Genomic DNA, 107,536 nt, shown 5'->3' on the forward strand with positions numbered 1-107,536 from the left:
GAGTATAATTGCACTAGACTTATTGTAAATCTTGATTGCCATCAATAATAAAATAAAATAAATAAATTAGTTCTTTGTATTAAATTCAACTTTCCGCTACAGCTTCAAGTCATATATCATTGAATAGCTTTTATCGAGAACGAGATATTGCACCATACGATTTGCTGGTATTAGCTAATGAGCTTTAATTAGGTGATTTCATTACCAATTGAACTTTAGGCTACAACATCGTCATATATCGTTTAAAAGGTCTTTACGAGAAGAATTTAAAATTGAATAGTAAACTACACAAAACGATGTAAAACCGAACAAACGCGGGTCTCACTCGGTTGAAATAAACACGTGGTAGAAGCGAAACTGTCTCAATGTTTACAGATTCACAGCACGTAAGGAGTGCTAAGGACTCCCGGTATTTTTTTTTGACCGCTTAAAAGAAACCAACATCTGGTGTTGGGTGCGTCCCCTCGGTTAGCTATTTGCAGAAACATCTGAAAGAAGACACAATCATTCGTTTCTTTCCTGCACTTCATAATTTCTGTAGCATCAATAACACTTTTGCAGCTTGAAACATTTTTATTAAAAGGCTGACATTTTTTCTCACAGTGCTACCAATAGAGTTTGAAAGATGTCGCACTAGTTCTAGAAGAAGTTGCAGTGTTAATATAGTTTTCGAATGCTATTAATATCATTAAAGTAACAGACTTAGTTGATTTAGCGTTGGTAATGCCGGCAACGAATGCCGCTCATTTGGACAAACTTTTCATACTGTCAGTGAAGCATACATGCCGCAATGAAGATTTAAGGGCATATTCTCATCCCGAAACAGTGTTCAACTGTGTGCTCTAATTTTGAAGCTCAGTTTATGGATGTGCTATGTACGCCGCAGCGCAAGAATGTTTTTTGGTCCAAGAAGCAGTGAGAAAATCTAGAGAACATTATAATAGCTCGGCCCCGATTACATCCACTCTTATAACAATGTAAGGCGTATGAAACAAGAAATTGGCAGCCTAAACAATGAATTTTGACAAGATGATTTCATTAAGAGTTTCTTAAATTCATATGCGCATCGCGAAACGCGCGCGATGCGCTTGCGCTGGACGGCGTCGCGTGCTTTTGGCCCCTTGCAACATGGCCACCGCTGTCTCGGCCCGCTTCACCCGCTCGCATTGGCGTCCATGGGGGACCGCCACTCCAGAAGTTCTATATAACCTCTTTGGTACTGTGCTTGCGTGGGTTTTTGCACCACTTCCCTTCCACACCATCACACCAGGTTTCCAAGTAATCGCGCATTGGCACACTTGGGTGCACTACACCAAGCAAGCACTGCTTCCAGCACACCCGCCAAAACAAATATGCCATGCCGTTGCTTGCGCTCGTAAATTTGGCGCGCGTCACCAAGGTACCATATTTACTCGCGTAATGGACCCACCCCTCACTTTTGCCACTGAGAATTTAAAAAAAAAATGTTCATTCGCGCATCCCTCCGCTTTCACCGTCGCAGCACAGCGCATTTCTTGGCTTGGCAGCGCGCCAAGGTGCTTCTTGGCTATAACATCATTTTGAGGTTAGCTCGGGAGGGGGGGGGGGGGGGGGGATCGCAAAAATAAATAAAATGCCGATTCTTGACATGCCATAGCACCCCAAGACTGGAACTCCCAGAAATAAATTACCGTCGCTCCCGTAATCGACAGTAGATGTAGACGCAGACCTGACAAAAATGTAGAAGAAACAATGCTTTCGAGTGCGCCAAAGGGGGAAATGCCATGAGCTGGTGCCACAGCTTAATGACCGAGTGTGTTGAACCGTGGCACTATTTTTGGCTTCAACGCCTCTCACTCTGGAGCACCGGAGAACTCGTCTCGTCTTATTCGCTGCTCGGATGATCCCGTTTCAGTACCCGGATGACGGGAAATCGGTGCCGGATGTTGGCATTCGCGATTTATACTCGACGTCACGACAGCACTTTCTTAGAAATTGCAGGAAGGTTTGCGGACGCCGAAGTGCGCCTACAGAGAAGGCGTGCTTCACTGCGATGCATGCTCTCGGCGTTCCGTCAAGGGCTATGTCACGCCACAGCCAGACTGGAAGCAGGGTATAACGCAGGCACTGGCCAGCGCTTCACTGACATCGAAGCCGCTCTCTGCCATAGCAACAGCAATGCATATGTCCCTCGACGGGACCATTTTTGTTCCTTGGACCGTGCCTGCGACAGGTTGGCTGAGACGGTGTACGGCTGCCGGCGCATCTCGATTATTTCAAATACTGTCGCGTAAATTCGACCCTCCAGAAAAACGATCATCAGAATTTCGCCGTTCTATCTGCAGCGTGTAAGGTAGCGTTAGACGAGCGGCGGGTAGTACGCGGTTCGTCACGGTGCCAGATCCCGGGGACTCATAGGGCTCCATGCATAGTTAAGAATAAATTTGTATGGACAGGAAAGGCAAAATGCAGATAGATGTCCCGTGCTGGGTGGCTATCAGTCCACGGCTGACAGTGACCTCAGTAGCTCATTCAATGACTCAGGTTTGGACTCTCGTCTGAGCTGGCCAACACGGATTCCCATTTCTCGAGAGTATAAGAACTTATACGAGATTCCGGAGGCGGCTCCTCTTTACAATTTCACAATATGTGATCACAAGTGGCTATTTTACCACATAGTGTACATTCCGGGTCTTTGTCACCGGAATAGAGAATTTGACAAATTGGAATTCCGCTAAAGGAAATTTGCATTGCACGCAATTTGGCCTGCTCGTTTGCGCCGGCAGTCGCTCCCTTGGACGAGCGATAGGTATCGCGAGAGAAGTTTCCGATAATTACCCGGGAGTGAGGGCATGCCATCGAATTTGAAACTAAGGAGGCGTGCATATTTGCCGCCAGCCATTCGGACCGCACTCTATTGTGGAAGGCAAGAGGAGCACCGTTTCGCTTTTGGTCTCTGCTGTCATCTAACGGTGTTTATAATTTAAATGCGACAGTGGAACGAAGCGGGGTCATGGGCAGCTCGTCAAAGCAAAAATTGTCGGCCAAATTTTACTGTTTTCGGTTCATTCGAAAGCCCGGTTAATTAGAGCATCTTTCGGTGTTCCATGCCACCTGACTTCAAATTATTGCGATTTTACTATGAATAAGTCACTTCATCACGATAATAACAAGTTTCCAGTGATGAAGTTAATACGACGAGCCCCGCCACTCGACCGCTTATCGGTGGAGGTGAAAAGCAATGTGCTCGTGCGGCACTGAGCGATATCTGTCAGTGCACGTCGTAAACCCCAGGTGGTCGAAATTTCTGGAGCCCGCCACTATGGCGTCGCTCATTGCCTGCGTCGCTTTGGAACAAAAAACCCTATAAATCAAAACTAGTCTGTGCTATTTAGGACAGCCAAAAGCATCGTGAGCAACTTGCTCCACTGGTGGATCGGTCTCCTTTCCCGCTCTCGGTTTCGGAAGCACGGGTGATGTGTATCACGTGCACTGTTTGTCAAAAGTTTGGAGCCCAGAGGATATTGCTCTGAGCCACTCCGCGAGACTCGTAATTCATGCCCAGTATTGTAAACCTCCTGAAGGCAAGATTTTTTTTCCTGCCACCTCCAACAGGCTGGGTTTTCACGAAGTCTGCAGGTGAAGTACGCGGATAAGAAGCACACCTTCTAGACTCTAAACTTTTGACGAAGGATAAACGCTCGCGGCCTTCTGTTGTAAATACAAGCGGCTCACGCGAACGCTGTGCCTGAAGTGCTATATTTGCATCTTGATGAAAAAGCTGGACACAACGGGATTTCCGCGGGCTTCCGCTCGCTTCGTCTGCAGCGCTTATATCAGTCGGGCCCATCTTCACAGCCGGTCTCCCGTGGTTTGTTCGTCTCCGGGCATAGGCCCGGAGTGTTCCTTTTGCGCATGTTCGGCCTTATCGGTCTTGTCCTGCGGTGGCACTGAAGCGTTGTTTGTCGGATCCTTGGGCGACGGTGGGACGTCCTTCTCCGTGTCATCGCCTCCGTTCCAAAGCATGATCTGGCTCCTCTCCTCTGCGTTCGTAGGCGGCGTAGCGGAGGTCATGTCTTCAGGTGCGACACTCTGCGAGGTTGCCAGAGCCCCTTCCTCGAGCTCGAGACGAAGGTTTTCGGTCATCGGCCTAGGCTCGTCAAACGCATGGCGCTCGGGGCTGTACTCGGCTGGGCTACGTGCGTTCAGGCGCCGACGCACGTTCAGGAAAGTGCTCTCGCGCACCGGGTCCACGTGGCGAGCGTTGCGCTGCGGCACCGTGTTGCGAGTGGTGGGTCGCGTCGTGGGGTACACGTCCACCTCTTCCATGTCGCGGTCCGCTTGCGCGCCCAGCAGCTTGGGCGGCAGCCGCGACTGGCGCTCTACCGATGAGTTGCCCTTGGCCTGGCGCCGGTTCTTGGTCACCAGCATGTTCTTGTCGGTACCTTTAGTCAGGGGTGAGCTTTGGGTCATCGTCGTATCGGTGACGCCCGTCGGCGGTCTCGGTAGCGAGTACTGCGAGTCGTAGGGCGCGTTGTCCAGGCTCGCGCTCTTCCAGGTCCCGCCCGAGTCGGGGCCGGCCGGGTCAGAGCCGTTCGGGTTGTTTGGCGCAGGGCCCGTCCAATGGGCCGGCAATGACGACACTGTTCGAAGTTCGCGGGCGATCATGGCGACCTCGTTGCTCCAGCTGTTTATGTCTTCCATCAGCAGGCGCAAGCTGGCCCGGAGCTTCTCTTCTATTTGGTTGACGTCGGTGCTGTACGACGCCAGGAAGTCTGTGGCCCTGTCATGGCAGTTGAGCACGCTCTTAGTCATTGCCGCCTTGTCCTGCGTGGTGCGTGGAGGTTGCTTATTATAAGCAATTCTGTAAAACGCACAGGTAACTGCGTCACATGGTTCGATCGTTTGGCGTGACAGTTGACGCAGGACACTTTATCGCTCTCTCTCTCTCGGGGCAGCCGTCGCATTGAACGGAAATTGCACCGGTTGTAGATTTCGATGAATTTCGATTAGTCGAATTATTACAGATTGTGCGTGCGAAATACCTTGGTGCTGGCATTTCAAACAATGGCGCAATTAGCGATTAAAACCGCGCCGGCTATCAGGCTTCTCCACTTCGCACAGCGACGCGAGGGGGACGCGTGATGACGTAATTGACGATACCGGTGTTTCCCGCATAGAACTGCTTGGTTTGAAGATGTAAAAACAAGGCTACCGAAATAAAAGTCCTAGAAACATTGTTTGGCGGCACCAGAAAAGGCACCGCAGGATATGGGCGAAGGCAACGAAAACAAGAAATATTACCGTCCGTGACGTCATTACCGAGCTTCTCCGCAGTCCTTCAGTGGTGTGAGGAGAAGCTCAAATTTTAATCGTCAATTGCGTCATCAGTTTTATATGGCAAAAGAAGTTTGCAAGCATTACCTACAGCCTATAGAGATTTGAATCCTTGAATATCGCAGAATTCTCGAAAAGTGATACAGCTGTCCGCTAAGCTATTTGCAGCACAGCCTCGCGCCTATTGTTGCATTTAGGGTACTACGTAGAAGCTTACCTGGAGAAGTATAGGCCAACTATTAAGCTTTGTGTGGCCTTTTTAAAGGGTACACAGAAACTGATTAAGTAATAATGCGATAACGACAACGGCCCCGTTCTCAGAAAATCCAGTGTTAGCGTTGGCTTTGAGAGCGGATGTCTCTGGAAGGTAGGAGCTGGCTGACATGGCAAGACACTGGCTGGTAGGTGAATTATGTTATACGTCACGGGACCACATGACGTGGCCGAATTGGCAGGATCTGTCAACTCCGGCTTCTTTGCGATGGGCGGGTGAGACGGGAATCGAATCCTGGGGAACCCTTAAAGGGCCCCTAAAATCGATAACATTCTAATGCAAGAAGTTCATAGAGGTGGCCCTTGTAACTATTCGAGTGAAATTTGGAAGCTTTGCGTGGGGCCGGCCTTTCATTTACAAGTAATTTTTAAAAAGTGCTCCTGGTGGCCGCTCGCAACCGATTTGAGTGACACACCCCCCGTGCACCGTGCGCAAACCTCCCCTATGACGTCTTTGGAACTTGCTGGGCGTGCCTGCAATAATATTGGAGGTTCCGAAGTTACGCGGGCGGAACGGAGCGTGGGTGGCGCGCTGTCGACTAACTTTTTTTCTTGCGCGCCCGCGTAGGCTGAATTGAGAGTCGGAAGGAGGGGTATCATTTTCGACCGCCCACATGTTAGGGGCTTATGACGTATACCTTAAAAATGTTTGCGTTGTGGAGACAATTGAGTTACCTATTGTTCGTGCTTTTAACGGGCCCACGCAGGAACGATGCCGTTTATCACTGTGTGCTAAGTATACCTAAGCGAAATAATAGAGGTCCGAATTTTAAGCGAGGATAGAAATGCATGTATGCGAACGTAGATATGCGAGGGGAGCTGCATGCAAAAGCCAATGACGCTGTCGCTAAGTGTGTTTATATGGTTGTTTCCTCTAGATGACGCGTCTATTATACTCGTTTGTCGCAGTTACTTGGCAGCAATGTCACTGACATACACCAATCGAGGTTACATATGCTGCGCTGCGCTGCGTTTTTTTTTTTTTTTTTTTTTTTTTTTGCATTGCCACCCGTCGCGACGCTTAGCGATCTCTAAAAAAAATTGTTCTCTTTCGCATGCAAAGTTATTTCTTATCATTTTAAGTGTTGTTTAACCCCGTCCGTGGCAGCAACATTTAGCTGGAGGAGAAACACAAAAGGTGCCCGTGTGCCGCGTGACGTCAGTGGACGTTTAATTGTTAATTATTAATTTAACTACGGAAGCGGAATATGGGCTGTGAGGGGCGACGTTGTAGAGGGCTCCTCATTATTTTAGTCCACCGGAGGTTCTTTAACGTGCGCTAACATCGCACAGTACACGGGCGCCTTTCGCTTTTCGCCTTCATCGAAACGCGGCCGTACCACATGAACCTGGGTCCTCCGGCGCAGTTCAAGTGCAGCTTAGTACCAGTCGCCCTCGGCGACAGCCGAATGGTCTAAGACAGTGGGTTAAATCATCCCGGGTGCTTTAAATTAATCAAGAGCCGTCCTGACTGACCAAGCCAGTCTGACTGTGTCAATCAGTAAGACTGGGTCAGCCATATTTTGTTTCGGGACATCAGGTCTAACGAACCAAATCTTCAACTTGAATGTCACGTTTACAAATGTCTACGTATCTTCGTACGTCCAAATGGACAGAAAAGGACATGCAAGCAATTTTCCACTTTTTTCTATTGTATATAACGATCAAGCAAGGTTGCTGAAGGTTGCATATATTGCATCATATGGAGGGCAGGAGCACTTTGACACTAATGTAAGGTATGTCGTGGAAAGAACAGGGGTTAACATCTTAGCGCAATCCTGTCAAAATGCAGCATGGTAAACAGACAAAGCATGCATATATTTGCCGATGCAAGGACTGTACTCTGCAACGAGAGGTCTAAATTGATTTGGTTTAGTTTATGGGATTTAAGGCCCCAAAACTAATCAGGCTGTGAAAGACGCCATAGTGTAGGGCTCTAGAAAATTTGACTGCCTGGAGTTCTTTACGTGCACTACCATTGCACAATATACGGTCGCCTTGCTTTTCGCCTTCATTGAAATGCAGCCGGAATTCAATCCCACATCCTTGGGTTCAGCAGTCTAAAGCCTTAACCACCGCGCCACAACGGCAGGGCAACGAGAAGTCTGTCTTAGATGCTAGGACTCGTGACAGCTACAAACTAACGATCCGTATACCGTTGAGCAGTTACGGGACACGGCGCGTTTTCTGATCACACGACTGAGTAAAACAACTCCGGATGTTACCTGGGCGTAGTTCCCACGGAGGAAAAAAAAAGGTGTTTCGGCTGTTGACCCTTGCGAATGTGCTGAATCATCATTACTAGAGCCAAAAGCTGGTACCAGTAACGTTTTACTGAATGGCCCTGAGAAAAAGGTCAGCCGCTATGACCACGACACAAAATGCAATCCATACCCGACGAGCTATGCTGACATAATCGAAAAATCGATAGAGGTGGTAATAAACGCAAGTGCAGCCATATAAAAACTTAAGAACGTATGAAACGCCGCAATGGCGTTTAGACATACCCCTCTAAAGAATCTCGTGCCGGCGTCCTCGACGTTGTACGGGTTGAGGCCCGTGCGGCCTGCGGCCAGGGCGTCGGCCATCTCGTCCATGTAGAGGCGCAACTGGCGGTACCCTACCCACATGACGGCTGCGCAGAACAGCGTGATGGTGACATTGCGCCAGCTCAGCAGGATGTGGTGGTCGTGTGCACTGGCACCGCTGCGCTTCAAGCCAGCGCGGGCCTCCTGCGTCTCGGGGGCAACGAAGAGCACTACCACGGTCCACAGGGCCAGCGACGAGTAGAACACGGTCGTCTGCCACGACGACAACATGGTGGAGCGGCAGACATCATTCCGTGCCCCGCAGCGCTCCGATGTTCACCATGGCGCTCAGCCGGCGGCCGCCGCCATTTCTCTTGGCCCCGGTTTCTCTGGTCGCTGGGGGCTGCGCGCCACCAACACGAGCTGTCGTGCTTCTGTGATTATGATGATGATTATCGCGGAAGCAGTTGTTGTTGTTCTCTAAACTTATGGTACATACCCACACGGTGGGATCGGCCAAGAATTCTGGATCACTGATGGGTATGGATACAGTATGCAGAGCAGTGGTCCGTCTCCGATCATAACACCGTGTGTCATGTTTCATGTCCTTATAATGATTTAATTACGCTTCCACCTTTCCTCCCATTAAAATTTGCTTTCACTGTTGGCGGATTGTCGTGGATGAAGACGAAGGTAAGAAAAGCAATTCGTTCAATTTCAGTCTGCTGGCGATTTCGAGGCTTCAGCGGTTACAGCACACGTATTAATTATGTAGCCAGGCTACATGATTTGTTATGTACCGTATATCACCGACTATCATCACTTAGCGTATAATTGGAAAGTCCGTTCATGTAAAACCAGGCTCTGTGAAGTATCAGTGACGCTGTCGCGGTGCGGGCGATTCCCAGCTTGAATTCCTAGATGTAGGCGGGCACCGGCGAACCTGTGGCTCAAGCTTCGAGGGGGCTGAATCTAAACCCTAGTGAAAAAACCCTATGAGTCACAATAACCTCATACAGATTTCTCATACTAAACTCATACTAATCTCATATAATCTCATTCTAAACTTATTCATCATATGAGGAACATATGAGAATTAATTAGATTTGTATGAGTTTAGTATGAGAAATCTGTATGAGGTTATTGTGACTCATACGGTATTTTTCACTAGGGATATGCAGAGAACTTTCTCCTTTCCTGTCCGAAGTTCGCACTTCAGAAGTCCTTTGTTTTTTTTTTGTTTTTGTTTTTTTTTTTTGTTTTTTTTTTTTGTTTTTTTTTTTGACCTCATAGAAAGGGCGCATACTCACTAGAGGCTGTAACCACCGCAATGACGAGGAGGTCCACCAGTGTTACTATCGTTCGATGCGAGCGCCAAAGGATTTGAATTGGGTTCAAATTGTGAGATTCTTTACGATTACATAATTGCAACTGGTAGGTTGAATTGCTAACTATTTTAAAATTCTTCGAGATCTTTTTTTTTTTTTTTTCGCCAAGAGTGTTACGTTTGTCATTTTACTTCAAATATTCTTCTGTGTCATTTTTAATCGCTACATTTTTGTTTTTATTCTTGCTTGGCGCCTATATTTTGTCATAATCGCCTGTGGAAATTTCCTTGTATACGCCTCCACACCTTGGCCAATGCCTCCGTGTGGGTATATGCCATGTTTCAAGAGGCCACGCAGAAGGACGTGCTGAAGGGGAGCTTGACTATAAGTGAAGACATTGCTCCTTAATCGCCGAAGTACAGGGCACCGTGATGTTCTGTGTTTAAACATAGCATTTTTATACGGAGACGTCACAAGGCAACAAGACTACAAAATGATCAGCGAGTGTCCTCTGTTCCGATCTTTGATATGCGTGACTTTTTTTTATGCGCAGCAAAAACTACCAGGCACTGTTATTAGCGGTATCAGTGGTAGCGGATGCTCCTTCCGCAAATCAACCTTGGTGATATTCTGCCTTATAAGTTGCATTGATCGCCTGTGCGTTATTTTCCGCTCGTGCTGGTCCACCTTAAACTTTCCTTTTAGAGGTATATGTCCTTAGGTCGCACCGAAATATCGCGATGTTCGTCCTTGTGTCTTTTACCGCTCAGAAATATAAACCTCCTGGTAAACAAGAGTTTACGAGGGGCCATATGTGGATGCCGACTTCAAAGGGAGACGGCTTTGCGGGCTTTTCACACTATATTCGTGCATACACGTATCTCTTGCTATAAGGTCATTTGTTATCTGTCTCGTATTCTCATCGGGCCCATGAGGTGTAAATAAAGCGCAGACTCTACTCACCCGAAGGTATATAGCACCTAACATCAGCCAGATAACACCGCGAAACGCAAAAAAAAAAAAAAAAAAAAAAAGAAATCAGTTTTGAATCCTCTCTGTCCAACATTTGCTGATGGCGCGATTATCATAAATGACAGTACCCGCAAAGACTAGTTGTTTTTAAGATTACTTGCGACTGTTGTATTTACGACTATTCTCTTTCGTACAGCAGATCTGACATGTATCTCGTGTCTTACCGGCTAGAAAGACTAAGTGTGAAATGTGTTTAAAACTTACAGCAAGGATCAACATTCATCCTTACAGAAGCCAAGCCATTTGTGCTGGTCTCCAACTTGACCTCAAGAAATATCGCTTTGGTGCCCGCAAGCTAACGATATTGGGCATGTCGTGTCCAAAGACGGCGTACTGCGATCAAAGCGGACAAGATACGTTCGGTAACTGACTTTCCCAAAGCGTTTTCTATAAAACAGCTACGCAGTTTCGTCGACCTATGCTCATATTTTCGCCGGTTATTTTGCAATTTCGCCACAATTTCGCTTACGAAAAAATTGCCGAATTGTCCCGCCGACTTGTCTGACTGGACCCCAACATGTTTTCACTACGCTCCGTCGTCTGCTCAGTTGGCCAATTCTCCGCTATTACGACCCCTCCGGGCCTACTCAGGTGCACACTGACGCCAGCGGCATCGGCCTCGGTGCTGTCCTTGCTCAACGCAAGCCCGGTTTTTTCCGAAATATGTAGTTGCTTACGCAGTCGGGCGCTAACCAAAGCTGAATGTAATTACACCGTGACGGAAAAGGAGTGTCTTGCAAGCGTCATCACTGACCACAATGCCCTCAGCTGGTTGGCACATCTCAAGAAATCCGTCTGGACGCCTCGGCCGTTGGGCCCCTCGACTTTGACGTCATTTACAGGTCGGGATCACTCTTCGAAGCTGACGCCTTGTCGCGCTCGCCGCTGCCCTCTCCTGCACCTTTGGTGCCGATATCCGAACTCACAGTTGCATGCCTATGTGCCATTCGAATAACTCCGGGATCCCTGGATCTTTTCGCCCCTCGACATCCTCAACGCGTCCTCTGCGTCTTCAATCCCGCGAGTCCTTCATCGTCAAGCTTCCCATTTTACGATCTGGGACAGTCTTCTGTACCGAATAACTGCTATCGCCAGAATGACCGCAAACAGCTCTTGGTAATTTCTCGCCATCTTCGTTCAGATATTTGTGTCCATCACCATGCCGACCCACAAAGCCAAATGGTGGTGGTGGTGAACTCTTCTATTGCGCCCAAAAACAGGGGACCAGTCAAAGGACCGATTGCGCTGGCTTAGAGGAGGTCGGCGGGGATCCCTTGGGATGTCGCGGCCTCCACCGCGCGCTGGATAAGCCAGCGTTGGTCTGCTGGCTCAGAAGTACGCTTGCTGAAGACATACGAGAGACTCCGCCAACTGTGGGGGACGTAGAAATTTGTACATCGCTATATTCGCTCCTACACTGCTTGCCAACAACGGAAGTCGTCTCCGCGCCCCTCTTCCGACCCGTTACAGCCATTGTCTTGCCCAGCCCGCCTCTTCGATCCTGTGGGAATCGACCTGTATGGACCCCTTCCAGCATCGAACGCAGGCAATCACTGGATAACCGTCGTCGCGGACCATCTGACTGTATATGTGGAAACTGCAGCCCTGCTGGCGGCTAATGCTCGCGACGTTGCCTCTTTGATCCTACATCACCTCGTCCTGCCTCACGGCCGGCTCGTTGCTTGCGAACTTCTCAGCGACCGTGGCCACGTTCTAATGTCAAGTGATCCACGAGCTGTTAGATGCATGCTTATCGCGCAATACATCGAACGGCCACTGCTTACCACCTCCAAACCAACGGCCTCACCGAAAGGTTTAACCGGACTCTTGGCGACATGCTCGCCGTGTACGTTCATTACGACGCCTCTAATTGGGATCAGGTACTTCCTTACATCACCTATGCCTGCAGCACTGTCTCTCAGAGCATGACTAGATTTTCGCATTCATTTTTTTATACGATCGCGAATCTGCCTGTCTGCTATAGACATCATTTCCTGTCATCCAGACAGTTCAGAGCACACGTCCCTTTCTGCTGTTGTCCGTAATGCTGAGCAGTGTCGCCAGCTGGCCCACTGATTCACGTCCGACATTCAAGATCTTCGCCGACGTGATACGATCACGGTAAGCCGGCTTCTGACTTTTCTATCAACACAAGCTTCGTTTGGCTGTCTGTTCCGGGTGATCGGATTCTTCGGCAAGGTATACAATGACTCTTACCCTGTCTTGGAACGTACATCCCCAGCCAACTACATTGTGGAGTCGACAACACCTTCGGACCACCGTCCCCGCGGGCGAGCGAAGTCGTTCACGTCAGCCGCTTAAAACCATACATCCACTTGCCACTCGCCTTGAGTAGCCAGAATAGCTCCCTCTTTCTGTCGGAGCAATTGTTGTTTACAGAATAACATGTGTCACATACCCACACAAGGGAATCGGCCAAGAATTGGACAGCAGAGATTTTTAGATGTATACTTACATGTCTAAAAAGAAAATGATTGGAGGAGTAAAGAAGAACAAGGCACTGCCACCCACTAGTAGTCAGAATAGCTCCCTCTTTCTGTCAGGGCAATTATTTACAGAATAACATATGGCACATACCCACACAAGGGAATTGGCCAAGAATTGGACAGCAGAGAGAGTTTTAGACGTATATATACATGTCTGAGAAGAAAATAATTGGAGGAGTAAAGAAGAATCAGGCACTGCGCCGACAAAAACGACGAGAAAGGTTTTTTGGGTTCTTCAGCGATCAACTGGCACGCGCACTTGAAGCTCGAGCTGCCTTTGTCGGACTCGGTCTTGTGCTTCGCAACTCGATCGACTTGCGCCACTGGTCGCCGTCTGCAGTCCTGCAGACATCCCAATAAACCCCTCTTCAGTATTCTGAAAATGACGTCTTGGTTGACTTTTACGTATTTTACTGTTTGAATTTACTGCTTATATTATCTCTATTGTTACTTTCCAAGTCTATCAGGCGAGTAATGAAATTTTCACTGTGCGGCCCACATAGGCAATGTGCGTTTCAGACCCCCGCTATAAGACACTGCGGCAGCAGACAACCACAGCCAGACGGAAACACATTTACGTCAACCTTTTCCTAAACTCGCAGTAATTTTGCTCTGTTGAAAATAAATAAAGATTGTGTTTTGTGCTTGGTATCTGTGCTTTTGATTTTAAGGGAGTCCATTGATGAAGAATATTCACGACTTAATTGACACTAAACATCGCTTCATGCAGGGTCAAGGAACTATTGCCGTCAGTAACGATCGACGCTCACACGCGTAAAGAACGTGCGTGGACTGAAGTATATGCTTGTTCAGTGTGCATTCGTAATGAGAACATGCTTAGTCAAACTAGTGAATAAGTGTCAAGGCTGCATGCATTTGCGGCGATGAGCAGAACATGCACTTCCTGCTGCACTGTTCTTTGGCCATGGTTGAAAATATATTTTAGAACGCAGCCCTTTGGCGCCCGTTCCTGCGCTTCGCGTCGTTGTCGGCGCCGTCCCTCGTTGTTGTTGTTGTTGTTCTCCTCTAATTTGATGGCACGTACCCGTCCCTCGTAACCAGCTCCGCAGCCGGGGCACCGCGCGCTCCTGTCGCCACCGTTATGGTGGCTAGAAGCATACCACCGTCCGTCTTCCTCCGTGGCGGCGATCGCGCGTGTTCTCCGATTGCTGTTCGCGCCCCTGGCGCCACTGTTCGCCGCTGCGTGTCACGATATGTGCACCACCCGAGCCGAAACGCATGGAGGGTGACTGACCCTGGTCCTGATGGGGCTGGGACAGGTAGGGCACTGCCGCTTGCGGCGGGGGCTAGCCTGCTACCCAATTTGTATCTGTTGTAGGCCGTACGACGGCTGTTGCGGAGCACGTCTTTCTCTCCTTCTTATTTTTCTTCTCTAATTTCTCTTCTGTCCGCACGAGGCAGCGGAGGTGGCTCAGAGACAGAGCCGTAGCAGGCCCGTGCATTTTTTCTTCCTTCTTCCTACAGCCACAACAACAACAGCAACGCATAGCCGCCACCGTTCGCCACTGCGAACCGCCTGCGTAAAAGTTGAACATACATGTCTTGCTCGAATCCCTGACCTCAGTCTATCGAAAAGCTGAAACAGCTGATGAGCTGTTGGCCCGCCAGTATGGTGCAGTGGTTAGACGCCCGACTGCTGTGCCGGAGTACCAGGGTTCGATCCCGACATCGGCGGATGCGTCGTCCGTGTGCTGTGCGATGTCAGCGCACGTTAAAAATTTCCGTAGCCCTCCACTACGGCTCTTCTTTCTCTCTACTTTTACTCCCACCTTCCTCCCTTCTCTTAAGGCGCGGTTCAGGTGCCCACAGAAACAAGTGTGACAGATACTGCGCCTTTCCCTTCCTGTGAACCAATTATTACTGATGAGCTGCGCTCAAATTTCGCATTGGGAAGTAAATTAATCGTCGGCATTTTTTCATTTGTTTAGAAGCCTTTTTACAACGATTACATGCACATTTCACAGCATCAGACACTACTTTTTAAAGCAGTGGGTAGTACTGAGGTACTCGTGAGTCGTGCTGTGCAAGCATGCAGTAATCGGCACGCGCACAAGCAGTATAACAAATAAATACAGGTTGTTAACTGACACTGTATCACGGCCCGATCTCAATTCGCTACGTGCTATATTTCGCTCAAGTGTCTCGTCAAGAGGAATTCTGACCCATAGCGACGTTCTCGATTAAAAAGGAAAAAAGAAACAAAACAAAAAAACAAGTATAGATATATTTCTTCCATTCGCACACAAGAGTTTTGGGCCGACAAAAGAAAGCAACGTTCGAAGTAACTCCACTTCCTCTTCGACACGCTTGTATGACTCCGTTCAGAACATTCCACAGCAGTCGTCTTCCTCATTGGCCTGCTTCTCAAAGAACATGAAGTCCTGTAACGAAGTGAAGCCGAATGTCATCATGCACTCCCATTCAATATGACTTGGCAACGAATAAGACATATATAGCACGAGAGATCTTTCTGGGGTGTAATTTCATGCATACTATGTGAACAGTGTTAAAACCTTAACTTGAGCACTCGGCAGCTAATGATATTAAAGTATTATCGACACCAGTCGAAATGCCGGCCATACATAAAAGATTGTTTCGTAGTTTTCTCTTATAACTTAGTATATGATATGCGTGGTTTTCTTTTGAACACAGTGTTTTAAATATCTGTTCAGACAGTATATGCTGTCCACTCCTACTAGTTCAGAGCACTGCAATCGATCGAAGCAACAAGGTGGAAATCAACGGAATGGCTAAATTTGCATAGAGTCAGCGCCCGAATTAAAGAATGAGCAGGAAAGGGCCAAGGTCTGAAAATAACGTAACACAATCTGTATTCCATTCTGCTTTGTGCAAATTACGAAGTGTGTGGGCGTTTAACGTTGAGGCGAAAGCCTTGTTTGCCTCGTGAGTGACCTTAGCAGGAAGTGTGAAGTCTGAGCGGGAAGTAATACCAAGGATATCTCGATTTCGCGTTAAAATTGTGACGTCATCATTCTTTGTGCAGCGTTTGGGGTGGTGTCATATCATTTCGCTTCCCATTTACCGTCCATTTCCTACGTAAGTATAGTGGCAGCTTGTCATATGGATTCGAACCGATGACATATGTGCACCTCCAATAGTATGTCGTTTATTGCAAGTGTCGGCGTCCACCGAGCAGGAGACGATACTGCGTCTTTCCTTTTCTCCCAAAACCAACCACCTAAAGAGGTTTAACGCTTAGCCAAACTCTATGCCAATCTATATCAACGATAAACCGCCAAAAAGCATGCCAAAACTGTGTATGTCATAATCGGTTTAAGCGAAGTTAATCTCCGGCTTTTTTTTTTTTTTGCTCATTATGTGCACTAACTTTAAGCGCTTCCGTCACTGGAACAGCCAGGCTTTGTACCCGTTCGAGTTATATAATTGACAACGCAGCTGCTTTAGCCCATCATCTTCTCGTTTTTGTTTGGGATCGCAAACCATGGATTACAATGCAAACTCATTAATTCGATCTCACTAAATTCGACGTTCCCGTTTATTCCAACTGGCGACTCTTCCCGGTCAAAATCACGTATCACTTGGATTACAGCTCGCCTGTCACCCCATGTGGTGGTTCTGTGGTTAGGGCGCTAGACAGCTGCGCGGGTTCGTTTTCGACGGAGCAGCCGCTTTTTAATGAGGAAGAAACTAAGACACGTGTATATACTGTGTGATATGAGTGCACGTTAACGAACCCGAAGTTGTTGAAATTATCCGGAGCCCTCCACCACGGTATCCTTCCTAGCTTGAGAAGTTTAGAACGTTAAACCCTATACTCAGACCAAAAGCAGCACACACCTCTCAGCTGAAGAGCATCATCATATACGGTCGTTATTTCGAACAGGCCATATAAGCACGTATAGGTGACATATGCCGGCCGCCCAAGCACGACAGCGCAGCTCTTTGCCTCCTTCTCAGCGGAGAGCTACCGTGTACCATCGGTCGTGACCATGGCAACTGGTCACGTGTCTGCCTTGACTGCACAGTTATCGGGACGTGTGCACGTACGGCTAGCTATCATCGCCAGTGAACAATTCCGACGGTGAATGCTGGCTATTGCTAGCACTGTTCTGGCCGAACAGCATGCCCTACGCATATTGCCTTGTCAGCATAATATCAAAGTGCAAAGGAAGAAGAAAGGCGGGAGCACGTACGATGAGAAAGGCTGCCCCGATGAGCACCCCCTTGATGCTCGTATCCATGTCCATGGGGAATGAGATGCCGAAATTCTCGGCGTCCGTGAAAGCCTCCTTCAGGAGACCCGACCACTGTTTGGAAATACGGCCAACCTGCGTCCGACCGTCTCTTGAAAGCACCTGCAAATCAGAGCACATTTTTCGCACATTAAAGAGCGTTGGAGCGCCAGGTATCCCGCCGCTGATGATGACGATGATAACTTGCGACATAAACCACTGTCTATTAGCGCATGCCAGCAAGCAGGTTATTGCACGTAAAAAGACAGGCTTCAGACGTACACGGATCCCGCTTATCGCATATATCAGACGCGACCGGATACATGCGTTGGGACCATCGACGTTTTGACGTGCTGTGTAGGATACCACATCGTGTCTACTATTAAATTCCTGTTAGCGGCATTTTCAATTCCAGCACTGCGCAAATTGTGCCTTCCACACATTTATATTGCCTTCGTGTGTTGTGATTTGCTACTGCAACAAAGGTCAGAGTTCGGAACTTTACACATCACTGCAGCTAGCATCCACAACAACCGAGTTCGTCGTTGCAGATTCGACAGCCACTCCCCGTTGTGGAACGATCTGTCAGAGGTGCTTTCATACATGGCCTCCGAGATCACCCTTGCGCGCGTGTTTGCGGAAGTGATCTCGGAGGCCATGTTTCATATTAACCAGTCTGCACGGCACACACACGGCGGTCGCTTCATTGCGCCGACAACGACGACCCGCAGTTGGCGACTGTCACAAAGCCGACGCACGTAAAAGACCTATATGACGGCACGCCGGGACGGTCGAGAATGCAGTGCTAGCAGCGAGCGTTTGCGTGAGCCAGTGCTAACTCCTTTTGTTTCTGAAGATAGAGCGCAGCCGTAGCCTTCTGCGCACAGCGGTGGTATGCCTTCCCCATATCATGAGGTAGGAGTGGCGTCCCACACACCAATTATTACTTCGTCCCAGAGTAGAACAAATATTTCTACAGCGAAGTTTCTGTAAAATCGATGTAGATTTCCATGGTATGCTTGAGAGCGCTTATAGGTGCCTACGGAAGGGGTGAAGTGGCTGAGGTGGTGATGAGGTCGAGCCTATACTTATAACGAACCTGACGGCCACGCGGGTTGCGTTTGTTCTATCCGAAGCTCGTAGTGTTCGGGCTTACACTATAACAGCCAGAAATACAAAAGCAGGCAAGAATGATGTTTACATATTATAAAATCCGTTCTGGACGTCTGTTTATGTGACGCAGAAACCGCATACTAAACTCTCCAGAGCGGTCATGTGCTCATGACCGAGACACTTGCTGTGGACGAATTACAATTCAAGGAGCTATACCAAGACATGTCGCTTTCATGCCAACTAGAGTCTTCAATCCCCGACGAGTGTGAAGCGGGGAAGCTACCTCATCAATTGTGCAGAACCTGCAGCGTGCATCACCCTTGTGTAAACCACTCGAGTAGCGCATTGGGCTGCTAATAAAGCATCGCCTCGCCGGAGCTGCTAGTCTCTTGAAGCAACCTTCGCGCGGGCACAGCCGCATAGATATCTACAAATCAGGTAGGAAACAGCAGTTTACCTGAAAACCATTGGCTATCCGATTTTTTAATTTAAGGGTGCGCACTGCTCTATCACATTGCCCGGAGATGACCCCGAATGGCTGCAAGCTTTACGCGGCTGAATGCCGTGATTGAACTCAGTGCTTCCGCCACTACAAATTTGTGCACGCGCTGGTGTGTGTTGACAGGGGAGGTTCATGCGCGTTGGGAAATTTAGCCGTATCACAAACCAGTCTGCTGATACAGTTAGCCCTCCCCCTGCGAGAAGAATCGACAGTCGTCGGAAAAGGGTACCGTAAATGCCAGCCGTCGCTGCATTACCTAGCCATTTCATGATTGCTGCTATACATACGGTAAAAGAATATAGATTTAACATTTCGCTATCGCATCTATACAAGAGCGGAACTTACTAAAACGATTGCCTTCTGATTTGTGAGAAAGCGGAAGCGTGTCATGCATCAGGCTGCCGTAATTAGTGAGTGAGTGAATGAGTGAGAGATAGAGAGAGAGAGAGAGACTACTCACTTGGAAGACGACGTCGTTGCAGCAGCAGTTCCACCGGCAGGCTGGCCCTTCGATGCGCAGCACCGTTTCGTGCATGGCGTTCTCGATGCGGAACTTGGGGTAGATGATGCTCCACTCCTGGACCACATAGCCAATGGGCGTGCCTGGAGGCGCCATCACCTCCAGGGTCTGTACTTAAAGGATAGAGAGAAAAAAGAAAACAACGTCGTAAGTTAGTGGCGAGTGGACGAACACAACAGAAAAGCACTGGCGAATCCTCTGCACGCGGCCATATACGAACGCAAATATCAACTGGACCTGTATTCGACACCTTACTCAAAAATACAGACTCTTAACGTAGCGTACGCTATTCGCTTTCGAGGGGATACCAGTGCGCCTCCGAAGTGGCAAGTGTGCGCCCGGCCTCTCGTGGCTATGTGCGCATGCTCAGGAGGCTCCCCGCGAAAAGCATTTGCTTTAGGGGCACCTCGTGAAACTGGATATCGCGGGTCGGGCTGTAATAAAATTCCATAATAGCACACGAACTACACTGGCAACGGGCGAAAATACTGGTCATCGCTATATACACGTGGTGATCCAGAAGTCATAATTTGATCTTGCTATTATTCGAAAGTTATTACGGTTTATCGGAAACTCATTTCTGACGCCTCTATTTCAGTCAGAGCATAAGTTTGAGGCTGCACGTGGAATCGGTATATCATATACATGCATAGCGAACGCATATGATATAGACACTTTCTGAAGCGCGATCAATCTACACTTGTTTGTAAGACGCACACAGTACACTATATATGCGCTTAATTCACACTGACGTGGGGGGTCACGTAGCCCTCAATGCATCGTAGGCGAAACGGGTGGAGCAAAAGACAATGAGCACTACTGACCTGTAAGCAGCAGGGGAACCAGCAGGTGCTGCACCTTAGGGGCCGGTCGATGTACATGACCTCGCGCTTGAAGTTGTCCAGCACTTTAATGCCGAAGGGTCGGATGGGACCGCAGCAGTTCCGCGTACAGCAGTCAGTGTCTGCGAGATATACCACAGCGTGAATTAAATGGGAATGCGCGCGTAGTTTCGGGCCCTTGTTTAAAAAAAAAAAAAAAAAAAAAAACGCTTTCTCGCCGTGAGCCGAAATTTGATCTTTTGCGCAGCTGCTTTCTGGATGGAGCCTTTCTACGAATAAACAGCACATCAGTTCATAAACAGCACAGACAGCAGTTCATTTGCAGCTGTCTCCCATCTCCTGGGCTGAGGTGCAATAGCTCTAGTAAATTCTCCTTCATCTTATAGTAAGGTAACTTTTTTGCTGTACAGTTCGGCGGTTATCAAGTTCCTATACTGAAGTTGGAGATGTTGGCCACATTTAATGCTTTCGACGGTGGGCTCGCTCACTTGTCAGCGCGAGCAGCGTAGTATACCAGTATCGCAGGATGATAGCCGCTGCGCAGCACTTTAGTGGATACTACAGTTTTGCTTTTTAAAACAACTAGAGCTTCAAGTACGAAACTTACAGGTCCGTATCCGCTGCTGCGCCGCTGGCATTGCAAGCTTAAAGGAAGCCACAAATGTTCCAGCACACAGACAACAACTAGCCCCATTGATTGGTCACCTTGGCAAAGTCGGCACATCTACACGTGTCGCATATCGCTCACGTGTGTCGCGGTATATACGGCAGTCGACGGCACTTACCTTCGACGGCGTAGAACACGTCCTGGCCCATGCTATTTTTAATGGCATACTTGTTTGCTGTTTCAAAGCCGGTGAACACTGTAAAAAATGTACAAAAGCGACAGCTATAACGCCGCCCTTGATATAATATACTTGTACATTACATGCTTCAGAGAACACTTTCAAAAGTTCCTCAAAATCATGAGTTCAAAGTAGAAAAGAAGTATTTGCAGCAACAAACTCTCGCCGAGGCGGAAAGGAGGGAGACTTGGAGTGAGAAGCCGAAACTACACCATTCCACCTTACGGAGACACTTAAAGCAGGAGGCTGCCTTGTTCTTTTCTTGCTATAGCATCCCCTCTGTACTACCCCTCGCTATCCTCTCCCTATCCCATTTTCTTTCCCACCGGGCGCAGCTCGAGTGCTTCCGATTTTAGATGGCAGTTGCCGTGGCCGGCAACACTATTTTCCTTCCTTTTTTCATTATTCAATAACCACTATCACCACCTAAAAGGGCGATGGAGAGCTAGTCCATGGCACGCAGTGAGAGCACGTGCTCTGGACAAAGAGGAGGAATCGAGTGCTCAGAAAAAAAGCAGTCAGGCTACGAGTGAGAGGCATGTTCCACCTCAGCGCCACTTGGGCCCGCCTGACGTGAAATGCTGACCCAGTTTCACCACGGACCTTGTCTGAACCCCGCCCCAAAGGAAACGGATCCGCTTCAAGCAGAGCTTCGTCCATGCCAGCAAAGGTATTACGCCGGCGACATAGGTCAGCGCAGAGTACAGAAGAGAGCCGTCGGCGGGTACAGCAGCTTCTCGCATAATCTCGCGCCCTGAATTCGTTCTTCCTTTGAACCATAGAGCAATTTGTACCTGACAGACCTCCCGGACTTAAGGTGACTGCCATCAGTCTTCACGGGGAGACCGTGAGCAGGCTGCGAGCTGGATGGTGCACAGCCAAAATAGAGGATGACACTCTTTGACTCGTTAACCTTAGCCCCACTCGCCCTGCAGTACAATTCTATGACGTCCAGAACGGCGGACAGGTGTCTCATCCGGAATGACAATGGTCAGGTCGTCTGGAACTCAGGCTATGAGAGACGCCGTAGTGGAGGACTCCGGAAATTTCGACCACCTGGAGTTCTTTCACGTGCACTGACATCGCACAGCACACGGGCACCTTGCTTTTCGCCTCCATAGAAAAGCTGCCGCCGAGGCCGGGATTCGATCCCGCGTCCTTGGGAACAGCAGTCCAGCGCCATAACCACTGCGCCACCCCGGTGGGGTGGTTAGGTCGTCTGCTTAAGCAAAAATGGGAGCTGGTGGAAAACATGGTGGCGAGGAAAGTCGAGCGATCCTGCTATCCCGAGAGAGCCGCTGTAGAAGAGGTTTAAATGAGAGCCCGTATAGACAGCAGGAGACAGAGGCATCTCTGCCGGACCCCGCGGCCCACCTCGAAAGCATCTGATGTACGACCTAACACAGTAAGAGTAACAAAGTAACTGCGGAAACCGACCTGGAATATAGAGCTCTGCCCATGCGCTAGCAATCAGCATATAACAGCTTTCTCGGCTTGGAATAGGTAAGGATGGCTAACGAAATCGAACGTATTTTCCTAATCAAAAGATCAATGGCCCATCCGAGGTTCTTCAACGTGTACTTACACCGCACAACACCCGGGCGTCGTTTCATCAAAATAAAACCTAGCCACCAAAGCCTGCGGGGAAGTATGGCCTATTTCTCTGTTCTGTCTACTGTTAGGTTACTGTAGCTATTCTAACTTTAAAAAGAAAGAACCGTCGAAATGCAATTGCGAATCAATCAAGAAGTCGAGAAATTTAGTATGCTGCTGCTGCTTTGGCTGTCAACAAGACCAGCTAGGCCATGCAGCAAGACCAATTGCTTCCATGAATTAAAAAAGAAAACGAAAGAAAGAAACGCAAAGTAAGAAGCGCGCGAGAGAGCGACCGTGGGTCCTAATGACGCGGAGTGAGTTCTGGGCCTGTAGAAAGAACATGATGTAAATAAGAAAATCAAGGAAGGCGTTCTATAATGTAATATAGCGATTTCACGGGATCCGCTCGTAAAACGTCATAACCGCGCCTCCGTGGCCTTCCGGTCTGTCGACTCTCGAGCCTGAGGGTGTGCCTGTGAGAAAGGCGCGAGATAGAGCAGGGTGTTCCCGCCACAGGCTTTAGCAACGGAAATAGCGTTTCGCTCACGATTTCCGCCTCACGGGCCTGCGCTTCCCTCTATTCTTGTAGTTCCGTTCACTGACGAATAGATTTCGCAGTTTGCGCTGTTCAGATACCCTGCAGACAGGCATGCGCAAAACATCAGCTCTCCTCAACTTTTGCTTGTGACACTGGCTAATATGCTGGCGTTATTTTGTTTTTCAATTATTCTTGCACTGTACTTTCAGCGCCTGAAACAATAAGGCCGATTGCAGTGGCGTGCAGATGTATATCTTGTCTAAAATAGTGGCTTTTTCTTTAGTTATTCGAGCAGTGTTTTCAACGCCTGAAACAATAATGCCGGTTGCAATTACGTGCATCTGTATCGCCTTCACCGTTGAAACTTACTTAATTCCAGAAGTATCGCGGTAGCCGCTCGGGCACATTATTTTATATTGGTGTCAAGACCGCTTCACTTAGTAATGTAGAGGGTCCTGTTCCGGCTTGCGGAAGCCGTGTTAGGCTGCCATTCTCAGCGCAGTTTCATTTTTTGTGTTTATTTTAAAAAGGGAGGTCTAATGGCGCTCATGACGGGGATTGTCGTGTGAAGGTTAGATGTGAAGCGCAATAAAGTCAGAATATAGAGTTGCCTTTCCTCTTTATCGTTGGATCAAGTACTCTAATTTTTATATGTGCCTGTGAAAATGAACTCGTCTCTAAGCACGCGAAAACATGTAGAAAAAGCAGAATATCACTCAGTATTTAGACTACTTTCTGCACTGAAATTAGAAATAGAAACCTAGATCCTGAGACCTAACAAAATCCTTCATTGTATATATTTCTTTTTCTCAAAGTTAAAAAAATTGCGAGCGGAATTTAGGCTTCAATCAAAGTTAGGCTTTTGTTAGTCAGTCGATCAATCTCCTTCTCAAAAATAGAGAGTGAATGAGCTCTTTGCTAAGCAGCAACACCAGATGAAGACGTTCGCACTTCTTCGTTTGGCATATTTTTCTTGTTTTGTGTATATAAAAGGCTAATAAGTGCTCAAGCGCTAAAAATACTTTCGATCTCGGGCGGTATACACACCACACGCGGCTTCTGGGCGTTTCGGCTCAAGAATGCACAGAGCCTCGAACTCTCCCTCCTCTCTGTTTTGATTCGCATTGCTCGGGCGCGGTTGCATGTTCGCAGGGTAAAACAGACGCTTGGGCAAGTTGGTAATCCACTGAGGGTAGACAGCGCTAAAAAGACGAGGTCATAAGAAGTACACAAACAAGCGCTGAGGCATAAGAAGTACACAACGATACACATCATCATCATCATCATCATCATCATCATCCTCAGCCTGACAATACCCACTGCATGGTGAAGGCCTTTCCCATATTTCTCCACTTAACCCGGTTGAACGAGACATAAGTACATAACTCCGCAGTGACACCACGAGCTCCTTCGTCTCCTCCCAGCCTTACCTTCGAGTAGTTGCACTTTCTGCTTGATGATGATCTGGTCGACCATGCCCAGGTACTCAAGACCAGGCGGTATATGCGCCGGGTTCATCATGGTGGCGGCGGCGGTCGTCAGGCAGTGTCTTCGAAAGAACCGTCCGGGTTAATGCTCTGGAGGCGCGCGCCGAAAAGAGAGAGAGGAAAAAAATAACAAAGAAAACGTGAGAACTTTAATCGTATCAATTGCGCATGCTTGAAGTTCGCAATTAATGGTAGAAGTGATGACAAATACGAGCTTTTTAAGACTGGTCCCCTGCGGCTTCCGGTCGCCAGGCTTTCCTATATCTGCGCCACCATTAAAAGCTTGGTTACGCCCACTATCTTCAGTATGGCCTGCCCTGCGCCAATTGCGGCCACTGTGTACCCGTGCAGTTCTGAATCGCCCTTCCTCTCCAGCCTCGACGTTTGTCGCCCCCTGTTGTTAAATTTTTTTTAACCTATTAATCCGATACAGGGGCTTTAGTTAATCCGCCTGCTTACAGCAGCACATCTGTTGTCCGTTATCTCCTCCCTGCTTCACATGTTCCGCTTTCCAAAATTCGTTTGCCCCTCTCGATTCCAGCTATAATATGATTATTCGATTTTGTTCTGTAAAATACTCTGCACAGTCTCTGTCTCTGTTCGTTACCCGACCCTAGCAGTGATGGTATACACGACTGCGAACCTAGCGCCGTAAAGGTAGCGGTTCGTTTCGGTTGATTATGTTTACATGCGATGAAGTAGTCTTTAAAAGGAGCACGTGGTGAACGAATTTGTTGTATGCGAATCGCGAAACGGTTGCTCGTTTGGCTTGCGAACGCATACGTGCTTGCTCGACGACTTTAGCAGCACTCTGTCCCGTGTACACGCGACGATAAAGGAGACAATGTGATCGGCCGCCTCATATCTCCGTGCGATGTGGCAGCTGTAAAAACCCGCAAGCATTGTATTGCGCTCCTCGGTGCAAACTTCTTCGAAGCAAGGCAACTCAGTGACCGTGAATCACTTCCGTTTTGTTTGTTGCTTTTTCGGGCCACATTGAAAGGTTAGGTCAAACTGGAATTTATGAAGAATAAGGCCGTTAAAAATGGCCACCATTATTTGCACGAAGCTGCAACTGCATCATTGGCAACACACACTGTTATAAGAGAGCACAACTGCTACTCTTCAGGACGCTTACCCTCTCATATGTGTCTATGTTTGAAAGTGTCTGACGGTCACCTGCTTACACCTCTCAAGCGTCAGGTGCATTTCACTACAGCATGGATAACCTTTGTCCTTTGGTGACCGTTGTGATTTTTACAGTGCACCTAGGGTAAGCGAGTGCACTCCTGAGCGCTAGTAATTCGAACGTATGTCAGTAATGCCGAACGATGGTACATATATCACGCCTATGTAGATCACCTTGGCCGCCTACAGAGAAGAACAGGCTAATTGTATTGGCGATGTATGACAGCGCTTACACAACGAAGACCTACCCATGCATTGGCGTACGTGAAACATGATCATATTTGTAAACTGTCATCGCATCTAGTCATATGCAGGGTCGGCGTCAAGTAAAACATGGACAGAACACAAAACCACAAAAAGTGCCAGTTGTTTGAGAGAAAATACAGGCCACGAGTTGAACTGACGCGTAATTCCAAAGACCAGTCTTAACGACATCAAAGACAAAGCTCATAGTGGAGTTCGCTTCTTTGTACGTGCACGCGTATACAAACGTGTCTGGTGCTCGTCTCCTCGTTGTATGTTGGGCTTTGTATTCTTCGCTTTTCGCTTGAATCTGATAGTACACCTGTCTATGCTAGTTCGTCATAATTTAACAACCGTGTTTGTTTTTTCTGGAAGACATGCGAGAAATAAAAAAGGAGAAGGAGGCAGAGAGGGAGGGGGGCTAATGGGACATCTCAAAATCGAAACGGACAGTTAATCCACAGGCTCTACATTCACAGAACGGTGATGTTAAGACGCGCCTTACTACCTTCTCCATGCATCCCGTCGAAGGTTAACGTTCTCAGATCACATACACGGAACACATTTTCGGTATCGTCGCAGCTATGCCTGGAACTAAGGCGAACCTTTCGATCGCTACAATGCGAAGAAAATCGAAAGGCGACACGCAAAGCGCGGACTCCTTTGTCGTCTTTGATTTGGTCTCGTCACTGTCCCATGACATTTTCGGCATGCCAAAACTCCAAACCAGATGACCAACAAACGTCAACGGTTCAGCGATGTCCGTCTAAATGCTCCAAAGGTTCCTCACCTTTTCAACTCTCACCCTGCTGTCACGCGTGCGAAAGATCCGACGAGGGCCAGTCACTGAGGCAGTGCAACAAGTCGGTGCGCGAACGCGTGACGACCGCTTGAATGGTTGAATGCTCACAGCCACGCGGCGTGTACCGCACACCGTCGTGGGCCGCTATCTAGCTCGGATGTCAGCGCCGCTATGCCAAGCGTAGAGCCTGTTTTCCCGAGCATCTCTGCTTGCGCAGAGCAGTGTATCAAGTTGCGCATTTGTCCCCATGCGTAGGCCTTCGGGTCAGTTAACCAAACTTCTTGCTCGACTTACTATCAGTTCAGTTCAGTTCAGTCGTTCAGTCGTGTCCGACTCTTCGTGACCCTATGGACCATATCACGCCACGCTTTCCGGTCTCTCACTATCTTCCTAGCATCACATAACTTCATCTGCAGCGCCTCAAGGATGGCATCTAACCATCGCGTTTGCTGCCTACCCCTTCTCCGGTGACCCTCAACCTTTCCCAACATCAAATCTTTCTCCAATGACTCCTTTCTTCTCATCAGATGACCAAAGTAGCTGAGCTTTAACTTTAGAATTTGACCCACCAATGAGCAGTCAGGGTTTATGGTCGACAATATCGACTGATTTGATCTTCTGGCAGCCCAAGGAACTCTCAGGAGTCTCCGCCAGCACCACAATTCAAACGCGTCAATTCTTCGGCGGTCAGCCTTCTTCACAGTCCAACTCTCGCATCCATACAACACAACTGGAAAGACCATAGCACGAGTTACAGGGATCTTGGTTGGCAGACTAATGTCTCTGCTCTTTACTAGGCGGTCAAGGCTAACCATTGCTCTCTTTCCCAGAAGCAGGCGTCTCCTAATTTCATGGCTGCAGTCTCCTTCCGAGGTAATATTGGAGCCCAAGAAGAGAAAATCTGTCACAGCTTCCACTTCTTGTTATTGATACCGACTTACTATATGTCGTTTGAAAAGAGTGTACTCGCATAGATAGAAAAACATTGTCGAGATATGACTAATAAGCGATTTACTAACAGCATATTCATACTTTGCGGGGACGACAATCCAGCAAAGCAGTTCCCACGGGTTACAATATATCCCCAATGGGGAAAAAAAAAAAAAGGCGCTGTGCAACTGAAGTCGTGGAAAACATTATTGTGCGGTTGAATATAATCTGAACTGTAAATGTTCTGTAGAACAGCGTGGATTTCCGAAAAAAAAAAAAAGGAAAGACGTTTTAGCGGAGCTTATTAACATCGACATGAGAAATAATTCTTAGCTTAACGTTTTTTCTTAAACCAACCAGATGCAGTCATGTGCCTGCCTGCGGACATCGTTATAAACATCTTATGTTGTGTTTCTCGTTCGTTATTTATAAATGGGAAAGCGTTATTAGGCTACGGTGACGAGGCCAAACCATGGACGCAATATGTGGACGCAAAAAGTGAAGACACGACTGTCTATGCGAACCTTAGTGCGGTATAGTAGAGGTGTCCGCAAAGAAAGTCTGAAAGACACTGCGCAGTTCCTTCACTGTAAATCAATTAGTCGAAAGCATTATCAGGATATGTAAAAATAAATAATTATTATTGATGCTGATATTATTATTATTATTATTATTATTATTATTATTATTATTATTATTATTATTATTATTATTATTATTATTATTATTATTATTATTATTATTATTATTATTATTATTATTATTATTATTATTATTATTATTATTATTATTATTATTTATAATATATAATGACAGCGCTAAATGAAATAATAAAAATTATAAATAAGCAAAAAATCCAAAAATATAGATAAACACATTGAAAAGTAAAAACTACAAAAATGCCGCGGCAGCGCTAATTGGCTTTCGCATCCTGCCAATGCAGTTTAAACAATGTCCTCTAATTTTTTGCTCCACAATTGAGAAGAGGAAGTGCGTTCGTTTCAACGTAACAACTTTTTCCCTTTATAAATAGCTACTTGGAAACGACCTGATATATGGTTGCACGTCGGCGGAACCATCGCATGCTTACGCTCACCAAGCGAGCACATTCAGAAGAAACCGCACGTCCGAAATTACTCAAGTGATCGATGCCGTTTCTAAGAGAGAGAGAGAGAGATCCTTCTAAGATCCTTCAAATTAACTACTTCGGAAAGCGGCTGGAGTCGAGTATTCATTTGTTAAATTTCGTTCGGCAAAGAGACTTCATTGCGGTGTCGCATACTAACACCTGGACAAGTTATGGTTGCTCTTTATCTGCTGAGACAGTTTGCCAGAACACATGAAGGAAGAACTCTCGAAACATCCGGGCAGATGTTGCTTATAAACCGAAAGGAAACAAAAATCAGCGACGCCTATTCTGGGAAAGAAATTTAATCCCCTGGGACCCTTCTTGCCAAGGCAAACATTTCGTTGCTACTTTTCATACGCGCTATCGGTGCCGGTGGCTGCGAGGGCCGCAATTTTATTGTAGCAACATAGCATAGTGGACAAGTTGGTATTGGATTTATAGATTACGTAACAGTACAGCTTCCCTGGACCTTCGTTTAAGTTGGCTGTTACGTCCTTCCAAACATGATTTCATTTTGAGCACTTTTGCGCTTCGCAAATATGATGCCGCGCGGTACTTCATTGATGCATGCCACGACACCATGTAATAATAAACGACTGTATCAGATTAAGTGATTGAGAAATGCCTCCCTCGATTTAGCGAAGTTCCCCATTTAACGAAATATTTCGCGGCTCCCCTCAACTTCGTTAAATCGAGTTTTAACTGTATATTAATTGTCAATTGCTCAACTTGCAAGCTCTCGTAGAGCTGATTGATATAAGGTACAGGCTGAAACGTTGACTAGTTTTCTGCCTCAGGATACTCGATGTTAGCACTCACCCCTGAAGAACGGATCCACGTCAAGTGACGCTTGGAATGCGGAGATTTGACCCCCACGTGCGTGAGTGAGGGGGGTATACCCATTCACTTTTCAGCTTGGTTACGAGTCGACTGCGACGTCATTGGCCATGATCACGCGTGACGAAACCTCTTGGCTACTCCATCAGCATGCACACACATTTTTTTATACCGTTTTCACAGCGGCACACTAGCTGTGAGACAGCCTCACATTCTAAACGCACACACTATAAGCTGTCTTTGCCAGGAATGGACGCGTCACGTGTAGCGGAAACTCGCCGATTGCATATACGTTCTCAGTCTTCGTTATATTTTTCTATATCCATTCCGTCTCCGCCAACATGAAGCAACTTTCCTGTGTCATCTGTGGCGCGTAATGTTCATTGCTTCTGCGTCGCAATAGCTGATAGTGTTGGTCGCAACGTCAGTGGCATTGAAGGAACTTCTTTTTATGTCAAAGCAGCGGGGAGATCCTGTCGCTTTCCGGCGCACTGAGACGCGTCACTGATATAAGAGCACCGACTTGTTTGCTCGTCGTTTCATAAGACACTGCAGGCGCAAATGTGCTTCCTGCACTGGCTTTCCTGTCTCCATGTCGCGTCTTTTACGCAGAGTTGTCTTGCCCTTAACTTGTTCTGCCCTTATTTTCTCCAATATCTTCGATTCACTGTGTAACCTTCACCAGAGTAGCGTACATTCGGTGCAGCGCAATGCGATAGAGAACGGTGCGGAATTTCGGTGAAAAGACGATTTTGTTTCTCGCCAGTTTTGATGCATGATTCGTGAAAACTGCCAGGCATCTGTATTTTGTTCTTGAAGCTTTGGCAATTTGCCTTACTGGGGACGTCACTATATTTTAAATACTGAAAGCTACTTTCGTCACTTGTATGATGTTATCTGTATGCGCTGGTTCGAACCAAGAGAGTAAAATGCACAACAATGAGGAGTGCGCTTGGCAGGAACCCCCCCCTCTCCCCGGTCATGAATAGCAGACTACCAGTATTCCCGAGGAGGAAAGTATGTAATAATTGCACCTTGACAGTACTTACTAATGTAGCGGAAACATGGAAACTACAAAAAAAAAAAGTGCTTTAAGCTAAACTTTGGATAACGCGTTGGGCTGTTGAAAGAAAAAATATTATTAACTTATGGGACAGGATCGAGCAGTGTGGGTTAAACGGGAAACAAACACGAGTGGGGATATCCCGGCTTAAATCATGAGAAGTCGCCAATGCATTCAGTCCTATGAAAAGGTAACCGGTGTCCTTAGGCTAACGTATACCGGATTCCTTGACAGGATACTCATATCAGGACATGGCAGGTGAGCGAATGAAATTAATATCGGCTTTAGAATAGGGGGACCTATCGGTTGGGGGAATAGGGTAATAGCAGGGTGCGAGTGCGCATGCTCAAAGTGATTACCACACCCCCCGCCCATTCATCGCAGCATACCGCGGGGGCGCATTGTCGCCCCACAATTACCCTATCCCCCAACGACGTGCATGGACGCAACTGGTTTTATTTTTAAGAGTATCGGAAATGCATTTGTGCTGCAGTAGACGTAACTAGGTTGACGATGATGGTGATCTGTGTGCTCATACATTGGGCCCACTGAACAATATCTGAAGCGAATAACGTCGCATTGGACCTTCCAATCTCAGCCGTCAGGCAATCGACCGACCCTCTATCCCTGGGCCTTTGGGCTTCTAGGTTGTAAGTTTTGTACATGAACGTACGTGCTCGGTGCACCAAGCCAACAAACAGCGGCTTCAGGGTCGAAGTGAAGAAAGCGTGTTTTGCGAGTGTCTACTTAAAACAGCCCCAGCTCAACATATATGTATTCAACCCGAGGGTGTACAGCTACCTGTCCTGGCAGCGGGTGAAGTCAGATACTATCTAGGTTCAAGCATTGGGCCGAACGTTGTAGTTTGCTATTACTACGCGTGTATGCTGTCACTCTGAGATGATAAAGGCCTGCTTCAACGGTGCACGCATTTATTGCGCAGGCAGCTGTCATATAAAATACCGCAGTGTACTGCACAGCTCCCACTGCTAGTGCACATGCAGTTGTCCACTGTATCCCGGGAGCGGGTCGCAGCAGAGCCGATGCGCGGTGGGCAAGGATTGGAGCGCACAGGCCGTTAACGCGAGAAAAAACTGGTGCGAACAATCATGCGCTGACGCTGGGTTGGGGCGGCTGATATTCGGCGGGTGTCGCCGGACTTCGCAAACGCGGGCAGCAGGGCTCTCGGCACGTTGTAGAGCAAGTTAGGCAAGGCACGCGAATGTCCTTCGGCAAAGCCCTTGAGCACAGCGAAAAATCTTCGCTCACATACCTTGCCAAGTTGTCGCTGGCGTCAAGCTCCGAGCCCCGCGTCGCTGCTGGCATCCCCCTGGTTCTCACACTCGCTCGCGACCAGACCCCGAGAAAGGGCAACTTTTGCGGTTGCGTCACTGCCCGCGACCCAATGAGAGGAGTGCTTAGCATGATTCCTCGGAACGAGGTCGCGACTGTCGAATAGTCCAGCCGGATGCAAACGGTGGCTGAGAAGGACGTCTGCTCTACACGAGGGCACACATGCCTCGTTTAGTTGTGGAAGAGTATACGTCGAAGTTTAAAGGAACAGCAAGAGCTGCAGACGCCCCAAGTGTTGCCACACTCTTCCGCTGCATGCAGGCTTAAACCATTCTGCCCCCTCCCCCTTACTTCCTCTCCCGACCTTCTACAAGCAATAAAAAAACACACATATCTCTCCTCACCCTTTTCTCGCAGTGTGAAGGTCCGGCACCGCCTCTGCATAGTCTTGGCACCGTAGCCAAAATTCTGGTTTTCACGCGGTGACAGCAAAGCCGCTCCTCCGAGACAAATCGGCCGCTCCCTAACCACTGAGCACTACTGTCTCATTAGCTAAGGAATTAAGATACAACTATAATTGCTCGTGGTAGTGGTGGTGCGAAACTTTTATTGGTAAGAAAGCAGAAAGTAAAGAAAGTTACATAGAACTTTGCGGGCGGCCTTCGATCGAGCTGCCGTACGACATCCATGCCGTGCATAGTCGCTACTTCATCTGCCCAGGTCACCAGCTGAAGAGATCCGGCTCGGTGTGGGACAAAGCAGCATCCCTCTGATGCGGACTGGTAAGGTGCCGAGAGGCAGGGGGCAAGTGTACCGGGCAGGAGTACAGGATATGAGCGTAGTCGGGTACATTTCACACGCTGGTGAAGATATAACTTTAACTCCTCGATGTATGTACCGATAGTTTTTCGACAATAAATGATATTATGGGTTCAGATTAACCATGCATAAATTGGAAATTAAAAACTGCGCGAAAAAGACAGGGTGATAGAGAGACACGAACACGCACACACAGGCGCAGTGTGCATGTTCGTGTGTGCACGGTCGTATCTCTTTACTGGTCCCGTCTTCGCACAGTTTTGATTTTTATAAAGCTATACGAATCGAATAAGTCCAATTCTATGTCTTACATGCATAGAAAAGCCCATGAACCAAATTGCACTGCTGCGAATATTGTGCTCACCGAGACGCTCAGGCAACCGCGGGCGCACCATCGTTAACCTCTGTGCCTTGCATAATGCTGCTGACTTCTCAAAGGTCACTTTTTCTTGGGATAATCAAGTTATCTTTTTTTTTTTTTTAAGCGACAGCGTTAAATGCTTCATTCTTTAAAAAATCCGACGTAGTGAGCGAAAAATCACGGCAGGTGCTAGTTGGCAGGTGACACGGCCGGACAATGATTGGTCGGCGGGTTGTGTGACGTCACAAGACCATGTGACATATGGCCGAGTTTGCATGAGCCGCTAATCCGGTACTCTTTTATCCTGGGTGAGATACGCCACTGTGCCAGACAGGTCAGTTCATAGGGCTTGGTTGAAGCGGGGGCTTATATCTATGTCGGGTGGTCTTACATATGTTAGGATAGCTTAAAGAGTGCGTGCTATGAGTATGTGTGAAATAACAGGCGCACGAATTAAGGGATTCGTAGATAAGGGTGTAGCAAAGTGCACGTACGTACGCGAACAAGGATCAGTCTGCAAGGTGAACCGCAGACTTTGGCGCACCATAGCCAGAGTTGCGTATGCGCCATAACACCCCTTATAACTAACGGTAACGCTGTCGCGTCATGCCTTAAAGGCGGTGCTTAAGGGTCCTCCCAACTTTCTCAATATTTTCCATGTGGAAGAAATTACGTTACGAGCACAAAATTCCTTGTCCCGACTGCAAAGCCTACGATACTGGAATAACCGAGAATTTCAAATAATTAAAAGTCACCATAATAACGACGTCTTTAACTTTGCAAGAGAACCTGCTGCGGCTGTTGAAGAGACTCCCAACCATAAATTCAACTAGAGCTAACATTCTGGAAATCGGAGGCAGCGACCGCAGAGGTTTTCTCAATCCTTGGCGTGTTCAGCACTCGCTAAACAATGTAAATCGCCCGCGAGGTAACCTCCCCATGTACAGGTGCGGACGTAAGTAAACGGAACACGCTTTTCCGTTCAAATTAAGATCACGTCCTCTTCCCTGGAGATAAAAAAAAAGAAAAAACAATATTTGTCCGGGTGAAACGGCACTGGCGTCTACTACCAGTTCGCACATATCACGACTGCCAATTTCAATTATGCAATGCGTGAAAAATGGCAGAAGGAAAGATCGTGCTCCGTTTACTTTTGTCCGCACCGGTACGCTCGTGAATGTCGTCCTCCAAAAAGAAGCAATGCAAAAGAAGCCATAACAAAAGCAATCAGCGAGCCAGTTCTTCCTAGCCCTATAGCAAGCCCCGACGCCAGCGGGTCGAGTCGGGACGAGCCGGTTGTCGGGTTGAGTCAGCCCGATCCGTACGTGTTTACATGGACCCGCTTCTGTCGACCCTAAAGCGGGGCTTTAGAAGATTCAGGCACCCTAATTCTTTGAGCCTCGCCCCTACACCTTGCGTCGAGCAAGCGAACCAGGAGAAGGCGGGAGAGGAGGAACCGCACACGATCCCGTCTCCTGCTGCCGCCTGGCCAGCGAGCAGACAAGAGAGAGGCGCTGGCCTGACGTGTCAGCCCAGTTGGTCTGGTCGAGCCAACCCTGCAGCAGAGGTGGGCAACCTTATGAGGTTTCGACCTCATGAGGTCGACCTCAACCTCACGAAGTGAGGTGAGGTTGAGGTGAGGTCGGCGACAGCTCGAAATGTTATGAGTGAGGTCACGAAATTGGACCTCAACCTCACTCCTGAGTTTGAGGTTTAGTGAGGTCGTCATTGTGTGAGGTTGAAATTGGGAGGTCCAGGCTTTTTGCTGTTGCCGCGGCTTACTTCGAAGAGCGCCCCTTTTGAAGCGGAGTTGCTGCGATGTGCCCGCCGACTCGTGGTGTTCGGTTACCCCCCGTTCGGACGACCGGATGCCGCAGCCCCTGCTCAGCTTTCGGTATTCCACCGTTATGTCTGCAGCCCGAGGACGCTTCCCTCCGGTCTTCTTGGAAGGATATATTTTATTTTTTTTTTTACTTCACGAACTCCTCCCCGCCCGCCACCCCCGTTTCCTCTGACTTGTTTGTGCTGATGCTTGCCGCCGGCTCAAACACCCAGGAGCGCGCAAAGCACATAACACACGGTGACCCGCGGTGCTTCTGTCGGAAGCCGCAAACAAACAAGCAAAATAAAAAGCGAAGCAAATTGTCTTTGCGCAGACGGCGCGGAGCAGAACTGTTTGTCGTGTGCATGCCCGTTTCCACGTCACGGCTGTTGCCTTACATTCGATAAAGAACCCTGCTGTACATTACACGGAAACTTAACAGAAAATAATGCAGCGAAATTTTTAGAGAACGTGATACTGACAGATAAAAAAAAAAAAGGAAAACGTGAACAAACAGGGAAAACCGCCACAATACTATCTGAGCATTTTATCGAGCTCCTCGCTTTCGAATTGTACGCCATCGTTTTATATTCCGGTCCTGTAAATTTATATTCTTATATTCTCCTGACCTCTCTTTGGTCTTGTGCTGCTTGTTCCTTCTAACAGATTCAACGGGGGCCCGAACTGCAATGGGATGAAGGTGCTAGCATTCCTTATATTAACCAATATAACGGTAACACATGCAAGAGGATGAAACGGACGGCACAGCTGCCTGCGCATGTTAACCATTTGCCTAGCTAGAAGAGACAAAAAAATTATATGGGGCTTGTATACAGTGAATCCCATTGAAACAACAAAAAAAAAACGAGTTTTGCACCGCTAAGGCCCTTTGTTTCGTTCTCAAATTCTAGTGAAATCAAACAATGCAGGAGGAAGGAAGAGAGTTACGGATTCTCAACTTCATAATATCCAGTCTCTCTTGAAATCTCTTATTTAGGCGCAGAAAAAGAAAAGAGAAAAGCGTTCTCCTAGGTGTTTTTATGAGCTAGAAAGTACTGAGATGGTTTCCGGCTCGACATTTTGGTGTCTAGACGGACGAATAAGTGTGGCGAACTGAGCGTGTCTCTTTTGTGCTGCCGTCTGCTCGAGACGGAAAAATCAATCGGATGAAAATTTTTGTGGTCAGATGTCGGAATAACATTTTCAGACATTCATTTTTTTCTTTAAAAGTCAGTTTCGATATACGTGAATGAAACCAATTACTTGCTAGCACTGAGGAATGCAGTACTATGTCGATGTCTCAAACCTTATATACGCTCTGGGAAGCGCGGTTCTCTTCTGTTTTTAGTGTGCGACATTTATGTATTCGGTCGCAAAACAATGTACAGTGTATTAAAAAAAATGCTTGGCAATCTTTTTTTTTTTTTTTTTCAGAATTAAGAAAAAGAGCATATCGTCATTGTTGTCATCGTCACTAGGGTCAACAGCATTTTTCTTTTCAGTATGTAGTAAGATTTGGCTTGTTTTATTTCTAATACTAATCTTATTCGCGTGGGTCAGATGGGATAAACTCTTTGTATTGCAATATGGGCCTATGCGTAGTAACGTGGTACCCATGTAGACCTTAGAATGAAACCGACCACAAAAGGGTAGGCGAGGAGGGGTAGATGATTGCCACTTTAGTGCAGAGTTGGACATGTAGTCTCCGGAGTTTTTCTGCTTTTATCCGAGATATTAATCGTTGTATAAAATTAAAAGTAAAAAACAGCCTTCATACGACAAAATTCTTGCTTGCCTATATATCCCAAGATTACCAACAAATGTATATTTGCTTTAGGTTACAGTTTAATTTAATGATTCTTTTTTTTTTTTTTTTACATTTTGAGTTTGAGTTGAGGTTGAGTGAGGTCGCCAATGGTCACCTGAAAAGTGAGGTGAGGTCGCCTGGTGGTCCTCGACCTCAATTTATGAGGTTGAGATTGAGTGAGGTCGCCAAATATTTTTTGAGTTTGAGGTGAGGTCGGGGTTTTTGAGGTCAAATGCCCATCTCTGCCCTGCAGTCGGACTGACTTATCTAGACTTGACGATCGCTGAGCTCAACAGTCGGTTTCCAGCCCGATAGGCCAACTCGACCCTACTTTGTCGGGCTCGTGTAAAACCCCTGCGTGAAAATTCGCCGCAGATTCATGTCCAATTCCACCGTCCTTCACCTTTTGTTCCCTTCCTTTTACTGCAAATTATTCCCCAACATCACTGTCAGTCCTGTAAAAAAGTTTATTTTTCAGTTTTCGAAGACTATAGTGCATACGACACATGAATTAAATAGGTTTGCCTCTAAATTGATTTCAAACTCAGGGGACAGCATTTCGGTTGTGGGGTTTAACGTCCCAAAGCGACTCAGGCTATGAGAGACGCCGTAGTGGAGGGCTCCGGAAATTCGACCTCCTGGGGTTCTTTAACGTGCACTGGCATCGCACAGGACACGGGCGCCTTGCTTTTCGCCCCCATCGAAAAGCTGCCGCCGAGGCCGGGATTCGATCCCGCGTCCATGGGCACAGTAGTCGAGCGCCGTAACCACTGCGCCACCCCGGCGGGGTCACGGGACAGCATTTCAGATGGATGCTTTTTAGCTGGAATAAATGTTTAAAACTATAATGGGGTCAGTTGACTTTTTAGGCGCGTTTTGTTCGATCGATGCACGATCGGTACACAGCTTTTGTTCGAGCGACATATGAAAGCATTTCTTATTAAAATGTTGCTTAAAGTATTGGCTTCGTTGTAGGAGTCACCTATATACGCCTCTTGTAATGTAAAAAAAAAAAAATGAAAACCGAATACAGGCAAAAGGAAACGTTATCTCAACCGCTCTCGTTTATCTTCACTGCAAAGGGGGGGGGGGGATAATTATATGGCATAATTATTAGCATTATAGGGCAAACAATTTTAAAGAACCTCCACTTTAACGGCTTCTTCACCTGGTACCTGCTCCACACTTATTGCCGAGTCACCTGTCTCATATGTGAATTCACGCCTAGACACGGCGTATAAAAGGCAGATACTTGTACAGAAAAGACTGCAAGCAAATTCAAGATATAAAAAAAAAAAGATATTCCTCTCCGGATTGCTAATAAAGGCTACTGATGACGCATTGCCTAGGGACACAAAGTATCGAAACACAACATGTGGGGTACATTTGCAGGTGCTGTGACGTGGAGCGGCGCTATATGCGGGGCGTTGTCTCGCGCATGCGTGTTAGATGCCTGAAGCCAACGTGTGCAACACATTTATCGACGTTATCTTAAGTGGGGCAGTACGCTGGGCGTCATCTAGCTTACGCATATATATAATCAATTTATCCCCGAGCAATCGTTTCATATCGGTCGACGGGCGGAAACACGTTATCTCGCGCCTTGGGCGTGCGGCCAAAGGGCGCTTTGGCGGCTTCCTTTTATAGCGAAATGTAAGGAGGGAGGATGGTTTTGCAGGTACATTTTGGCACAGCTCACTATATAAAAGGGAGAAACTGGCTGGACGCGTTGCAGTATCTGGCATGACGTCAATCGCGGCTCCACAGATCTAAGCATGACACTGTAGACCTGTACCCTGGATGTGACATTAAAGCGGTCATTTCAAAACGATAGACACGAGGGCGAGGTGAACGCGGAGCGAAGCTTTTGTAAAGTTAGTTTCTCTCTGATTTTTGAACGCGAACTGCTTTTCTTGTATCAGCTTTGATTCGTTTTTCCGTAGTTGTGCTTTCTTATATATCAGTCAAAATTCCAATGAACACCCCGTTTTTGTATCACGAATGTTCAGCCTGCCGAAATGTCGGCCGGAAATATTCAGTGATTTTTCACATACCTGAAAAAAGAATTACACGACAGTTATGGCGGATTACGCGGTGTCTACGCATTGTCGTGTTCTAAACTCCTCAATGCTACGCGACCTCTTCCTCCCCTCTCAGCTTCATAGTGTTTTCTCTCATCCGCTCCAACATTATTACTACTACTACTACTACTACTACTACTACTACGAATACTACTACTACACTACTACTATAGTACTATACTACTACTACTGCTACTACTACTGCTACTACTACTACTACTATGCTGCCTTGTGAATGTGTTGGGCGGTTTAGATTCCAATCCTGCAGCACTCTTTGGCGCCACTGCTACGACAGTCGAGCGCACCGACACTCCAAGCTCACTATGTTCCATCTTGACCCGCTTTCCCTCACCCGAGCACGACCGATGTGTGTACACGGAGGGACGTCGCATGTACAGCAAAACTGCGTTAATCCGAAAACTGGATATCTCACGCGCTTCTGGCCCCGTCAAACACACGCATTACTCCATGGCGCGAAAATTTCGTTCATTCGGATGTATTCGGACGCGTTTCGGTAAGTATACAGACAGGCGGTGGGGCTCGCATGTTCAAACGACGGCGCTGAAGATGGAGACATGATTTTGAAGGCCATTATAATGGTACGAGCATTGGTGGCGTCCAACCGATATTTAAAGGTGCAGTGCTCCTCACCATGATCATCCGTCCATAAGGTACGACAGGCTGCGCTTTTATTCTGTGCTGCGCTTCCCCCTATTATTACGATAAAATTAGAGCCCACATTTCGAGAAATATCCGTTATCATAATTTCACGGAATTTCCTGTTATGTTGAGAGAGGTCCCAGTGGTGTCATGACGTCACCTACGCCGCCGACCAATCCGCGCTCGTCAGCTCACGTAACACTGCGACGACATCAACTCTCGACCTATAAGGGAGCTATATATAACAACCGAGTTGACAGGTGATTTACAGAGTTACAGAGATGGCATTCACAGGGTCTCAACCTTAGCAAACCAACAATACGAAGTGCCTCTAAAGAATGGAACTACTGATTCTCAAATAGTTCAGACCATTACGTATAGGTACAATGCATACTGCCCATTCATTAAGCATCCACGAGTTTGTATTTTTCTTCTTTCCGTTTCTTGCGTGTTGCGCGGACTTTGATCTCAAACTTATTCGTGGCATCACGGTGCCTGCAATCGTTTCGCGTTACGTCATATGCGCGCGTGTGCGCATCAGCTGTGCACTTTTTCCTTTGCGCGAGTTCTGTGTATGGAGATTAGCAGGCTGTTAATGTCGTTTACCCCTCATTCATGTAACAGCGTGCTTTCATTGCACCACCTGGCAGAACTGCAAGAGAAAAATAACGAATTCCTATTAAGAAATGGTGTACGTCATGGCTTATAATGAAGCTTAACGTCCCAAAAGGACAATGTTATGATGGACGCCGTATTGGATGGCTCCGGAGATCTCGACCACATCGGTCCTTTGCACTGACATCGCACAGTACACACATGTGCTTCGCTTTTCACCTCCATCGAAAAGCGTCCGCCTCGATTGGGATTGAATCCGTGCCTTTGACATCAGCAGTCGAGCAACTGAAATAGCACGGCGGAGCGCTTTTTTGAAGGATTAAAGCTAAGGATAGGTTAATGTCGGACCATGAGATAATCCCCCCGCCCACCCATAATTTGACGCTCAGTGAACGTGTTAAGAGGTGATAGGGACTTTACTGTACACATCTTGCTGTATAAAAAAGTAAGCCGTGAAAGAGAGGAAAGGTGGCATTTGAGGAATACAATCATAAGTTCGAGAGCGTGAAGGAGTAACAAAAAAAATGTCGCCAGCGAATCGAGTGCCTTATCGTATACGCATGTTTTCGCGTGGTTCAGAATCAACCATACATTTTGTTTCACTATAATTTCTGTGCTATATGCAGCCGGCAAATTTTCATACTCTTGGCAGCGCGCGAGTAGCAGTAATCTTTTTCGGGCCCATATATCTTACTCTATATGTGCCCCGCGGTTAGTAGTGGAGAACGAAAAAGTCATTCAACGAGGAAATTCTGTAAACTCTGCAGCTATAGAGCTTGGTGTGGTGCCACTGCTATTATCAGCATAGCCCAGAAATGCACAGCAATTGCTACTTGCCCAGCTCTGTGACTTAAAACACGAATTCGTCTCACTATATCTGAAGCATGAAGCTCGTCCTGTTGCTCTATGAAAAGCCGGGCTGTGAGCTACGTAGCACCCACAGACCGCCCTGCAGTTCAGGCAAAGTCATATACTGGCAGAGAGGAGACGATGGCGCATACATAAAGACGTCACTAGCACTATCAGTTACTAATATAAAGTAGGTCTATCAATAATGTCCTTATAATATGTGCGCAGAAGTAGGCTGATTATGTAGTCAGTCTTGTTCTATAGCTTGGTACGACTATAGACATCGTCGTAGGAACAGCTTGCAAAGTCCTATAGTAAACATTCGTAGGAATTGTTTTGTGCTTTCCTTACATGAACAAGCAAAGCAGATCTATACTACTCCGGGCACATCTATACTGTAGATGAACTTCTCTATAATTCTCAAAACCCACGCCCTTCAAGCAGACGCACCAAAAAAAGGAATTAAAAATAAGAAACAAAGATTAGCGCAGAGTATATTGTAAAGAAATATGCATACGTGTACAGCAGATGACAGCGCTCCCCGCCGACTAGCTTGACTCAAGCGCATACACATGCAGATATATTGTGTTCGATTCGGGCTATTGTATATTCGCATGTCTCAATCTATTGCTGTCATTCGGAGATCGAAATGTCAAAGTCCACGCGCTTTGGTGCGCGCAGTTTCTTCCCGAGAAGTAAATAAAATTTCTAGTCGAGAACCTCACTGGTGAGCTATAACGTCGCATAAAAGTTGTAAAAAAAAAAAAAAGAGAAAAAATGGCGTCCTCTTCCATTTTGTTATTCAGCGCGCCGACCTAGTCGTCTAAAACAAGATCGCTCTAATTTCTGGCCTATTGCCAAGGCACATGCGGGTCGATGAGCCCTACATTGCAAAGGGTATTTCGTTTCTCATAAGCGCTTATTCGTTATCGGAATTTAGGGAACCGATGACAGTAATTTGTACAACAACTATTATTAACTTTGGGTTATATACTTGCAGTTTTCGTGTATATATGCTTGCCGACTGCTAAGACAGCAAAGGTTCCGGACAGAAACAGAGCTTTTGGTCCGTACTCACCACTGGTTTCTCCGTCTTTTGCGTCGGGTAAAAAGGCACACACGGCCGAAGATAACGGCTCCGGTTTGAGTGCGCGGCGTATGGCTACTGATAAGCACCGTCACGTTCAGAGGGGGCGGTCGCTGTTCCAGATACATATATCGACTGATGAGATATGGGTGATGCTATGCACGCTAGCATACATTTGCGTTTTAGTTACGATGCTATGTATGCACCCTAATCCCCACTTAAAGCGACTCGATCCAAGCAGCTCACCAAAACTTCGACGTTCTGTTTCTCCTTTGTTTCTTTATGAACGGAAAAACAAGCGTGATTAATAGTGGTGTTTTCGCTAATAGTCAATATGCTTTTCTTTCTAAAATCAGACTTGTTAAAGTAAAACTGGCGTTACACAGTAGCGCTTGAATTGGCGTGGTATAGTTTCAGAATCAGAAACTCAATACTAGCTCCGGATGTTTTTTCATTTGCTCATTTCCAGGCGGAAACCCATTTTTCTTCTTATAGCTAAAGTCCACTTGCTTTTCCCATAAACTATAGCAGTAACATTACTTTTTATTTTTTACTATTAGAGGCGTTATTTACATGATTCAAATTTTGCGGACTTCCTAATCGAAACCGAAACTTGCAGCTTGGTTTATTTGGTTACTTTGTAGCCATCGAGCCTAATCGGCAGAAATACGTCAGGCCAGAAACGTGAGTTTAACGCAAACGTCGTGCATTACAAGCGGAGTATGACCGTTGCGTCCTGCTGTGTGTGGTGTTCATTTGTTGATTGCTCTTCAAAACCCGTGCCGACTGCAAGCTCGCTGGGCTGCTGTTTTTCGCTTGGCACCATCGCCACCTCTCGCCACCTCGCTCGCTGCGTTCGCTCGTGTGCTCCGTCCGTGTGTCGCGCGACATATGTGTGTGTCTGGGTTGGCTTGTTTACAGCGCGAGACCGGTCTCTAGTGGGCGTCTCACGGTTCTAGAGTTACATCAACGTGGAGCAAGTCGTCAGTGTAAGTCATTTTAATGCTTTTATAGCTTGCTATGGCGGGGTTTATGCATTAACAACCAAGTTTGGTAGTCTGGATGTTTTGTTTTCCTTCACGGCTCCTTCCTCCGTCTCGTTTATTGTTTTTCTGCTTTCCTTGGCCGGGGCACCTAAAGACATTAACATTACCGAGCGCGTTTCCAGTTTACTGAAACTCTTGGGAAAACGTCTTCATATCTTGCTCTCGCAAGCGGATAGGATTTGGCATTTTTAACTTGTCGTCCTCGTCCGTAGGTTAGCGTACAAGGAAGGTCAATGCGGCCGAGAGCACGTAGACACTGCCGCGAAATTGGGTGACGACATTTGTGTTAAGCGCGCACAGCGATCATAATTCAACGCCTTCGGCTCTGTTTCGTTGGTACATATTGCCAGCCAAGCTGCAGCAAAAATTGCTGACGGGTGAACTGTCAAGCTTGTGTCACGCCTCAAATTTTTCGTCTGTCGAAATGTCATGTGTAGCTACAGGTGTTCTTTTGTCAGGTGAGCGCTACTAGCGTGTAACTGCAGCAGATTTATGGGTTGCCTTTGTAACGTTTTACGAGGGATCTTGTTGAACGTACAGTGAATGCTTGGGCTTAATCAAAGCTTATCATAAACACTTTCTACGATGGACTCCAGCTGGCTGAATACATAAATTTGATTACTGTGACGAAGGCTGCGGCATTGCATATTTATTGTTTACGACATGTATAATCATCTGCCGTAGATGCTTTTCGAATAGAATTACTGCTGAATTCACTCTCATGTGCCACACTTTATAGGTTCTTCGGCGTGGCACCTGTGCAAGCATAAACCGCTGAACGCACCAATCCCTTGCTGTAGTACCTGCCATGAGCTACTCACCATACCCTCCTGCCGATGGTGGAGGCTATCCTCCAGCTCAGGGCTATGCACCACCGGGTGTAGGTTTTGCACCATCTGGACCAGTATATGGAGCCCCGCCACCACAAGGGTATCCATCTGAGCAGGGTTACCCTCCAGCTGCCCAAGGGTACCCACCACCCGCCCAGGGGTACCCTCCCCCTATGCAGGGGGGTTACCCACCAGCGATGGGTTATCCAAATCCACAGGGAGACATGCAGTATATTCCAGCGTCTCCAGGAGCCCCAATCACACAGGCTCCGGGTATGGGAGCTGGAGGCTATCCCCCACCTGGTGGAGATATTGGTAAGGGGACTTTATTAAGTACCATAATGCTTTTTTCTTTTTTTATCACAAAGAAATGTCTTGAAATTATACATTTGGCATACTTTTAAGAGTGAACACTGCCAAGCCTTTCTCATAGTTTTTGATTCTCATAAAGATAATTATCCCTTGAAAAAAAAAAAAAAAAAAAAAAAAAACAAAGTGGTTAAATGTCAAACACAGATGTCAGTAAAGTTACTGAAGTATAGTTTAATTGCATGGTTGTGCTGTCTTGAAGTTGTGTGCTTAGAATTGGAGAGAGAGCAAGACGTTATGGAGCACTCCTTGCTTGAAAAGAGAAGCAATATTTAAATATTGTACAAGCAAATAGGTCTCTGAATACAGCTAGTTTATGGCTCACAAAAACATGTTGCTAAAATGTAATGCTTTAGAGTTTGCGTTATATGGGCTTGTGTTCTATATTTAGTTTGAGTAAACATTGCATTTAGATGTGACTTACAAACTGCACAATCTGCAGCAGTTCAAAAGCTGTGCAGGATGAAGGTCTCAGGGCTTATATCAGCTTGCTGGGCTTACTGTAGTGCCCTATCATGCAAAATTAAAAAAAAAAAAAAAAAGGAAAGACTACTGCTCTTTGTTACTTAGATGGTACTGATATATGACATGAAAATATGTTGGGGCAAGGGCTTCTAGTAAAGCTAGTCTGATCACAGGTTTCTGGCACAGAATGGCAAAACTTAGCATGAGGCTTATTATTGTCACGATTTCTGTATATGTAAAGAAATAAAAGGCCGTGTGACAATCTGTATTAATTATTTTTAAATTTGAAACAGCGCAAGTGCAGCAACAGATAGGAAAGCACTTTAAGCAGACACGGTATTTAAATCTCACCTAAGTGCAACAAATGGGTACGGAAGACACACACACACACATATATAACACAAGCACACATGTTGGAAACTGCAGCATTTCAAGCAGTGCTAGTGTCTTTCTGTCCACTGTTGCCTCATGCTGGTTCAAAAGTAGGTATACACCAAGTGCCCCAACCTAACAACCATTTTTGTCTTGCATAATGGTTGATGTGTGCTTATTCGCGCGTTGTCTAATCAGTGGACATAAACGGTGTGTTTAGATGAAGCTCTCAGCACGCGGCAAATGACACTCCGCTTTTTTGAAGAGAAAGTTGTCCGCTTCGGATGTAGAGCTGTTTGTTCTTTTGTCGTCGTCACTCAAGCACTGACTTGCCATCAGGGCAGCCTCATGTGGCGACATAGTGTAGAAATGGGTAGCAGTATATACATGTACACAGAACCCACAATGGTTCATCCATCATCTGCTGGTTTGCTCGTTCAAGCAAGCTGTATTGCCATCTACTCATTTTATTTTAGTCTGTTGTAGAAAAGCTAATGAAGATAAGGCGCATGTTTCAGATCACAGCTAGCATAGACTATGCTGCTTTGACTGTCCATGGCCGTTAGTGGTTTCAATTTGTTCTTTGCTCTTTGCAGTCGGTAATTTTAGCTGGTTGCATGTCAGGACTCAAAGAATAGGGATTTTGGTATGCTCACTGTAACTAGGTGATGGATATCCTATTGTGTGTCTGCACAGATGCTCATTTCATTGCTGAGCTTGCAGGATAGTTTGGTGAGCATTGGATGCTATACTAAAACAGAGGAGAGCTCTACACTTTTCAGGTATACCTTCGCCAGGTTTGCGCTCATTCTCTTATTATCTTGGGCCTCAAAGTGTGAGAAGCACTGTCTACTTATGTTTTATCTTTTACTGCTATCCTGCTGACATGTACAAATTTTCCTGCTTGAGCTTTCTTTGCCCAATTATCGTGATGGCTGAGGGACTAGGATGTTAGGCTGCTAAATCAAGGCTGTGGGGTCTGATCATAGCTATTGTAGCCATATATTGGTGGAGGTGAAATGTGAAAATTCCTGTTTGTTGTGGGGTGTCAATGCACAATAAAGAGACTCAGCTGATGGAATTGATCCAGATCTTTCCACTGTAACATCCTTCATAGCCATATACATGACATGTAGGGTAGATTTACTTAGGATTACAGCCATCTAATTCATTCCCTAAAATAACAGCTGTCAGTCCCCTTTCTACTAGCATTTCATTAACCACTGCCTTTTGCAACTGGCTGATATATTGCTGCAATGTGGTCTTTAAATAGCTGGTATATTTCAAATGAAGTTGGGAGGAATTTTTTTTTGTCTGCTTATTAATCAATCTACCATATATATTGACCAGTGTGTCTCTATGATGTAGATCTGCTTACTAATTACATCTAGCACATATGTTGACCAATGTGTCTCTATGGTGGAATTACTGATGTGTCAGTGGGGAAAAACTGATCATAACTGGAATGCATGTATGAAATATGTGATTTTGGCAGCTGTTTAATGTGACATCAAGTCACTTACTAATTAAACGAGGTGAAAAAATTACAAAACTATTGCAATAGTTTATTCATGTCCATGAAATTTTATGCCTTGAGGATTCATTTCTGAGGAGCAGGGAAGCATTGCCGTAAAGTTATGTGGCTGTACAGTGTGTCGGTCTGTCGGTCTGTCGGTCATGGAGTCTCATTGCTATGGTGGGACAGGAGAGGTCCAAAAGTTCGTTAGCATAACCGCAGGTGTTTGCCAATAAGCAGTGTAAGGTATGCATTGATTTTGGGCCAGCTTCTGTTAAGATGATTGTGACCAATCACTAATTTTTCCCTTGTTCTGCAATTTCCTCTTTACATTACACATGTGACAGGACTCTCATTTCGCATATTTTGCAGCACCAATGCCAGTGTCACCAGGTATTCCAAGCTGCCCGCCCGGTTTAGAATACCTGACAGCAATCGACCAACTGTTGGTACACCAGAAGGTGGAGATGCTCGAAGGTGGGAGGAGGTCTTTTCTAAATCTTTTTATATTAATCATGCATGAGCTTAGCAAATGATTTTACAGGTTGTTTGTGTGATGAAGCAAAGCATCATGCATGGGAAAAATATTTGTGTGTGTGATTCATCTGCACCTTGCTGAAGCGGAGTGGTGCAGCTCAATTTAGGTATGCGAAGTAGCTGGCTGCACATAGGCTTTTATAGTTTTCTTCCACAGTGCACATGACCAGCACAAATAGAATGGGATTCAACTTAGTGCATCTGTCTGTTCACAAGAAGATGGTTGGGAAAGAGTAAGAACACTGTTGTAAGTGAAGGATAGGTACCCATTTGCCACAAACACCTACATTTTGCCCAGGATTTGCGTTTTTAGCTTTTAGGCTTCGTGCAAGCTCCCTTGTGCAGTATGGGTTGGGCATGTAGTTCTCTGAAAACTATGTTTATAATAATGACAGCACTGGGTTGAGAAATAAATGCCCAACCCAGTGCTGTCATTATTATAAACAGTTTTCAGAATGATAGTGTGCAAGAGAAAAATGTTTCCATGGGTTTCTTTTTGTGCTCAGTGAAATATTGTTGGTGTGTTCATTTTAATTTTGGCATCCACATGCCTCAATTTGTCTTTTTTGGCACCTTTAATGTTTCTAAATGTCTTTTCCCTCAGCATTTCTTGGTTTCGAGACTCAGAACAAGTACACCATTAAGAACTCAATGGGCCAAAAAGTCTACAAGGCGGTTGAAGGTATGTTGCTTGGTGTCCTTTGCTGAGCATCTTTTATTCCGCTACCGGGAGTGCAGCTTTGCATCTGTGTGTGCGGCTTTGTTTACAGGTATGCAGTGTATTCATTTTTATTGGAATTGATTTGTACCATATGGCTAAGAGCTTACATATTGCAACTGATAATGGCTTCCAAGTTAGCATAGTGGTCGCTTATTGTCTTCTCTCTAGAATGCATATTGTATCTATACATTATCCCATCTATTAGTTGGCCTCTCTGCTGACCAGTGGCTGACCAGTGTCATTGCATTTGCTTTTTCCAAGGTCTGTGTGGGTCCTTAAAGGGACACTAAAGAGAGGAAGGAAGTGGGTTTGCATTGATAGAATGCCAGTTCCTGATTACAAAAAGACCACTCTTACTGAAAACAGAGCTGTTATAAGGTAGTAAAGAAGAATAACAGAAATACAGGTATCGCCACCACAGCCAAACGGCCGAGGCTCGCAACTACAAATCGCGTGACGCGCTAGGGATCCCGGAGGCTGACAAATGCGAATTACGTTGAATGTTTGAATGCGGTAGTACGTTTTTTCTCAAACATGATAAGACGCTTTAATCATACGTAAACGACGGCGAAAAGACAACGTAAACGTTGCAAGGCAAATACAAAAATATACTTGGAGGCGCCACAGGCGCCCACTTCAGTTTTGGTTATGTTTCGGCTCAGGCATTTCGTGCGCACTCGGATAGTTTGTTTGAACCTGCAGCGCCTGAATTACGAGCTTGGAGCAGCAGATGCGCCTTGCTGGTTCCCATTTGAACATTCGGAGGCACGAGCGAGCGAAATCCGCTACCGCCGACACACTCCTTCGTTCACACTTCTGCGCCAACATATCACCGCCGTTGCCGCTTCAACTGCGACCGGACCGCTTGACTGCAGCTACGTATGCCACGAAAAGCATACATATGCTAAGTACCGAAGGAAAAACGCAGTATCATTCAATTGTTCACTAAATCATGGCACATCTGACCAACATATACTGCGTCAACAAGACCTTCAACGTGCTATTTGCAGGCGTCGTAAACAAAAGGGGCATACTTGCCGCTCATACCAAGGAGAGCGTCGATATATTGCGCTCGTCGCCCGGCGAAAAAAAGGGCCTCGGGTAAAAAGTAAAAACTAAAAATAACGAAGCACCAGAAATACATTACAAAAGGTCAAAAAAAAAAAAAAAAACGCCAGAAACAGTGAGACTCGAACTCGCTACTGCTTGCTCCGTAACGTTCGGCGCTAACCGCTCGGCTACGCCGCGCCACAAGAGCCTTGGATATATGTCTAGTTTTTATGTCATGGCCCCATTTACAATAAAGTTTTCTGCTGCCGGTCTAAAAATTACAACTTCTTGATCATCGGCGCATGCTGCCTGCTCTCACGTCTTGCAACTAATGTTCTGGATGCCTATGCGCACTATATTGTGCACTGGATCCATTTTAACATGTGGAATTTCACAGCGCTGGCAAATGTAGTAGCGCCGGCACTTCGGTCATGTTCTGCTACCGTGGACGTAATTTTCGCTGAACACGGAGCTGTAGCACAAACCTTGAAGGAAAAAAGTGCGACGAAGCTTCAAAACTGACAAGCGCAGCAGCGAGGACACTATTTTGCTGGTAACTAAATCTTATTTGTATGTAAACATGTCAGGAAGTGTTGCGATGACCGAGGGCTCGGTTTGTTTATACACAGTGCAAGAAGGAGCGCAAAAGCTTGAGAAACATGTAAAGTATTGTGCATTACAAGCCCTCTGTTTTTTTTCTTCCTTTATGTGCCCATCGCTCGGTAAATTACTCTCTTCATCGTTTTATTTATTTCGGCTGAGGCCGTCATTGCGAGTACGTTGTTACCAAGTTGGCCCTTGAGGGATGCGACGCCGCGAACCGCGCCGGCTCGCTAGCTATCACGGAGTCTCCGCTTACGTCATAGTGTGCGTCACTCAACTCCAACTACGTAGTTGGAGGCCACAGTTTGAATTCGACCGGCGGGAACAAGAAAAAACCTCAACTTCTTATCCCAATATCTCAGCAATTATTCGATTTTTTGCTGCCGGATATGCGGCGACAGTGTCACCAAATGTAGTTTATTAGATTTTCATACCATCTTTGGCTGTCTTAGTGTCCCTTTAAGAGCCTTGAAAACCTTTTGACTCTAGAAATGATGTTTTCAAGAGCTTTGAGTGTTCCAGAATTTCTGTGGATCCTTGATAAAGCAGGCTGCTAAGAAAAAAAAAAAAAAGATTAACCTACTGAATTCTTTTTTTTGGTAGAGAAAATTTGTAGTGGTTCGACGCTGCCGGACCTGAATATTGAGGATTAGAGACTGCTACGAAAAAAAAATTATTACATCAACTAAGTTCCTTTTTTTATAGAGAAAATCTGTAGTGGTTCGATGCTGTCGGACCTGAATATTGAGAATTAGCTCCGAGTTACTCGGCATTGTGGGAAGACGATTGGGTTGCATGGTTGCATAAATTGTTTATTAGTCACGATTTTTACACACAATGTACGATTTTAATTCATATTGGCTGAGGCCAAATTTTAGACTGGCCCAGGCCAAATCTGGATGTCACAGTCATGTTTATCATAGTTGATTTAGGCTGGACATAGATTTTGGTCCAAAGCAGCTGAGGTAAAATTTTGGGTGTGGCCCAGGTCAAATTTGGAGGTCATCATTATATTCGTCACAATTGAATTAAGCTGAACATTGATTGGTTCAAATTGATCGAGGTCAAATTTTGGGGGTGGCCCAGGCCAAATTTGGAGGTTACTATTGCATTCGCCATGGTGAAATTAGTCTGGACATCGATTTTGGTCCAAATCGGCCGAGGTCAAATTTTGGGTGTCAGCCGTTCCAAATTTGGGGATGGACCAGGCAAAATTTGGAGGTTACTATTGTGTTTGCTATAGTTGAATTAGGCTGGATATCGGGTTTGGTCCAAATTGGTCGAGGTCAAATTTTGGGCGTGATCCGGGTCATATTTAGGGGTGGCCCAGGCCAAATTTGGAGTTTACCATGTGTTAACCATCGTCGATTTAGGCAGGACATCGATTTTGGTTGAAATTGGCCAAGGTTTAAGTTTTGGGGTGGCCCGGGCCATGTTTAGGGGCGGCCCAGGCCAAATTTGGAAGTCACTATCGTGTTGCCATAGCCGAATCAGGCTGGACATCAATATTTTGTATGTCTCTTGATGAGCCCGGGGAGGCACCCCTTTCATGGCGATGGCGTACATGGCTAGCGACTGCATCCCTTTATTAGAGATCAAATCCCAGTGTCATTTGACCCTCATGAATAGTAGCAGTAGAGCTAATGCTTTAGAATGCTGCAACAGAATAAACACTGTAGTCTTCATGAATAAACATAAGTGTTGAAGCGAAAACAAAAGTTTAATCCAGCTGTTGCCAAGTGGCATCATGTTTTAAGAATTCAGAGGCTACTAATAACCTGACAGTAGCACAACTAGTAAAGCCATAATGTCGATCGGCTGGAAGGCTGACCTTCCTGAAAAATTTGTCTGAAAAGGGTTATTGGCAAAGGTTTCTTGTGCAGTGTAATTTACGTTTGTGATGAATTAAGAAATGCTTCTTTGGTAAGCCGCCGTGTTTGTTAGCCCTCGTAAAAAACATTGCTTTGGACTTAGACATCCTCGTATACCATTGGATGTTGGGTCCCAGATCCTGCGGTGGGCCTTGTTTTTCAAATGCTTTGCACACGTGCTACTCTTATTTTCTTGGTAGGTCTACATGCTTTTTCTTTACTGTTTACACCGGTTACTCTGTGTTCACGATGCTCAATCTTATGGCACTATGGTTGCTGATGGTGCCTGGACATTGAGACACATGCTTTTGATGGGCCAGTTTAATTTGGAAGAGTGTTTTGAAGTGGATGGTACTATACATGCTTTTATTGATAATTGATGGACAAATGGATGAATGGATGGATGGACAAATAGACGTTTGGGCGGGCTGGTGGGAAGGCGACCATACAATATGAAATGTGTACTACTCGCGAAAAAAACGCCGTTGAAAGGTGTGTTCGCTGAGTAGTTTGATATGGGATTTTGAGGTGAATCTTGCTCTCATTTCACAACTAGCAGCATTTGCACACAGAAAAAAAGTGATTTTGTTGCACAAGGCTTTCACACATCAGAGTTGTTTGATGAGGAGTTTCATTTCATGTGTTCAGACACCGACTGCTGCTCCCGGAACTGCTGTGGGCCCAACCGCCCCTTTGACATTAAACTGACTGACAACGCTGGGAACGAAGTCATTCACCTGCAACGAGATCTGCGCTGCAGCTCCTGCTGCTTCCCATGCTGCCTTCAGGTGAGAAGATGGTCCCTCTTGAAAACGTTTTGTCGCACCATGCACGCTTTAAAGCAGCAGCATGAGGCTGCAAAATATTGTTAACATTTAATCTGTGGGTGAGGACCTCGTTCTATAGCCGAAACACAAAACAAACGTGCTTACAAAGGTCTTTTTTACCGGTCAGCAATTGTTTTTTGTTTTTGTGTTTTTTCAAATCTGGAGCATTTGAAGGACTAAAGAAATTTCGAACCCTCATTCATTTGTGTAATAGCCTGAGCAGCCTAAACACGACAAAATTCAACAACGAAAAAAAAAAAAGAACTTGTTTTTTGCATTATGAACTGCAGATATGAAGCGTAAAAAAATGATTCCACAGGGCGACATTTGCAGCCTTTGCAGAGTGAGCACCGTTCAGCAGAATGCTTCATCATGATGGGCTGCTGCTCATGCTGGCAATTTGCTGATAACACTATTTGTGGCAACATAAAGTGCTTTTGCTATTGCTACTATTGATTGCTAACCAGTGGGGGTCTTAAATTCTACATGCTTTGGGGCATATTAAGAGGTTAATCATTTGAGATCGGGCAAATTGGTTCAGTACAGCTTGGTTAGTTAATTCAGATACCTGACACTAACTGGCCAGCTTGCTGGATTGGTCATAGGAATAAATTGTGCTGGAGGTAACTTGATGTTTTCGAAGACATTTCAACCTGAATGTCGTCATATGACTTGAAAGAGGGTAACCTCTAGTCAGAGGTGGAGGCGAAAAGCAAAGCGTCCGAGTGATTCGAGATCTTTGTGCATGTTAATGAACCGCAGGTGGTCAAACTTTCCAGAGCCCTCCACTACAGCATCTCATAGCCTGAGTCACTTTAGGACGTTGAACCCCACAAACCAAACCAAATCTCTAGTCTGAGCTTAAAGCATATCATGTCTGATATCAGTTTAATATGAAAAGGGATGTTTATATTATTTTTATTTTTTTATTTAAACATACTGCTAGCCTCGTATTTGAGGTCGTTGCAGGAAAGGGGCACAATATACATTGAAACAAACAAAGTTCAAATAGGCACAGACATAGGTACACAAAATCAATCAAAGCGATACATATGCACTATGTTACTATAATTCAAGCGCTAAACAAGGAGGAATGGGTGGTATGGTTGAACATGTAGCAAAAAGAAAAAAGAAAAGATATACAGTGACTGCAACCACTGGTAACTATCAAGAGTAATAAACAATCGAGGGGACAAAAATAAAAAAAGAATAAAAAAATAGCAAGAGACAGATAAGTGAATCTGATATGGATAGGATATCGTTGCAACAAAATGATACAGAACACTACATGGCTTTGTTTGACAAAGTGGCGATGAAACTTTCGAGCGATGTACAGTTGACAGTGTCACCAGGCAAACTGTTCCAGTCACGAATTGCTTGTGGGAAAAACGAGTACCTGAATATGTCGTTGTGAAATCTGTATTCAGTTAAGTGTTTACTTTGTTTTGTTCTTGTACTGTGTGTAACTGATGGTACTAAGTACTTACTGGTGTCAATTTTCATGCTGCCATTAAGCAGAAGAAACAGAAACTTAAGACGGAGTAGTCTGGTGCGAGTTTGAATAGCCGGGAGATCAGCTTGTTTTAATAATACTGTAGGGGAGTCATGACGGCGGTACTTGTTAAAAATAAATTAGCTGCTTTTCTTTGTACGCTTTCTAATTTTTCTATGTGCTGTTTACGGAAGGGGAACCAACATACTATTCCATATTCGAGTATAGTTCGAACATGTGACGTGTATGCTAGACGTTTGGTGTGAGCTGATGCAGATCTAAGCGAGTGCTTGAGTGAGTACAGAGCTGCCAAAGCTTTATTAGTAATATATGTTACCTGTTTGTTCCATTTTAGATCTGATGTAATTACTATGCCTAAATATTTATACTCTTCCACCTTTTTCAACATTTGTCAATCTAAAAAATATGGGAAGTTCATTGGGGTTTTTTTATTCGTTACAGTCGTACTAACCGTTTTTTCTGTGTTAATCGCCATCTGCCATGTTTGACACCACTTTGCTATATTTTCAAGCGCGTTGTTTAAGGTTGTCTGGTCTTCACGGCAGGTTATATCCTTGTATATAATGCAGTCATCTGCAAACATTCTTATTGTCATGTCAGGATTATTAGGCAAATCGTTAATAAAAGGAAGACATAGTACAGGAGCCAAAACTGCGCCTTGTGGGACTCCAGACAAGACATTGCCGTATTCAGAAAAGTGATCTTCGTAATGTACATATTGATGTCGACCTACTAGATAGCTTTTCAACCAGTTGGTAATGTTATTTTCACCGAGATAATGGATAAGTTTTTGAAGGACCTTAGGATGGAAAACCCGATCAAACGCTTTGGACAAGTCTAGGAATATCATATTGGTTTGACCACGTTTATCTATTGTATGTGCTAAGTCGTGAATTGTTTCAATCAGCTGAGTAGTCTTAGACAATCTTTTCTAAATCCATGCTGATTGGCAACAATTAAGTTATATTTTTCTAAAAATAATATAATGTGTTTGAGAATTATATGTTCAAGGATTTTGCAGGCTGTACAGGTAAGCCAGATTGGTCGATAATTTGTGTTGGTAGGGTCACCCGATTTATGTATAGGAATAACCTTAGCAATTTTCCATTTCTCGGCAATTTCGCCTGTTTGGAGCGATTTTTCAAACAGTGTGCATGCAGGAGTAACTTGGATGTTAATGTTTAAGCTTTGTTTAGGTTCGCCTTTAATATTTCTTTTGTCTATCATGTTTTTGCTTTTAATGTAGTAAATGGCTTCAAATTTTGATCAATGGTACTATAAGCTCTTCAGAAAAGAAAACATAGTGCCACCTTTCGTGATCTTGCATGAGTGGCTAAAATTGTGACTTACATAAAATTATGCCTTCCTTTGCGAAGAATTCCGCGGAATGGTCTCAGTTGTATGGTGCATAAGGTATGTTACTAAGATGTTCGAGCATTGTGAAGAGGCTTTTATAGTGTATTGACAATTTTCATGAAATTGAAGGCACGAACTAGTCTAAGAACAGTAGGCGTGCACAGAGCTATATGTGTGCTTTGTTACGATGGTTTCATCGGTGCATTTTGACATTCTTGTCAGAGTTTTCTTATCAAAGCGTACTTATGAGCCTCGTTGCATGATAAAAAATATATATAGAATGCCTGCTAAGTGCCATTTTTTTTTAGTTTTCTGGTGCCTACATGCTTTAAGCTCAGACTAGAGATTTGGTTTGGTTTGTGGGGTTCAATGCCCTAAAGTGACTCAGGCTATGAGATGCTGTAGTGGAGGGCTCTGGAAAGTTTGACCACCTGCGGTTCATTAACATGCACAAAGATCTCGAATCACTCGGACGCTTTGCTTTTTGCCTCCACCTCTGACTAGAGGTTACCCTCTTTCAAGTCATATGACGACATTCAGGTTGAAATGTCTTCGAAAACATCAAGTTACCTCCAGCACAATTTATTCCTATGACCAATCCAGCAAGCTGGCCAGTTAGTGTCAGGTATCTGAATTAACTAACCAAGCTGTACTGAACCAATTTGCCCGATCTCAAATGATTAACCTCTTAATATGCCCCAAAGCATGTAGAATTTAAGACCCCCACTGGTTAGCAATCAATAGTAGCAATAGCAAAAGCACTTTATGTTGCCACAAATAGTGTTATCAGCAAATTGCCAGCATGAGCAGCAGCCCATCATGATGAAGCATTCTGCTGAATTCAGCACTGAACAGGAGGCTTTCCCACTGCAGTGAGATGCTTGCGATGCCATTACAGTACGGTTGTTGTCAGGCAGCGAGTCTAAATTTCTAAAAAAAAGAAACTTGATTTGCTTTCAACAGAATGGCCCGTGAAAATAACAGGCATCATTTGTTAACAAAGGTTGCTGAATACACATCAACAAGTCTGTTGCAAGAGCGAAGTATTTTAAGGTGAAAGCCCTACTTGCCTCATGGTCATCATCGGCAGGCAGGAAGTGGCAACAGATATATGAGGTGATTCAGATATATAAGGTGATTCTGTCTCAGAGTTGCGGTCCCACCATTCTTTGTGCAGTGTTCAGGATGGTGTCATACCATTTCGCTTCCCCTTTAGCATCTATCTGCTGGACAAGTTGGAGGCTAGTTCACAACATGTGTTCGAACTGACGACATATTACTTCCAGTTGTATGCTAATTGTAAGTGCAGGTGTTCACCGAGAAGTGAGACAAATACCACACCTTTCCTTTCTCCAAAAACCAAACCAACTAGGGCAGCTTTAGTGGAACAAATAAATGTCCGCTGTGCCGTCTGGCCATTTCAAATTACCCATACTGGAATAGGATGAGTAGTGGTTTGTATACACGGCAAGCAGTGCTACGCTCAGATACGCGTCAACAACGCAGCTGCAAATTCCCCTTGAAGGAGGCTCTGCAGCCGATGGAACCAACCGGATCCCATGACAGTGCCGATGTTATCCTTTGTGCCTCGCGGACAACGTTTTGTGGCTGAAAAGCGAAAGCCAAGCAGGACAGGGAAGGTGGTGTTGGGAGTGGCGGTGAAAACATTTATGATATTACATAGAGGTATATACACTGGGTGGGATGCTTAGACAGGCACTCCATTGGCGTTTGCCGCAGTTGAACCCCGCAATAACGAAAACCGCAACGAATTTCTCGATGGAACGAAATAGTTTAGTGGCCCCGGCCAACGTTCATAAGATTCAATTTCATCTCTCTCAACAACGAAATGCTTTCAGACTTCAATCCCGCAACAACGAAGGTTTCTCAAGTAGCAGTCCATACATGTTTTTCGTGCGTAAGCCATTGCAGGAAATTAAATCACTGGAATGCGTTTTAGTACACCAGTTTTAACATTTTTGGCGCTTCCACGCTACTAACAAGCACATTTACGCACGTGGCCATGTTTGTTTACAAGTTGCTGATGACGACGACTGCGCGCTTGTCGTTTGAAAAAAAAATAAAACTAATTTGGCGGGCTATGATTTGTTGGCAACCGGTTCAAATGGGCATGTCCGTGATGAGTTATATTTTTTGTTGCCAAAATTTTTCTGTACAGTGTGATGACGGGCAATGGTTTTTGTTTCTTTAAATTTTTTATTCTCTTATGTTTAACTTGTGGCTTTGCCGCGCCAGAGGGCAGCGCCACCATCACCATCATCGTATCGCCATCACGGATGTTTGTTTTCTCCATGCCAGCAGTATAGTGCTCTAGAATATTCTAGAGCACTTCTAGAGCACTATACCAGCAGCCGACGTTGCCGTACCGAAGTGCTGACAAGATGCCTCCTCCGACCAAAAAGCGGAAATTCTTGACGCTTCAGGAGAAGGCTGAACTCATCGCACAAGCTGCCAAAGGAAGGAAGAAGATGGATATTGCGGAAGATTTTGGAATTCCGTGCAGTTCGCTGTCGACAATACTGAAGTGCAAAGACAGCATCTTGGCTGCCCTGAAGAATGGAGCACGTGCGCAGCACAAAACGGTGACAACAGCGACTTTTGAAGATGTAGACTAGGCTGTGTATGCCTGGTTTTTAGAACAGAGAGCCAACAAGGTGCCGCTGTCCGGGGCCTTAGTGCAGCAAAAAGCCCTCGGCTTCGCTTGCCTATTAGGGCACGACAATTTCAAGGCGAGTGTCGGTTGGCTGAGTCGTTTTAAGGCGAGGCATAATATTGTTGCCAAAGTACTTTCGGGTGAATCTGCAAGCGTCGATGCGGAATCGGCATCAACTTGGATGCGAAAGACGTACGAAGACATCGAAGCCGAATACAAGCCCTGCGACATTTACAACGCCAATGTTCTATGAAATGCTGCCGTCAAAAACACTGGAACTAAAAGGGCAGCGATGCCATGGTGGAAAGCAGAGCAAGAAACGCATCACAATTTTGTTGTGTTCCAACATGGACGGCTTCGATAAGCGTCCGCTCCTCGTCATCGGCCGCAGTAAAAAGCCACGTTGCTTTAAGGGGGGTCGCAGGCTGCCCGTGCAATACACAGCCAATCATAAATCCTGGATGACCCGCGCCATCTTTGGGAGTTGGCTGGCCGCCTTCGATGGAGATATGCGAAAGGCAGGAAGGTTTGTGTGCCTGTTCATGGATAATTGCAGTGCACATCACGTTGATGACACAGCTTTGACCAACATCTGATATTTTTTCCCCCGAACTGTACCTCCGTGATTCAGCCCTTGGACCAAGGTGTGATACGAAGTGTTAAGTGCGCGTACCGAGGGAGGATTCTTCAATGGCTGCTCTTGAACATTGAGATGAAGCGCCCGTTGGAAGTTGATTTGTTCATGGCCCTGGAAATGGTGGCCGCGGCGTGGACGGCAACAAGAGCAACTATTGTTTAAAACTCGTTCCAGCACGCGGGGTTCACTACTGAGCAGCTCGCACCCGCCGCATCGCCAGGGTCGCAGCTGCCAGAAGAAAGGGCCGCACTGGTTAGCGCATGGCAGGAGCTGCGCGATGTCGACGAGACTGTGCCGGAGGCGTTGGACGACTTCTTTGTGGATGAAGATGTAATTGTCCATGAGGAATTGACAGATGACACCATCATCAAGAATGTGTGCAGCATAACCGAGGAGAGTGACGACGAAGGCGACGACGATCAGCTCGAGAAAAAGGAGGCAAGTCCCCGGGATGTGCTCGATGCTCTCGACACCTTACATTCGTTCATCGGTGCTCACGATGACGATATTGCAATGGAAAGCCTGCTCAGTTGCGAGAGCAGAGTTTTGACGCTGCTGCAAAGCAAGAAGAGGCAAACGTCGATTACAGACCTTTTTTAAATAAAGTTGCGCTTCCGCAGGTTCAGGTTCGTACTTGTTCATCTGTACAGTCCCGTTTTCGCGATAACGAAATTCTCGCGAGAACGAAAAATTTTCTCGCCCCTGGTAATTTCGTTATTGCGGGGTTCAACTTAGCGCTTTGCCAAACTCTGTGCCAGCCTCTTAGTGCTAAACGGCCGAACAAGACCAATGCCAAACAGTGCTTTCGCACGTCTTGGTCTGTTTAATCGAAGTATTAAGCCCCGGGTAATACTTGTGTTTTCCACTCTTTGTTATTCTTTGTTACCCACTCAAGGCGAGGGTTGGTAGGGGGACGTCATTTGAATATAGTTTCGTTTATACTTCTTGCACTTTGTTATTTCCTATGCCATCATTTTGATAATCAGCTGTTCACTTGGGCAGACGTAAGAACTGAATTGAAAAGGGTTGCACTATAGTGGCCTTGCATTTGTTAGTTTTCATTCCACAGCTTACAATTCTGAGAGTAGTCTGTATAAATACTTCTGCATGTCAGGTGTTCATTTGTCATTTCTGAATACACTGGAGTTCACTTCCGTAGCATTGATGTTTTTCTGTACGAGCCTATCAAGCATTGCCTCTCGTCTGTTCTTGCACATAGAAATGGTGTGTTATCATGCTTGTCTTTAGGGATAAACCTTTCTGTGTCTTTCTGAAAGCATGTATAGAATAGTATCTTGTCTTGGCCTGGATTTACTAGTGTTAGTGGCTTCAAGCAGTGCTGTGGGGCTTTCTCACCGCCCTCCTGTTGTCTCCATTGCAGAGGCTCGAAGTATCGTCGCCTCCATATACGCCCATTGGCTACGTGGTGCAGGAGTGGAGCATCCTCACTCCTAAGTTCAGAGTGGAAAACTCAGACGGCGAGTGCGTGCTCAAGATTGAGGGTCCCATTTGCACTTGGAGCATTTGTGGAGACGTCGAGTTTAAGGTGGGTGGCATTGTTTGCTGTTCTGCTTGTGCCGAGGCTGCTGTTTTTTTGTTTTTTTTCATGCTACTACATTCAATTTCGACACTGCAGCTTCGCATACACTTGACGGCATGGAAGTTCTTGTGACGTTTAAAACTTGCGTTACTCAGTAGTCACATGCAGTGGCTGGATTGTTGGAAAAGCATGAACAATGACAATTATGGTCAAATGTTTAGAGACATCTTCCGCGTTAGCGTAGATTTGTAATAAGCAAATAATAAGCGAGGTCTGTTTGGATGATCGCTGACTTTGTGGGTTGCACCTCGTTGTGACTGGTCCAAGCGTACCCATTGTTCAAGTTAATAGCGTCCGACGTCATAGACTTGCATATGCTTTGGTTGGGACTAGACTTCTGGTTTGAATTAGCTTAATCTTTGAATTAATGGGATTTGAATTAAGATTTTACTGTAATTAAAGAAATAAACTAAGAACTATGTTGCACAATGAACCTTATTGAAGTTGTACTGCTTGCCTGTACGATCTGCATAAAGACTACAGATTAATGATTTCTTGCATGCTATGGAAAAAAGAACCATTTGTTCTAAGCATGAGAAAATCCATGTGCTTGGTATTGATGGGTGATCTACGCAACACGTGACAACAGTTACAGGCAATGTTTGTGCATGGTTCTTTTTTGTTTTCCTGAAACCACCTTGAAGGTGCTCTCGAAAGATGGAGCTGTGGAAGTGGGCCGGATCAGCAAGCAGTGGTCGGGCTTGCTCAAGGAATCGTTCACCGATACGGACAACTTTGGTATCAGCTTCCCTATGGACCTGGATGTCAAGATAAAGGCTGTCTTGCTGGGAGCCCTGTTCCTTATTGTAAGCAGAGTTGTCATTATTGGATCCTTGTAGTTCCCATCGCACTTTTTTTAATGGCTATTGACATGAAACTGCTTCTGCCTAGAAGCACATTAAGCTGGTAACTGCATATTTAAAGTTGAAGGGTTGTTACTGTAATATACTGATAAGTTTTCCTTTCTTAATTTGGTTATCTTGTGGGCTTGCACTTTCAGCTCAGTTTAGACACCTGCAATGGAAAGGAGAAGGGCATGTCACTTTTTATCTCTTCATTTTTGATTCACACTCTCACTCAGTTTCACCAGCCAGCTTAATGAGTTAGCATGCTTGATGGACATGGCTTCTTGTGATGTTCCAGTTAATGTTATAGAAAATTATGCCATTCATTACTGCTGTGCCTGTTAAAAATAACCATGCTTTCTTTTAACCAGTTTGGCCAACTACAAGGGATTAATTGCCTTGGACTTCTGCGAAATGTGATTTGAGCACTTTTTTGTGGAATTATGCTTCTTTCAGAAGTAAAATAGTAACAAAAGGCTCTTTATTTTGGTATACCGCATCACATCTATTTAGTGGGCTTCCTCTTATTCTGCTATTGGCCCTCTACAAATGAAAGTGAGTGGCAGGCTGGTTAAAGGTTTTGTAATCCAACACAACCTTTCTTGTGGCTACAAGCACACTTGTGGCCATGTCATCACAGCAAGTGTGGAGATTACTAGGGCATCATCAGTATGGTCATGCAGTTGCTGTGGAGGCATAATGTCAAACAAGTGCCATTCTTCATCACCAAGCACTTTCTGATGCTTGCTTGCAACATACATATTCAGTTCTAATGAAGCATGTGGGGCTTGTTTTAGAAATATGCATATGTTTATTTTATATGTGTTAAGCTTCGTGTAGATTATGGTGAATTTTTTCTTCACGATCGCAGATGTGTTGATAGGTTGTTGTGTAGTTGACCTAGCTGTATGACTAAAAATTTATTCCTGGTGAGCTCTTCCTAGGGGTTCACGACGAAGATTAGCTCATAAGAGGTGTGCGGTTTTGTAAATTAGCTGAATAGCCAGATCTAAGCATGGATGGTGTACCTTCAGAAATGCTGAGCTAGCTGGTGTGCATGTATGTTACGATTTTCACCACTTGGATACCAAGTCCTGTACTCATACACAGTATGCATGTGCCTTAATCCAACCATGCTGTGTATTCAGCCATATATGTGAGGGCTGTTGGTGTCATCCCTAAACTGCTAATGTAGTTCATACATATTTTTATTATCAGGCTCTGCCCTGGTATATAAATGTCACTTGCCTGCCTTTGCATACAGGTCTGAATGTGACAGTGCTAATGAAGGCAGCTGTGATTGCTTTCTCTATCTGAACTGATGGCTTGCTAACTCTGAATTTGGTGTGGGTAGTGGCACTTGATTGCAAGTTTTGTATAATATGTACCATGCGTACTGATGGATCTTACCTGCTTTATAAAAATTAAACTAAACACAGTCAGTCGATCCCGCACATGTTGAACCTGGGTGCATCGAATGATTGCTTATATTGAACAGTGAGAGACTCCCCTCGAATATCCCGGGCAAAATTGCAGATCGGGTTTATCGACCTCTTGTCAATGAAACATTTTGATGTATTGAACGGCACACATTGCCCCTGGAAGTTGTTTCCTAGTGCTGCTCCCGTGGCCATTTTTTCTCCGTGGAGCAGTGTCACGTATGGCCTTGGGCAGCTACAAAACAGTATGCCGAGAAAAGTGTGCAAGTGATTGGCGGTAGCCTTCGCTCTGGCTGCACCATTTTTTATGTTCAAGTAATACTATTGTTTGGGTGAGTTGGTTCATCTTTGAAAGGTTATGTATACTTGCGCAAAGAAGACGGGACACAAAAAAGGCACATATACGACATGTACGGAGCGCAGTGTCGTATACGCTCCGTACATGTCGTATATGTGCCTTTTTTGTGTCCAGTCTTCTTTGCGCAAGTATACGTAACCATTTTTTATGTGACACTGCTGCCATGCGGTAATGTTGGCACTGTTTACAACACTGATCAAGTGGTGAAGGTTGTAGGCTACCAACAGCTGTCGGGAAGCTTGCTCCTCTTGCCCTGTTGTCGAAGGCATTGAGAAAGCCGATTTTACCTTAATCGTTTAGCAAGATTACTGTTCTTAAAGTGCGGCACGTTGCTGAAGAATGCACATGCGTAGTGCTGGTGCATCAGACTTTTACTTCTAAGTCGCAGGTAGCCTTATTCATTGCTATGTTTTGTGTATCGAATTATTGATAAATGTCTATTTCACGATCCCTTTCAATTGAAAGTTTGGCATATCCAGAGTTGGCAGTACACCACTTTTCATGGTGAAGGCTGACAATGAAATGGTAGATATGTCACACCATTGAAAGATGCTTTACCTGCCTGAAGAAAAGTGCAGTACCAACCACCTTTTCAGGTTTCTATGCTGTATTTTGCGCCAAACTTTTTTCTGTGAAGAATGCTGTGATGTCTATATACAGTATTTACTGCAAATTGCTAACTTCTTTTGAACTCTGGAAACAAATGACTAGGTGGTTTGGGCGAGAGATGTCCTTTAACCTCCTCTATTAGCAGCTATCTCAGCCTCGTGCATATTCAAGGCGTTAACCTTCATGCTCCGTGCTGTATCATACTTTTCTTCCACTGCTTCTGTGTTCTAGGATTACATGTTCTTTGAGAAGAGCGGGAACAAGGAACGTGACGGCCCCGGCATGCTGTAGTTACATCTCGAGATGAAGGGAAGATGACCGCACATCTCATGCCCCTCTGCTACGCATCAAGCACGGTTTTGTTCCAGTGTTTTGGTCATGTGCTGCAGTTGTTCCTGTTTTTTCATGTATACTATGTTTTTCCTATTTCCATTCTCTACTTCAGATGTTTCCTTCCTGTTGTATATCTATGGTTGTCTAGTCTAAACACTACCCGAGCCTCGCATTTCTCACTTTTTTCCTGGGTTTTGGGCTCTCTTCGCAGAATCTCCAGCATGAAATATACACAAGATGCTGAAGTTATGTTGTTTTTGACCTTCCTGTAGTGAGTGCATCTTTAAAGATGCAAATCCTCTAGTTTTTTTGTTAATACCAAATGTTATGTTCACAGTCACGCTGCGGTGTGCTTGTGGTACAAGCGTGTTTTCAGGTGCACAAACTAGTCTGATTGCTGCAGCTAGTGGTTTTGCTCGGTAATTGCACGTGTTTTGAGCCAGCACAAGATGTCTACCGCCTGTTGCTCACCTCTGTGTGTTGAAGCTGAGCTGCTCATATTCTCTGCCTTATCCTCATATTAGCAGGGCTCGCATTGTTGCCTAGATATTAGGTCTGTGTTGTAATGCTTTGTGGGCTTGCAGAGTTTGATGATAGATGGGGAGCTGGCCTGCTTGGCGCAAGTTCGATTTCTGGACTCTGTACTGTGCTTGAAACTTGACAGGCAGAAATGGTCATGATGTAATCCTGCTTTTTGTCCCCTGTCTCGGTGCTTCTCCCAGAATGATGCAGAATTCGCACCTTATTGCTAAAATGGCTCCGCAACAATTCTCCCATATAAAACCAAACATAAGGCTGGACTGTCAATGCACTTATCCCGCCATTAATGTAAGAAAAAAAGGGAAGTGTTGGAAGCTGATCTCGAACTAGCAATAAAGCTCCAAACATCAACTCTAATTTGCTTAGAATTCAATCTATGTAACCGAATGTAGCAAATTCGACAACTTTTGATTGGGGGAATGTGTGAGTAGCAAGGCAACAACTTGTTGAATATTGAAGTCATCTTACGGCTGTGCTTTGCTTGAACCCGCAATGCTTGCTAAAGAGTATTTCTTTTCCCTGTTAGATGTGCTGATGGGCCTTAACCGGGATATGCTGGTTTAGCTCGTAAAGCTTTACAAGCAAACTAAGTGCTGTCATTGAAATGTATACTACCAATGCAGCTGCTTGGAATGAAAGTGGAGGTTGTTCTAGCTTGATATTAAGCTGTCAGTGAAATATACACCACCAAGCTGCAACTGCTTGGAGTGAAAGTGGAGGTTGTTCTAGCTTGATGTTAAGCTTGATATCTATTATCTGAAGTGACGTGGACAATTGTGTAGAGCAAACCTGCTCCCATGCCAATCTTTTAAGCCATATTTTAGTGATGGGAGAAACTTTACAGCTGCAGTTGTGATCACCAAGGTGCAATGAAATCAACCTACAGCTTTAGAGTAGTGTTTTGAAGTTAGTGTTTTGCACAACCATGCTTTGGTGTGTTTTGTAAAATGCTGTCAGCAGTTCTGTACAGCATCATTTGTGTAATGGCTGTGGTAATAACCTGTGCAACTCTGCAGCCCTGCATGCTGTAATGGGAATCTTGCCCTGAAGGAGAGTTTTGCAGCTCAAATGGCATAAAATCATTTTCAGGCAGAGAACAAACAGATGTAGAGGAGGAAATAGGGGCATGTTTTCTGCACACTGCTGACAGAGCCCAGTTTGTGGTGAATTTTTGAGCTGTTGAATCTCGGTGCAGCACGAAGTGCTTACAAAATGCACAAATAAAAATGCAAAAATTTGTGTTCATTTTAAGTTGTCTGACTTGAAGATACCTTTGCAGGAATATTTAATATTTTTGCCTCAGTTGTGATGGCTTTGTTATGCCTGGAGGATATAGATAAGCTTTTATGATGCATACTGACGATGTGAGAAACCTGAAGCATACACCTTCCTAAAGAGACAAAACATTTTAGCTTGTTTTCCTGTGCTTAGGACCTGTACTATTGGCCCAGAGATTTCTGACAGAGCTAGTATTTTTTTCCTTGCATCTCTGGAGCTCTTGTTTTTTTGTGAGTCTCTTCTATTGTATTTTGAATGCGTTTCTTTGTTTTCCACCTTCTTTCTCTCACTATGATTCTGATGCTTTTTTTATGCACTTCGTTTACATCTTTATTAGTTTATTACAGCACTTGAGGCATGTCAGCCTACTTAATGTCCTTTACTTTCAGCAAAAAGGTGTTGTCTCATGAATATTGCTAGAACATTGCAGTTTTGATTAACAAGCTGCTTTCAGATTTTAATTTCACAAGCATGGTATCTTAGAACTGAGAATTTGTTTCCGGGTATTTTTGCCTAGTAATTTCAATTAAGCTGCATATGCATGACATTTGAGCTTTTGTTCAGACACTTTTCTCTGGCTTGACCCATGCATACATTTCCCAGCTTTAGTGGCCAAATTTTGGTGTTGGTGAAATACAAAAACGTACAGTTCTGTGCGATATCAGTGTAGATTAAAAACCCGGGTAGTCTAAATAAGAACAGAGCCTTTTTCTCTAGGGCACGTCTTAAAGGGTCCATAAGAAAATATTTGCTAATGCTAAGAAACACACACAACAAATCTGTATTCCATTGCTCATATCTGCGATGCAAAAATTAAGCTTGCTTTACTAACATCGACGATATTGGTGATAAAAAATTATATTTCTGCTTTGCTCCCTCAGCTCAACAGACACTAAAAGGCAACAAAAAAAATAAAAAGAGAACAGGCCGTGGCTGCACCTCATTGTGCTTCATCCTGGCCATGTCACTTGGCTTTCCCAATAAGAGGGCGCATACAGAGAGTCATCTGTACATCAATGGGGCAAGAGTGGCTAAGAATGTGTTGAGATATTGCCCTAATTGGTTGTAAATGGTTGCGAGGAGCAATTTTGAAATTTTTTTTTTTGTAAGTTCTAGGGTCCATGCAGAACTTTTATATTTGACTAAAATACTCGTAAAGGCCATCTTTACAGATTTGTTGCATCAGAATGTGAGCATAGATATCCTGTTAGTGTCCCTTTAAGCCCCAGAGTGTTTGTATGGGTATATTTGTGAACAACCAAATACTCTGAGGTAAATGTGAAATGCTTGAACTGTTCTGGGAATGTGTTCCTTTTTTTGTGCCTGCCACGAAAAACTCAGTTGCAGTAATGCTGTACCGAGCTCTATATTCCTTCAGAGGGCTATATATATTTAAACCCGAGAAATGAAGCTACTGCAACTTTTGGAGGCTGCCATATTTGTACTTCAAAATTTGTCCGATGCTTGTTGTCTCATAGACAACAGATATGCAATCAAGTTCTGACTCATACTTATGTATCTTTTGTGAACAGGCACCACTATCCTAACACGTCTTTGATGTAAGGGTGTGCAAGCATTGAAATTTTTAATACAAATTGGATATGAATATGGGAAAATATCTGACCCGTGAAAAAAAGAAAAAGTTAACGATAAACACTGTTAGTCTTGTTCATTTCAGAATTCATGTGGCGTTTGCAAACAAAGTTAAACTAGAATGGCATAGAAGTAAAATTCAAAAATTCAGTATAGCTTCTGTAGAGGATTCCGTGTACCAGAGTTTTGTACAGGAGGAACTGCATGGAACTGTCGTATTGCCGCTGAAGCAAACTCTCATTAATTCGGCCTTCAAGTAACCAGAACAAAAATGTCCGAATGATCTGAATGTTTGGAAGTATCGAACGTGCCCCCTCCTCCCTAAAAAAACAAACAGCGGAACACCACAACACAATAATTTTAACACCTGTATGATGCATGTGTGCATTTGAGATGAAACTGAAGAACAATGTTTTTACCGGGTCTAGACAAGTGCCTCGCTTTGTGCTCACTGTTGGGAAGTCACTCTTCGCGAAAGAACATCCCTTCTCAAAAAACGGCCCCGTCGCATTTTGAGGATACTTCGCTGCACAGCCCACGCGCTCAAGCATTGCGGTGAAGCGCGCAGTGCGCGGTAACTGCGGTGAATCGGAAAACCTTCGAATATTTTGGAAATTTCGAATATCAGTTCTTCAAATGAGAATCGAATAACAAACATATTTGATTTGTATTCTAAATTTTGAATATTCGTACTCCCCTGCTTTGATATGGACCGAAAATGGAAACTAGAGAGCTGTTGCTTCTTCCTGCTTTGCCAGTTGACCTGAGATATAGAATTCTTGGCTAATGAAATATCGTGAAAATAAAATACTGTAAAATGTGCGACCCCTGCATTATAGTTCTAGCTTGACAACCTCATTCCTGCTGTTTCTTTCGCTTGTTTTCTTTCTGCCATAATCAGTCATTTTGCCTAGAGCCTTATATCTGTGTAGATTTTGATGGGGTTTGGTTTATCAGATTATTTAAAGAAGCAGCAAACACACACAGAGTAAGTAATGCAATGAAAATTCTTTGTATGACTGCGTTTAAAGCGTTTTCTCTTCTTTTTTTTTGCTTTTTTCACATTGTGATTTAGGTTCAGTTGCTCATTTTTTAGAGCTTTTCACATTGGTAACATTAGTATAAATTAAGTATAAGTGTGTATTTATGAGAAGCCACAGTTTGATGCATAATAATAATGAAATGTTTGAAACCATCTGCTTTTGAAGAATCCTTGACAAAACAGTACGCAGGGTAACAGGACACAGACAAAAAGGCATAGACACAGTGCTGACTAACAATTTGCTGGTTGTATCGGGTTGTACAACTAGTTCTGTGTCAAGGCAGGCTATAAACCTTTGCTGCAAGGGCTCCCTGGGTGTCACCATATTGCTTGATGGGTTGTTGCGTGCTCATGATGTGAGCACGGTGGATGTGGCATCAGAACCAATGAACAACAGCCCAGAGAGGAAGGGTTTTGACATCCTCCTCACACTATTCAAGGTCTTAGCAAGAATCTGTAAGATCCAGGTCTGCAAATGTCGCACAAAAGAGTAGTTGCATATACTTTTCTTAATTTATTGGCAATTGTAATGGGCGATAAGATGTATGTGATAACTGAATGGGAAGGGTTATTCTGGTCAGATTGTGCTGCCGAAACTTTACTCTGGAAGAACTTGCACTCAGGGCATCATTTTTGCAATTTGCTTTGCACAAAGCCATCCATTCCCATAAGAGGAGAGTAACACCATCATAAGATGTGCTCATTCCCAGCGGTTGTGGGATTACTTCATCATAAGGTGCACATTAATGTAAAGCCAAAACCTTGTGCTAGGTAGAGACTTTAGTTTAGCTGTTAGGGACGTGAATAGGTTTCGGGCCAGAGTTAAAGTGCTGTCAGGTTATTCATACTGAAGTAAAAAAAAAAACTGTAGAGTCTCATGGTTTGCAAGGAACTGTTTTTTTTCCTGGTGCCTTTGTCATTATCATATGGGAGATGCATGGCTACCTGTTAAATTCTCTGCAGAACTCTTCAGCCGCTCATTGTAATCCATATTGCCCAGCTGTACCAGCGTGATACCATACGTGATGCATGAACAAAGTGTCCCATCTTGTGACGCCCTCATTCTTTATTTGTACTTGATAGAGTGCAGTCAGGCCAGTGGACATTTCTGAATCTTGGCTTGAGAAGCTCTTGCCACTGTGTAAACTCTTCATGCTGACTCACAAGTGGCTAAGCTTTGCATTGCTGTTTTTTGAACCTCGTGACCAGCACATTGTAACGTGTACTCTGGGCAGGCTACAGTGTGCGTTAATTTGCGAAGAGTGATGTTGTTGTAGCTAGCACCTTTCCAGGTGTATCTATTTCTAGTATTTTTGCAGTGCTGGTGTGCAGCAGTTACTCTATACAGCATCTCATGCGATGTTTCACTAATGCAGGAGCTTAACTGTGTCTGCCGTCTCTTTCTCAAGACTTTGCATCTGTAATCTCAGTGCCCTTGTAACCGTATTGGCATGTTTTGAAATAAAGCAAAGCTACTGTCTCGTGGAAAAGACCTTGTGTCCCATATCTTCATGCACACAACTTGGTAAGACAAGTATGTGAGCCTTTGGCAGCCTTATAGTGTTTGCAATTTTTCTGAGGGCCTATTAAAGTGAAGCAGCACTTCAGATGTCGGCTAAAAATGTATTAATACCCATGTAAATAACTTGTTTTCATCAATTTCACTACACCAGCAGTGCTGCAGAGAATAGTGGTTAAGTAAACTCGTTAATTTGGCCTTCGAGGGACCAGAAAGAATGTTCGAAATAACCGGAAGTTCGAATTATTGAATAGGCCCAAGTCTCGCACTTTTTATCAGCAAGTGTGCTTGACGGTAAACCATTGCTCCTGTCGTGTGGCGTTCCTTGGCGTGCGTTCAAATGTGGGATTGCAGATGGCAAGAAAACTAGACACGCATCTTGCAGAATCTCTGAGAATATGACGGATCTCTCGCAAGGGATTTCGTTTCATGAGCCTAGAAAGGCTTTCGACCTAAAATGTTCGAAATAACCGAAAGTTCCAATTATTGAATGGGCCCAAACAAGAACTACCGAAAACTAATTGCATCACAGTAATATAATGTGTGGATGTCTGCATTTGAGATGAAACCCAAGTGAGAACCACAGTTTTGTCTGCTTTGCTTTGCCGGAAATGTTCAAGAAGTGCTCCAGCAAATCGTAAGGGCCTCCGCTTCCCTTTTCGCAGTGCAAAGCAGTAGTTTGTGTTTCACAAAACAGTTGTGCCGCATTTTGATTATGACTCACCGCACAGTGTGTGTGGTGAACTACGCAGTGCGGCGGAACTACGTGTCCAGCCCATGGTTTCAGCGTGCTGGAAGCAGCACGTTATTGCACACGACAGATATCCCGGTCAAAAAAGACTACTGGAACCAATTGTGTTTTCGGACACTTAACCCATTGCAGCCAATGGGTGAGACCAACTGCACACAATTGGATCCAATAGGTCACACCAACTGTGTGCAATGGGTCCAACAGGATATACCAATAGGATCCATGGGCCACACCCATTGCCTACAATAGATCCAATTGGGACAAAAGGAAGACTGACAGTTTGCATGTTTAGTAAGCATGTGGAAACTGATAAATACATGATTGATGGAAATGAAGGAGTACAGGTAAACACACATCTCGCAAAAGAACAATATCAGTTGCACAGTAACATATATACCACAAGATCACTACATACACCCAGTGCAATGACGGCCTTTCTGTTGTAGGCAGTCATTGGACTCGCCACTGCTTCGGTGGTGGACGAGGGCTGTTGTTGCGGCATGCGTCTTTCTCTCCCTCTTCTTTTTCCTTTCTTCTCTATTTTCTCTTCTGTCCACATAAGGCAGCGGATGTGGCTCAGCTACAGAGCCAGTAGCAGGCCCATGCATTTTCTTTACCTTCTTCCTACAGCCACAACAACAACAAGTATCCTGTCGATATACACTACATTGAATATGTGTTCCATATGTGTGATGTATGCTTGTCTCTCATGATTTCTGTAAAAACTTGTAATTTCATTCCATTTGTTAAAAGTAGGCTCCCCTGTAACTTCTCGACAGAAAACATTGAAATTGCATCTTCATTCTTTTTTTTTTTTTCAGCTATATGAGCTCAAAACCATTTGGGCTCGATAGGTATGCCATTTGAGTTCAATTGGTGAGCCATTTGGTCTTCACGGGTGACCAATTATTTCCAAATGGAAGCACCAATTCATATCAAATGGTCAGGCCCAATGTATGGCGAAACACAATTGGTTTTTGATCAATTCATTTCAGTTGAACAATTTCGAATTGGACCCTTTTTTTTTGACTGGGTTTCGCTCGGGACGCTCTGAATTTTAACCGGCTTCACGTTGTCGCACTTTACCCGCACATCTGTCTCATTGCACAGTGCTTCGGTAGCATCTCCTAGCTCCATCCGGAGGGCGTGAGTGCCGATGAGCTTTCTCCGGCACCGCTGCCGTCAGTTTCTGCTCAACTCGCGCTTTCTGAAAGTACTCCTGCATCTATCTGCCGCAGCTCCTCCTCTGCTAGGGCCAACTGGCGCTCTAGTGATTCCAAACTCTCGCCGATTCCTCTTTCATGAGGATGCGAGCAACAATGTTCCTGCTCCGGCGCTATTGCTGTCACCTTTTGTGAACTGCTGTCCCCACTAAACGACGGCTGTCAGAAGCAGTAGTAGGAGCCTGAACGCCTTCGATGTGGTGGCGGAGGAGCGTCGTTGTTCGCGTGGCAGCTTCCTCGAACTCAAACGTACGTCGACTTTAAAAACCTGCATTTTCTCATTTAGCACGCGTACACCTTCATTGCATGTTTCCAGTCTTGCGCGAATAAGCTTTAGCGCAAGAATATCTCCTGCGTTCGAATTCAAAAGTTCGCTTGCCTCATATGGAACAGCTGGGTCTGAAACGCGCGCTGGATGACGCGCTTCCTTTTGATGCATCTGAAGCCCTCTTCGTCATCTCTCCGGTGAAGTTCGCTGGTGGAGCTCTTGGTATCTTCCTGGAGGGCCGTTGGCGTTCTCCTTGTAACCTCCATGCAGGATCGATGGAGCAACTCACGCGGTACCTTTCCAGAATTCGGCACCAAAAATATAGGCTCTGGCAGTCTTTAATTTCCCCCTGGCTATCGATATGGCAACATTGTTGTTGTGCCTTTAGATAATGGCACTTAATTACCCACGAGGACGGTTAGCCAGAGGTGAATTCAGTAGAAATGGGTAATATGCTGTTTAATATGAGATTAAAAATATACACTAATGCATATAAATATTGTATTAGTGCATAATGTATTAGTGTATGCAATATGATAAAAAAAAGCCCTTATATAGAAAAAGAAATAATTTTTTGATTCGAAAATAAACTTTCAACTTCAACTTCTACTTCAAGTCAATAACCATCTAAAGGGGAGAAACAGCGGAATCGGAACACCTAGCCCCAATACCCAATACCCCCTCGTAGGCACAATACCCCCTCGTAGACGTTAATAAATTTAAAAAAGACGTTAAAAAGAGGCGTTAATAAATTTGTGTACCGCGAAGCGAACTGTCCGCTGCTGAAGCCCAGCTGAGTAGCTTCAAACGAAAGTAAATTTGGAATAGTCAAGGATATATATATATATATATATATATATATATATATATATATATATATATATATATATATATATATATATATATATATATATAATTTTTTACAAGGCATTTCAAAGAAGATTTTTTTGTAGGGAGGCGAAACGGCGACAGGACGAAAAAAATGATCCAGCGTTGAAGTATGAACACATGGCTGAAGAACAGCCAGATCTATGAAGGTAAAAGTTAAGGGGAGGAATTCCACACCTGAAGTTTGTCAAACACACCTCGCACTGACCAAGATTTCATTTATACTTAAAACTCTGGAAGTCGTCAAAAGATAGAAAGGTCGAATTTAAGGACTTCATCCAAAGAAATTGTTTGAATCCCACCGCCACCCATAAAGAGAAGTAAGGAAGTAATGAAAGCTAGGGTAGGGCCATTCAAGGATGCTGACTCAAGAAAGCCCGCGGATTCGCTCAATTAAATTCCAGAATGGCCAGGAACCCACACAAGTCTGATTTCACTGATATGAGACGGTGCGAGGTCATAAAACTGCCGACGGAAAGAAGATGCAGTCGAAAAAGTCAAGGCAGTACAAACTGGAAGAGCGTCCGTCACCACAATGCGTTGAAATGATGTAACACTCTCCGGATGGATAAAACAATAGCTAAAAATTCTGCAATAAATATGTGGGTATAATCAGGTAAGCGGAGTGAAAAAGCCCAATCATGTTGCAAAGAAAAAATCCCAACCCCTCACGCTGTGCAGCATCAGTGGCAATTACGACATATGATTGAAAATGGTGCAAGTGGTCATCCAAAATGGAAACCAATGTAGACACTGGCAAAGAATTGGAATGCTTAAATCGAATTAAAATGAGAGACGCGCGAACTGGCTTGTGCAAGAAATTGTCAACGGAGATAAAAGCGACTGTACATATAAGACGTGCAGCCTTTGATAGTGAGGCCAATGAGTATGAAAAAATGAATTAGGTGAAGTAAAAAAAATTGTTTGTGAACACGATAGGAATGAATCGTATAATTTTAGAATGGACTGCACCATAAATTGCTGGACACGAGAATCTAAAGAAAGTACCCGAGCCTAAGAGTACAAGACATTTATTGCCACAAAACTAGGTAACTATGAAGCCGCAATGCTTGCCATTTAATCAAGAGAAGTGGTCGAAGATTACAAGCAGCGCATCCTGTCAAAATAAGACGCAGCCGAATTCCAGAGTAGGGCGCACATGAAGTTTATCGATCCGGATCTTCTTATTGCATATTCTGCTGTGGCTTATATGCGACGGAGTAGACCCGATGTGCGCTCCCCTTTACGCTTAATATGTTCAATATGAGTTAAACTCATTGAAGAATCATAGAAAACGCCCAAATACTTAAAGGTGGTAACCTAAAGGCTTTTGATGAGTATGAGAGAGAAATAGAAACAGATTGATTGACCGGAAAGACTAGAAAGAGACATTTATTGACATTTAGAGTACGTTAAACGAAAGAGTATCTATAGTCAGGATTCAAGATCGATTAGGTAATTCTGTAAGGTTATTCTGAAGAGAAGAAGGCAGCATCGTCTGCGTAGACGTACAGGTGAACATCATCTCGCATAGGTATTGAAGAGAAGAAAAATATTGAATAAAAGAGGGGGTAAGATTGAACATTGAGGAACGCCTTTAGATTGAGAGTATCTGCGAGATGAAAGGTCACCCTGCATGATTGATAACAATTAAAAAATATTCATGATAAATATTCTTGAATACAGGCAAGTTTAGAGTTTGGTATCTGACAATTTATTAAATGAGAAATTAGTAGTTTCTGATCAACACGGTCGCAAACATTTAAAATGTCCAAAGTAACTAAAGCGGAAATTTCCAAAGACCAACTAGCCAAACGAATTCTGCTCTGCAGGCCAATGTGCGCAGACCATATTGAACATTCTGGACGGAAGCCAATTTGTCTGGGAGATAGAATTTTGTTTTCTAAGATAAACTGAGATAAGCGCGCATGAATTATGCACTCTATTGTTTTAACCAGAATAGAAGTTAAAGAGATTGGTCTGATATTGTCAATGTCATAGCCAGGGCTTTGATTCTTGAGTAGTAGGACAACTATGGCAAGATTGCAGGAACTGGGTATTCAGGAGTGTTTTAGTGAGCAGTTAATAATATTTAATAATTTAGTGAAGAAATCTGGAAGAGGATATTTACCATGACAGATATGTAATACCATCAGGGCCTGGAGCTAATAGGTTTATTTTTGAAATTACAGTTGCCAACTCTGACATGGACACTTCGGAAAAATCTGCGCAGGGACCGCGAATACTAGCGGCCTTGGACACTGTGACGAAAAGCGAATCCCTAGACCATGACCAACAGCACCCAATAAATCAGCCGCCTCACTATGGCTCAGAATGCACTACAGATACCAGGCTATACCTGCTGAGGAGATTTAGCGTGGCGCAGGAAACGAAAGAGAGCACTCCGGTGCTAGTATAGTGAACTAGGTGCTAGCATAGAGTTCCTTACACTAACTAGAGGGAAAGCTGAGGGCGCTGCACTTAAGCCACCATGGGCGCGCTAAGAATCATAGGCCGGTGTGCTACCTGTTGCGGGATAGTCGGTTTTTCTCGGGTACGTGGAGTGGCATTACTGCGATGTTTCTTTTTTCGTCGTCATCATCATCTGAAGGTGCGTACATAGACCGCGAAAGCTATAGTAGCGAAGGCGCAGAAGCAGACGTCGCCAATAAATGGTTTTTGTTTCCCGAAATGCCACTAAAAACTTCCTTAAGTGATTGCACAACCATAAATGTTTTCATAACGTTTTTCTGTTTCAAATTTTGCGAAATATAAGTGCGAAATATTGGTATTTGTGCTGCTCAAAACTAAGCCAATAGGAGAAAGAGCCATCGCTTATATTGGATAAATCTCACACTTACATGCTGTTTCTCTCTCTTTTTGCAATTTGTAGTCGCAATATTCAATCTTAGGACGTTATTTACTGTAGAACAATGTTTATCGTTGCATTAGTTTTGGCCAAAAGTTGTAGTTTTGCACTCGGTAGCTCTCCGGCCCATGATGCTTTGTGCGCCCATGGTGGCTGAACTGGCCGTCTGGAAACTCCATGTAAACTCCCATAGACGGCAGCACAGCTTTCCCTATAGGTAAGGTAAGAAACTCTATGGGTGCTAGTATCGGATAGAAAGGAATGTAATTCAGCCTAGTGCTTTTGCTTGGCTGATGATACAGCACGTCTAAAAAGGGCAACATGAAACTTGAATTGTAACCAATTAGAGGGGGACTGCCCTACTGAAAAACCAAAAGTTCTACGTTGCAATAACCTCATAAAATCTCATCTAATCGCATAGACTTATATGGTTCACATCATTATCATAAAATATCGTACATAATTTATGATAATGTACAAGAAGCTATGAGACCTTATGACTTGTATCTGATCTCTTATGTGAATTGAGTGAGATTGTGTGAGAAAATGTGAGGTTATTGCCTCATACAATTTTTGGCCCGGGTGATTATGACGCAGACTCTTCCATGCAGCTTTTCGGCACCGATAAGCACGAGAGCATTCAGGATTCGACCAAGAGTAATTGGAGGGTGCACTGCATGATGCAGCAGAAAATTTAGCAGGTTCAATCGCATCGTGCAACGATGACACCATAGACGCCGCCCGTGACTGAGCGTCAGAAGGGGAAATACACGAAAGGAAAGTCCGAAGAGCGATTTCGTATTTTACCATTGATTTACAAAGCGCCTCCGGGAGCCCTGTGGTCAGATTTCGAAAGAAGTAATCCATAGGTAATAGGATTATGATCACTGCTGGTTCCACTATCTACGGTATGTCCATGATGATATAAGAACACCAGCAATTGAAAAAGTAAAATCCATAGTTGAGGAGCACTGTCCCCACAAGAAGGTGATATCTCCAGAATTGTGGCAATGGAGGTTATAGTCATGAATCTTGCCCCACAACTTACGCCCACAAGAATCAGTTTTTAGATCCCAAGGAATATGGGGATAATTGAAATCACCCGCTAATAGAAGTTTTTGAGAACAACGAGCTAAAAGAGAATCCAGCTGCCAAGTACAACGAAGGCCATTTGGGAAGTACATGGCGCTCAGTCTCCTTCGTATGCCCCATTCCCCAAACCTCGTACTTCTCTTCCTCGTTCCCCTTGCAGATGCCTGCGCGAATCTGCAACACATACTGTATTTGGCATACAGCTGAAAGCTGTCGCATTATGCTACAGGCCATCCGACATAGATAAAAAGCAATACTTTCACTAAGCCTTATCTATGAACGTATCTGAGTGGCTTAGAGAAGCGTGCCTGATTAGGAATGCAGCGGTATCGGAAGGTTCACATTTCATCTCAAAGGGACACCCGAGCTGACAGCTCCTGTAAATTCGGCAATCTCATGTGGCCTCGTGACGTACGTCACACAACCAATTGACCAATCAATGTCTGCCACCTGCCAACCACCACCTGTCAGTGCAATGTTCGTTATTCTCCTCTCAGAACGCCGACGACACTGACGTCGGTTTTTGAGGACAACGGGAAGCGGCACGGATCTTTCACTCGCACCACCGACATCGCACACAACGCGAGAATATGCGCAGAATGCCGCACATTCTCGCGATTCTTCACAACTAATATATTACTTGCAGCCCTCAGGCTGCTGCTTTTTATTTTGTCTAATCATCCCTGAAGTCAAGGGTAGTCGCAGGAGTACAGTATTCATGAAAAGTGCTAATTTCAGCCTCCGTGACCATGCATGATCGAAGCTGTAGGGCAAATGCGAGAAAAATTCACAATCCTTACTCCCGGTGGGAGGTGGTAACAGTTAGCGTGCCACCGTTTCTTGCGGGGAAATGTTAGAAATGCGATAACGAGCAAATTGCAGGGTGTTTATAGAGGTAACATGCAGTTAAGAGTGAGGTTTCTTAAGTTGTTTTCACAGCATTAACTGTACTGCGAGATTAGGCCTGGCCAGAACATGTTTCTCGTCATCGTCGCTACGAAAAAAAAAAAAAAGGGCATCTATGAAAGGCAAAAGCATATAAGTCCCTCCGCCTCCACAACGACAGTCACATTAAGTACTTTCGTTGTACCCGAGTCTATCGTTATATCTCTTAGCTTTGTTATAGCCGTGTAGTTTGTTATATTTGCGTTTATCGCTCTGAATCTCGTCTTTCCCACGTCTCCCTTGGGGGAAGGTGCGTTTCCAGCTGTCTTCATTTTACCACCAGTCCACCACGGCAGGTGGCAGTTGGCTAGATTGCTCCTTGCATAGAATTGCTGTCTGGCGCACTGTATTCAAGTCCTCAGTATAGTGCCAAGCAGGTTACTCTAGAGGCATTCGAAGTCAAGGCAGGTTACTCTGCAGATTACAGTCCACGATCAAAACACAGCAAAGCTGCGGCGTGGTAGCTGTTTATGAGGTTAATGTCTCTCGACGGCAATTAGTGTGCACATGTGGGCAATGCCATATTGAGATTGCGGGCGCTGCGTGGATTAACAAATGTACGCCATATGACATTAATAAAGATTTCTTTTACAACTCTTCTTACAGTAAGTATGCAGATGTATATATGTAGAAGTTGATTACACATTTACTTTTATGCCCTAACAAAAATATTTGACTAACAAAAAAACAAAAAAGCTCATAGCTGTGTAACACAATACGCAGCGGTTTTCGTTAAAGTATTTTTGTTTTATGAACAATTGAGATACTAAATTTAACGGCAGCATGCCTATGTGCGAAGTTAATTATTAAGCATTATTATTATGTATACTTCTACTAGTACTGCTACTGCCCCTACGGCTGCTACTACTATAGTACCGCAACGTCATCATCATCATCAGCCTGACTATACCCACTGCAGGGCGAAGGCCTATATCATATTTCTCCAATTAACCCGGTCCTCTGCTAGCTGCATCCACTTGACCCCTGCAAATTTCTTAACCTCATCCTTCCACCTGACATACTGCCGCCCCCTGCTACGCTTTCCTTCCTTTGGAATCCAGTTTGTTACCCTAAGCGACCATCAGTTATCCTCTCTCTTCGCACTGCATGTCGTGCCCATGCCCATTTTTTCTTCTCAATTTCCACTGAATGTCAGCAACTTGAATTATTTCTCTGACCACTCTGCACGTTTCCTATCTCTTAAAATTATCTCTACTATTTTTCTTTGCACAGCCCTCTGGGTTGTCCTGAACTTAAGTAAAACCCTCTTCGTTAGCCTCCACGTTTCAGCCCCATAGGTGAGTACAGGTAAGATGGAACTGTTGTGACTTGTATACTTTCCTCTTGAGCGATACTGGTAAGCTGCTAGTCATAATCTGTGAGTGCTTTCCAAATGCGCTCCATCCCAGTTTTATTCTCCTTGTTATTTCCCTTTCATGATACGGATCTGCGGTTACTACCTGTCCTAAGTAGACATATTCGCCTACTACTTCCAGTGCTTCGCTACCTAACGTAAACCGCTGTTCCTTCCTTAGGATATTGAATATTACCTTAGTTTTCTGCATATTGATTTTCAAGCCTGCCTTTCTACTTTTCCTTTCTAGGTCATCAATCATTCTTTGCCATTCATCCCCTGAGTTACTTAGCAAGGCAACGTCATCAGCAAATCGCCGATTACTGAGGTACTCTCCATCTACTCTTATCCCTAACTGCTCCCATTCCAAGTAGCAATCTGGCGTAAAATAAAAATACCAAAACTTTTCCGTCATCGTCCCAAACTTCGCCTTGACAGAGATATAGTAGCGCCTTTAATACTGAATTTTCATTCCGCAAAATTTCGGCACCGAGAAACTGGCAAAGTTAGGTCAAGCTTTAAACACTTTAGATGTAAATTTAAACGGCTAATAGGAAAGGAAAGACACAGTATCTTTCATGCTTCTCGCTGTTCACCTGGACCGTACTGTAGAAAAGGGAGGAATGCAGAGCTGGTTGGTTTAGTTGTGGGGTTTAACGTGCCAAAGCGACTCGAGCTATAAGAGACGCCATAGTGGAGGACTCCGGAAATTTCGATCACCCGGGCTTCTGTAATGTGTGCTTACATGCACAGCGGCCGCCGCGGCCGCGATTAGACCCCGCATCTTTGGGCACAGAAGTCAAGCGCCCTAACCACTGCACCATCAAGGCGGGGAGAAGAGAAAAAAAGGGTTTGGTTTGGTTTGATTTGTGGGGTTTAACGTCCCAAAGCGACTCAGGCTATGAGAGACGCCGTAGTGGAGGACTGCGGAAATTTCGACCACTTGGGGTTCTTTAACGTGCACTGACATCGCACAGCACACGGGCGCCTTGCTTTTCGCTTCCATTGAAAAGCGGCCGCCGAGGCCGGGATTCAATCACGAGTCCTTGGGAACAGTAGTCGAGCGCCGTAACCACAGCGCCACCCCGGCGGGGCGTCATAGTGGATAGCTAATTGGTTAGAATTAGACAGAATAATTGGTTTATAATTTTGGGGAAAGATGGCGCAGTGTCTGTCTCACTTCTCGGTGGAAGACTACACTTAAAATTCGCGGAGGAGTCGGCGGCGGCTCCTACGCGGCTCTCAAGCTGTGCTCCGTGTGGCTCCTCGCGCACATCGGGGGCTCCGCGGCTTGGCTCAGCGACTATAGCGTAGTGTTGCTTCCGCAACAAAGATGCTTATTAATGCATTATGTCACTTCCTTTAGAATTCCAATACGACCACCGCCAGGAACCTCCTGCGACTTGGAAGGTTCTCGTTCGCGAGACGCCACAGGCTATTGCGCGCCGCAGGAGGTTCGCAGCCAGCAGTCTAGCCTTTGATGCAAGGGCTTCTTCTCGTCGCGAAAAACGGTCAGCCCTGGTGGTTTCATTGACCAGCACAGCTAGCTGTGCCAGTGACGTTGAGAATTGAAGTGCATGATCTTCACGGGGCTTTATGAGAATCATACCACGATTGCTAAAACTTCACATCAACGCATTGCAACACATTTACTTTTATGTCCATGTGCTTCAAAAGCGCATCAGCCAATCACTGCGTGCCAAAACTGCGTCCGAGCCAACAATGCGCTCCTTTGTTCAGTCCTATATACTGGCACGTGGGAATTATTGAAGCTAGCACTTCAATACGCGCAGTCAAGCCAAAGTCACCGTGCGCTTCCGAACGCTTGCAAACAGGTTCGAGTTGAAGCTGGAATTTCAGCCGCAACCACTCTGGGTAGCTATTATTTCCAACAAAGGACAATGTCAAACGCCAAGATTAATTGACGTGAGAAGTAGCTTAATCCGTGAGCAGCTGCGTGGCGAGACACATGATCGCTTAAGTCAAACTCGAAGCGCGCGGCGCACCTCGACGGGAACTGTCGCTTTACAAGATATATATATATATATATATAGGTTTAATAGAAGCTAAACCACAGCTATTTTTGATTGTTTCTTCGATGCTATAGAATAAGAAAAACGAAGAAAAATTGGGAGAGGGGGTAAGCATGCTTGAACATAGTTATAAGAGCGAAAGCTTGTTAAACATGGTTTTGCATTGCATGGTTTAGCATTGTTGTACACGACACGATAGCGCCTTTAATCCTGCCTTTCATTCCTAGATTTATTTTACAGTTTTTCTTATAATTTGTAAATTGGTTTATAGGGAAGCAATGGCGTTATATCTGCCACACTTTCTTCATGTACACCTGAACTGCGCTGTAAGGGATGGCAGGAACTAAAAGTAGAAAGAGAAAAAAGTTGGTGACGATTACGGTACTTTCTAATGTGATATTTGAGCGCAGCTCATCAGCTGTTCCAGCTTTTCGATAAACTGAGGCAAAGAATTCGAGCAAGACATGTATATATAATTACAGACAACTGGTTACGGGGGACAACAGCGACGCGAAACCCAGAAACGGGCGCCCAAGAGCTTAATACTTAAACGATGGCATTCGAGACATTTTTTGAAAAGCGAAGGTTTTTTTTTCTTTTTTTTTACCGTGGTGAACTAGCTGTTAATACGCAAACTATATCAAAATATGCTCTTCTCTGTGAGGGTGTGAATTCTCGGTTATTGCACATGTTACCCTGCAGTTCGGTGTGGGCGCTCGCATTATTTAATAATTAATATCTTTGCAATGTGTATCATGCATGTGTGGTCGTGTCTTCCACTTGAGCTCTGAAGCGTGCCTTTTATAATTGGTTCACAGAAATGGAAAGGCGTAGTATCTGTCGCATTTGTTTCTGTGGGCACCTAAACCGCGCCATAAGGGAAGGGAAGAAGGTGGGAGTGAAAGTGGAAAGAGAAAAAGAGGAGCCGTAATGGAGGGCTACGGAGTAATTTCGACCACCTGGGGATCTTTAACGTGCGCTGACATCCCACAGCACACGGACGCCCCTTCGTTTCGCCTCCATCGAAACGCAGCCGCCGCGGTCGGGATCGAACGGTGTTGGATCGAACCCGGGCGTCTTATCACTGCACCACCCCGCGGGCGCGTACCATTTTAAGCGGTTGCGCGGGAACGTTCGGAGAGAAGGTATCTTGGTAACGTTTGAGAGGTCACAAGAGTAGGATAAACGTTTATTTTCCGAAACGCAGCCGCCGCGGTCAGGATCGAACGGTGTTGGATCGAACCCGGGCGTCTTACCACTGCACCACCCAGCGGGCGCGCGTACCATTTTAAGCGTTTGCGCAGGAACGTTCGAAGAGAAGGTATCTTGGTAACGTTTGAGAGGTCACAAGAGTAGGATAAACGTTTATTTTCCGAAACGCAGCCGCCGCGGTCAGGATCGAACGGTGTTGGATCGAACCCGGGCGTCTTACCACTGCACCACCCAGCGGGCGCGTACCATTTTAAGCGGTTGCGCAGGAACGTTCGAAGAGAAGGTATCTTGGTAACGTTTGAGAGGTCACAAGAGTAGGATAAACGTTTATTTTCCGAAACGCAGCCGCCGCGGTCAGGATCGAACGGTGTTGGATCGAACCCGGGCGTCTTACCACTGCACCACCCAGCGGGCACGTACCATTTTAAGCGGTTGCGCAGGAACGTTCGAAGAGACGGTATCTTGGTAACGTTTGAGAGGTTACAAGAGTAGGATAAACATTTATTTTCCGAAACGCAGCCGCCGCGGTCAGGATCGAACGGTGTTGGATCGAACCCGGGCGTCTTACCACTGCACCACCCAGCGGGCGCATACCATTTTAAGCGGTTGCGCAGGAACGTTCGAAGAGAAGGTATCTTGGTAACGTTTGAGAGGTCACAAGAGTAGGATAAACGTTTATTTTCCGAAACGCAGCCGCCGCGGTCAGGATCGAACGGTGTTGGATCGAACCCGGGCGTCTTACCACTGCACCACCCAGCGGGCGCGTACCATTTTAAGCGGTTGCGCAGAAACGTTCGAAGAGAAGGTATCTTGGTAACGTTTGAGAGGTCACAAGAGTAGGATAAACGTTTATTTTCCGAAACGCAGCCGCCGCGGTCAGGATCAAACGGTGTTGGATCGAACCCGGGCGTCTTACCACTGCACCACCCAGCGGGCGCGTATACATTTTAAGCGATTGCGCAGGAACGTTCGAAGAGACGGTATCTTGGTAACGTTTGAGAGGTCACAAGAGTAGGATAAGCGTTTATTTTCCGAAACGCAGCCGCCGCGGTCAGGATCGAACGGTGTTGGATCGAACCCGGGCGTCTTACCACTGCACCACCCAGCGGGCGCGCGTACCATTTTAAGCGGTTGCGCAGGAACGTTCGAAGAGAAGGTATCTTGGTAACGTTTGAGAGGTCACAAGAGTAGGATAAACGTTTATTTTCCGAAACGCAGCCGCCGCGGTCAGGATCGAACGGTGTTGGATCGAACCCGGGCGTCTTACCACTGCACCACCCAGCGGGCACGTACCATTTTAAGCGGTTGCGCAGGAACGTTCGAAGAGACGGTATCTTGGTAACGTTTGAGAGGTTACAAGAGTAGGATAAACATTTATTTTCCGAAACGCAGCCGCCGCGGTCAGGATCGAACGGTGTTGGATCGAACCCGGGCGTCTTACCACTGCACCACCCAGCGGGCGCATACCATTTTAAGCGGTTGCGCAGGAACGTTCGAAGAGAAGGTATCTTGGTAACGTTTGAGAGGTCACAAGAGTAGGATAAACGTTTATTTTCCGAAACGCAGCCGCCGCGGTCAGGATCGAACGGTGTTGAATCGAACCCGGGCGTCTTACCACTGCACCACCCAGCGGGCGCGTACCATTTTAAGCGGTTGCGCAGAAACGTTCGAAGAGAAGGTATCTTGGTAACGTTTGAGAGGTCACAAGAGTAGGATAAACGTTTATTTTCCGAAACGCAGCCGCCGCGGTCAGGATCAGACGGTGTTGGATCGAACCCGGGCGTCTTACCACTGCACCACCCAGCGGGCGCGTATACATTTTAAGCGATTGCGCAGGAACGTTCGAAGAGACGGTATCTTGGTAACGTTTGAGAGGTCACAAGAGTAGGATAAACGTTTATTTTCCGAAACGCAGCCGCCGCGGTCAGGATCGAACGGTGTTGGATCGAACCCGGGCGTCTTACCACTGCACCACCCAGCGGGCGCGCGTACCATTTTAAGCGGTTGCGCAGGAACGTTCGAAGAGAAGGTATCTTGGTAACGTTTGAGAGGTCACAAGAGTAGGATAAATGTTTATTTTCTGAAACGCAGCCGCCGCGGTCAGGATCGAACGGTGTTGGATCGAACCCGGGCGTCTACCACTGCACCACCCAGCGGGCGCGTACCATTTTAAGCGGTTGCGCAGGAACGTTCGAAGAGAAGGTATCTTGGTAACGTTTGAGAGGTCACAAGAGTAGGACAAGTAGTAGACTACTGTGGGGTATTGCCCCATCAAGTGGCCATGAGCTGGAGGAGCTCGGCGACTCACAAAACCACTGTTCCTTTGAATGACCACTACGGCTCCTCTTTCTCTCTTTCCACTTTAACTCCCACCTTCCTCCTTTCCCTTACGGCGCGGTTCAGGTGTCCACAGACACAAGTGTGACAGATACTGCGCCTTTTCCTTCCTATGAACCAATTATTATTATTATTATTATTATTATTATTTGAAGGACGAGCTGTAATGTTTCGTCGCTAGATCAATATGACGATTTGCGTTATTCCACACCGGTTCCGGTGGCATAAAAATATTCCGGTGAGGTGCGTCGAAGGTGAAGAAGACGAGACAACCCCAAGCTCGAGGCGTAATCATGATACTGGACTGGCCGCTGAAGCTGAGCTGGCTAAGGGGCTACCAAACCACGCCAGGTGACGCGGGCCTGGCCCGTCCACGTTAACAGGCTTGTCGCCGGCATGTCGGTGGTGATCAGTGAGTATGGAAATCGCTATCGATTGTCTTTCTCCTTAGCGAGGGCTCGCAAAATATTTAGAACACGTTCGCGTATCTTTTTTCGAAATATACATACGTTGCCCCTTCGCGTTCTCCGTTTATTTGCAGCCGAACAACCGCTGACCCCATCGGCTCCTTCAATATGTCCACCTGGCCTCGAATACCTAACGACCGTTGACCAGCTGGTAGTTGAGCAGCAAAGCGACGAATTTCAGAGTAGGTGATCCGCATTGCTGTTCGCTTTCGTTGTCACTTCTTTCTGCTTATAAAAAGAAGGCGCCTATAGTCTAAAATAACTGTGATGGCATCTTTCCAGGCTTCGTCGGCTACGAAAAATGCAACAAGTACGTGGCCAAGAACGTACTAGGACAATTCGTGTACTTGTTCGCCGAAGGTGAGACAGCAGGCTAGAGCTCTTCAATACTACCAGTTGCGAAACTTCCTATACTGCCCGTGTATCAAAAAATGGCAGTTTTGATTGGTCAAAATTTGGGTGTTTAAGATTGAGGGCGTCACCCGCGGCCATTAAAAGAAACTGCGTCTAAATTCCAAACATTCTGATTGTTGATAAATGCCCTACCCTCATGGAAAGTAAAATTAGTTGAAGACTTGCAGCGGCAAAAATTATACGGGTAACAGTCATATAGATGACTAAGATGGAAAAGAGGAGACACAAATTTGATTCCCAAAAGACAATGATGGCATTAGCAAAAACCTTGTATTCGGTACTACCAGGTGGCGCGACAAGTCGGGCACTTTTTGAAGCGGAGTTTCGCAACTGGTATGATCCAAAAGCTCTGCAGCAGACAGTATGATTGGAAGTATTGATGCATTTTCGCTAGTTTAACAAGTGGGCTAGTAATGCGAAAGCCGACGCCATTTTTGTTCACATTGAAGCGCAACTATTTTAACTATGATAGCAAAGTTTATGAAATGAGATACCGTATGATGCGGTGATTTCTCGCGGTTTAATCAAGCCAAGCGAGCAAAGTTTCTTTTTTTTTTTATTCTGCTCATGGATTTCATTTGATTTTCACTGCTAGTCTGGCGGCCGAAGACAGGGGAAATAAACGGGAGTTAAATGCAGGAAGTTTGTTCACGCCAAACAAAAAAAGCTAGCAATGTTCATTTGCATCTGCTTTTAGAGTGGGAATTGCCTTGGAACAGTATTCAGTGGAACAGGGAGGAGATAAAATCTAAAAATACTTGTAATACAGTTGAAGGCTTCCCTGCTGGATGAGATTTGTAGCAGGTAAGCCTTTATTGTAGAAGTACGGCGTTAATTGCACACTGTGCAGTTGACAAAAAGTTGTGATGTCGTCAGCTTCTGACGTCAATCGTTCCCTAAGGTTGACGCCTTGCTCCTTTATTAAATGACGCATACTGAATACTGATGCGAAATTGCCGGTCTAAATCCGTGCAGTTGCAAATAATTTGATTCAAATTCGGTTTGACGGAAACGTTTGCCAGCAGAAAATGGTCGACAATGCTAGCATACGCTCAATAATAATCCAAATTAAAGTACCGTTTTTTACCCGGAGAACATGAGTGCTCAAAATAGCCATGCGCTCACTCTTAAGAGCCACTTGTAGTGCACCTATGTGGTATGGTGCACCTTTGTTAGAAAAGGAAGTGTAAGTGAATCGAAATAAGAGCGAGGAAGGCAGTGAAAAAAAAAAAAGGGATAGAGGTCTAGGCGTGTAACCCAGTAATATGCAAAAAAAAATGCACAAACGGCGAGGGTAAGCGTTATTGTCCTCCAGCCTCAGCGAAAGTGGAGCACAGCACAGTTTGACGGAGGAGGAAAACATTTATTTAAACCATATAATTTGGCGCTGATGAGTAGGTCGTCGAGTCCTCTGCAGGCGGCGTCCTCAGTCCAGGATGCCGGCAGCCGCTGCAATCCCGCGTGCCCGCTTGATCAGCCGTCGGTGATCTTGCATGTGTGAGCTAGACAGAGCAGCTTCCCAAAAGAACACAATGGGGTGCGGAATGATGGGAAGCCTTGAAGCTTTGGACACGCCCATAAGGAATAGTATAGGGTTGGTTGGGAGCTGCCGCATGATTGGCAGTTCGAGGTGTACTGTGAGGGAAAGGTGTTTGGGGTAGAGTTTCGGGAACGTGTGCGTTTGGAGTTGTCGCCAGGCAGTGGAGTTTGCTTTGGAGGGGGATTTGTGCGGTGCAGGAAGTATTCTTCGTTGTGTGTAGTATTCGAGGGTAAGTGTGTACGTGAGTGGTTCTGTGGTGGTTGATAGCTGAGAACTTGGTTTCCATATTAACTGGTAATCGGCCGTCTTCCGTCTCCCATCCTAGTACCCGGAAAGTTAATTCGCGGGCGAGCGCATGGGCGCGCTCGTTGCCAGAAAGACATGCGTGCCCTGGTGCCCGCAATATTTGAATAGGTGGCGTGTGCGTCTTGTCCTCGCACTGACGTAGGATTTTGTGGGCCCTGGGAGACAGCAGGCCGGTTGAGAAGGCTCGGAATGCTGTCTGTGAGTCTGTGACAATAGTGCAAGTTTTCAATTAGTTGTTTTGGGGGTTTGGATGAGATGTATCGGATGCCGAGGGCTATGGCTGTCTCTACCGCTGTTCTGATCTAGGTCGTAAGGATGGAGCCTGTTACTTGTACCTGACCGTCACCGTTCGTGACGGCCTGGCTCACGGCAGGTTTGCCGGGGTAACTTGTTGCCTCGGTGCACAATACGAATTCATTATTTCTTAATACACGTTGAAGTGCCTGCCCTCGGGCCTGCCATCGGTCCGCATTAAGGTCTGAGTGCATTCTTTTCGGAATTGGGGCCACTTCGATCTTTGCTCCCATTAAGGGGTCCATGGACTCCGAATCTGGTGGTAAGGAGGTAGTGGTGCCAATTTGACGGAGAACGCGGGTTCGTAACTCTAAAGTTGAAGGGTATGCGCACAGTGGATATTGCACATTAATTTCCGAGGCCTAGTGCTGTACAGTGGGTGCACCGGTCCATTGTAGATAGAGATGTTAGCTAGCCATTGTTGGGAGCTGCCGGGTAGAGAGCCATTCAGGCCCTGAACCGTTAAAAGAGACCTAGGTGTCTCCAAGACATTTTGTGCTTTTAAGACATTTGACATTCAGGGGCACTGTTAAAGTTCCGCTATAAATCTGCCCGCTATGACTTTTCACAAAGGTTGTAGCATTACCGGGGAGCTGCGGCTGCCTTCGACGGACGTAAACACCACCCTACTAAAAAAACTGTAAGGGGCAATAACCTCACATTTTCTCACACAATCTCACTCAATTCACATAAGAAATCACGTAGAAGTCGCACATAATTGCACAAGTTCTCATAGTTTCTTGTACATTATCATAAATTATGTACGGTATTTTATGATAATGATGTGCACCGTATGAGACTCTATGCGATTAAATGAGGTTTATGAGGTTATTGCCCTGTAGAACTTTTGGTTTTTCAGTAGGGCATTCCATGTCCTGAGCGCGCGTGCTGGGAACAATATGGACAACAAAATTTCACGGAGAAAATGCTTTATAAAGATATTATTCATGGAGCCATTAAGCTCGGGCATGCCGAAAAAATAAACAAGAAAAAAAAAACATCGCAGGCTGCCAAATTGACAGCGTTCGCAAAATGGAACATGCAGGATCAAATTACGAGTCTGTTCTGCACATGCGGAAGGAAACACAATGCAATGCAATGGGATGAAAAGGCACGAATAGCACTGGGCAGTCTAGCGCATCCTTTTTGCGCGTTTTATGATTGTGATTTAGAGCGAAAGGACTCATACGCTCACCATCGCGGGCCGGACCCATGGCCAGAGAAAGTTTGCACAGAAGCATCGTGTAAAAAACGGCAATTACACCGAGTCACAACAAGACGAAAAAAAAAAAAAAAGCCTCGTGCTTTCGCACTATAATCGGCTTCCGAGAGAGAGTGAAAGAAACCTTTATTTAGCCGGATAGTTATATAGGGCCGAGTTATATTGCCGTACTAGATGGCCAGCAGGTCAAGCCTGTTAGCGACCTCGTAGGCGCGCTTGAGGATCCGGTCTTGTATGCACGGGTCCGAGCTGTGCAGCAGGGTCTCCCAGTTATCTGGATGCAGGATTTCTCCTAATTCTGGAGGTGGGGGGTCCTCCTTGCATCCCCAGAGTATATGGTTGAGGGTAGCTTAACTCTTCCCAATTTTCCTCTCGCGAGTACCATCAAGTCGACGTCTTGATTGTATTTCACACCGCTTTTGCCAATAATGAGGAGATTGGAATCGCAGCGATGGCGTAGTTGTTTGAGCGTCCGCGTCCGGTGCGGGAGGTGCTAACAATTTTTCGCTGGCCTGGTCATCGGTTCTTTGCAGGGAAATGCCTGAAACTACTACCCCACCTTGTGTGGACTAAAAATCCTTCTGTCACGACGCTCGAAGTGCTTGCGCCAATAAAAAATCATGAAAAACGAAAATCAGCCCTGGATAGCCAGAAAGCATCTTGAATCTAGATATTTTCACTACAGATAACTGTTTTTCACATTTGGGAATAAATGTATGATACTAATATTGAACGTATGTTTGCGCCTCAAATGCCACGTCATTGGGCCCAGGTGGTGGAAAATTCCGGAGCCTTCCACTACAGCATCTATATAGCCTGAGTCGCTTTAGGCCGTTAAACGGTCTAAATGAGACCCAAATCAAACTTCATGGGGAATTATATTCGCCCGACATTTCTACGTTCTGCTACGTTTATTTCCCGTTTTCGCACAGAGAAGACCACAGAGTAGCCGCCCTGATTTTTTTTTTCCAGATAGCGGGTGCTGCAAGCGATGGCTGTGCTGCACGCGACGCTGCTTCGAAATGAAAGTGATGGACTATCGCAACGTTGAAGTGATGCGTTTCGTTCGGCCGCTAAGGAGCGACTTTTGTTGTTGCTTCTGCTGTCTACAGGTGAGTAATGTGTGCAAGATGCCAAGCAGGAGATGTTGAACTCTGGCCAGAAAATCACCGCACGGTGGTGCAGTGTTAAGACGCCGTATCGATGGAGGCGAAACGAAGAGGCGTCCATGTTCTGTGCGATGTTGTTGTTGTGGCTGTAGGATGAAAGAAAAGAAAATGCACGGGCCTGCTACTGGCTCTGTAGCTGAGCCACCTGATTAAAAAAAACTGATTTATTTATAGGAAAGGAAAGGCGCGGTAACTGTCTCACTTGTTTTCTGTGGACACCGCAACCGAGCCGTAAGGGAAGGGAAGGAAGGTGGGAGTGAAAGTGGAAAGAGAGAAAGAGGAGCCGTGGTGGAGGGCTACCGAGTAATTTCGACCACCTGGGGATCTTTAACGTGCGCTGACATCGCACAGCACACGGATGCCTCTTCGTTTCGCTTCCATCGAAACGCAGCCGCCGAGGCCGGGTTCGAACCAGCGTACTCCGGCACTAGTCGCACCACCCCGGCGGATCCCTCCGCTACCTCGTGTGGACAGAAAAGAGAAAGTAGAAAAGAAAGCAAAAGAAGAGGGAGAGAAAGACGCGGGCCGCAACAGCCGTCGTCCACCACCTAAGCGGTGGCGGGTGCAATGACGGCCTACAACAGATAAAAATTCGGTGGCAGGCTAGTCCTCGCCGCAAGCGGTGGCTAGCCTCATCAGGGGAGTCAATCTATGTGCGATGTCAGTGCACGTGCACGTTAGATCGTAAGGTGGTCAAAATCACTCCGCAGCCCTCCACTACGGCTCTTCTTCCTCTCTTTCCACTTTCAATCCCATTTTTCTCCCTTCTCTGACGGCACGGTTCAGGATGGTGTTGGTTCAGGGGCCCCCAGAAACAAGTGGGACATATACTGCGCCTTTCCCTTTCTGTGAACCAATTTATTAATAGCTAGAAGACATTGCATCATTACTAAGGATAAATACATTTAAGATTCCTGTTTTTCAAATTGCGCCATGCGACTCGAAATAAGAACGCGTAAATGGTTTAAAGAAAATGAAATGCGCAGTAACTTGTCGGTGGACACCAGAAACGAAAAGTGAGGGCTATAAGAAGAAAGCTGCGGCGTTGGAGGGCTCTTAAATAATTTTGACCATCTGGGACCTTTAGTGCACCGTTGTTGTTGCTGTTGTGGCTGTAGGAGGAAGGAAATGAAAATGCACGGGCCTGCTACTACTGGCTCTGTAGCTGAGCCACCTCCGCTGCCTCGTGCAGACAGAAGAAAAAATAGACAAGAAAGAAAACAGGAGAGAGAAAGACGCGCGCCGCCACAACGGCCGTCGTCCACCACCGCAGAAGCGGTGGCGGGTGCAATGACGGCCTGAAACAGATGAAAATTCAGTGACCGGTCAGCCCACGCCGCAAGTGGCGGTGACCTACCTGTCCCAGCCCTATCAGGGGAAGTGTTAGTGCACCGACATCGCACAGCACACGTGCGCCTTTTGTGTTACGCCCCCAGCGAAACGTTTGAAATTCCAAAGAAATTCCGACCACAGCAGTCAGAATTTATTCTGATGCTCTGGCTCAGTAGCCTATATCGCCGTAACCATGCCGCAACGGGTCTCGATTGAGCGTTGTAGTGGTTAGAGTGCTCGGCTACTGAACCTAAGGACCGCAGTTCAATCCTACCCATGGGCCTGGCTGCTTTTAGTTAAGGCGCTCGTGTAATGTGCGATGGTAGTGCACGTAAAGAACGTGTAATCGAAATTATCGGATACCTTCGTTATACGTAATTTCTCGTAGCTTCAGTTGCATTGGGACATTACATTTTGTGGAACAAAGCAAAACAAAGTAAAGCAAAGCAACGCAAAGTACTGAGGAGCTCAGCAAAACAAAGGAAAAGACGCCCTTAAAAATGTTTAATATAAGTTATTCCTGGTTTATATGGGCACTAGGTCATCGACCAGATTTGTACACAAAGAGAATCATTCGTAACAATAAATCGCGAAAAACCTGTTCAGAAAAAATATCAAAAATTGATTAGGATATGCTTTGGAGCATAGTCAAGGTCAATGAAGTTGAAATTAGACAAAACTTTGGCATCTCCAAGTTCATAATCGTAGCTCCCGTTAGGCTTGAAATTAGATATGGTGCAGCTTCATGCATCTACCTATCTGTGATAGGCTTGATGATGTCTCATGGTGAGATCTACTTCTTACTTGTAATACTACGGCTATTTCACGTGCCATGACCCCACGAAACAGTCGACTGACAGCTGCTGAATTAGGCTTTATATGAATGACACATTGAAGACGCAAGTTTCATCAGAGAAAATTGATGCAACACTGCAAGTTGTAAGGAGCTTCGACTTTGCAACTTTGCATTGTAAAAATAAATTAAATTGGTTCACAGGAAGGGAAAGGCGCAGTAACTGTCACACTTGCTCTGTGGACACCCGAACCGCGCCGTAAGGGGAGGGAGGAAGGTGGGAATGAAAGTGGAAAGAGAGAAAGAGGAGCCGTAGTGGAGGGCTACGGAGTAATTTCGACCACCTGGGGATCTTTAACGTGCGCTGACATCGCACAGCACACGACGCCTCTTCGTTTCGCCTCCATCGAAACGCAGCCGCCGAGGTCGGGTTCGAACCCGGGAACTCCGGCACAGTAGTCGGGCGTCTTACCACTGGACCACCCCGGCGGGGCTGCATTGTAAAACAATGAACCACCAAAAGGAAGGGTCGTCATGCACATTTGCGCTACATACATAGAGCTGCGGCGTTGGAGGGCTCCTAAATAATTTTGACCATCTGGGATCTTTAGCGCACCGTTGTTGCTGCTGTTGTGGCTGTAGGAAGAAGGAAATGAAAATGCACGGGCCTGCTACTACTGGCTCTGTAGATGAGCCACCGCCGCTGCCTCGTGCAGACAGAAGAAAAAATAGACAAGAAAGAAAACAAGAGAGAGAGAAAGACGCGCGCCGCAACGGCCGTCGTTATACGTAATTTCTACGTAATTGCGAACTCGATCATCACTATCCATATAGCACGACGAAAATGTACAAACGCCTGAATGTGTTCTCTGCGTTTTCACATTGTACACTATCTGGACAGGCAGCTTCGATGTTAGCGAGGCGTAATATATAGCAAGCTAATGATTGGTGCCTAAAAGAATTGTTCATAAATTAAGTCGTCTGTATTATCAGGAGCCATATTACTAATTCGAGGCAATACTTCTAAGAGCACAAACCAACTATAGCTCCGTACAGATCTGACTAGGTTCAAAGAACTACACATTGATTGGACGCTCGGACACTGCTCGTGAGGTAAGCAGATGCTGTGGAGTTCATGTAGACACATGAAGTAGTTGTCTTCCGTTTTGGTGATGCAGAGCTTAGTTATACTGCATCACGTGCGCATGCTGGAATAAAAATTATCGCGGCTAGTCATATGAGATGGTGCTTCATACGTATCTTGCTGATTCGCAGTACATCGAGGTGCAAGCGCCACCCTCGGTGACCATAGCTTACCTCTACCAGGACTGGTCACCCTTTTTTCCTTCGTACACGGTCTATGATCGCCAGTGTAATCCCATGATCTCTGTCTCCGGGCCATTCTGCACGCAGACTTTCTTCTACTGCCTGGAGACCAAATTCGAAGCAAGTATTTATTTCTTGTATTATAGTATTATTGTAGCGTCTGGATGCATGGGCGCCGTCATCCGGCCGCAGCGGTATAGTGACCGCATGGTTGGGGCTGAGCAGCAGTTCTAACATAGCGCGATCAAGTCGCATTATGTGTTCCTCTCGTTTGTGTTTTGTACTTAATATACAATTGCGAACATGTTCTATTATAGTTTATTGCAAAGATAAGCGCGGCAATGCTAAAGTTTTGTTGTCACTGGCGCAACGTATCGGCGGAAGATGAAGAGCGGTTATAAAGAACACGAGAAGAGGCCAAGGTAAGATGCCCGACTACTGTGCCGGAGTTCCCGGGTTCGAACCCGACCGCGGCGGCTGCGTTTCGATGGAGGCGAAACGAAGAGGCGTCGTGTGCTGTGCGATGTCAGCGCACGTTAAAGATCCCCAGGTGGTCGAAATTACTCCGTAGCCCTCCACTACGGCTCCTCTTTCTCTCTTTCCACTTTCATTCCCACCTTCCTCCCTTCCCTTACGGCGCGGTTCGGGTGTCCACAGAGCAAGTGTGACAGTTACTGCGCCTTTCCCTTCCTGTGAACCAATTTATTTATTATTACAACCGTTCAGGGTCCCCTGATAGACCTCATCACACAACCAAAGTGCCTTTTTGACGTTGATATTGCATAAACTTAAAAAAGATCACTTGGTCCACCAAAGCTTTCAAATCCTTCCTCACTATAGATTATTTCCAATTATCCAGGTGCGGACGTTGGGAGGCATCCTGATCGGCATGATCACGAGACAGGTGTCCAGGAATGGTCGGAACCTGTACTTGGACGCCGACTGCTTTAACCTCACCTTTCCTCTCGACTTGGATGTGCACGTGAAGGCAGCGCTACTCGCATGCACCATGCTCATAGTGCGTATGCGCAGTTTCCTCGTGACGTGCGCGTCGCTGACACACTGTGCACCGCACTGCCACATGACCTGACGTCCTGTACACTGCAATCACAGCCTGACTCTGGGAGATTGCAGTTAGCAGGGGATATGGCCGGGCCCTGATTAGACGGCGGGTTGTGTGACGTCACACGGCCACATTACATGGCCGAGTTCGCAGGGGCGGCATATTGAGTTGCAGTAGCTGTCAATTTTTAAAGGAAAGGGTGCGGCGAGAATCGAATCTAGGAATCTGGTTTGTGAATCAGGCATGCTATCCCTTGGACATGCAGGCATTTTCGTACAGCTTAATTACAGCGGGAATTATATTAATGTCAACGGATCGCTCGCATAATGTGGTAGCTTATAGTATGCTAATAAGTGTATTTGAAATAACCGAGGCATAGCCATACAAAAAAGTCCTGTGATGTAATAACTTCATATAGTTTCGTCATACAGACGAGACTTGATACTTCTTTTATCTTCGAAAACATATGAAAGGTATACCATTGTAGGATATTTCTATGATATGTGTATGATATTCGTATGACAACAGCGTTTTTCAGTAGGGAAGGTAAGGTACGAGTGATTAAGCGAGTAACAAAGTGTATGCGCGCGAACCTAATGAACAATAGGAAGGGCAAACGACAACCGATAACACTGTCGCGTCATAATGTTATTGGCAGTGTTTAATTGAGGGCCCCAATTTTTTCTGAGCCGCACGCTGGATTCATCTATGCTGATTTCCTTACAGTGTGAATAGTGAGCGCGCTGTAGCTACGTGAGAACGAGAACTGTGTTTGGAATATACACTTGGTATGCTGGAAGTGATACTGAACATTGACTCAGTCATTACTGTACCTGTTAGCAACAGTCAACAAAGTCAATCCCATGTGCACGGGGACATTTCGTCAGTGTTGTCGCAATGAATTATTCTATCCAGACTCGTCATTACCACTGTTGCACGTACGCATAGAGTTTTATCTTGCAGTGTACCTCAATACCGAAGAAATGGTTTTGCATGATCTTTCTAACCTGCAAAAAACATTCAATACACGAAAAAGTTCCAACATTAGTATGCGGCTTGTTGGAATAAAAATGCTTTGCCTGGCTAGGTGCTGCTTTGTAACCAGAACCCGTACCGACGAAAGCGCGTTAATATACTCACCGATTTTACAACTTTCGGTAACGGCTCACTTTAGCACTGATATCACTGGTGGCTAAAACAGGACTCAGTGAAATACGCGACCTTAACATATATATATATATATATATATTTGTTAAAGCTTTCTCGGAAGAATTCAGCCCAGGTCAGTGCAAGTGCTATAGATGTGATTCCGACGTTTTCAATCGAGTGGACTGTGTTATTATTTGAAGACCCGATTGGGGCACCTAGTGTGACGATATTACGGTATTAATTTAATTATCAGCGGAATAGATTCTTAGGCTTGGTTCCGCATTCTCCTTTTCTCTGCGAATAACATTTCGGTTTTGCTTGATCAGGTATAACCAAATGAACCGGAATTTTGCTTTCTGTGGACTCAGCGCCTGGATTTTTTGATCAGTTATTAACGAACGCTTGCGTCAGCACGCAATAAAAATATTCCCGTAGTTTTTTCAATGAAAAACCTACGCGCAAAAGCTTTAGTATTTGATCGAATTAGAGCTGCCAGCTAATGCGCGTATCCCCAACGCTAGTGGTTTACGTGGCTTTGTGCTTCACAATAATTTCACAGATTTTCCTTTGCATCCTTCTCCTCAGCATATTTTGCTCGTCAGAACAAATTAGCTTCATAAAATAAAATAAAAAAGTGATTCTGCTAAACGGTATAAAAGAGAGGGACAATGATTAGAAACATTCATTTTGAAGAGTTAGACTTACATTTGCTTTTCTCATCTGTTTCAGGACTTCATGTTCTTCGAGACAACGTGTTAGAGGGAAAGGCGAGGCTTTAGATTTGGAGCAGTTGTTCTTCCAACAGGATGTGCGTTCAGTACGGAGCTTACTGTTATTTCAGTTGATAACGTTTTAAGAGAGTAGAAACATTTAATGTAACAGCTACTTGCTGGCTCTGTCTGTTTATTCATCTTAATGTATCCCCTGCAGACGGGTGTATGTGTCTCGAAAGTGCATATACTATGCACTTTCTGCTGATCAGTTCCCGAGACGAGTTGCGAACGACGGCTGTCACGCGTTGAAATCATCACGTCGCCTACGATTTCTGTGCGGCGCCGTGAAATTTACGTGTGTCGTGAAAATTCTCATTTGTGCATTGCATCCACTCGTATATAGAGTCACAAAGACAGGGGCAGTGTGCCTACCATACACGATTTTGCTAATGTTAGAATGTTATTGTGCTCAGGTTTGAAGACATTGGCGCCAAGGTCGATAAAAACGAAACAAAGTGTTGAACAGTACGAAATAAATTGGTTTTCACAAGTTACAGCCTACTGGTGAGACCTTTAATTAATGTTTCTGTCGAGGGAACAGAAATTATTGACTTCATTTATTTTTGTTTCCTCTATACTTTTGTTCAGTTAGCGCATTGGTGTTAGTTATCGCCTGCACTAACCTGAAATATAACGACGCCACATTGGAATGTTGCGTCATTTTACGCTGAAGCTGTAGGACGATTCTGCGGTAAATTCATTGTACGTGTAATGAGATTTTTTTTTAGAGCTATCGTAAATATGGCAACGACCATATGTATGATAATTACGATGCACCTTTGTGGTCCCTTCTTTTCGGGCGTCTCCGCTACGCAGTTAAAAATTTAGCCGCTTGGTAATATACCCAGCTAGATGGGCAAAAAGTCTCGCGAAGAAACTCGAGCGAAACGGAATGTTTTCAGGAGGTCTACCTATTTAGCCACGAACGCTCGTTTTAACTGTGCATCTTTGGTGAACGTAAATCCCCTTGATAATTTGAAAATGGTGGTATTCTCCTCCGCCCGGCGCTTACCTCTTCGATTCACCCCGCGAGCCTCCTGCATGCGCTGCGCACGGCACGCTTCCTCTTTCATGCAGCTGTCAACAGGCCGAAGAAATACACGAGGAGGAGGAGAAAATATTTATTTATAATGAAATAATTTGGAAAGGGAGGTGCGTATGGTTGTGGAGCTAAGTGGCAGTCCCTATTCCGGGACGCCATTGGCCGCCGACGCTGCCCGAGCTCTCTGGACCAGGGCATGCTGGGCCTCCAGGTCCGAGCTGGACAGGGCCGTCTCCCAGCCCTACAGGGCTGGGACTGGTAAGTCAACGCCACTTGCGGCGGCGGCTAGCCTGCCACCGAATGTTTATCTGTTCTAGGCCGTTATTGCACCCGCCACCGCTTAAGTGGTGGACGACGGCTGTTGCAGCGCGCGTCTTTCTCTCCCTCTTCTTTTTCTTCTCTACTTTCTCTCTTCTGTCCGCACGAGGCAGCGGAGGTGGCACAGCCGGAGTACCCGGGTTCGAACCCGACCTCGGCGGCTGCGTTTCGATGGAGGCGAAACGAAGAGGCGTCGTGTGCTGTGCGATGTCAGCGCACGTTAATCCCCAGGTGGTCGAAATTATCCGTAGCCCTCCACTATGGCACCTCTTTCTCTCTTTCCACTTTCACTCCCATCTTCCTTCCCTTACGGCGCGGTTGCGGTGTCCACAGAAATCAAGTGAGACAGTTACAGGGTCTTTCCCTTCCTATAAATAAATCAGTTTAAATCAGGTGGCACAGCTACAGAGCCAGTAGCAGGCCCGTGCATTTTAACGCGGTAGCGTTAAGGAGCTCGTGTCGCGGAAAAGCCGGTGTCGTCGGCGGCGTTGGCCGTGAGCGATAAATCCCGGCATGCACTTTTCTCGCTTTCTCCCCTTCCAACGTCCAGCGTGCGTCACTCGAACAGTGGTGTTTAGGCGACGCGGCTCCTCTTTCCGCTCACAGCGCGATTGCTAGGTGCAGCGTCTGATGCCGGACGCCTCTGACGTGATCGCTGCGCCGTAGCGCTTCTGCTGGAAAAGCGTCCCCTGCGATGTGTGCCGAGCTGCTTCAAGAGCATAACGAGCGAATGAGTGGGCGTTGCGAACAAGGTGCAATAACGTTATCGCGTTCCACTCTTGAAGGCGAAGCTTAAGTGTCCTCCAAATGTTTCTTTTCCTCCTTCGTACAGCCACGACAGCCCAGCCCAGAGTTTCGCGTATGCCGTGTGTCGTGACATACAGCAAAGGCCAAATCCGCAGCCCCCTCATCAAGCTCTGCCGGCATTGCCTAGCAACGCTTAAGCGGTGTGCGACTCCTCCAATTTTAAAAATAGTATCTATCCGGAAATCAAACCTTGGAACTCCAGCCGACCGCTGTGCCACGCCGCGGGTCGTTGTTGTTGTTGTTGTTGGAAGATGGAAAAGAAAATGCACGGGCCTGCTACTGGCTCTGTAGCTGAGCCACATTTTTTTTTTATTATAGGAAGGGAAAGGCGCGGTAACTGTTTCACTTGTCTTCTGTGGACACTTCAACCGCGCCGTAAGGGAAGGGAGGAAGGTGGGATGAAGTGGAAAGAGAGAAAGAGGAGCCGTAGTGGAGGGCTACGGAGGAATTTCGACCACCTGGGGATCTTTAACGTGCGCTGACATCGCACAGCACACGGACGCCTCTTCGTTTCGCCTCCACCGAAACGCAGCCGCCGAGGTCGGGTTCGAACCCGGGTACTCAGCTGAGCCACCTCCGCTGCCTCTTCCGCTGCCTCATCTTTTTCTTTCTTCTCTACTTTCTCTCTTCTGTCAGCTGAGCCACCTCCGCTGCCTCGTGCGGACAGAAGAGAGAAAGTAGAGAAGAAAGAAAAAGATGAGGGAGAGAAAGACGCGCGCCGCAACGTGCGGACAGAAGAGAAAATAGAGAAGAAATGAAATAGAAGGGGAAGAGAAAGACGCGCGCCGTTACAACAGTCGTCGTCCACCACCGAAGCAGTGGCGGGCGCTATAACGACCTACAACAGAAAATTCTGTGGCTGGCTAGCCCCCGCCGCGGCGTATTGCCAATCCCTGAAAACTGCAGCAACGGCAGTGCCAGGTGACGTCACCAAAAAGTAAAACACAACAAAAAGTAAATCAATAAAGCTATATGTTTTCTATGTATACATTGAAGCGCATAAACTAAAATGCATGCGCAATAAAATAGTTTGCTGGAATACAATTGCTTCAAGAAATCCTTTGATTATGCTAGTTGCGTCCAATGGATACGCACCACGTACCTGATTGAAAGACGTGTTCGATTCCTGTAGGTAATTTTTTTTATTTCACAACATTCAAATAAATAACGACCATATTTCCTGGGTAATGTTCCCCTTTAGGTTTCATATTATCATGTTTTTGGTTCTTAACAGCAGAAAAACCAGCCGCGAACGCAGCCAGGACATAACGGTATGACAACGGTTACACTATAAAATTACCTTCGCTGTAATCGACTCCTGTCTTCAGTGAGTGAATGTTACCTTTAGGTTGCGTTCAGACAGCTCTCAGCAACAATCTCCTTTTAACATGCTTTAAACTATTTTTAGCGGATTTACGCTAAAAATACGCCACCGACGTATTACGCTCTTTACAGTAATTTTAAGCCATAAAACTATTTAATTATTTCAATAATATTTCATTTCAGTTTCCATACTGCGCTACAGTGGCTAGCCACTGTAACTGCGCTTCATGCTCAAACAAAACGTAAGATTGTGTTGCATTTTTCAGTAACACACCTGGCACTTTCGTTGCTGCAGTTTTCGGGGAACGGCAATACGCCCCGCCGCAAGCGGCCTTGATCTACCGTTCCAGCTTCATAGCGCTGCTCATGATTCCGCTTGTGTACCGTGAGGATGATAGAGGGATTCCGCGCGTGACAGATACTGCGATTGGCGCGCAATTTGAAAGTACCAGACTAAAATAGTTGTCACTCAATTAGGGTGAAGTCACCCATCTGCCGTCAACTATGAGGACCAAGCGGAAACGAGTGCGCTCCAACGTCGCCGGGCGGCGCTTATTGCCTTGCCTAGAATGATGGTATAGTTAACCAAAACAATAATTAAGATATAGGGAAAAAAATGAGCATGATAGCTACTGCTACCACCCCGTTCCAAAGGGGACGCTCGTATATTACATCCATCCATCCGAGTGACAGATGCTGTGCCTTTCGTTTTCTGTAAACGAATTATAGAACACCAGTGAACTTAGACGCGCTCGATATGGAAGCCAAGGATAGTTTAGCTGCTGACGAACGGCGTAGAAGACTAGAGAAATTAACTTTTGATCCCGAGGTAGTGACTGCTTTTCGCTACGTATACCCAGGCATAGCAGAGCTAAGCCACGTTTAATTTTTTTTTTTTTTTTTGTCTCCGGCTTCCCCGTTCGGAACGCAGCGTTGCACCACCTTGTGCTTCTCCTTGGAATCATTGAGAAGCGTCCGCTTGCTTTTCGATTCAATTATTTTCCTGAGCGTTTTCCAGCACCTGGGGTGCTGTCATAGTCTTCTGGATCGAGGATGGTACCTTCGACGGTTACGTGCATCGTCATTTCGGGTCCACAAACGCGGCGGTAGACCGGCGGTGAAGGGGCCTCCGGGCCGATCTCCTAGGCCGAAGCCGCGCTAGGCCTAACGGCCGGGCGCTAGCGTTTCGAAGGTGGTCCGCACAAGACCGATAATAAAAACTAAACTGTTGCACTCAGTCACAAATTCGGTATCCACAATATCACGACGTGTTCCGACGCACATTGGTACCAGTGAAACCAAATTCAGATGAAAATTTCCAACAGAACGAGATAAAATGTGCGAAGCCGACGAGAAACACGTCCGCACTCCTCAGCCCCAGGTTGCCAACCGGCCGGTTCTGAACCGCACTAAAGCTTTTTTTTCGGTTTCAGGCCTCCGTGGAGAACGTTCGACAGATACTGCGCTTTTCCATTAACACTTAGGTCATGGTTACTTGAAGGTCAAATTTAGTGCCACGCGACGACCGGCTGCACCTAATGTAGGGAAGCTTTCGCTTCAAAAGAAAGCAGCAAAGATCACATTCTCTTTTTTCGAGTGCGGATTCTGCACTGCTTTCAGTTTTCCTGTTCTCTTTTTGTCAAAACGTGATCAAAACTCTCTTACATTTGACATGTGCCAATTGTGTGGCCACATTTTCTCATGCAGTGCAGCTAGTGCTCTCCTGCCTTTGCAAAAAAAAATAAAAAAAGCAAAAGAAGGGCTGAGGTTTTTGTCAAGCTGTGTGTGAGCAGCTCTTTTCACGCCACCCTCAATGTAGACATGCATGGCGGTAAGTAAATCTTTATGATTAAATTTACTTAAAAAATCCCGTTTTTCATTTTAAGAGAAAGAATACAACCATGTGCTCTTAATGGATGCAGATACTTCTCAGTCTAATTTCAGTAAAGCATCGCAGTAGATGGTAATTGACAGGATCGAATGCATCTGAAATTACTTTCATGCTAAATAAATAACTCGCTAATGCAAACGAATGCTTTCCGCCGGTGATTTTGCCTGGCTACATATGGTAAAGCTTCATTCTCTGGTTCAAAAGAAAAGTGACTGAACAAACACGCGCCATGTTCTCAGTAACTAGTACGCCATGTACGCCATGTAACCAGTACAACTAATTATCCCCGGATAAGCTACGCTAAGCAGTTAAATATTGTGAAAAAGAGTTGGTACCATTATGACAAGATAGAAAAAGTCGTCAGATAGCGTCTTATGCAAGGCGATTGCCCGTTTAATTGCTCAAGGTGTTTAAAAAGTAGTGTTTAATTACTCTCTATACCATTATATCAATTCATGAGGTTGTGCAAAGTGTATCGCTCATGACAGGTTCACTTTAGTACGCGGTTAAATATTAGTTCCTTGGAGAAAAAGAGGATGAATTTTCGTGAAAAGTGAATGTGAACCGTAGAAAATAGGATTACTGTCCAAATCTTAAGGCACTTTGCTTTGTTAATTTCATCGCAGGGAAACACGCAATACATAAAAGAGGAGGCACGAAGATGAGCACGTGCTCAGTGTTGACTCCCAAGTGTCTTACTTTGTTCCTCGAACTGCACCATAAGCTGCACGATTGTTTTGGTTGGTTCAGGGTGGCCTCTAGCGACATAGAGGTCGATCCATAGAAAAGAGATTTGACACAAGCACATGCCAATCTGTATGTCTCCAAATCAATACACAACGTTAGCAATGTCAGCTCATCCGACCATTCCTGGTGCTCTGTCGTCCTTTCGCTTGTACGCTTCTTCAAAAAACATGTAGTCCTGCAAAACAGCGAAATGGCAATGAAATCAAGCGCATTCATTAATTATCATTTACCACCAAAGAACAAGATCACGCCAACTATAAATCACTTCCAATGACAATTTTCTCCCCAGACCATTCCAAGAAAGCTTGACTGATTGGCGGTACAAGGCTTAGTTTGACCTAGAGCTCTATCTAGCACAAGCTCAAAATCGAATAACTTTACGTTAAAAGTATACAGCAGGGAGAGAAGGCTGGTCAATAAAGACGGCTTTCTTTATGGAGGAACGGATCGGCATGCCTTGTCTGTATCATTTGTAGTCTTGCAGCGAACATTTACTCAGCGAATTAAAATTTTCACCGGATATGAACCAAATACAGCTGCACTAGAGATGACTAAGTGTCGAAAAAAAAAAGAAGAAGTCCGATTTCGTTGTGTGCAATAAATCTGTTTCAGACGCTGCCGGTGTTGACGAAGGAATTTATATCGACCACAAAGAGGGCGGAAGATGCTAATATTGGACACATTCAAAAGTGAGAAGAGTCACGCTGTTACTGTCAAGCCTAAACTTTCAGGAAATAAAGGCCGTTAATGAACATTGTGAGTTTGTCACGGCACGAAATATCAATACAAATTTATTATGTAGACATCTTATTGCTTGCACATACTTATTCCTATTAGCCAGGTTTTAAACGACAAATGTTTCCGCTGCAGTGTCATGAAACATAAAGACCATAGCATCGGACCTTAGCTTGAACATTAGTCAATATGAACTATCTGTACCCGTATGCTGACGTTGATAGTTGTCGTGTGTACTTCTCAATTGAATGTAGATCTGGTTATAAGATGTGCTCTGTTGATTATTTTGGCGACATTCAAGAATAGGGATTGCGATTTTTTAAATGTCTGGTCGAACGTAAAATACAAAAACAGCCTTGAACAAGCCATTCTCGTGCATCCGAGGAGGGCCAGACAGCCGAACTTTGTCCTTTTGCATTAATATGCGTTCTTGAAAGTTGGCATTAAAAGGGACCTCTCTTGTTCTTGTCTCGTCCCCGCGGAATTTTGATGCGCCAAATTAGGAAAGGTTTGTCATTCATGCCGCGTAGAATTATGTCCGAGAGTATCGTAAGCGTAGAAAAGAGTGGACGAAATAGCTTACAATGAGCATGGCAGAGGCGAGGAGGGCAGCCTTCATGCGGACATCCAGGTCCAGTGGAAAGTATACATTGAAGGTGTCGGCATCCGTGAAGTACTCCTTGACCAGCCCGCCCCACTCCTTTGTGATTCCGCCTATGGTGACACCGTTCATTGTGATCACCTTGAGAATGGAAGAACAGACGTGAGGAAAAAATATCTGTGGGTTCGAGTCACTTTGGTGCGCCGTATTTTCTCACCTGCGAAGCAGATGAGGATGTGCAGAACGCATGTTAACAACGATATTTTATCATTTTTGCAGTGTGCTAACTGACACATGCTGTCAAGTCAGGCGAGGTTATATTCAGTTCAAGAAATGTAATTTTCAATCGGGAAGTCACTAAGCATAGCACAAGATGAATTGTTCAAATGCGGGGCAAATGCAAGAGCGCCGCGCAGCAATAAAGTTTAAGCACTCGGAATGAAACAGCTGAATAATCGACTCAATGGATAGTATACATTTACGTAGTGTTACATTGCGCCGCGTTATTTAGAATGCGTATATACTCAGCAAAAACTTAACTCACCTCAAATTTAACATCGCATTTACACGGACAACTCTCGGTGCAGATAGGTCCCACTATATTCAAAGCCGGCTCGTCCTCGGGCGTGTAAATTGTGAAGTACGGATGGCATATGGACCAACGCTGGCGGATGAAGGCGATGGTAGTGCCGGGTGGAGCTTGAACTTCCATTGTCTACCAGGAAGAGAAAAAAAATGCTACATAACAAGACTGAGATTAATATTGCGGAAAAGTGCGTCACACGCAGTTAATTAACAAACCGAACGGGCGTTAAGTTTCTGATTGTTTTTATCCAAGCCTCTTTGTATTTTCCGCAGAGTTTGCGTATTCAAGATGCTGAATTAACAAGCTCATTAAGGTATTCATATGAAGAAACCCACTTTTTTTCTGCGATTTTATTGCCTTCACTGAAAACTATAGGAGTTTAGACATTAGAAATGCACACCCTTTTCTGCCTTCGAGATCTCCTGAGGCTTAACGTATATAGTGAGTTTGGTTGCAGAAGAACGTTTGCTGAAAGAAATATAAGGAAAAAGCTCCCTCCGATGATCTACCGATTGAAAATTTCCTGCCAGATTTTATGATTAGCCAGCGTCCATGCGTTAGCCATTCCAAGGTCGCTATCTCTGTAAGGAAAATTCTGCAGAGCGCTGCTGGGCGCTTGGCAGGGCAAGGGGAAAGGTGTCCAGGCAGAGCGTGCTCTTTGCCGTTTTGTGCGCCAGCGGACTTGATTCGCGCTTGTAAAGTAAGCAACTGTGCCTCTATATGTATTTCATATGCATTCTCCCACATCGTCACCCATCATGATCTTATTTCTTTTTCTCTCCTTCCCCTTCCCTAGTGCAGAGTAGCAGGCCAGATTTGAATTATCCGGCCAACCTTTCTGCCTTTTCCTTTCAATCTATCAGCAGAGCAAATTCTGGAGAGCACGTCTCCATGTTCAGAAACGGTTCTTTACATGGCTCCAACAAAGGAACAGTGATATCGGATTTTCCAGCCTCGACGTTATGCAAACTTCGGTGAAAAATCGCAGTGGAGTCGCTGCATCTGCAAGGGGTAGATGATCGAGGCCAGATCGCGCTTTGCTATTACGGAAATTCATGAAAACGCGAAAGAGTGTCAAAGTAAAGGGAATGGAGTTCTTGGGCTAGCGAGGGTCAATTGTTCCTAATTGTCCATACGATTGTTAATTGTCAATAAACGTTTTCTTCTTCTCTTTAGAGGAGTACGATATGTCTAGTAGCAAAGAGAAGAGTTAAGGATGTGGGCGGCGTTTTTGTGCAGTTCGAAATGCAGTTGAATTAAGCTGCTGCCCCGTTAATAATAACAATTGGTTCACAGGAAAGGTATAAGTCAATATCTGTCACACTTGTTCTGTGGACACCTGAACCGCACCGTAATGGAAGGAAGGAAGGTGTGAGTGAAAGTAGAAAGAGATAGGAGTGCCGCATATGGGGGCTCCGGAGTAATTTCGACCACCTGGGGATCTTAAACGTGCGCTGACATCGCACAGCACAGTGTTAAAGCTCCCCAAGTGGTCGAAATTATTCTGGAGCCCTCCACTACGACACCCTTTTTTTCTCTTTCCACTTTCACTCCCACCTTCTTCCTTTCCCTTACGACGCGGTTCAGGTTAAAAGCGGTTCGAACCAGACTTCGGCGGCTGCGTTTCGATGGAGGCGAAACGAAGAGGCGTCCGTGTGCTGTGCGATGTCAGCGCACGTTAAAGATCCCCAGGTGGTCGAAATTACTCCGTAGCTCTCCACTACGGCTCCTCTTTCTCTCTTTCCACTTTCACTCCCACCTTCCTCCCTTCCCTTACAGCGCGGTTAAGGTGTCCACAGCAAGCAAGTGAGACAGTTACCGCGCCTTTCCCTTCCTATAAAGCAATCATTTTTTTACGGCGAGCCCCTTCCGGTGTGGAATAAAGTTCGTCGCTATTTTCATCAGTGATTAGAAACCAGAAATCTGGCTAACCGGATGCATAACTGGGAAAGCCGAATCATCGCAACTTCCATCTGCGACATAGGGCAGCACCGCCGTTGCCACCATAACGAGAGATTTATTGCGCATTTATGTAAACGATGGCTTGTCGTAAAGGTAACGGTCGCTACGCCAGCTAGCTACGATGCGCTTTGTCGCAGCCACGTAAACGCCGCTATGCGGTCTGTTTGTGAAATAATTTGTATACCTACGATTAATCTGCGATCTGTGTGTGCTAATGGTCAACGCCGTTGTTAATAATAGAGCTCTGGTCAAATACGCAGCGGCCCTGGGGAATTGTGGTTGAATCGAAGATCACAAAAACCGACAAAGAAACGGCTAACTCATCAGCCACACTTGATTATCACAAGCTTATAATACACTCTACCTGCAGGCAGCAGAACCAGCAGCAGTGCACGCATCTAAGGGGCCGCTCTATGTGCATGACGACGGTTTTCATGTAGTCCAGAACGTCCAGCTCCAGGCAGCGTCGGGGGCCGCAGCAGCACCTAGCGCAGCAGCCCGAAGCTGCGTATGGAAAAACAAAGTAAAACAATGAAAGTGCTATTGCCTGGTGAGAAAGCAAGGACTCTATATGAGCACTATAGCTACTTTCCTGGTCAGTGCTTTTGTTTTTTTTTTTGTTTTTTTTTCGCGCATACTTGAGGCACACACGGCGCTACTGAGGCGATACGTCGTTTGTTCAAATGACTAATAATTTACAAGCATACTGAAGTCGTATGTGGCCAAATTCAAAGTCACAATCAGAGTCCAAATCCTCAGGCAAGCTTCATTGATAAAATGCTTGGCGCGTGTCAAGCTCTGCATCAATAGGTCACCACTGTAAATTAATGGCTACAGCTTCAGGCTGTCGAGTTGGAGGTTGCGAGGCTGAATCCCGGCCCCAGCGGCATCATTTATATCGAAACGACAGGAT

General features: G+C 45.5%; 5 protein-coding genes across 10 annotated transcripts in view; 2 read left to right on the forward strand and 3 right to left on the reverse strand.

The window, feature by feature from the left end:
- Nucleotides 1–3,831: 3,831 nt before the first annotated feature.
- LOC146199086 (uncharacterized) lies at nucleotides 3,832–8,408 on the reverse strand. Its single transcript, XM_084592038.1, has 3 exons — nucleotides 8,097–8,408; nucleotides 4,496–4,806; nucleotides 3,832–4,441 (listed from the first exon to the last, which is right to left on the reverse strand). Exons 1-3 carry the CDS (start codon nucleotides 8,406–8,408, stop codon nucleotides 3,832–3,834), a joined length of 1,233 nt encoding a protein of 410 aa, XP_084448164.1.
- Nucleotides 8,409–15,213: 6,805 nt separating this feature from the next.
- On the reverse strand, nucleotides 15,214–42,389 carry LOC146199087 (phospholipid scramblase 1-like). Of its 4 annotated transcripts, none has more exons than XM_084594567.1 (7): nucleotides 42,240–42,389; nucleotides 24,606–24,752; nucleotides 20,982–21,059; nucleotides 20,179–20,318; nucleotides 19,295–19,462; nucleotides 17,181–17,342; nucleotides 15,214–15,386 (listed from the first exon to the last, which is right to left on the reverse strand). In XM_084594567.1, the coding sequence occupies exons 2-7, from the start codon at nucleotides 24,694–24,696 to the stop codon at nucleotides 15,327–15,329; spliced, it is 699 nt and encodes a 232-aa protein (XP_084450693.1). In that variant the 5' UTR covers nucleotides 24,697–24,752; nucleotides 42,240–42,389; the 3' UTR covers nucleotides 15,214–15,326. The 4 variants fall into 4 exon arrangements, with proteins under 4 accessions (XP_084450693.1, XP_084450692.1, XP_084450691.1 ...); XM_084594566.1 differs by lacking the exon at nucleotides 42,240–42,389 and adding an exon at nucleotides 32,128–32,285; XM_084594565.1 differs by lacking the exon at nucleotides 42,240–42,389 and adding an exon at nucleotides 29,774–30,078.
- A 540-nt stretch (nucleotides 42,390–42,929) lies between these two features.
- LOC146199088 (phospholipid scramblase 1-like) lies at nucleotides 42,930–69,762 on the forward strand. Of its 2 annotated transcripts, XM_084594562.1 has the most exons (8): nucleotides 42,930–43,237; nucleotides 44,034–44,439; nucleotides 47,219–47,323; nucleotides 47,988–48,065; nucleotides 52,277–52,416; nucleotides 60,017–60,181; nucleotides 60,880–61,041; nucleotides 63,718–69,762. In XM_084594562.1, exons 2-8 carry the CDS (start codon nucleotides 44,103–44,105, stop codon nucleotides 63,775–63,777), a joined length of 1,047 nt encoding a protein of 348 aa, XP_084450688.1. In that variant the 5' UTR covers nucleotides 42,930–43,237; nucleotides 44,034–44,102; the 3' UTR covers nucleotides 63,778–69,762. The 2 variants fall into 2 exon arrangements, with proteins under 2 accessions (XP_084450688.1, XP_084450689.1); XM_084594563.1 differs by lacking the exons at nucleotides 42,930–43,237; nucleotides 44,034–44,439 and adding an exon at nucleotides 45,999–46,112.
- Nucleotides 69,763–85,008: 15,246 nt separating this feature from the next.
- On the forward strand, nucleotides 85,009–97,093 carry LOC146199089 (phospholipid scramblase 2-like). 2 transcript variants are annotated; one of them, XM_084594570.1, is made up of 7 exons: nucleotides 85,009–85,175; nucleotides 85,305–85,412; nucleotides 85,513–85,590; nucleotides 89,979–90,118; nucleotides 93,576–93,746; nucleotides 94,486–94,644; nucleotides 96,568–97,093. In XM_084594570.1, the coding sequence occupies exons 1-7, from the start codon at nucleotides 85,160–85,162 to the stop codon at nucleotides 96,595–96,597; spliced, it is 702 nt and encodes a 233-aa protein (XP_084450696.1). In that variant the 5' UTR covers nucleotides 85,009–85,159; the 3' UTR covers nucleotides 96,598–97,093. The 2 variants fall into 2 exon arrangements, with proteins under 2 accessions (XP_084450696.1, XP_084450695.1); XM_084594569.1 differs by lacking the exon at nucleotides 93,576–93,746.
- A 5,755-nt stretch (nucleotides 97,094–102,848) lies between these two features.
- The window catches only part of LOC146199090 (phospholipid scramblase 2-like), a 16,008-nt gene continuing 11,320 nt past the window's right edge, over nucleotides 102,849–107,536 (reverse strand). The window contains exons 5-8 of the mRNA XM_084592040.1: nucleotides 106,988–107,127; nucleotides 104,620–104,790; nucleotides 104,058–104,216; nucleotides 102,849–102,914 (exon numbers count right to left, since the gene is read on the reverse strand). Of these exons, the coding sequence (XP_084448166.1) occupies nucleotides 102,849–102,914; nucleotides 104,058–104,216; nucleotides 104,620–104,790; nucleotides 106,988–107,127 (536 nt within the window). The remainder of the gene's footprint in view (nucleotides 102,915–104,057; nucleotides 104,217–104,619; nucleotides 104,791–106,987; nucleotides 107,128–107,536) is intronic.

The sequence above is a fragment of the Amblyomma maculatum genome, chromosome 2, assembly GCF_055883805.1.
Source record: "Amblyomma maculatum isolate TAMU_Amacu chromosome 2, ASM5588380v1, whole genome shotgun sequence".
Classification (NCBI taxonomy): Eukaryota; Metazoa; Arthropoda; class Arachnida; order Ixodida; family Ixodidae; genus Amblyomma; species Amblyomma maculatum.

Bases quoted from the DNA above. Each gene is read 5' to 3' on its own strand.
- LOC146199086 (XM_084592038.1), bottom strand. From the start codon at position 8,408: ATGTTGTCGTCGTGGCAGACGACCGTGTTCTACTCGTCGCTGGCCCTG. The intron at 4,807-8,096 runs GTATGTCTAAAC...CGCACCACGCAG, and splicing joins GCACGAGATTCTTTAGAGGG to GACAAGGCGGCAATGACTAA. The intron at 4,442-4,495 runs GTACTCGCTACC...GATGACCCAAAG, and splicing joins AACGCGCCCTACGACTCGCA to CTCACCCCTGACTAAAGGTA.
- LOC146199087 (XM_084594567.1), bottom strand. From the start codon at position 24,696: ATGATGAACCCGGCGCATATACCGCCTGGTCTTGAGTACCTGGGCATG. The intron at 21,060-24,605 runs GTAAGGCTGGGA...CATTTTTTACAG, and splicing joins GAAAGTGCAACTACTCGAAG to TGTTCACCGGCTTTGAAACA. The intron at 20,319-20,981 runs GTAAGTGCCGTC...TATATCTCGCAG, and splicing joins CGTGTTCTACGCCGTCGAAG to ACACTGACTGCTGTACGCGG.
- LOC146199088 (XM_084594562.1), top strand. From the start codon at position 44,103: ATGAGCTACTCACCATACCCTCCTGCCGATGGTGGAGGCTATCCTCCA. The intron at 47,324-47,987 runs GTGGGAGGAGGT...CTTTTCCCTCAG, and splicing joins GAAGGTGGAGATGCTCGAAG to CATTTCTTGGTTTCGAGACT. The intron at 61,042-63,717 runs GTAAGCAGAGTT...TCTGTGTTCTAG, and splicing joins TGGGAGCCCTGTTCCTTATT to GATTACATGTTCTTTGAGAA.
- LOC146199089 (XM_084594570.1), top strand. The intron at 90,119-93,575 runs GTGAGTAATGTG...GCTGATTCGCAG, and splicing joins GTTGCTTCTGCTGTCTACAG to TACATCGAGGTGCAAGCGCC. The intron at 93,747-94,485 runs GCAAGTATTTAT...CCAATTATCCAG, and splicing joins GCCTGGAGACCAAATTCGAA to GTGCGGACGTTGGGAGGCAT.